The following is a 118,029-nucleotide window of genomic DNA, read 5'->3' as shown; positions in this document are numbered from 1 at the left end:
TCCTCAGGCGAGTGACAAAGCCTGTGGCTAAGGCGCAGCTTGTCGTTGTTGGCGACTTTAACGCGCGCCATCCAGCGTGGGGATATCTCAAAGGCGACCCGAAAGGAACGAAACTATGGGAAATCATTCAAGACCTAGGTCTAACCTTCTTGAACGACACACAATAACCGACCCGTATAGGCAATAGCGTTAGTAAAGACACGAGCCCCGACTTCACATTGACGAGGAACGTTTGGAGGACTGAATGGCTGAATACGGGAGTACCATTAGGCAGCGACCACTATGTGATCTCAGGTACCTTTTACACGGCGCAGCACAAACGCAAAACGCCTTCGGCAAGAATAACCGACTGGGATAGATTCCCGAAAAATGAGGGAAGCGCGGACAGGCAGTGCAATTTCCGATTTGAATGCCTGGATAAACGATCTTAAGCAAGACGCTGAGCGTACCACCGGAGAGGTGGACACCACCGAAAACATCCCGCGGTAGACAAAGGCTCATGCACATGTGGGAGGTGCACGCGTCTCTTTTGGCCACGTGGAAGTTGACCAAGCACAATAAGAAGCTCAGACTCCGCATTTCCAAATTGAAAAGGGAGATTGAAGATCAGGCCAATGAGCTCAACAGGCAACAGGGGAGGCAGATATGTGACGGGTTAAATGGGCAACTGGGAAATGAATCGTGGCTTCGGTTGCGGCACCTTCTAGACCCGACAAAGTCCGCGGCTCGGACGCGCTTGAACCAGGTAGTACACCAGTACGATGGGACGGGCGAAGAGCTACTAGAGGACTTGAAGGGTAAATACCTCAACACGACACTAGATGGAAATGCACCCCCTCGATATATTGGGGCGGAGAATGAGGCACTAGTCGCGGATATCGCCACCACGGCGGTGATAGCTGCGATGGAGAAACTCCGGACGACTTCGGCGGCGGGGCCGGACGGAATAACTAACAAAATCCTTAGAAATCTGGATGATGATTCGGTCCAGGCTTTAACAGAATATATGAACAAGTGCTGGAAAGAGGGAAACCTTCCACCGGCATGGAAACATGCAAGAGTCACTTTTATACCTAAACCCGGCAAAAAGCTCAATATCGAAAACCTTTGACCTATTTCCCTTACGTCGTGCCTGTGTAAGCTCATGGAGCACGTGTTTCTCACGCGTTTGCAGAACTACGTAGAAACCCATCGCCTCATGCCGCACACAATTATCGGATTTAGGCCATCTGTCCACGCAGGACGTGATGCTTCAACTCTCTAGAGAAATCATAGACTCGGGAAACGGTCACAGCACGCGGGCCATCCTGGGGTTGGATTTGAAGAAAACGTTTGATAACGTCTCCCACGAGGCTATACTGTCCAACCTCTCGGAACTAAACATAGGGCGACACACCTACGACTATATAAGAGATTTTTTGTCCAACAGGACTTCAGAGCTTACCATAGGGGAACTTAAGTCGGAACGCATACTGCTCGGAAACAGGGGCACGCCGCAGGGGTCAGTGTTATCCCCTTTTCTATTCAACACTGCGCTTATCACGCTCCCTAAAAAGCTTGACGCTATACACGGTATTAGACACACCCTATACGCTGATGACGTCACAATTTGGACGAGTCAGGGATCAGACGGGCAAATCGAGTAAGCCCTACAAGAGGCGGCAGACGTCGTAGACGCCCACGCCCATTGGATAGGACTGGAATGCTCCCCACAGAAGTCGGAGTTGTTGGTGATCCGTAACAACGGAAGGATTTGCAAAACAAAGCCGAACATGATACAGATAGAAATCCAGGGAAACGAAATACCGGAGGTAGGAACGATAAGGGTGCTTGGGATGTTTATACAATCTAACAGGTGCAACAAGGTAATGCTGGAAAGGTTGTCGACCTCGATCCAACAGACCATACGGCTAATTAAGCGCGTGGCGACTACGCGACAAGGTATGGGAGAGCGCAATGCATGTCGGCTCGTTCAGGCTTTTGTCCTCAGTCGGTCGGCTCGTGTATGCAACCCCCTACCTAGACCTCAAAAAGGCCGATAGTGAAAAATTGAATTGCCTGATAAGGCAGGCATATAAAGCGGCTCTCGGTCTCCCCAGAAACATGTCCATCGCGAGACTACTATCACTAGGGGTCCACAACACCCTCGAAGAGCTCATTGAGGCATAATTAACATCGCAAGAGCAACGGCTCAGGCAAACTGAGGCGGGGCTGCGTATCCTGAGAAGCTTAGGCATAAGGAGCGAGGACCCTTCAAGCCAGGTGATCTTGCTGGTAGTGATGCGTGAACGCATTCGGGTTAAACCACACCCCAAGAACATGCAAGCGGATCGCCACGAACGTCGGAGGAGGGCCAGGGCGAAGATGTTAGGCAAAAGGTTGGTTTGTTGGTTTGTGGGGTTTAACGTCCCAAAGCAACTCAGGCTATGAGAGACGCCGTAGTGGAGGACTCCGGAAATTTCGACCACCTGGGGTTCTTTAACGTGCACTGACATCGCACAGCACACGGGCGCCTTGCTTTTCGCCTCCATCGAAAAGCTGCCGCCGAGGCCGGGATTCGATCCCGCGTCCTTGGGAACAGTAGTCGAGAGTTAGGCAAAAAGTATCAAAGGTATGATAGTGCCGTGTATGTCGATGCGGCAAAATACAGCATTACAGGAAAGGAGGCTTTCGCTGTGAGCGCGGTGAGCATCTCCCACAGGGTAGCAGCTACGGTGGTCACGGGCCGAGTAGAAAAGGCAGAAAAGGCCGCAATAGCCCTAGGAATTGTTCAAAACGGAACCAGCATTATTCTCAGTGATTCCAAAACGGCCCTTCGCAACATCGCCAGGAGTCGTATCACCGCCACTGCATTTCAAATTCTTAGTGTTTTGCCAAAAAATAGGAACGTATTGGATCTCGTATGGGTCCCGGCTCACTCGGGCGACCCGGGGAGCGAGGCCGCTCATCAATATGCTCGAGGTTTTGTCAGCCGAGCTGGTGAGGGGATCTCTGACGCGGGTGCCCGACGGAGTGAAACTCAGGATGCCTACCAGGCCATTACCACTTACTACAAAGAGCTCAGGGCGAGCTTTCCTCCTCCGCACGCTTCGCTCAGCCGAGACCAGGCTACCACGTGGCGGTGGCTGCAAACGCGGTCGCAGCCAAACCCTTGGAGTTATGCCAAGATCTTTCCCGATATAGTAAATCCGTACTGCCAACTGAGCGGCGAGCCTGCCACCTTAGACTACATAATCTGGGACTGCGCGGAGGATCCGCCTCCGGCAGATTTAGTGCCATTTCCCTCGCTGGAACACTGGGAAGCTGTTCTCGCCAGCCGGGACCCAGACATCCAGTCCCGGGCCTCGGCATGAGCTCAAGAGGTCGCTGACAGGACTGCCGGCCACCTGGAGCAGCTGAATGCAGTCCAAGCCAAATACTAATCGCTGACAAATAAAGTTTTTTTTTTTCTCTCTCTCGCTCTCTCTTGACAATTCGAGCACACACAGCATTTTTTTTTAAGTTCGTGCAGTGTAGAGAAGTTGTAGAAAATTATAATGCGTCGTAGAAATAGGCAGCTAAAAGCAACGTAAATTGCTGATTAAAAATATCGGATTCGCCGCATGCGTCCTGAGACTATTCCTTTAATCTTCAGTCATTTCCCGCCTGCGTGCAACTTGAATGCGAATGGCGCTGTATGAACAGTCACCTTTGCAGGTTTTCCTAGTGCACTTACCTCTGTGATGCTCGACGCGCTGCACCATTTCCAGCAGATTGACTGCGTTGCCTTGCTGGTCGACACCCATCCAGTAGGCCGACACATTCCGGGAGCTCGTTGCTCGGCCGCACGAATACATTTCGTGCCATCCAACATCACAGGCGTTCACCGCTGGCGATCGCACCCGAAACACCAGCAGCTCAATAGTTCAACACTCCGAGCGCAGGGCAATTCACGCCTCGGAGTTTGCAGAGCCACCGCACTACACTCCTCGTCTGATGACTGTACTGACGAGCTATCTTTAAAGACAATTTGACAGCACTGCTGCGCTGCAGCAAATCCTCCATCACCACTTGCAAACGACGAACGGCACGAAGACCACTCATACGCGTACCTCTCTCCATGGCCTCCGCCATTGCTGGGTTATCATAACTGCGCAGACCAATGATTTCTTACCATAGGAAGAAAGGGTTTGAGATAAGAAAGTAGTTAGCGCCGTCACGCGGCCGCACGCTTCTGACACCATTAGAGATGGTCTCAAGCGTCCGTTTTTTATACGCGCTCATATTTCGCCCTTCTATTGCGTTTAAAGGGACACTAAAGAGAGAAAGGAAGTGGGTTTGCATCGATAGAATGCCAGTTCCTGATTACAAAAAGACCACTCTTACTGAAAACAGAGTTGTTATAAGGTAGTAAAGAAGAATAACAGAAATACAGGTATCGCCACCACAGCCAAACGGCCGAGGCTCGCAACTACAAATCACGTGACGCGCTAGGGATCCCGGAGGCTGACAAATGCGAATTACGTTGTATGTTTGAATGCGGTAGTACGTTTTTTCTCAAACATGATAACACGCTTTTATCATACGTAAACGACGGCGAAAAGACAACGTGAACGTTGCAAGGCAAATACAAAAATATACTTGGAGGCGCCACAGGCGCCCACTTCAGTTTTGGTTATGTTTCGGCTCAGGCATTTCGTGCGCACTCGGATAGTTTGTTTGAACCTGCAGCGCCTGAATTACGAGCTTGGAGCAGCAGATGCGCCTTGATGGTTCCCATTTGAGCATTCGGAGGCACGAGCGAGCGAAATCCGCTACCGCCGGCACACTCCTTCGTTCACACTTCTGCGCCAACATATCGCCGCCGTTGCCGCTTCGACTGCGACCTGACCGCTTGACTGCAGCTACGTACGCCACGAAAAGCATACATATGCTAAGTACCGAAGGAAAAACGCATTATCATTCAATTGTTCACTAAATCATGATACATCTGACCAACATATACTGCGTCAACAAGACCTTCAACGTGCTATTTGCAGGCGTCGTAAACAAAAGGGGCATACTTGCCGCTCATACCAAGGAGAGCGTCGATATATTGCGCTCTTCGCCCGGCGAAAAAAGGGCCTCGGGTAAAAAGTAAAAACTAAAAATAACGAAGCACCAGAAATACATTACAAAAAGTTAAAAAAAAATCGATTCGTAAAAAAAAAACAAAATGCCAGAAGCGGTAAGACACGAGTCGAACTCGCTACTTCTTGCTCCGTAACCTTCGGCGCGAACCGCTCGGCTACGCCGCGGCACGAGAAAGTTGGAAATATTTCTAGTTTTTATGTCATGGCCCCATTTACAATAAAGTGTTTCTGCTGCCGGTATAAAAATTACAACTTCTTGATCATCGGCACCTGCTGCCTGCTCTCCCGTCTTGCAACTAATGTTCTGGATGCCTATGCGCACTATATTGTGCACTGGATCCATTTTAACCTGTGGAATTTCACAGCGCTGGCAAATGTAGTGGCGCCGGCACTTCGGTCATGTTCTGCTACCGTGGACGTAATTTTCGCTGAACACGGAGCTGTAGCACAAACCTTGAAGGAAAAAAGTGCGACGAAGCTTCAAAACTGACAAGCGCAGCAGCGAGGACACTATCTTGCTGGTAACTAAATCTTATTTGTATGTAAACATGTCAGGAAGCGTTGCGATGACCGAGGGCTCGGTTTGTTTATACACAGTGCAAGAAGGAGCGCAAAAGCTTGAGAAACATGTAAAGTATTGTGCATTACAAGCGCTTTATGTTTTTTTTTTTCTTCCTTTATGGGCCCATCGCTCGGTAAATTACTGTCTTCATCGTTTTATTTATTTCGGCTGAGGCCGTCATTGCGAGTACGCTGTTGCCAAGTTGGCCCTTGAGGGATGCGACACCGCGGGCCGCGCCGGCTCGCCAGCTATCCCGGAGTCTCCGCTTACGTCATAGTGTGCGTCACTCAACTCCAACTACGTAGTTGGAGGCCACAGTTTGAATTCGACCGGCGGGAACAAGAAAAAACCTCAACTTCTTATCGCAATATTTCAGCAATTATTCGATTTTTTGCTGCCGGATATGCGGCGACAGTGTCACCAAATGTAGTTTATTAGATTTTCATACCATCTTTGGCTGTCTTTAGTGTCCCTTTAAAAAGCCATGCAACGTGTCTATAAAGATATCCTTTTACTTTTATATAAAGATATCCTTTTACTTTTAATAACAAGCTAAGAAACTACGGTAGGCAAACAGCTGCATAAATCAGCTTGCGTGTCGCCATAGTATCTAGGCACTATAGCCATAGCCATAGACTCATTAGCATAATAGAGCTTTACTAAAGTTAGCGCCATCTAGTGAAAGAGACAGAAACTGTGCTCGGCGGCCATGTTTTGTTCAGTCCGCCCACGCCTCCCATCGAGTACGCTGTCAAAGCGCGCCTTCGTAGAACCCGTGCTTGCTCCGCAAGGTGCATTGGAATGATCACAAGCGATTGTTTCATTTTTTAACATCACAGCAGTCGCTGCTTGCACCAAGCTCTATTCGGAATGATGCCAGCATGTTGTTGCGTACCCTTCTACAGGCAGCGCACCGTCGTAGACGCGCACGGAATCAAGGTATACGCGTGTATGCGACCACTCGTTTGCAATCCTAATCGGCTTTACAAGTGTCACTTGCATCATGTAAAGCATTACTTCACGTCCCTCTGACTAGGAGCTAGCTCACAGAACGTGCTATCACCTAAAACAGCAAGGTTGTTTTGCGTGCTATGGAGCCTTGTTAACTTGAAGGATAGCGTATATGCTTCGATGGAGGACACGGGAGAAGGAGCAATGCATGTACAGCAAACTTTGAAACCTTTTATACGTAGGTTGCATTTACCATTGTGTATTTGATTTAAGACAAGGGCATGATTACCGAAACTACTTTTCACAGTCGTACGAACTGGTAGTGCTTGGTGCAGAGAGCAATACGGCTTTCTAGTGTGCCCGAGGTGCGTGTTTCATGCTGCAAAAGCCGCTGCCAAACCCGCGGTGTCTAGTAAAGCAGGAAAGGATGATATCCCACTAGTGTGTTGTAATATGCTCACGTCCAGCCCGTTTCAAAAGATGTTATCAAGTGATAATGCATGCGAAGTTCGGTCCGCGTCCAGAGCGCGCAGTTCAGGTTTGCATTCTGTGCCTTCATACCTGCCAGCGCGGCCGATAGAATAACGAAGCGTGCGCTTCACTTTTGTGTGTTTTGTCGAGTCACCAGATGGTTCGCTAATTGACGGCCACCTGAAATTCAGTTGATTTTGTAATTATGCCGATTTCTTCTTTATGCCCCCTGTCAGATAATAGACATTTGAAGCCTTAATCTCATATGAAAGCGTTGTCATAGTAAGCTTCCAGGAACTCGGAGGAAGAGGAACTCGGCTGAAACGAAAATAATTTTGAAAAGTTAGCTCACATTACTGCGAAGTGTCTGTGCTTGGTGCAACTGGCTGTGTTCGTAAAGTCAGATTTATTTCAGATTTAGAGTAAGAAAAATTAGGGGGACACTTAAGCTCCGCCGTTAAGGGTATGACGCGATAGCGTCTCTTCACACACATACAATATTTTCTTTCTTCACGTTTTAAATGTTTAGCTTTTATTTATTTTATATTTCTATCATTTGCTTCTTTATTTTATTTAATGTTTTATATTTTTATACACCAATACTCAGGGTCAGCAACAATCGCCTTTCCACTCTGAGTAATTTGACACCTCTGAACGCATTCTTCAATTATTTCAATTAATCAATTACACATTCTAAATTCTCCTCGTTAGCATCACCAAGCACTGGTTTTTCATTCTAGCATTTTGACACCTTTAAACCCTCAATTTCCATTTTTTTCTTTTTTTACTTTATTTCATAAATCGATCAATTAATTGCAAATATTTTATTAACTCATCATCGCCTATCGCACACCATTCAATCTACACTCACTGGAAACAGAAATTACCGTGACACATTTTTTTATGCATATTTTATTAACTCATCATCGCCTATCGCACACCATTCAATCTTCACACACTGTAAGCAGAAATTACCACGACACATTTTTTTTTTTTTACGCAGCCCCCGATTATTTCCGAGACCCATGCCAACTAATGCGTCGACGGCATAGGCAGGAAAGTGCTAAGCGCCATTCCAACTTACTTCAAATTACGCATGATTCTTTCATCTCGAAATAAATTGCATCCTCGTTCATTTCACCAACAAGTATCTACCAGTGGGATGTGCGACGGTAATGCGCAAACCAAGCAAACAAACTCGCGATCATCTCTCATAGTCGTTCAAGTAAATAGCAAAGGCACACAGACAAAAAAAAATTCCGCACATTACAAAACTCTGGATACTGTACCTAGATAGGGATGAGCCTGCGCGGATCGACGAGGGGCCCATGCACGACTCGTAGAGCAGTGTGTAACTGCGCTCAGCAGCGCGGCCGGCGGGCCCCGCTACGCCTAGGCTGTCAAAATACACTTCTTGGAGTCGCTAGCAGACACCACCAGGGACAGAAGAGAGGTCCAAGCACAACACACTAGGTTACAACGTGAAAAGCGCGGACAGAACGGCGGGCGCTTACGGACGGACACGAAGCGAACCAAAGCGAACGGATGGACGCCATAATTTCGCCTAGTGGCGAGGCACCCGAATAGAGGGTTTACATAGGTAGGTCTGGCAACCCGCGGTGGCAGCCATATTTTGTCACCGCGGGTGACAAAATATGGCTTCCACTTTTGTAAACTTTCTATTCGGGTACCTCGCCACTCGACAAAATTATGGCGGCCAAACTGCAGCATTTTCGGTAATGGCGGCACATAAGTTACGTCATGACGCGTCAAAATATGTTTGCGTATCACGTGTTTCACGTGACACAGCTCCAGCCAATCAAATTTGAGCATCTGATCCTTCCCAGTATGCCATTATTCCCTAGCGAAAAAAACGAATGAGTCACAATAACCTCATACAGATTTTTCGTACCAAACTCATTCAAATCTCATACAAGCTCGTATGATTCTCATATGCTGAATGATATTTATATGAGATTATAGGAGGCCTGTACGAGTTTTGTATGAGTTTAATATGAGAAATCTGTATGAGGTTATTGTTCCTCATAGGGGATTTTCACTAGGGTTTTCATCACATTGGTTAATCGAGCGTAAGTGTTCTCCAAACCACCATCAGTAACTTTGTTTCCACTCCGAAATCATTCGTACTTGTCATCCAGGCAACAAGAATAGCTCCGGTTAAAATCAATTTTCACGGCTACGTCATTTTGACGTACCAGCAAAAAGTGCTTGCCTCAACTGATGGTTTCGCGCCACAAGTTTGAAGCACGTGACTCTTTTCAGAGCCAATCAGAAAGACAATATGGCGCCGCCAGGGGAAGGCGAATTTCGATGATCGGGCCCCGGAACACAGTATTCGTTCCCTCAATTTGGTGTCGAAGTTTTGCGCTGAGGATATCTGCTGGAGGCATCAAGCACGGGCTAGGAAGCAGTTGTTACCGTACGAATAAATTGTTAAGGGAGGGGTAGAAACTGCGACGTTGTCTTCGGACCTTGAGCGTTCGTGTGAACACCAAACGAAAGAACGTTTCTCCACTCAGACGTCAATTTTCCTGCAATGCTCATCTCTCTGTGAAACGGTGCTGCAGAAGTTAAAAGCCAGCAGCAGCTTTTCCTTGGACATGGGATCACGCGCGCGTATTGTGGTTACCCCCCCCCCCCACCACCACCACCACCCCACGCACACACACACACACACACTCCCCACAATTAACCGAACGAAGAGAACCGCAAGATTTGGGGTGATGGGGTTTTTTTTTATGCGCCTCAAAAAAGGTGTTTCATGCAAGCGAATGTGACTAACACTAGGAAGAAGCCCAGATAAGGCTGACTCGTAACAATGCCAACAACGCGTCGGAAAGGCACTTGCCTCACTGCTGCTAGCAGTGCAAGCCCATTGAATGTATCCTGCAGCTGTATGGGTCTATCTTCTTGGACAGAAAGAGCGAGAAGTTAACACGTTAAGTGCTGGAAATAGCTGTGATTAAAAACATTAGATGAAATCATCAATCAGCACCGCTCCTGTTGCTCTCACCGGAAAAGAACAGGAATACTTTGGGGCGATTTTGTACATTATAGCGCTGTAATATTTTTTTGACTGAGGCATGTTGGGGGGTAAGGTAAATCATTACTGACGTAGATTCGCAAGTAATTTTAGCTGTTTTATTTCTTTCGGGTTGGCACTTTACACCCTCTGCGTTTACGCGTTTCCTTTTTGTTACCTCGCTCTTATTCAGTGACGTCGAATGCATATGTTCTATCGCGACAGCAGAGTGTTTGTTTGTCTGTGTGCAAACCTCTCCTCACCCTCTCCCTTCCATTTTTATATTTTCATCTGCGTCATAATAAAGACACTTTTTGTCAGCCTCGTGTAGTGTTCTCTTTCTTTCTCAGCTTTTATTTCCTTCTGACATGAACCAACTCTCCTAGATTGAGATCGTCATGCAGGATAATGTCAGGCACGTGTATGAATCGCTTCCTGATGACAATGTACTTTTATCGTTCTTGGAATGTCACTGCAGCTCTTGCGTCGGCACGTGCTCAAACGGCAACGAAGAAGTGTCGAAAAAGAAAAAACCTGGAAATGCCAGACGAGCGAAACCTTTGAAACACGAAGCGATCGGAGTGCTGGGAACTCGAGCGAAATGGACGAAATAAACATTCACTGACGTAGACCTTAAGCTAACGTGTATACAACGCGCACGCAATTCATGTAATAAAGATGACGGCAGAATCAATCGAGCAAGATATACAAAACCTGATCCTGATATTTGATGGAAGTTCCACACAGCTGAATTAGCAAAGCGTAAATGTATATTTTCAGAGAGCACGTGAAAAACGTTGAGGCAAAGGTGCTAGAGAAGCAAGAACTTGTTAAAGTTTCGCTTCGTTATTTGCTTTGGTTTGTGGGGTCCAACGTCCTAAAGCGACTTAGGTTATGGGAGACGCCGTAGTGGAGGGCTCCGGAAAGGTCAGCCACTTGGGGTTCTTAACATGCACTGTCATCGCATAGGACACGGGCGCCTTGCTTTTCGCATCCACCGAAAAGCGGCCGCCGCGGCCGGGATTTGATCCCGAATCCCTAGGCAGAGGAGTCGAGTGCCGTAAACACTGCGCCACCCCGGTGGGGTGAACTTGTTAAAGTGAAACAGAACTTGCTTAGACGGATTTAACCCTTACAGCAGAAGGGACAGTCTAAAAAGTGCACGGCTGGGCCCAGCACGTAAATGAAGATCTCCTGGAAACATTAAACAATTTCGCCAGCGACGTCGAATTACCTTGCCTTTCTGGAACCGACCTGGTAGCAGCTACCGACGGGGATTACACTGAAAAACGCCTCCCAATTCTGATAGGCTTTTCCCCACAACTCACATGAGATGAATGGGTTAAAGGAAACGCCAACTAAAGAAGGTGGAATCCAAAATATACCTAGATGAAAACCTTATATCAGGGAATAAAAAACTATTCAAGCAAATGAAAGAAAACGCCACTCAAGAAGAATGCCAATCTGCCTGGATAAAGAACGGGAATATGTCCGTGTGCGGAACCAATCGCGGCCGGGAAAACCAGAATCCGCACAGGGAACGTCTGAAAAAAGCAAGATACGGGAACGCTTTACAAGACTTTGTGACCATTTTCTGTTCACTCAGTGTGTTTGATCAACAACTCCTCAAAGTTGAGGTTGTTTCCAACGGCTTAATATTGATGTGATCCATACGTTTCCTTGCTCCATCTGAATACGGAAATATTGAAAATAAATACCATTAAATACACCAGTTCTAAACAAAATGTACAACTAGTCAGATGGGTTAGTATTTACTGAAGCCAAGTTTTGCAATGATTGCGACAGTAAGTTTCACGAAATTCTGGTAGTTTTCTTAGACATCGGAAGGAAATAAGAGGAGGTGGTGCTGCTGTATACGTAAAAAACCAGCTCAATTTCCAGACAGTTTCTGAACTGTCCATGATAAATTCGATTAGGAGTGCCTAATGACTGCTTGCATGAGCGTTACACTTTTAGTTCTGTACAGACCACCCTCTGACAAAATCAATGACTATTTAAATTTTTGCTCATATGCCCGAATCCTTCGAAACGTTAGGTCTACATGTAGTTATTACGAGATAACTAACGACGACGATGAGCGATTTCGAAAAACGGTCTCTTACTACTCACAGAGTTGGGCTTAGAAGGCGTGGGCTCCTTTTCCAAGCCACGAGCCCTGGTAAGCCGAGCACCAGGCCGGGCCGTGGCTTGTACCCATTTGAGAAAACCGGTGGGTGTCCGGCCGGCAATGGGAGTCGAACCCACTACCTCCCGTAGCCGAGGCGGGTACTCGACTCCGGGGCCACGGCTGCGGTAGTTATTACGAGTTATTACGAGATCATCATCATCATCATCATTAGCCTGATTATACCCACTGCAGGGCGAAGGCCTCTCCCATATTTCTCCACTTAACCCGGTTCTGTGCTAACTGCATCCACTTGACCCCTGCGAACTTCTTAATCTCATCCGCCCACCTAACTTTCTGCCGCCTCCGCCCCCCCCCCCCCGATGCTGTATTATAAATGTATCATTGGTTCACAGGAAGGGAAAGGCGCAGTATCTGTCACATTTCTTTCTATGGACACCTGCGCCGCGCCGTAAGGCAAGGGAGAAAGGTGGGAGTGAAAGTAGATAGAAAGAGAGAGAGAGAGAGAAGGAAGCCATAGTGGAGGGCTATGAGGCTTCCCGCATGGACTTCCATGTGGGCACTATCTTCGGCGTCGATCGCGAGGTCCGGGAACAGGACATTGCCGAGGGCATTGAGGCTGATGTTGAGATACTCGGCGTCCGTCGTCGAGGCCACCCTGTCGCCGTCCGCTTCGCTGCCCCTCCACCTAACCATGTCTACATCAATGGGATGAAGTTTGCTGTTCGACCACTGAAAGCTCGTCCCCTCCAGTGCACCCGCTGCGGAGCCTTTAATCATGTCTCCGCCGCTTGCACCAGGCCTGATCGCTGCTCCATCTGCGGCGGATCACACCACACTCGGAAGTGCACTTCTAGCACTCCCAAGTGTTTTCATTGCGGAGGTCGACACCGGGCTGCTGATCCCTCGTGTCCCAAGTGGCGACACCAACAGCAGCTAACCACGGCTCTCCGCAAGACAACAACACCTGAAGATCGGCGGCAAGTGCTCAACGAGCTCCGCCCTCTTCAGCCCACTGGGTCTGGGTCTACCCAGTTCGAATCCTACTCAAAGGCCCTCCAGTCACGGAGTCCCAAGCACCCCAGCGTACCAGCTAGGGAGCCCCCTCAGCAACCTGTGGCGGTGGATATCCAAGCCACACTCACTTCGGTAACCGAAGCGCTACGACTTGCTGTCCAAGCGCTCATGACCCAGCTCCCACCCAACTCTGGCGCTCGCCGATTGGGAGAAGCTGCTGCTCTCATTACTGAGAGCCCTACCACTCGCCATCATGGCCAGACGTAGGAACAGACGCAACCCTGTTCCCAGGAGACCGCGTGTCTTGCAGTGGAATACCAACTCCCTGCGAGTACGACACGCGGACCTCAAAGATCTAATCCTCCAGAAATCTCTGGAATTTGATGTCTTTGCTTTACAGGAGACCCGAGTCCCAGCGGAGAACCTCCGACTACCAGGATTCACCGGGTACTCTGGCCGCTCATGCTGCTCCAACCAGGACTGCAATGATGCCCCCTGCCTGGATCCTTCGCATCCACAACACAGGCCCCGCACAGCCATCTATGTGAGGAGTGACATACCCCACACACTGATGGATGTTGCCCAACCTGACCTAGGACAACTGGAGATCTGTGCCGTGCGCGTCCGTATGGGTGACACGGACACTACAGTTGCTTCAGTATATGTCCCTCCAGGAGTTCCTTGGGACCCCTCCTGCCTCATTGCCCTTCATTCCCGTCTAGGTAAGGATGCCCTTATCTGCGGGGATTTCAACTCCCACCACAGGGCATGGGGCAACCAGTCCAGCACCACCCGAGGCAAAAAGCTCTTGGACGCCATCAATGCGGCTGGCCTTCGTTTCCTACAGCCTACCTCCCCAACCTTCATTCGGCCAGGACGATCTTCTTTCATCGACCTGGCTCTCATCTCTGATGCCTGCCACTATTCGTGGGCCAGAGCACCTGACTCTTTGGGCTCGGATCATTTTCCCATCTTCCTTAACCCCTCTGTGAGGGGTAGGAGGAGGGAAAAGCTTTATCCCATTACCAAATGGGCCGAGTTCAGAGAACGAGTGAAAGACATCCCACTTGCAGGTGACTTCCTGGATTTTCTTGGACGTTGTGCCAAGAACTCCACAATCACCTGCGCAGTACCACTACATGCACCAGTCCCGGACCTACGTCTACTCGGACTTAGGGCCTCCAGACGAAGGGCTGAGCGAGTGGCCGAGCGCACCCACCATCCCGAACATTGGAAGGCCTTCCGCAGGATTGATGCTTGCTGCCGTCGTCAGGCCAATCGTCGTTCCCGGGAAAGCTGGGCCAGCATTTGCCGGTCCATACAGTCAGCCAGACAGTCCTCTGCTGCCTGGCGCATCCTCAAATCCCTTTTGCAGGTTGCCTCCAATCGACAACCTGTCCTGGGAGCAGCCATCGCAAGAGGCATTTCCTTTCATGACTTGGCAGAGCAACTTGCCGACTTCCTTTCCAAGTCAACCACGCCCCCCCCATCCGCTGGACTTCCAGTGGCGAATCCCCCTTCGCCCCTTCGGGCTACCCCTTCACCACCAGCAGCTTTGGCACAGACCATCTCTGCCCTCTGCAATGAACCCATTGCCCCTCATGAGCTTCAACGTGCCCTCAATCGCTCGAAGAAGAAATCAGCTCCTGGCGCTGACGGACTTACACTCCAGATGCTCCGTAATCTGGATGCCCCGGAGAAGAAGCGCCTCCTCGCAGTCTTCAACGACACATGGGACAGCAGCATACTACCGGACAACTGGAGAAATGCCATCGTTGTTCCCATTCTTAAGCCCCGTAAGCCGGCTAAACAACTATCCTCCTACCGTCCTGTATCTCTTACATCTGCAGCCTGCAAGACCATGGAGTTCATTGCCCTGGAACGACTCACATGGATCGCCAGAGCAACCAACTTCCTTCCAGAGATGCAGACAGGATTTCGGAAGCACCGCTGTACTGCAGACTCTATAGCGGATGTTGTCTCCACCCTTGAGGAAGCCAAATATGCGGGCGACGTTGTCTTCCTGGTTCTTCTGGATGTCCAGTCCGCTTTTGACAACCTGGCCCATACCATCATTGAGCAGGCTCTGGATGCCCTTGGAGTGACTGGGAAACTGCGTAGCTTTGTCTCGGCGTTCCTCTCCAATCGCACCTTCCAAGTTCGAGTTGGGCAAACACTTAGCTCTCCTCGTCCTGTTACATCTGGGGTTCCCCAAGGATCAGTCCTCAGTCCTTGGCTGTTCAACCTCGTCCTAGCTGGCCTGCCGAAGTTCGTTCAGCAGATCAGAATCCACAAAGTTTCCTGCTCCATCTATGCAGATGACATAGCCCTCTGGATCCGAGCTCCAAAGAGACGTATTGTCTCCGCTAGGAAGGCTATGCAACAGGCACTGGACGGCGTCCAGTACTTCCTATCATCTAAAGGATTGACCCTCTCGGCTACTAAGTCTGAGGCCCTCGTCTACCATCCCAGAGGAGCACGGAGTTCCCGCCGTCTAGCAACTTTGCATATCGAAGGAACCCCTCTTCCATGGAAACGCCAGGTGAGATACCTAGGTCTCACAATTGACGACCGTCTCACCTGGATCCCAGCTGACAAAGCCCTCATTCCCCATCTCGATCGTGTGGGAAGAGCAGTCCAGCGTCTCCTTGCTAATGGCAATGGTTGCTCCTCCACTTGGGCAATCAAGCTCTTCGAGGCAGCGGCGACTTCGGTCATCCTATATGCCCTTCCCTTCGTTTCCCTTCGGTCGACTCGAGTCATTCGTCTCGACACGATTCGAAGGCGTTGGATTAGAAGATTCCTCGGAGTCCCTCAATCCTCACAGATTCCCGCTACCCTTGCGGAAGCTGGTATCTACCCTCTGGATCTTCTCCTCGCCCAGAGGGGACTGACCCACATTGATCGTCTCAGCCATGCTCCAGATGGTGCCTCACTCCTAGCACGGCTGCACAGCAAATCCCATTCTCGTATGGGTAAGCTGTATACAGTGTACAGAGAAATCATCGGTCCTGTCCCAGGTTTCTCAGTCCTACCCCCTCCACCCAATCGACCCCCAATTCCTGTCTTTTTGGATACGGATGGTCACACCAAACGTCACACCCCTGTAGCTGCCTTCCAGCAGACAACTGCAGCCCTCCTTGAGGCGTGTAGAGAATCTACACTCCTCTTTACGGATGGCTCGGTTCGACCCGCTACCTTCCAAGCAGCTGCTGCTATGACAGCACCGCAGCTAGACCAGTCTAGGTCCTGCCGCCTGTCATTCCCTGCCAGTTCAACAGCTGCTGAGCTGGCCGGTCTACACCTAGCCGCACAGTTCATCGCTTCCAGTGTCCCTCCTGGACCTGTGAATGTTCTGTGCGACTCCAGATCTGCTCTGCAGCTCCTGACTATCTACCACGGCACCAACCTCTCGGTGAACATTCTCCGAGCCCGTCTCCTAGCCCTTCAGGACTCGGGGTATCAACTGGCCCTACATTGGGTTCCAGGACATACTGGAGTCCAGGGCAATGAAGAGGCGGATGCCTTGGCCAAAGCGGCGCATGACAACGGCGCCCCAGTCACTGAGGCTGTCACACCTTTTGACTTTTCAAGACCCCTCTTGAGAAGGTCGATAAGGTCTTTCCATCCTGACCGTCGTATTGCCGCTGGTGAACATCTCCAACGGCTCTCTGACAAACTTTCACGGAAGGACAAATCCCTCCTCCTACGACTTCGAATAGGCTGCACGTGGACTCCGTCCCGCATGTATGCCTGTGGCCGAGCTCCCAGCCCAGCCTGTCCCTCTTGTGGCAATACTGGCACACTGGGACACTTGCTCCTCGTGTGTCCAGCCTCCGCTGGCCATCGCCAGAAACTTCTGAATGGCTATCGGAATCTTGGTCTCCCTGCTGATACCGAAGGGCAATTGCTCTTCCCATCTCGGAACCAACTCTCTGCTCACCGGCTCCTCCTGACTTATCTGGAGGAGTCTGGCCTCAGCTCTGTTCTGTAGGCCTGCATGGGCCCATAGTGCTTCGTGCGGAAATGGCGGCGACATAGGCGGCGTCAGGAACCTTCCCCTCTCCAACCTTCCCCTAAACCCAACTTCCCCTTCCCCCTGGTCACCAAGAGTGATGCCACAAAGATGGCCAACATAAGACGTGACCAGTACCCCCTCCCCAAAAATAAACCATAGTCACCACCACCACCACCCTATTTTGACCACCGTGCGCTGACAGCGCTGTTCCTGTTTAACGTGCGCTGACAGGGCTGTTCCTGGCCCTACGGGGCTGGGCAACACCTCCTATATAGGAGGTGTTGGGCTGGGACGGTAGGTTAGCGCCGCTTGCGGCGTGGGCTAGCCAGCCACTGAATTTTTATCTGTTGTAGGCCGTCATTGCACCCGCCACCGTTTAGGTGGTGGACGACGGGTGTTGTGGCGGCGCGCGTCTTTCTCCCACTCTTCCTTTTTTTTCTTCTCCATTTTCTCTTCTGTCTGCACGAGGCAGCGGAGGTGGCTCGTCCCGCCGGGGTGGTGCAGTGGTAAGACGCCCGACTACTGTGCCGGAGTACGCGGGTTCGAAACCGACCTCGGCGGCTGCGTTTCGATGAGGGCGAAACGAAGAGGTGTCCGTGGGCTGTGCGATGTCAGCGCACGTTAAAGATCGCCAGGTGGTCGAATTTACTCCGTAGCCCTTACATCTCGATGGCTTACAATCTGGTAAAGCACCTGGACCGGATGGGTTAACTGCAAATTTCTACAAGGAGTTTAGAACATCAGTGGCCCTTCTGTTACACCGTGTGATCTCGGAAGCGTATGAAAAGCAAAGAGTGCCACTGTCCTTTGGCGCTTCTCATATTACCTTGACACCCAAAACTGATGATCCCGAGCAGCGGTTGCTGGTGGGGTCGTACCGTCCAATTAGCCTCACCAACACAGACTACAAAATCTACACTAAAGTCTTCGCAAACCGACTACAAACCGTAATAAAGATTTTGGTAGGTCCACACCAAACTTGTGGCATCAAAGGCCGCACAATACCTACAAATATTCATGTTGCCCGTAATGTTCTGGAATGTTGCGATGTTTGTGAAGGCCGTGTTGCTATGCTGCAACTCGATTTAGCAAAAGCTTTGGCCTCGTATCACACACGGTTTTACTTAGTATCCTTGAGCACACCAACGTTTGTCGAGTCATACTAGAAGGCGCTAAGAAGTCATACGCATGTTGCACGACACGAGTGATTGTAAATGGTAATCTTACTGAAAGCGTGCCAGTGCGCTCGTCGGTAAGACAAGGCTGCCCGCTGTTGCCCCTGCTATTTGGAATCTACCTCGAACCAATCTGTTTAGCTTTGCTTCACAGCGATAAGGTGATCGATTTTAAGCTTTACGACGCGCATGTTAAGGTCCTAGCTTATGCGGATGATATTGCCGTATTTTGTTGAGATAAAGACAGCGTTCGGGAAGTTGTTACCATAACCGGGAAATATTGCAAACAGACAGGCTGCCAAATTAATTGGGAAAAAAGCTCAGGCTTTTGGCACGGACAATGGGATAATAAACCCGAGTATTTCGCTTTCATGAAGTGGGCGGAATTACCTATAAAGTACCTTGGCGTGCCGCTTTGCTCCTATCGTGACACTGAGCGACAGTGGGCGGAGGAAACCAACCGAGTACGGGAAAAAGCGGAAGGATTGCAAGGAAGGGATTTATCTACGTTTGCGCGGGCTAGCATCTGTAATGTCTTCTTGCTTTCCTAAATATGGTATATCATGAGTGTCTTTTCTGTGTCACGGGTCCATGTACAAAAAGTGCATCGCATTTTTTCTGTGTTTATTTGGTCCTCCACATGGGAAAGAATAAGCCGCACAAATTTGTTTCGGCCTGTTAGATACGGAGGCCTTGGTCTCGTTCATTTGTTTTTACGCCAGATAGTATCTCGGTTTCTATATTTTCGGGACCAGCAAGACCCGTTTTTGCGAACTGTTTTATAAATAAGAATGTGCAGTATGCTATCACAATTCATTGTGACGTCATTTTTAGATCCCTGTACCACGATCTCTGGTTACTTACGTGAGGTTGTTCTTGCATTTAGAATGCTGAGTGTCCGATTTTCAATGGAATATCTTCAGTTTCAAGGCGCAAACTGTATACAGACCTTATTGACATTATGCTACCTGTGCCTGTGTACCGTTCTGTATACTATGGAGGCCCAGGACAGGACGTCTTGAAGAGAATAAAGACGATGCCAGTTAAGCCTACGACAAAGTAGTTTTTCTTCAAATTCCATACCAGGACGCTTCCAGTCAAAGTTTGGCTGGAAAAAAAAGGAATATTTGTCCCGTGGTCAACCAACTGCCTTCTCTGCAAGAAACCCGAAACAGTTGAACATGTCTTTATAGACTGCTGGGACCCGGTATTTCATTGGGATGTTCTTCAAAGAACAATAAAAAAAGAACTCCCAATATATCCCTACGGTGTACGCTTCCTGCCAGTTGAAAATAAAGAAATTCCATGCGATATCATAATGCTCCTTAGCCTCCATAGTATATGGAAGAATATAATTCAAGTGCGTCATGCGGACGTGAATACGCGACCTGTTAGAGAAAATGTCGTCGAGAGCGTGGCGTATATCCGAGAGGTATACAAAAGCGAACCTGATCCACCGGAATGGGTAAATATACTTGACCAGTTGGTTGACATCAAACAATTTTAAATCGCATGTGTCAGCCGAAGGATTGGGAACACTTCTATCATTGACTTTGTGTTTTGTACTTGTCATAATCATGGTAATAAAAAAAAGAAATGAAAAGCAGAGTGGCGCAGTGGAAGCGTGCTGGACCCATAACCCAGAGGTCCGTGGATCGAAACCACGCTCTGCTACATTGTTTTATTCGTTCACAAAGTAGTTCCGCGCCTATTACACCGTTTATTAAAAACCTTGTTCATCGCCTAGCAGAGTGGCGCAGTGGAAGCGTGCTGGGCCCATAACCCAGAGGTCCGTGGATCGAAACCACGCTCTGCTACATTGTTTTATTTGTTCACAAAGTAGTTCCGCGCCTATTACACTGTTTATTAAAAACCTTGTTCATCGCCAAGCAGAGTGGCGCAGTGGAAGCGTGCTGGGCCCATAACCCAGAGGTCCGTGGATCGAAACCACGCTCTGCTACATTGTTTTATTTGTTCACAAAGTAGTTCCGCGCCTATTACACTGTTTATTAAAAACCTTGTTCATCGCCTAGCAGAGTGGCGCAGTGATTCTGCTTCCGGCCACGCCAGTGAACGGACGCAGGATGCAGGGCTCCTCAGGAGCGGCTTCAGCGGCCATGTCAGGCCGCGGTAACAGGACTGCTGAACAGGACAACACTTACCAGGTCGTTTTGCCTGCACTTCCAACAGGTCGGTTTGTTTTGAATACCGTTTTTTTGCACGCCGATATCAGGGCCCGCCCGTACCGGGTGGAAGATTTCCGGGATACTTTAGCACAACACTCGCTAATCCCCGATGTTATCGCTATGGGGGCGTATCGGATGAGCCACGTCTGGGCCGTCACTCTCAAGGATACTGAAGCCGTCAACAAGATTGTCAGTGTAGGTGAGCTGTCTGTGAAAAACGGTCGCTGTTTGGTGATTGACCCGGCGAACCAGGACGTGCGACTCAAGCTTCACTGGCTACTACACAACGTGCCAGATGAAGATGTTCGTGCTGCATTTGCGCCTTACGGAAAGGTGTCGGAAGTTTCCCGGGAGCGTTGGCGTGTTAAAGGTATGCTAGAAAAGGGCTCTACAACTAGACTCGTAACGCTGAAGCTGAAAGCTGGCATGAAGCTCGACGACCTGCCGCATCAGTTGAATGTTAGCGGCGAGCTCGCGCTCGTCATCGTGCCAGGCAGACCCCCGTTGTGCCTACGCTGTCGGGGTACGGGTCACATCCGCAAAGAGTGCCGGGTTCCTCGCTGCGGAACCTGTCGACGGTTCGGGCATGAAGACAGCCAGTGTGCACGAACCTACGCTAGCATTGCCGGACCTGGGACCAGCGAAGACTCGTCCGAGTTAATTATGGACGAGGCGGATGCGGAGGAGGCTGCTGACATTAGAGGCCAGTCAACGAAACAGGACGCGCCTTCCATGACGGTTTTAACAAAGAATAAGGTGACGGTCTCAAATGAAATGAATGAAACTCGGCATGTCTTGAACGTACCATCCCAGGACCATGAAAGCGCATCAAAGGAAGTGTCAGAAGACGTAGCCAAATTTTCCGACGCTGAGGATCATCTCAGTACTGAGCCTTCCTTTACTGATGCCATGGAGGTTGGGCCGGAGACAGCAGCCTTAATTGCCGCGAAACGTCCGCATGAGGAAAGCGTGGAGGAGACTCAGCTGCCAGGCGGTGTTTGTGGTGAGCCGCCGCCGAAAACTTCTGGCATCCGAAGAGCCACGTTAAGACCGAAGCCGAACTTCTCGGCCGACACGCGGCAGGCGGGGAAACCGCCTCCGTAGTTTTTGTGGTGCCCTGAACGATTTGTGGGTCGGCTGCCTACCGACCAGCGTCAGGAACCTTCTGCAACCAAGTGGTGCGTGTGTGAGCAAAAATGAAACAATGTGCTTGGACTTCGTTTGAATGCATCCCGACATTCTGCTGGGAGGACATTACATGCATACATACGCCGCTGTTCGTCAGAAGCAGAAGCCATGCAACCATGAAGGTAGGCACCATGCGGGTACGGGCGTCTCTCTCTAATACATGACTCTCAAGCTTAATTCGCCGGTACATGTAGCTACTTTGAATGTCAGAGGACTGGGAGCGAGAAGGCGACAATGCCAACTCAGTCGCCTCCTTTTGGATAATGATATAGATATAGCAGCTGTGCAAGAGTCAAAGATTGAGAGCCAAGAAAGCACTGACCGTATGGTGGCTTCTTTTCAAACAACCTTTTATGTGTGTGTATGCCATTCTGTTGGTGTATCGGGTGGATGCCTTTTATTTATACGTAACACGCTGGGAGTAAGTGTAGAGTTCGTTTTTGCCTGCCCAAGTGGTCGGCTTTTGGTTACTGATTTTACCTACTGTAATTTATGCTGGCGTGTTGTGTGTGTGTATGCTCCCAATTCAGAATGCGAACGTGGATTGTTTTTTCAGTCTATTGAATTGTGGTTGAAGGTCGACAAAATCTTGCTTGTACTTGCTGACTACAACTGTGTGTGCGCAGATGTGGACCGAGCGGCTAAGTGTAAACCTCGAAGAGACAGAAGCTCCGAGCAGTTGAATGCACTTGTGCATGAATACGGCCTTGAGGATGTTGGTAGCGTGTTCTCCACTGGAAACCAACCAGAGTTCACGCACTTTCAGCGAGATAGCCATGCTAGATTGGACAGGATGTATGCCTCAGTTGATCTTGTTTCCCTATGAACTGCATATGAGGTCAAACCTGTGTCTTTCAGCGATCATTGTCTCGTAAGTGCAGTGTTCGGTAGGAAAGGAAAGATATCGCGCTTTAACTGGTACCTATGGAAACTGAATGCCACACTTCTCGCCGATGAAGAGTTCCTTACGGATGTTAAGACCGAGTTTGAAAATCGTCTTGCTATGCGACCAGTAAGTTTTGCAGAGGAATGGGATAGGTTCAAAGAGTGGGTCAAATTGAAATCCATAGAAAAGAGCAGTAAGGTGCGGCATAAAGAGAAAGAAAAAGAAAAAGAACTGAATGAACAACTCGAGTTTCTTTTGAGCATGGAAAGTTCAGTGCCAGGCCATTTCGCCAGTAAAATACGAGAGATTAAAAGGGAGCTGGAAACAATCGACATCGAAAGATACACAGCGGCTGTTATACATTCAAGGGCTGAAAAACTTTGGGCTGGAGAAGTGCCGACAAAACGAGCCCTAGCAGACGAAAAAAGATTCGCCTGCCAGAAAGAAATAAGGAGTACAAGGTATGCCGGCCATATCACTGAAGATGCTAAAGATATTCAGCGTGCGGTAGCAGAGCACTTCGAAGAACTGCTTAGCGCGAAGCTTGAGACTGTAGGCGGCTTTCAAACAGATTTTCTAAGACTGATGCCTGCACTGGATGACGAAAGTAAAGCGCGCCTAGAAACACCGATAACGTTGCAGGAGATAGAATCTGCAATAGATAACGTGACACCTGGGAAAGCACCTGGGCCGGATGGTCTAAGCGCTGCCTTCTTTAAAACTTTTCAGCAGTATGCGGCTCAGTTTATGCTCGATGTAATCACTGAAGCTTATGAACGTAATACTGTTCCATTGTCTTTCGCTACATCGCACATTGTGCTAATACCCAAGACAGATGATCCGGAGAAACGACTGTTGGTGGGGTCATATCGACCGATTAGCCTCACCAATGTTAACTACAAGGTGTATATGAAGGTTTTACCAAAAAGACTGCAAAGCGTAATAAAAAAACTGGTTGGGTCTCATCAAACGTGCGGCATCAAGGGTCGATCCATTGCCACGAATATACATGTCGCAAGAACCGTACTAGAATGTGTTGATGCACTCGGTGGTCAGATAGCCATGATGCAGTTAGATTTGGCGAAAGCCTTTGACCGTGTTTCCCACGAAATTCTTTTTTCCATTTTGGAGCATTCTAACCTTGGAAAAGTCATAGTGGAGGGTGTTAAAATGGCTTACGCGAACTGCACGACCCGTATTATAGTGAATGGTGAACTGACTGACAGCATCGCAGTACGTTCATCGGTAAGGCAGGGCTGCCCGCTCTCACCCCTGCTTTTTGCACTGTATTTAGAGCCACTTTGCTTGGCTATCATTGATAGCGATCACATTTTAGGGTTCAAGCTGCAATCAGCCCACGTGAAAATGCTAGCATATGCTGATGACATAGCAGTGTTTTGTGCAACTAGAAAGAGCATCTGTGAAGTTACGGGTGTCGTCCAAACATTTTGTGATCAAACCGGATGTGTGATCAATTGGGAGAAAAGCTCTGGGTTTTGGCACGGTGATTGGGACGTGACACCTGATTTCTTCTGTAAGCTGCGATGGTCTGCTCTCCCAACGCGATATCTAGGCGTGCCTTTAGATTGTCATCGAGATCCCAACGTGCACTGGATAGAAGAAACATCCAGAGCGAAAGAAAAAGCGGATGCGTGGCAAGGAAGGCAACTCTCAATGTTTTCGCGCGCTTCTATTTGCAATGTTTTTCTTATTTCGAGGCTGTGGTACCTCATGAATGTGTTGTGTGTCTCACGAACCTCAATTCAGAAAATGCACCGCGTTTTTCCTGTTTTTATTTGGGGACCCACATGGGAAAAAACCGCCCGGACGAATTTGTTTATTTCTGTTAAAAGGGGCGGGCTTGGCCTTGCACATCTGTTCTTGCGTCAGGTGGTCTCGCGATTTATATTCCTGCGTGATCAAAAAGATACCTTTCTAAGAACTGTGATGCAACTGCGATTGCAGAGGCTGCTCCCTGAATGGATTGTGTCATGTGAAAGCATGCCTGGTACTGTGACTGGCTACCTGCGCGAGGTTGTTTTTTCGTGCAAGTTGCTGGAAGTGCGGTTTTCTTTTGACTACCTTTTCAATGTTCCCAGAAAAAAACTGTATAAAGATCTCATTGACGTGATGCTGCCGGTGCCTTTTTACCGGGCATTACACTGTGGAGGCCCAGGGCAGGACGTTTTGAAAAGAGTCAAGAAGATGCCCGTGAGGCCATCTGCTAAAACGTTCCTTTTCAAACTTCACTCTAATACGCTCCCTGTTAAAACCTGGCTGAATGAAAAAGGTATCTTCGTCCCATGGACAACAAATTGCCTGTTGTGCAAAAAACCGGAGACAATTGAACACGTCTTCTTACAGTGTTGGGATGCTGTCTTTCTATGGGACGTCCTCCAAAGGACAATTAAAAAGGAACTTCCCCTAACTCCGTACGGTATCAGATTCCTACCAGTGCAGAACGATGATGCACCTTATGATTTAATTATGCTTCTTGGCCTCCATAGTTTGTGGAAAACACGAATGCAGGTGCGTCACGCAGATATAAATACACGATCTGCGCGTGAAAACTTCATTGAAAGTGCGGTGTATATACGCGAATCTTTCAGGATGCAGCAGGATCCACCACAATGGCAATGTCTATTTGATGAGTTGGTGAACCTGAAAAGATTTTAGCCGCGTACGCGTTAGCTCAAGTGTAGTTGACGTGTTTTATTGTGTACTTTTGTTTTGTGTTTCACGGTAATAGAGAAAAAAAAAAGCCTATCAGAGTGGCGCAGTGGAAGCGTCCTGGGCCCATAACCCAGAGGTCCGTGGATCGAAACCACGCTCTGCTACATTGTTTTATTCGTTCACAAAGTAATTCCGCGCCTATTACACTGTTTATTAAAAACCTTGTTCATCGCCTAGCAGAGTGGCGCAGTGGAAGCGTGCATCGAAACCACGCTCTGCTACATTGTTTTATTCGTTCACAAAGTAATTCCGCGCCTATTACACTGTTTATTAAAAACCTTGTTCATCGCCTAGCAGAGTGGCGCACTGGAAGCGTGCTGGGCCCATAACCCAGAGGTCCGTGGATCGAAACCACGCTCTGCTACATTGTTTTATTCGTTCACAAAGTAATTCCGTGCCTATTACACTGTTTATTAAAAACCTTGCTCATCGCCTAGCAGAGTGGCGCAGTGGATTCTGCTTCCGGCCACACCAGTGAACGGACGCAGGATGCAGGGCTCCTCAGGAACGGCTTCAGCGGCCATGTCAGGCCGCGGTAACAGGACTGCTGAACAGGATAGTACTTATCAAGTTGTTTTGCCTGCACTGCCAACCGGTCGGTTTGTTTTGAATAAGGTTTTTTTGCATGCCGATATCAGGGCCCGCCCGTACCGGGTGGAAGATTTCCGCGACGCTTTGGCACAGCATTCGCTGATCCCCTATGTTGTTGCGATGGGGGCGTATCGGATGAGCCACGTCTGGGCTGTCACTCTCAAGGATTCTGAAGCGGTGACCAAGCTTGTTAGTGTAGGCGAGTTGTGTGTGAAAAACGGTCGCTGCTTGGTAATTGAGCCGGCGAACCAGGATGTGCGGCTGAAACTTCACTGGCTGCTACACAACGTGCCAGACGAGGATGACCGTGCTGCCTTTGCGCCGTACGGAAAGGTATCCGAAGTTACACGGGAGCGCTGGCGAGTTAAAGGTATGTTAGAAAAGGGCTCAACTACTAGACTCGTCACGCTGAAGCTGAAAGCTGGCATGAAGCTCGACGACCTGCCGCATCAGCTGAATGTTAGCGGTGAGCTGGCGCTCGTTATTGTGCCAGGCAGACCCCCGCTGTGCCTACGCTGCCGGAGTACGGGTCACATCCGCAAAGAGTGCCAGGTTCCTCGCTGCGGAACCTGTCGACGGTTCGGGCATGAAGACAGCCAGTGTGCTCGTACCTACGCTAGCATTGCCGGACCTGGGACCAGCGAAGACTCGTCGGAGTTAATAATGGACGAGGTGGATGCGGAGTAGGCTGCTGACATTAGAGGTCAGTCAACAAAACAGGACGCGCCTTCCATGACTGTTTTAACAAAGCATAAGGTGACGGTGCCCAGTCAAGAGAGTGAAACTCTGCAAGCCTTGCGAGATCCGTCACAGGACCATGAAGGCGCGTCTAAGGAAGCATCAGAAGATGTAATCAATTTTTCTGACGCTGAGGAGCATCTCAGCACTGAGCCTTTTTGTACTGATGCCATGGAGGTTGGGCCGGAGACAGCAGCCTTTATTGCCGCGAAACGTCCACACGAAGAAAGCGTCAAGGGGACTCAGCTGCCAGGCGGTGTTTGTAGTGAGCCACCGTCGAAAACTTCGGGCATCCGAAGAGCAACGTTAAGACCGAAGCCGAACTTCTCGGCCGACACGCGGCAGGCGGGGAAACCGCCTCCGTAGGTTTTGTGGTGGCCTGAACGATTTGTGGGTCGGCTCCCTACCGACCAGCGTCAGGAACATTCTGCAACCAAGCGGGGCGTGTGTGAGCAAAAATGACAGACGGTGCTTGGACTTCGTTTGTATGCAGCCCGACGTTCTGCTGGGAGGACAATACATGCACACATATGCCACTGTTCTTCAGAAGCGGAGGCCACGCAATCATGAAGGTAGGCACCATGCAGGTACGGGCGTCTCTCGCTATTACATGACTCTCAAGCTTAATTCGCCGTTACACGTAGCTACTTTGAATGTCAGAGGGCTGGGAGCGAGAAGGCGACAATGCCAGCTCAATCGCCTCCTTTTAGATAATGATATAGATGTAGCATCTGTGCAAGAGTCAAAGATTGAGAGCCAAGAAAGCACTGACCGTATGGCGGCTTCTTTTCATGCAAACTTTTACGTGTGTGTATGCCATTCTGTTGGTGTATCGGGTGGATGCCTTTTATTTATACGTAACACGATGGGAGTAAGCGTAGAGTTCGTTTTTGCCTGTCCAAGTGGTCGGCTTTTGGTTACTGATTTTACCTACTGTAATTTATGCTGGCGTGTGTTGTGTTTGTATGCTCCCAAATCAGAACGCGAACGTGAATTGTTTTTTGAGTCTATTGAATCGTGGTTGAAGGTCGACAAAATCTTGCTTGTACTTGGTGACTACAACTGTGTGTGCGTAGCTGTGGACCGAGCGGCTAAGTGTAAACCTCGAAGAGACAGAAGCTCCAAGCAGTTGAATGCACTTGTGCATGAATACGGCCTTGAGGATGTTGGTAGCGTGTTCTCCACTGGAAACCAACCAGAGTTCACGCACTTTCAGCGAGATAGCCATGCTAGATTGGACAGGATGTATGCCTCAGTTGATCTTGTTTCCCTATGTACTGCATATGAGGTCAAACCTGTGTCTTTCAGCGATCATTGTCTCGTAAGTGCAGTGTTCGGTAGGAAAGGAAAGATATCGCGCTTTAACTGGTACCTATGGAAACTGAATGCCACACTTCTCGCCGATGAAGAGTTCCTTACGGATGTTAAGACCGAGTTTGAAAATCGTCTTGCTATGCGACCAGTAAGTTTTGCAGAGGAATGGGATAGGTTCAAAGAGTGGGTCAAATTGAAATCCATAGAAAAGACCAGTAAGGTGCGGCATAAAGAGAAAGAAAAAGAAAAAGAACTGAATGAACAACTACAGTTTTTTTTGAGCATGGAAAGTAATGTGCCAGGGCATTTCGCCAGTAAAATACGAGAGATTAAAAGTGAGTTGGAAACAATCGACAGCGAAAGATACACAGCGGCTGTCATACGTGCAAGGGCTGAAAAACTTTGGGCAGGAGAAGTGCCGACAAAACGAGCGCTAGCAGACGAGAAAAGATAGCCTGCCAGAAAGAAATAAGGAGTATTAGGTATGCCGGTCATATCACAGAAGATGCTAAAGATATTCAGCGTGCGGTAGCAGAGCACTTCGAAGAACTGCTTATCGCTAAGCCTCAGACTGTAGGCGGCTTTCAAAGAGATTTTCTAAGACGGATGCCTGCACTGGATGACGGAAGTAAAGCGCGCCTAGAAACACCGATAACGTTGCAGGAGATAGTATCTGCAATAGATGACCTGACAACTGGGAAGGCCCCTGGGCCGGATGGTCTAAGCGCTGCTTTCTTTAAACCTTTTCAGCAGTATGCGGCTCAGTTTTTGCTCTGTGTAATCACTGAAGCTTATGAACGTAATACTGTCCCATTGTCTTTCTCTACATCGCACATTGTTCTAATACCCAAGACAGATGATCCGGAGAAACGACTGTTGGTGGGGTCATATCGACCGATTAGCCTCACCAATGTCGACTACAAGGTGTACATGAAGGTTTTAGCAAAACGACTGCAAAGCGTAATAAAGAAATTGGTTGGGTCTCATCAAACGTGCGGCATCAAGGGTCGATCCATTGCCACGAATATACATGTCGCAAGAACCGTACTAGAATGTGTTGATGCACTCGGTGGTCAGATAGCCATGATGCAGTTAGATTTGGCGAAAGCCTTTGACCGGGTTTCTCACGAAATTCTGTTTTCCATTTTGGAGCATTCTAACCTTGGTGACGTCACAGTGGAGGGTGTTAAAATGGCGTATGCGAACTGCACGACCCGTATTATAGTGAATGGTGAACTGACTGACAGCATCGCAGTACGTTCATCGGTAAGGCAGGGCTGCCCGCTCTCACCCCTGCTGTTTGTACTGTATTTAGAGCCACTTTGCTTGGCTATCATTGATAGCGATCGCATTTTAGGGTTTAAGCTGCAATCAGTGCACGTGAAAATGCTAGCATATGCTGATGATATAGCAGTGTTTTGTGCAACTAGAAAGAGCATCTGTGAAGCCACGGGTGTCGTCCAAACGTTTTGTGATCAAACTGGATGTAAGATCAATTGGGAGAAAAGCTCTGGGTTTTGGCACGGTGAATGGGACGTGACACCTGATTTCTTCTGTAAGCTGCGATGTTCTGCACTCCCAACACGATATCTAGGCGTGCCTTTAGAATGTTATCAAGATCCCAACGTGCACTGGGTGGAAGAAACATCCAGAGTGAAAGAAAAAGCGGATGCGTGGCAAGGAAGGCAACTGTCAATGTTTTCGCGTGCTTCTATTTGCAATGTTTTTCTTATTTCGAGGCTGTGGTACCTCATAAATGTGTTGTGTATCTCACGAACCTCAATTCAGAAAATCCACCGCGTTTTTGCTGTTTTTATTTGGGCATCCACATGGGAAAAAACCGCCCGGACGAATTTGTTTATTTCTGTTAAAAGGGGCGGGCTTGGCCTTGCACATCTGTTCTTGTGTCAGGTGGTTTCGCAATTTATATTCCTCCGTGATCAAAAAGATACCTTTCTAAGAACTGTGATGCAAGTGCGATTACAGAGGCTGCTCCCTGAATGGATTGTGTCATGTGAAAACATGCCTGGTACTGTGACTGGCTACCTGCGCGAGGTTGTTTTTTCGTGCAAGTTGCTGGAAATGCGGTTTTCTTTTGATTACCTTTTCAATGTTCCCAGAAAAAAACTGTATAAAGATCTCATTGACGTGATGCTGCCGGTGCCTTTTTACCGGGCATTACACTGTGGAGGCCCAGGGCAGGACGTTTTGAAAAGAGTCAAGAAGATGCCCGTGAGGCCATCTGCTAAAACGTTCCTTTTCAAACTTCTCTAATACGCTCCCTGTTAAAACCTGGCTGAATGAAAAAGGTATCTTCGTCCCATGGACAACAAACTGCCTGTTGTGCAAAAAACCGGAGACAATTGAACACGTCTTCTTACAGTGTTGGGATGCTGTCTTTCTATGGGACGTTCTCCAAAGGACAGTTAAAAAGGAACTTCCCCTAACTCCGTACGGTATCAGATTCCTACCAGTTCAGAACGATGATGCACCTTATGATTTATTTATGCTTCTTGGCCTCCATAGTTTATGGAAAACACGAATGCAGGTGCGTCACGCAGATATAAATACACGATCTGCGCGTGAAAACTTCATTGAAAGTGCGGTGTATATACGCGAAACTTTCAGGATGCAGCAGGATCCACCACAATGGCAATGTCTATTTGATGAGTTGGTGAACCTGAAAAGATTTTAGCCGCGTACGCGTTAGCTCAAGTGTAGTTTACGTGTTTTATCATGTGTATTTTTGTTCTGTGTTTCATGGCAATAAAGAAAAAAAAAAGCAGAGTGGCGCAGTGGAAGCGTGCTGGGCCCATAATCCAGAGGTCCGTGGATCGAAACCACGCTCTGCTACATTGTTTTATTCGTTCACAAAGTAGTTCCGCGCCTAATACACTGTTTATTAAAAACCTTGTTCATCACCTAGCAGAGTGGCGCAGTGGAAGCGTGCTGGGCCCATAATCCAGAGGTCCGTGGATCGAAACCACGCTCTGCTACATTGTTTTATTCGTTCACAAAGTAGTTCCGCGCCTATTGCACTGTTTATTAAAAACCTTGTTCATCACCTAGCAGAGTGGCGCAGTGGAAGCGTGCTGGGCCCATAACCCAGAGGTCCGTGGATCGAAACCACGCTCTGCTACATTGTTTTATTCGTTCACAAAGTAGTTCCGCGCCTATTACACTGTTTATTAAAAACCTTGTTCATCGCCTAGCAGAGTGGCGCAGTGGAAGCGTGCTGGGCCCATAACCCAGAGGTCCGTGGATCGAAACCACGCTCTGCTACATTGTTTTATTCGTTCACAAAGTAATTCCGCGCCTATTACACTGTTTATTAAAAACCTTGTTCATCGCCTAGCAGAGTGGGATTCTGCTTCCGGCCACGCCAGTGAACGGACGCAGGATGCAGGGCTCCTCTGGAGCGGCTTCAGCGGCCATGTCAGGCCGCGGTAACAGGACTGCTGAACAGGAAACCACTTACCAGGTCATTTTGCCTGCACTGCCAACAGGGCGGTTTGTTTTGAATACTGTTTTTTTGCACGCCGATATCAGGGCCCGCCCGTACCGGGTGGAAGATTTCCGCGACGCGTTGGCACAGCATTCGCTGATCCCCGATGTTGTTGGGATGGGGGTGTATCGGATGAGCCACGTCTGGGCTGTCACTCTCAAGGATCCTGAAGCGGTGACCAAGCTCGTTAGTGTCGGTGTGTTGTGTGTGAAAAACGGTCGCTGCTTGGTAATTGACCCGGCCAACCAGGACGTGCGACTGAAACTTCACTGGCTTTTATACAACGTGCCAGACGAGGATGTGCGTGCTGCCTTTGCGCCGTATGGAAAGGTGTTGGAAGTTACAAGAGAGCGCTGGCGTGTGAAAGGTATGGTAGAAAAAGGCTCGACTACTAGACTTGTCACGCTTAAGTGGAAAGCTGGCGTGAAGCTGGATGACCTGCCACATCAGTTGAACGTTAGCGGTGAGCTGGCGCTCGTTGTTGTGCCAGGCAGACCTCCCTTGTGCCTACGCTGTCGGAACACGGGTCACATACGCAAGGAGTGCCGGGTTCCTCGCTGCGGAACCTGTCGACGGTTCGGTCATGAAGACAGCCAGTGTGCACGTACCTACGCAAGCATTGCCGGACCTGGGACCAGCGAGGACACGTCCGAGTTGATAATGGATGAGGTGGATGCGGAGGAGGCGGCCGACATTAGAGGACAGTCAACGAAACAGGACGCGCCTTCCATGACGGTTTTAACTAAGCATAAGGTGACGGTCTCAAGTGAAAAGAATGAAACTCGGCACGTCTCGCACGTTCCATCGCAGGACCAACAGGACCACGAAAGCGCTTCAAAGGAAGCGCAGAAGACGTAATCAAGTTTTCTGACGCTGAGGAGCATCCGAGTACTGAGCCTCCTTGCACTGCACTGATGCCATGGAAGTCGGACCAGAGACAGCGGCCTTAATTGCCTCAAAACGTCCACACGAGGAAAGCTTCGAGGAGACTCAGCTGCCAGGCGGCGTTTGTGGTGAGCCGCCGCCGAAAACTGCGGGCATCCGAAGATCGACTTTGAGACCGAAGCCGAACTTTGCCGACACGCGGCAGGCGGGGAAACCGCCTCCGTAGGTTTTGTGGTGTCCTGAACGATTTGCGGGTCGGCTGCCTACCGACCAGCGTCAGGAAAATTCTGCAACCAAGCGGGGCGTGTGTGAAAAAAAAAATGAAAAACGGTGCTTGGACTTCGTTTGAATGCAGCCCGACGTTCTGTAGGGAGGACAATACGTGCACACATATGCCGCTCTTCTTAAGAAGCGGAGGCCACGCAACCATGAAGGTAGGCACCATGCGGGTACGGGCGGCCCTTTCTAACACATGACTCTCAAGCTTAATTCGGCGTTACACGTAGCTACTTTGAATGTCAGAGGGCTGGGAGCGAGAAGGCGACAATGCCAGCTCAGTCGCCTCCTTGTGGATAATGATATAGATATAGCAGCTGTGCAAGAGTCAAAGATTGAGAGCAAAGAAAGCACTGACCGTATGGTGGCTTCTTTTCAAACAAACTTTTATGTGTGTGTATGCCATTCTGTTGGTGTATCGGGTGGATGCCTTTTATTTATACGTAACACGCTGGGAGTAAGTGTAGAGTTCGTTTTTGCCTGTCCAAGTGGTCGGCTTTTGGTTACTGATTTTACCTACTGTAATTTATGCTGGCGTGTTGTGTGTGTGTATGCTCCCAATTCAGAATGCGAACGTGGATTGTTTTTTGAGTCTATTGAATTGTGGTTGAAGGTCGACAAAATCTTGCTTGTACTTGGCGATTACAACTGTGTGTGCGCAGCTGTGGACCGAGCGGCGAAGTGTAAACCTCGAAGAGACAGAAGCTCCGAGCTGTTGAATGCACTTGTGCATGAATACGGCCTTGAGGATGTTGGTAGTGTGTGCTCCACTGGAAACCAACCAGAGTTCACGCACTTTCAGAGAGATAGCCATGCTAGATTGGACAGGATGTATGCCTCGGTTGATCTTGTTTCCCTATGTACTGCATATGAGGTCAAACCTGTGTCTTTCAGCGATCATTGTCTCGTGAGTGCAGTGTTCGGTAGGGCAGGAAAGAAATCGCGCTTTAACTGGTACCTATGGAAACTGAATGCCAAACTTCTCCCCGATGAAGAGTTCCTTACGGAAGTTAAGACCGAGTTTGAAGATCGTCTGGCTAAGCGACCAGTAAGTTTTGCAGCGGAATGGGACAGCTTCAAAGAGTGGGTGAAATTGAAATCCATAGAAAAGAGCAGTAAGGTGCGGCATAAAGAGAAAGAAAAAGAAAATGAACTGAATGAACAACTACAGTTTTTTTTGAGCATGGAAAGTAATGTGCCAGGGCATTTCGCCAGTAAAATACGAGAGATTAAAAGGGAGCTGGAAACAATCGACAGCGAAAGATACACAGCGGCTGTCATACGTGCAATGGCTGAAAAACTTTGGGCTGGAGAAGTGCCGACAAAACGAGCCCTAGCAGACGAAAAAAGATACGCCTGCCAGAAAGAAATAAGGAGTATAAGGTATGCCGGCCATATCACTGAAGATGCTAAAGATGTTCAGCGTGCGGTAGCAGAGCACTTCGAAGAACTGATAAAGCGTTAAGCTTGAGACTGTAGGCGGCTTTCAAACAGATTTTCTAAGACTGATGCCTGCACTGGATGACGAAAGTAAAGCGCGCCTAGAAACACCGATAACGTTGCAGGAGGTAGAATCTGCAATAGATGACCTGACTTCTGGGAAAGCACCTGGGCCGGATGGTCTAAGCGCTGCCTTCTTTAAAACCTTTCAGCAGTATGCAGCTCAGTTTATGCTCGATGTAATCACTGCAGCTTATGAACGTGTTACTGTTCCATTGTCTTTAGCTACATCGCACATTGTGCTAATACCCAAGACAGATGATCCAGAGAAACGACTGTTGGTGGGGTCGTATCGACCGATTAGCCTCACCAATGTTGACTACAAGGTGTATATGAAGGTTTTAGCAAAAAGACTGCAAAGCGTAATAAAAAAACTGGTTGGGTCTCATCAAACGTGCGGCATCAAGGGTCGATCCATTGCACGAATATACATGTCGCAAGAACCGTACTAGAATGTGTTGATGCACTCGGTGGTCAGATAGCCATGATGCAGTTAGATTTGGCGAAAGCCTTTGACCGTGTTTCTCACGAAATTCTTTTTTCCATTTTGGAGCATTCTAACCTTGGAAAAGTCATAGTGGAGGGTGTTAAAATGGCTTACGCGAACAGCACGACCCGTATTATAGTGAATGGTGAACTGACTGACAGCATCGCAGTACGTACATCGGTAAGGCAGGGCTGCCCGCTCTCACCCCTGCTTTTTTCACTGTATTTAGAGCCACTTTGCTTGGCTATCATTGATAGCGATCGCACTTTAGGGTTCAAGCTGCAATCAGCACACGTGAAAATGCTAGCATATGCTGATGACATAGCAGTGTTTTGTGCAACTAGAAAGAGCATCTGTGAAGTTACGGGTGTCGTCCAAACATTTTGTGATCAAACCGGATGTAAGATCAATTGGGAGAAAAGCTCTGGGTTTTGGCACGGTGATTGGGACGTGACACCTGATTTCTTCTGTAAGCTGCGATGGTCTGCTCTCCCAACGCGATATCTAGGCGTGCCTTTAGATTGTTATCGAGATCCCAACGTGCACTGGATGGAAGAAACATCCAGAGCGAAAGAAAAAGCGGATGCGTGGCAAGGAAGGCAACTCTCAATGTTTTCGCGCGCTACTATTTGCAATGTTTTCCTTATTTCGAGGCTGTGGTACCTCATGAATGTGTTGTGTGTCTCAAGAACCTCAATTCAGAAAATGCACCGCGTTTTTGCTGTTTTTATTTGGGCCTCCACATGGGAAAAAAACCGCCCGGACGAATTTGTTTACTTCTGTTAAAAGGGGCGGGCTTGGCCTTGCCCGTTTGTTCTTGCGTCAAGTGGTTTCGCGATTTATATTCCTGCGTGATCAAAAAGATACCTTTCTGAGAACTGTGATGCAAGTGCGATTGCAGAGGCTGCTCCCTGAATGGATTGTGTCATGTGAAAGCATGCCTGGTACTGTGACTGGCTACCTGCGCGAGGTTGTTTTTTCGTGCAAGTTGCTGGAAATGCGGTTTTTTTTTATTACCTTTTCAATGTTCCCAGAAAAAAACTGTATAAAGATCTCATTGACGTGATGCTGCCGGTGCCTTTTTACCGGGCATTACACTGTGGAGGCCCAGGGCAGGACGTTTTGAAAAGAGTCAAGAAGATGCCCGTGAGGCCATCTGCTAAAACGTTCCTTTTCAAACTTCACTCTAATACGCTCCCTGTTAAGACCTGGCTGAATGAAAAAGGTATCTTCATCCCATGGACAACAAATTCCCTGTTGTGCAAAAAACCGGAGACAATTGAACACGTCTTCTTACAGTGTTGGGATGCTGTCTTTCTATGGGACGTCCTCCAAAGGACAATTAAAAAGGAACTTCCCCTAACTCCGTACGGTATCAGATTCCTACCAGTGCAGAACGATGATGCACCTTATGATTTAATTATGCTTCTTGGCCTCCATAGTTTGTGGAAAACACGAATGCAGGTGCGTCACGCAGATATAAATACACGATCTGCGCGTGAAAACTTCATTGAAAGTGCGGTGTATATACGCGAAACTTTCAGGATGCAGCAGGATCTACCACAATGGCAATGTCTATTTGATGAGTTGGTGAACCTGAAAAGAATTTAGCCGCGTACGCGTTAGCTCAGGTGTAGTTGACGTGTTTTACCATGTGTATTTTGTTTTGTGTTTCACGGCAATAAAGAAAAACAAAAAAAAAGAGTGGCGCAGTGGAAGCGTGCTGGGCCCATAACCCAGAGGTCCGTGGATCGAAACCACGCTCTGCTACATTGTTTTATTCGTTCACAAAGTAATTCCGCGCCTATTACACTGTTTATTAAAAACCTTGTTCATCGCCTAGCAGAGTGGCGCAGTGGATTCTGCTTCCGGCCACACCAGTGAACGGACGCAGGATGCAGGGCTCCTCAGGAGCGGCTTCAGCGGCCATGTCAGGCCGCGGTAACAGGACTGCTGAACAGGATAGTACTTATCAAGTTGTTTTGCCTGCACTGCCAACAGGTCGGTTTGTTTTGAATACGGTTTTTTTGCATGCCGATATCAGGGCCCGCCCGTACCGGGTGGAAGATTTCCGCGACGCTTTGGCACAGCATTCGCTGATCCCCGATGTTGTTGCGATGGGGGCGTATCGGATGAGCCACGTCTGGGCTGTCACTCTCAAGGATTCTGAAGCGGTGACCAAGCTTGTTAGTGTAGGCGAGTTGAGTGTGAAAAACGGTCGCTGCTTGGTAATTGACCCGGCGAACCAGGATGTGCGGCTGAAACTTCACTGGCTGCTACACAACGTGCCAGACGAGGATGATCGTGCTGCCTTTGCGCCGTACGGAAAGGTATCCGAAGTTACACGGGAGAGCTGGCGAGTTAAAGGTATGTTAGAAAAGGGCTCAACTACTAGACTCGTCACGCTGAAGCTGAAAGCTGGCATGAAGCTCGACGACCTGCCGCATCAGCTGAATGTTAGCGGTGAGCTGGCGCTCGTTATTGTGCCAGGCAGACCCCCGCTGTGTCTACGCTGCCGGAGTACGGGTCACATCCGCAAAGAGTGCCAGGTTCCTCGCTGCGGAACCTGTCGACGGTTCGGGCATGAAGACAGCCAGTGTGCTCGTACCTACGCTAGCATTGCCGGACCTGGGACCAGCGAAGACTCGTCGGAGTTAATAATGGACGAGGTGGATGCGGAGTAGGCTGCTGACATTAGAGGTCAGTCAACAAAACAGGACGCGCCTTCCATGACTGTTTTAACAAAGCATAAGGTGACGGTGCCCAGTCAAGAGAGTGAAACTCTGCAAGCCTTGCAAGATCCGTCACAGGACCATGAAGGGGCGTCTAAGGAAGCATCAGAAGATGTAATCAATTTTTCTGACGCTGAGGAGCATCTCAGCACTGAGCCTTTTTGTACTGATGCCATGGAGGTTGGGCCGGAGACAGCAGCCTTTATTGCCGCGAAACGTCCACACGAAGAAAGCGTCAAGGAGACTCAGCTGCCAGGCGGTGTTTGTAGTGAGCCGCCGTCGAAAACTTCGGGCATCCGAAGAGCAACGTTAAGACCGAAGCCGAACTTCTCGGCCGACACGCGGCAGGCGGGGAAACCGCCTCCGTAGGTTTTGTGGTGTCCTGAACGATTTGTGGGTCGGCTCCCTACCGACCAGCGTCAGGAACATTCTGCAACCAAGCGGGGCGTGTGTGAGCAAAAATGACAGACGGTGCTTGGACTTCGTTTGTATGCAGCCCGACGTTCTGCTGGGAGGACAATACATGCACACATATGCCACTGTTCTTCAGAAGCGGAGGCCACGCAATCATGAAGGTAGGCACCATGCGGGTATGGGCGGCCCTTTCTAACACATGACTCTCAAGCTTAATTCGGCGTTACACGTAGCTACTTTGAATGTCAGAGGTCTGGGAGCGAGAAGGCGACAATGCCAGCTCAGTCGACTCCTTGTGGATAATGATATAGATATAGCAGCTGTGCAAGAGTCAAAGATTGAGAGCCAAGAAAGCACTAACCGTATGGTGGCTTCTTTTAAAACAAACTTTTATGTGTGTGTATGCCATTCTGTTGGTGTATCGGGTGGATGCCTTTTATTTATACGTAACACGCTGGGAGTAAGTGTAGAGTTCGTTTTTGCCTGTCCAAGTGGTCGGCTTTTGGTTACTGATTTTACCTACTGTAATTTATGCTGGCGTGTTGTCTGTGTGTATGCTCCCAATTCAGAATGCGAACGTGGATTGTCTTTTGAGTCTATTGAATTGTGGTTGAAGGTCGACAAAATCTTGCTTGTACTTGGCAATTACAACTGTGTGTGCGCAGCTGTGGACCGAGCGGCGAAGTGTAAACCTCGAAGAGACAGAAGCTCCGAGCTGTTGAATGCACTTGTGCATGAATACGGCTTTGAGGATGTTGGTAGCGTGTTCTCCACTGGAAACCAACCAGAGTTCACGCACTTTCAGAGAGATAGCCATGCTAGATTGGACAGGATGTATGCCTCGGTTGATCTTGTTTCCCTATGTACTGCATATGAGGTCAAACCTGTGTCTTTCAGCGATCATTGTCTCGTGAGTGCAGTGTTCGGTAGGGCAGGAAAGAAATCGCGCTTTAACTGGTACCTATGGAAACTGAATGCCAAACTTCTCGCCGATGAAGAGTTCCTTACGGAAGTTAAGACCGAGTTTGAAGATCGTCTGGCTAAGCGACCAGTAAGTTTTGCAGCGGAATGGGACAGCTTCAAAGAGTGGGTGAAATTGAAATCCATAGAAAAGAGCAGTAAGGTGCGGCATAAAGAGAAAGAAAAAGAAAATGAACTGAATGAACAACTACAGTTTTTTTTTTAGCATGGAAAGTAATGTGCCAGGGCATTTCGCCAGTAAAATACGAGAGATTAAAAGGGAGCTGGAAACAATCGACAGCGAAAGATACACAGCGGCTGTCATACGTGCAATGGCTGAAAAACTTTGGGCTGGAGAAGTGCCGACAAAACGAGCCCTAGCAGACGAAAAAAGATACGCCTGCCAGAAAGAAATAAGGAGTATAAGGTATGCCGGCCATATCACTGAAGATGCTAAAGATGTTCAGCGTGCGGTAGTAGAGCACTTCGAAGAACTGATAAAGCGTTAAGCTTGAGACTGTAGGCGGCTTTCAAACAGATTTTCTAAGACTGATGCCTGCACTGGATGACGAAAGTAAAGCGCGCCTAGAAACACCGATAACGTTGCAGGAGGTAGAATCTGCAATAGATGACCTGACACCTGGGAAAGCACCTGGGCCGGATGGTCTAAGCGCTGCCTTCTTTAAAACCTTTCAGCAGTATGCAGCTCAGTTTATGCTCGATGTAATCACTGAAGCTTATGAACGTAATACTGTTCCATTGTCTTTCGCTACATCGCACATTGTGCTAATACCCAAGACAGATGATCCAGAGAAACGAATGTTGGTGGGGTCGTATCGACCGATTAGCCTCACCAATGTTGACTACAAGGTGTATATGAAGGTTTTAGCAAAAAGACTGCAAAGCGTAATAAAAAAACTGGTTGGGTCTCATCAAACATGCGGCATCAAGGGTCGATCCATTGCACGAATATACATGTCGCAAGAACCGTACTAGAATGTGTTGATGCACTCGGTGGTCAGATAGCCATGATGCAGTTAGATTTGGCGAAAGCCTTTGACCGTGTTTCTCACGAAATTCTTTTTTCCATTTTGGAGCATTCTAACCTTGGAAAAGTCATAGTGGAGGGTGTTAAAATGGCTTACGCGAACTGCACGACCCGTATTATAGTGAATGGTGAACTGACTGACAGCATCGCAGTACGTACATCGGTAAGGCAGGGCTGCCCGCTCTCACCCCTGCTTTTTGCACTGTATTTAGAGCCACTTTGCTTGGCTATCATTGATAGCGATCGCACTTTAGGGTTCAAGCTGCAATCAGCACACGTGAAAATGCTAGCATATGCTGATGACATAGCAGTGTTTTGCGCAACTAGAAAGAGCATCTGTGAAGTTACGGGTGTCGTCCAAACATTTTGTGATCAAACCGGATGTAAGATCAATTGGGAGAAAAGCTCTGGGTTTTGGCACGGTGATTGGGACGTGACACCTGATTTCTTCTGTAAGCTGCGATGGTCTGCACTCCCAACGCGATATCTAGGCGTGCCTTTAGATTGTTATCGAGATCCCAACGTGCACTGGATGGAAGAAACATCCAGAGCGAAAGAAAAAGCGGATGCGTGGCAAGGAAGGCAACTCTCAATGTTTTCGCGCGCTACTATTTGCAATGTTTTTCTTATTTCGAGGCTGTGGTACCTCATGAATGTGTTGTGTGTCTCAAGAACCTCAATTCAGAAAATGCACCGCGTTTTTGCTGTTTTTATTTGGGCCTCCACATGGGAAAAAACCGCCCGGACGAATTTGTTTATTTCTGTTAAAAGGGGCGGGCTTGGCCTTGCCCGTTTGTTCTTGCGTCAAGTGGTTTCGCGATTTATATTCCTGCGTGATCAAAAAGATACCTTTCTGAGAACTGTGATGCAAGTGCGATTGCAGAGGCTGCTCCCTGAATGGATTGTGTCATGTGAAAGCATGCCTGGTACTGTGACTGGTTACCTGCGCGAGGTTGTTTTTTCGTGCAAGTTGCTGGAAATGCGGTTTTCTTTTGATTACCTTTTCAATGTTCCCAGAAAAAAACTGTATAAAGATCTCATTGACGTGATGCTGCCGGTGCCTTTTTACCGGGCATTACACTGTGGAGGCCCAGGGCAGGACGTTTTGAAAAGAGTCAAGAAGATGCCCGTGAGGCCATCTGCTAAAACGTTCCTTTTCAAACTTCACTCTAATACGCTCCCTGTTAAGACCTGGCTGAATGAAAAGGTATCTTCATCCCATGGACAACGAATTGTCTGTTGTGCAAAAAACCGGAGACAATTGAACACGTCTTCTTACAGTGTTGGGATGCTGTCTTTCTATGGGACGTCCTCCAAAGGACAATTAAAAAGGAACTTCCCCTAACTCCGTACGGTATCAGATTCCTACCAGTGCAGAACGATGATGCACCTTATGATTTAATTATGCTTCTTGGCCTCCATAGTTTGTGGAAAACACGAATGCAGGTGCGTCACGCAGATATAAATACACGATCTGCGCGTGAAAACTTCATTGAAAGTGCGGTGTATATACGCGAAACTTTCAGGATGCAGCAGGATCCACCACAATGGCAATGTCTATTTGATGAGTTGGTGAACCTGTAAAGAATTTAGCCGCGTACGCGTTAGCTCAAGTGTAGTTGACGTGTTTTACCATGTGTATTTTGTTTTGTGTTTCACGGCAATAAAGAAAAACAAAAAAAAAAAGAGTGGCGCAGTGGAAGCGTGCTGGGCCCATAATCCAGAGGTCCGTGGATCGAAACCACGCTCTGCTACATTGTTTTATTCGTTCACAAAGTAATTCCACGCCTATTACACTGTTTATTAAAAACCTTGCTCTTTGCCTAGCAGAGTGGCGCAGTGGAAGCGTGCTGGGCCCATAACCCAGAGGTCCGTAGATCGAAACCACGCTCTGCTACATTTTTTTATTCGTTCACAAAGTAATTCCGCGCCTATGGAGCCTATGGATCCAATGGATCCAACCCCTGCTCTGACATTCGGGACGCTTAATGTGAGAGGGTTAGCAACGAAGAAAAAGCAGAGCCAGGTGTTGCGCCTTATAACGGACAGAGACATCGATGTGCTAGCCGTTCAAGAGACCAAAGTCGAGGGAGAGGAAGAGACCGGGAGCATGGTGCAGCGCTTCACGTCGAAGTATTATGCCGTTGTGAGCCATGCAGTCGGAACTTCTGCCGGGTGCGTCCTTCTTGTAAAAAAGTTGCCTGGACTTAACGTGCAGACCTATGCTTCCGGAGAGACAGGGCGATACGTGATTTGTGATTTCGGTTTTGAGAATATAGAATGGCGGGTTATCTGTGTTTATGCACCTAATGAATTGGAGGATAGGTGTTCCTTTTTTGAGAGCCTGAAATATTACTGCACTAGTGAGAAACAGATAGTGCTCATGGGCGATTTCAATTGTGTTCTGGCGGCACGCGATAAAAGCAGCACCCGAGCCTTCAGGGACAGAAGTACAGACTTATTGTCACGACTGATAGATGAATATGCATTAGATGATGTGGCGGAGTGTTTAGACGGTGAACGTAGTGTGCAATACACCCACTTTCAAGGTATTAGTCATGCTCGCCTCGACAGGATTTACATGTCACTGGACTTAATACCAAAGTGTCAAAAATACCGAGTTTTACCAGTGGCCTTTTCAGATCACTGTGCAGTGATATGCACTCTAGGCAAAAGGAAGCGAGCCAGTGAATTTTCATGGGAGCTGTGGAAATTAAATTGTAAACTGCTAAAAGACCAAATTTTCACTGAGTATGTGACGGAAAAAATTACCAAAATAGTAAATGAGTGTCAAAACGAAATCGGGCTCCAGTGGGTACTAGCCAAAGAAGAATTTAAGATGAAGGCCATTGAGCGGTCTACTTTGCTAAAGCACCAGGAAAGATTACAGGAAAAACAGCTGAGAGATATACTTGAAAAATTGTTGGCGCAGGAATGTAAAACGCCCGGCATAGGTAAGGAAGATATTAAGAAAACAAAGCAAAAGCTTGAACTTATCGAGGAAGACCGATATCGAGGGGCGATAGTGAGGGCGAGAGCGGAAGAATTGGTTGCAGGGGAGACGCCCACTAAGCGGGCTTTAGGAATGGAAAAAGCGCACGCACGACGCAACGAAATGCAGGAGATCGAAGGAGCGGGTGGGGTAGTGACCGATGGCGATCGCATCAATCATGCTTTCTTTGATTACTACCAGGCGTTGTTCGCACAACATGAAGTTGACGTGCACAGATTTAAAGGCGAGTTTCTCGGCGCTATGCCTAGGCTCGATGAATCCCGAAAGGAAAGCTTGGAGAGGCGAATTAGTGAAAAAGAAGTTGAACGAGCAATAGAGAACTTGAACTCGGGAAAGTCTCCTGGCCCAGATGGGTTAAGTGCAGCTTTTTACAAAGCGTTTAAAACGGAATTAACCCCACTTTTGACTTCGCTGTTTAATGATGCCTATGATCGTAAGGAGTTGCCCCCTTCTTACGGTGCGGCCCATACCGTCCTCATCCCTAAAACAGATGATCCTATAAAGCTCAGACAGGTTACTGCATATAGGCCGATCTCACTAACGAACGTCGATTATAAAATATTCATGAAAGTGTTGGCGGCGAGGCTTCAGAGCGTTATTAAAGAAATTGTTGGCCCTCATCAAACTTGTGGCATAAAGAACAGGTCTATTGCTTACAATATTCATAAGGCAAGGTGTGTGCTGGAGTGTAGCGACGTCACTGGGGTACCTGTGGCAATTCTCCCGCTAGATCTTGAAAAAGCGTTTTACTGTGTTGCTCATGAGATTTTGTTTTCTATCTTAGATCATATCAATGTAGGTTCTATTATCACTGAGGGTGTGGCCATGGCGTACCGACACGGCACTACAAAGTTCATTGTTAATAAATCGTTGGGGGCCCCCATTAACTTGGAACGTTCGGTGCGTCAGGGTTGCCCCCTCAGTCCACTCTTGTTTTGTATGTATGTTGAAACTTTGTGCTTGCACATAATACAGAATAATGCTGTTCATGGTTTTCGGCTGCAAGAAGCGGAAGTGAAAGTCCTAGCATATGCAGATGATGTAGCAATTTTCTGTGTCACAAAGGATAGCATTAGCAGTGCGGTAGAAGGTGTTAAAAGATTTAGTTTGGTCACGGGAAGCAAGGTGAACTGGGGAAAGTGCGTGGGGTTCTGGCACGGAGAATGGCCGGATACTCCTCACATTTTCGCTAATGTGACCTGGTGTACGACCCCTGTAAAGTACCTTGGAGTCCCGTTGGAATTTTACAGAGATACTGAACAGTATTGGAAGGGGCAGGCACAAGAGACACAAGAAAAAGCAGAAAAGTGGAAAGGTACTCATTTATCCGTGTTTGCAAGAGCCACTGTGCGTAACCTGTTTTTTATTAGTAAACTGTGGTATGTGATGCAAGTGCTCCACTGCTCGCGAATTAACATACAAAAGGTACATCGAATTTTTGCGGTTTTTGTATGGGCCTCTAGCTGGGAAAGGTGCAGCGGACAAACTTGTTCAGACGGGTCAAAGACGGAGGCCTAGGGCTGGGACACTTATTTGTGAGGCAACTGGTAAACAGATTTGTGTTTTTCCGTGATGTTGAAGATCCTTTCCTGCGCACAGTGTGCCAAGTAAGGCTAGGGCGAGCCTTGCCAGAGTATGTAGTTGCAACAAAATGCATGACAGGGGGCCTTTTTGGTTATTTCCGAGAGATAGTAACCAGCGTCAGATTCTTAACTACTCGGTTTTCAAAGGAATATTTGATCAGTGTAACAAGGAAAACGTTGTACAGAGATGTGTGCGATGTTATCTTTCCGGTGCCGTTGTACAGGGCCTTGTACTGTGGAGGCCCCGGCGGTAATGTGTTGCAAAGGGTTAAAAAAATGAATGTATCGCCGGAAGTCAAGAGTTTTTTCTTTAAAGTGCACACTGGAGCTTTACCCGTCAAATCTTTTTTGGAAGAAAAAGAGATGTTTCTACCGTGGGGACCAAACTGCTTAATCTGCAAGCAACCGGAGACCATAGACCATGTTTTTTTGCACTGTTGGGAAGGGGTTTATTTTTGGGACGTGCTACAGAGGACCATGAAGAAACAGCTCCCGTTGCATTCACACGGAATTAGGTACTTGCCAACAAAAAATGACGGTGGGATCCCGTTCGATTTAGTCATGCTGGTGGGCCTCCACAGTATATGGCGCTCTCGTATGGCCGGGTACTACTGTGACCCCGAAGCGCGTCCAGCGCGTATATATTTTCGAGAGAGCATCTGCAAGTTTGTAGAAATACAGAAGATACGGAATCCTGTCCCTGAGTGGCTCTCAAGGCTAGAGCCTTTGACAACACTCAGAGAATTTTAATGTGACAAAGCCTGGTCCTCTCTTGGGGATTTCGCTTCTTGTATAACTGTGTACATATTGTTTTTTTTTCTTTGTTTTGGGAAAGCCGAGGGCCGGCAATAAAGAAAAAAAAAGCAGAGTGGCGCAGTGGAAGCGTGCTGGGCTCATAACCCAGAGGTCCGTGGATCGAAACCACGGTCTGCTACATTGTTTTATTTATTCACAAAGTAGTTCCGCGCCTATTACACTGTTTACTAAAAACCTTGTTCATCGCCTAGCAGAGTGGCGCAGTGGAAGCGTGCTGGGCCCATAACCCAGAGGTCCGTGGATCGAAACCACGCTCTGCTACATTGCTTTATTTGTTCACAAAGTAGTTCCGCGCCTATTACACTGTTTATTAAAAACCTTGTTCATCGCCTAGCAGAGTGGCGCAGTGGAAGCGTGCTGGGCCCATAACCCAGAGGTCCGTGGATCGAAACCACGGTCTGCTACATTGTTTTATTTGTTCACAAAGTAGTTCCGCGCCTATTACACTGTTTATTAAAAACCTTGTTCATCGCCTAGCAGAGTGGCGCAGTGGAAGCGTGCTGGGCCCATAACCCAGAGGTCCGTGGATCGAAACCACGCTCTGCTACATTGTTTTATTTGTTCACAAAGTAGTTCCGCGCCTATTACACTGTTTATTAAAAACCTTGTTCATCGCCTAGCAGAGTGGCGCAGTGGTCATTCTACTTCCGGCCACCAGCGTGTACGGACGCAGAATCATGAGCTCCGGCGGAGCGGCGATTGCGGCCCAGGCTGGCCGCGGTAACAGGCTTAACGCAAACGATGATAAGGAATATCAGCTCATTTTGCCGCATCTGCCCACCGGACGTGTTGTTTTCAACACAGTTTTTTTGCACGGCGGCGTACGAGTGCGACCCTTAAGGGTTGAAGATTTCCGGGACGCCCTGGCCAAGACTGGTACGCTCCAAGACGTGGTGGCCTTGGGGGCCTACCAAATAAACCATGTCTGGGCGGTGACCTTGAGCAGCTCTGAAGCAACCAAGCGGCTGCTAGCCTTCAAGGAGCTTCAAGTGAAAGGCCGACGTTGTATCATCATTGACCCGGAGGATCAACAGATGAAGCTACGGCTCCACTGGATGTTGCATGGCGTGGCAGATGAGGATATCAGAACTGCTTTTGCGGCTTTCGGTGAGGTGACCGAAGTTACCCGTGAGCGGTGGCGCGTTCAGGGCGTTCAGGAAAAGGGCTCAACAACGAGAGCCGTACTCCTGAAGTTGAAGCCCGGGATGAAGATAGACGACCTACCTCATCAGATAAGAGTGGCAGGGGAGTTGGCCCTTGTTGTGGTGCCTGGGCGGCCAATGCAGTGCCTGCGCTGCCGCGGGACCGGTCATGTGCGCCGGGAATGTAAAATTTCGCGGTGTTCGACATGTAAGCGTTTTGGCCACTCCGAGGAAGATTGCGTACGAACGTATGCAGTGGCCACTGCACCGACAGCGAGGGCGGACATGACGGAGCACCAAATGGATGTCGCAGAGACGGAGGAGGCCGCAAAAGGGGTCGGAGAGGCTGAGAGGATGGCAGCAACGACAGGCATGTTAGTGCCTCCGGGGGGTGATGACGAGATGCTCGGTGGACCAGACAGGGAAGTGGCACTGCCAAGCAACGCACCGTCGGAGGAAGAAAGGGTGAGCGAGGCCGAGAGCTCAAAAATTGAACTTCCGGAGTCTGCGGGCAGACGGGGGACCCTCGAAGGGAGCAGCGGCCGAGCGACCAACGTCCAGGGCCCTACGAAGCGTGCCCACGACGGGAGCGCCAGTGAGACGAACGAGGCAGAGGCAGCTAGCAACGACGAGCCGCCGATAAAAACGCCAATAGGGAGGAGGGCGACCTTCAAACCAAGACCGAATGTCTCGACGGACAGGAGAGCTGCCGAAAAGCCGCCCCTGTCGCAAGGTCTGCCAGTCCAACCTCATGGCTCAGGCGTCAACGAAAGCGTCTAGCGCCATGCTAGACGTGAAGTGTAAGCACCAAGCTCTTGGCCTCTTTTCACTCTAAGAAAATGGCTTATGTACTGTCACTAAAGGTTGCGACCCTTAACGTGAGAGGTCTAGCAGCGAAAAGGAAGCAGAGCCAGGTCCTGCGCCTTTTAAATGAAAATGACATCGATATACTTGGAGTTCAAGAGACAAAAGTCGAGGGTGAACAAGAGACCGAGAGCATGGTGCAACGTTTCACGTCGCGGTTTTACGCAGTTGTCAGCCATGCAGTCGGTACTTCTGCTGGATGCGTCCTGTTTGTGAAGAAGTTGCCGGGTCTTGTAGTGCAGTCGCATGCTTCTTTTCCGTCGGGTCGGGGCGTGGTCCTCGATTTTAGTTTTTGCTCGGCTGAGTGGCGTGCTGTTTGTATATATGCACCTACGGTAGTTGATGAGGGGGCTGCTTTGTTTGATTTTGTTGAAGAGTATTTAAGCACGGATAAGCAACTTGTCTTTCTGGGAGATTTCAATTGTGTACTGAGCTCCGGTGACAAAACTAGCCATCGTACATTTAGGGATCGTAGCACAGAGGCACTTTCGCGCTTGATTGACGAGTTTGCACTGGTGGACGTTGCAGAGTGTCTCCCGAGCTAGCGACGGGTTCAGTATACTCATTTTCAGGGTGCTAGCCACGCCCGCCTTGACAGGATTTATGTGTCCGCCGAACTGGCTCCAAAATGCCAGGATTATTATGTTTTGGCGGTAACGTACTCAGATCACTGCATGGTTCTGTGTACAATTGGAACAAGAAAGGGAGGTAGCGGTTTTAATTGGGAATTGTGGAAGTTAAATAATAAACTGCTGAATGACGAGCAATTGACCAGACTAGTAGAAGAAGAAATTGGTAAGATTTGTCAGGAGGACACCCACGAACTGGGTCAAGAATGGGAACTGTGTAAGCAACAAATTAAAATCAAAGCTATAGAAAAGGCCAGCTGCATACGGTTTCAAGAAAAACAAAATGAAATGCATTTAAGATGTTTGCTAGATAAATTGTTAGCCCTGGAGTGTAACACGCCAGGGTTATACATGGACGACGTTAGAAAAATAAAACAAAGACTTCAACTGAATGACGAAGACCGTTATCGCGGAGCACTGGTGCGTGCGAGAGCGGAAAAATTGGCCATGGACGAGACGCCGACAAAAAGATCGTTGGGAATAGAAAGAGCAAATGCAAGGCGAAATCATGTGGCAGAGGTAGATTGGGCAGGACGCACAGAAACCGATAACGAAGGAATCGCGAAAGCTTTCCGGGAGTATTATGAAGATCTGTTTTCGTCCCGAGAGGTTTATTTGGACCGTTTTAAAGAAGCCTTTCTTGACGCGATGCCGAAAATTGACGAGGAACAAAAAGAAAGACTGGAGCGGCCAATAAGCGAAAAAGAAGTGCAGCAGGCAATAGAAAATTTAAACCCAGGGAAAACACCCGGGCCTGATGGCCTGAGTGCGGCTTTTTATAAAGCGTTCAAGGAACAGCTATCTCCTTTGTTGTGCGCCTTATTTAATGAAGCGTATGAACTGAAGGCACTGCCTGCGTCTTTCGGATCGTCGCACACAGTACTTATTCCGAAAACTGACCAACCAGATAAGCTTAGGCAGTTGTCGTCTTACAGGCCCATTCCTCTGACAAACGTTGATTACAAGATTTATATGAAGGTGCTTGCTGGCAGACTACAAACGGTTATATGCGAACTAGTGGGCCCTCACCAAACGTGCGGTATCAAAGGGCGATCTATCTTTCAGAACATTCACAAAGCGAGAAGCGTGCTCGAATGCTGCGATGAAACTCATGCATGTGTTGCGTTACTGCAGTTGGACTTGGAGAAAGCTTTTGATTGTGTGGCACATACTATTCTGTTCAGTATATTAGACTATGTTAATGTCGGCTCTGTTATTCGAGAGGGAGTGGCCTTGGCGTACCGTAACTGCACTACGAGATTAATTGTCAATAAGTCACTGGGGGCCCCCATCAACGCACGACGTTCGGTGCGCCAAGGTTGCCCCCTCAGCCCTCTTTTGTTCGGCATTTATATTGAAACATTGTGTTTAAGCATCCTACAAAACAATGACATTGATGGTTTTCGACTGCAGGAGTCAGAAGTCAAATTGCTGACTTACGCAGATGACGTTGCGGTTTTTTGTATGAATAAAGAGAGTATAAAGAGGACAGTGGATGTGGTAAAACATTTTAGCAAAGTCACAGGGAGTAAAGTTAACTGGGTAAATGCCTGGGATTTTGGCACGGAGAATGGCAGCTGACCCCCGACACTTTCGCTAATGTGTCGTGGGTTACAACGCCTGCAAAGTACTTGGGTGTGCCCTTGGAATTTTACAAGGAAAGCGAGCCATATTGGCTAGAGCAGGTCAGAGAAACCCGTGAAGAAGCGGAGAAATGGAAAAGCGCTCAATTATCAATATTTGCAAGAGCCGCAGTTTGCAACCAGCTTTTAATTAGTAAGTTATGGTATGTAATGGAAGTGTTGCATTGCTCCCGTGTAAATGTGCAAAAATTGCATCGAGTTTTTGCGGTGTTTGTTTGGGCCTCGAGTTGGGAGAGGTGCAGTCGGACAAATTTGTTCCGGCAGGTGAAGCATGGGGGGCTTGGTCTGGGTCATTTGTTTGTGCGACAGATTGTCAACCGGTTTATGTTTTTTAGGGATGCCAGCGATCCATTCCTGCGCACAGTGTGTCAACAAAGACTTGGTCGAGCGTTGCCTGATTTCGTAGTTTATACTCAATGTATGCCGGGTTCTCTTTTTGGATTCTTTAGGGAAATTGTTGTGAGCGTGAAATTCTTAAGCGCACGTTTTTCGAAAGTGTATTTAAGTAATGTTAACAGGAGAACATTATACAAGGATGTTTGTGAAGTGGCGTTCCCGGTGCCCTTGTACCGAGCTTTATACTATGGAGGCACAGGAAGTAATGTATTAAAACGCGTAAAGAAAATGCAAGTTGCTACGGGAGCTAAAACCTTTTTCTTTATGCTACATACCGGTACTCTGTGTGTAAAATCATTTATGGAGGAAAAGGGTATGTTCCTACCGTGGGGGGCCCAATGTCTCATCTGCAAACAGCCAGAGACAATAGATCACGTGTTTTTGCATTGCTGGGAGGGGGTATATTTGTGGGATGTTCTGCAAAGGACAATAAAAAAACAGTTGCCACTTGATTCCCATGGCATTAGGTATTTGCCATTGGATAACCACGATGATATGCCGTTAGACCAGGTTATGTTAATGTGCCTCCACAGTATATGGCGCGCACGAATGGCTGGTTATCACTGCGATCCAGATGCACGGCCAGCCCGCATGTATTTCCGTGAAAGTGTGCAGCGATGGCTCGAAGTGCTTAAATTGCAACCATGTGCTCCTGAGTGGCTGTCAAAGCTGGAACCTTTGACGGTGCTCAAGGAATTTTAACATGACAATGCCTGCCCCTCAGGGGGGGTTAGGCAACGTGAACTAGCTTTGTGTACGTATATTATTCCTATGTTCATGTTGTTTTGAGTTCCAGTGTGGTGTATTTGTGTCAAAGTCAGGCAATAAAGAAAAAAAAAGCATTGTGGCGCAGTGGAAGCGTGCTGGACCCGTAACCCAGAGGTCCGTGGATCGAAACCACGCTCTGCTACATTGTTTTATTTGTTCACAAAGTAGTTCCGCACCCACTGCACTGTTTTTAAATACCCGTTTCAATGTCTAGCAGAGTGGCGCAGTGGAAGCGTGATGGGCCCAAACCCAGAGGTCCGTGGATCGAAACCACGCTCTGCTACATTGTTTTATTTGTTCACAAAGTAGTTCCGCACCCACTGCACTGTTTTTAAATACCCGTTTCAATGTCTAGCAGAGTGGCGCAGTGGAAGCGTGCTGGGCCCATAACCCAGAGGTCCGTGGATCGAAACCACGCTCTGCTACACTGTTTTATTTGTTTACAAAGTAGTTCCGCACCCACTGCACTGTTTTTAAATACCCGTTTCAATGTCTAGCAGAGTGGCTCAGGGGATTCCACTTCCGGCCACCGAGCGTGACGGACGTGCTATCATGTGCTCCGTTGGAGCGGCGTTAGCGGCTCAGCCGAGCCGCGGAATCGGGATTGCTGTTCATGATAACGAGGAATACGAAGTGATGCTGCCCCACCTACCTACAGGTCGTATCGTTTTGAACACAGTATTTTTGCACGGCGACGTTCGGGCGCGGCCGTATAGGGTCGAGGACTACAGGGATGCCCTTGCCCGTTTGGATTTGCTCCCTGAGGTTGTAGCCCTGGGAGCATTCCAAATGAATCACGTGTGGGCGGTCACGTTTAGGAGTTCAGAAGCCATGCAGAAAGTGCACGCGGCTGAAAGCATTTGCGTCAAGGAACGTCGGTGCATCGTTATCGACCCCAACAAGCAGGAAGTCCGAGTCAAGGTGCACTGGGTTCTCCACAATGTGACTGACGAAGATGTGCGGGTGGCCTTCCGACCATATGGTGAAGTGACGGAAACGTCGAAAGAGAAGTGGCGTGTTCAAGGCGTCACCGAAAAGGGGTCCACAACTAGAATGTTGAGCCTAAAACTGAACAAAGGTGTCACAGCTGAAGAAATTCCCCACCAAATCCGTATCGCAGGTGAGCCAGCTCTTTTAGTAGTCGCAGGGAGGCCCCCCCTTTGCCTGCGATGTCAAGGGAAAGGCCACATTCGTCGCGACTGTCGAGTGCCTAGGTGCTCGCGTTGTCGGCGATTTGGGCATGATGAGAGCCAGTGTGTTCCCACGTACGCCAGCATGACGGGCCCGGCAAGGAACAGTGAGCTGGCGGAACATGTCATGGATGAGGTGGAGGCTGAAGAAGCGTCAAAGGAAGCAGGATTTTTACCATCTGCAGCTGCAAAAGACCTGCAACCTCCAAGCAGTGAGCACACTGTGGCGACGATGGCCTCGCAGCATGAACTGCCTCAACTCGAACAGGAGCAGAAGAAAAATCAAGAGGTGACGCCTACTGTCGAAATGGAAGATACCCCCAAAGAACGAAGCAAGCACCCTACAAAATGTCAAAGATGCAACCATGGAAGACACCGCTGTTTCGGCCACAAAACGCTCTCATCTTCAAGCGGTACAAGGCGACCAGCTAAGTGACGGTGCAGCAGTGGAGGAGCCGCCCACCAAAGCGACACCGACGCGGCGAGCGCCATTTAGACCAAGGCCAACTATTCCGCCTTATAGAAGAACAGCAGAAGCGACGCTGAAATAGCGCTGCTTCTGTGGGAACTTTGTCCTTTTCGGATGCCGGAGCAACGTGCGCGACACACTTGACTACGCATGGAGGACGACCTAGAAGAAGCGCATCGAGCCTCTAGTAAAGGCTGGCACAGCGTGGACACAAGTGTTAATCCGCTGAGCACGGAAACCGCTGCCGCGACATGGTGCCCTGAGGTGAGCACTGCACGATTTGTGTGTTCCTCCAGAGATAAGGGAATATTATTTCATATGCCATTGCGCATAGCGACGTTGAATGTCAGGGGGCTGGCAGCGATCAAGCGTCAGCGTCAAGTCAGCCGAATTTTCCTAGAAAATGATTTCGACATTATCGCTTTGCAAGAAACCAAAATTGAGAGTGAGGAACATACAGATCGAATGGTTGCCAATTTTGGGTCGCGATACAATTTGTGTATATGTCATGCTGTTGGAAGGTCGGGTGGTTGCGCCCTATTTTTGAGAAACAGTCTGGGCATTGTGGAGGAAAATGTCGTAGCATCCGAAGAAGGCCGGTTACTGGTTGTTGACTTTGTACTGTCTGGTAGTGCTTGGCGTGTTATATGTGTGTATGCACCTAACAATCAGACTGAGCGTGTTGCTTTTTTTGAGAAGGTTGAAGTGTTCCTAAATCGCGCGAAAAGTGTTATTCTTATGGGTGACTTCAACTGTGTCTGCTTAACAGAAGACCGAGTACCCAAGTCCCCGATTCGCGATCAGAGCGCTCGGTTGCTGAACTCACTAATTCAAGACTATAATATGGAAGATCTTGGCAGTGTACTGTCCCAAGGCTCACATCCCGGTTTTACGCATTTCCAACGCGGCAGTAATGCGAGACTAGACAGAGTGTACGCCAGCTTGCAACTTGTCACAGCATGTGAAAAATACGATCTAAAGCACCTCTCGTTCAGCGATCACAGTCTTGTGATGGTTACGTTTGGTAACAAGCCCAAAAAGTCACGGTTTAGTTGGGACCTCTGGAAGCTTAACGTAAAACTTCTAGAGGATGAAGAATTCATTGAGCGAATTAAAGAAGTGATAGCTAAAATGCCCTCGACTCGCTCATGGAGCTACGCAGCAAAGTGGGAATCATTTAAGAACGACGTCAAGGTGATTGCGATAGAACGAGGAACAATACTTCATCAAAGATGTCAAAAAAATGGAGAAAGAATTGAAGTGCAATTTGGATTTCATAATGTGTATGGAAACAGCAGCGCCTGGCATGTACATAAACAAAATCCGAGAAATAAAGAACCAGCTAGAAGCTCTGGAGACAGACAAGTACAGAGCGGCGGTGATAAGAGCGCGGGCCGAAAAGTTGTGGGCAGGTGAAGCACCGAACAAACGTGCGTTGTGCGATGAAAGGCGGTATGCAACGCAGAAAGAAATCCGGCAGATTCGGTACCACAATGAGATTACCAGCGACAAGAAGGAAATTGAGCAGGTCTTTGTGGAATATTATACAGAACTGGTAGGGAATAAAAAAACAAGGTGCGAACTGCGTGATGAATTTTTATCTCTAGTGCCCAGATTAGATGAGCCCACTATCGCTCGCCTAGAACAACCCATCAGCATTGGTGAAGTTGAAAGCGCAATTGATGAGCTAGTCCTTGGGAAGACGCCAGGGCCCGACGGCCTCGGGGCCGCTTTTTATAAGACTTTTCGAGATGAAATTAGCCCAGCTTTACATGCGGTGATCACGGAAGCCTACAAAGAAAAACAAATGCCACTGTCTTTTCCTACTGGTCGCGTAGTGCTAATCCCCAAAACGGATGACCAAAGGAAACTGCAGTCGGTAGGGTCTTATCGCCCGATTACGCTGGCCAATACCGACTACAAGATATTCATGAAGGTTCTGGCCAAGCGCCTGCAAAGTGTGATCATGCAACTCGTTGGACCGCAGCAAACCTGCGGAATAAAAGGGCGCAGTATATGCACAAATGTTCATGTTGCGCGTAGTATTCTGCAATGTTGTGATGACTTTGCTGGTCGAGTAGCAATGATCCAACTGGACCTGGCAAAGGCATTCGATCGGGTATCGCATGAAGTTCTGTACAGCGTGCTCGAACATGCAAATGTAGGATGCGTTATTCTTGATGGTCTAAAAATGGTTTATGACAATTTGACCTTTCGAATCATTGTTAACAAAAGCTTAAGCGAAACTGTCCCCGGCGGTCTTCAGTAAGACAAGGTTGCCCACTCTCCTTTACTTTTCGCTCTGTACCTGGAGCCATTTTGTCTTAAACTGATCAACTCCGGACTAATTAACGGTGTTCGTATTGAGTCGTCCCAGGTGAAAGTTCTTGCCTATGCGGATGATATTGCGGTGTTTTGTAGCGACCGAAAAAGTGTTCAATAAGCAATTTTCGTTGCCAAAAAATTTTGTGAACAGACAGGCGCTGAGATTAACTGGGACAAAAGTGTCGGCTTCTGGCACGGAAATTGGGAAATTGCGCCGAGGTCTTTTGCGAACCTCCAGTGGACAACCGTTCCGTCGAAGTATTTGGGAGTGCCACTGCAATATTATAACAGGAGCGCCGATTACTGGAATGACGTGATGCCCGAAGTGAAGGAGAAAGCAGGGGCATTTCAAGGTAGAGAATTATCCATGTTTGCGAGGGCATCCGTTTGCAATATTTTTCTAATCTCCAAATTGTGGTATGTTTCGCAGTTTCTTTCTATGTCACGCGTATATGTGCGAAAAATGCACAATGTGTTTGCTGTATTCATTTGGGCGTCCAACTGGGAAAGGACAAAACGAACCAATTTATTTCGATCAGTTCGTGATGGTGGTGTCGGTCTCTCACATTTGTTTTTTCGGCAACTCGTCTCCCGTTTTATGTTTTTCAGGGATCAAAGTGAGCCCTTCTTACGTTCAATGATGCAAGTGCGCCTAGCAAATGCCCTTCCAGATTTTATTGTGTCTACTTCAGGGTTGCCAATATGCGGGTTGAAGGGATATTTAAAGGAGATTGTTGACTCTGTCTATATACTGAAGGTTCGATTCTCGATAGAATATTTAAGTCTGGTGAACAAGAAAAAATTGTATAGTGACTTAATAGATGTCATGATGCCAGTTCCCTTGTACCGAATGATAAACAATGGAGGCCGAGGGCAAGATGTTTTACAAAGAGTTAAAAAGATGCCGATCAAAGCAAGTACGAAGTCGTTCTTTTTCAAACTGCACACTAGTACACTTCCCGTTAAGACCTGGCTAGCTGAAAAAGGAATATTTGTACCCTGGACCACAAACTGTTTATTATGTAAAAAGCCTGAAAACATCGAGCACGTGTTCATTGAATGCTGGGACCCGGTATTTTATTGGGATATTCTCCAACGTACCATAAAGAAGGATTTGCCCATAACACCCATAGGAATACGCTATCTACCAACATACAATGATCACACAGGTATTCCCTACGACATGATAATGCTGCTCGGCCTCCATAGTTTATGGAAGACACGAATGGCAGTCAAGAATGCAGATGTCAACGTGCTGTCGGTCAGAGAAAACTTTGTTGAAAGTGTGTGCTATGTACGTGAAGTTTATCGGGCGCAGGTTGAGCCACCTTCATGGCTGAATGTTTTGGATGAACTGATCCAGTTCAGGAGATTTTAATGTATCACTTCAGCCAAAGCAGGCTGAAGTGATTTTTTTTTTATTACAATGTATTTCATTTGTCTCAATAACCAGGTAAATAAAAAAAAAAAAAGCAGAGTGGCTCAGTGGAAGCGTGCTGGGCCCATAACCCAGAGGTTCGTGGATCGAAACCACGCTCTGCTACATTGTTTTATTTGTTCACAAAGTAGTTCCGCGCCTATTACACTGTTTATTAAAAACCTTGTTCATCGCCTAGCAGAGTGGCGCAGTGGAAGCTTCGTGCTGGGCCCATAACCCAGAGGTCCGTGGATCGAAACCACGCTCTGCTACATTGTTTTATTTGTTCACAAAGTAGTTCCGCGCCTATTACACTGTTTATTAAAAACCTTGTTCATCGCCTAGCAGAGTGGCGCAGTGGAAGCTTCGTGCTGGGCCCATAACCCAGAGGTCCGTGGATCGAAACCACGCTCTGCTACATTGTTTTATTTGTTCACAAAGTAGTTCCGCGCCTATTACACTGTTTATTAAAAACCTTGTTCATCGCCTAGCAGAGTGGCGCAGTGGAAGCGTGCTGGGCCCATAACCCAGAGGTCCGTGGATCGAAACCACGCTCTGCTAACACAATTTTTTTTATTTTTTTGCATTCACAGGACGAAATATTTCGACTCGTGCTAGGAAATCGACTAGACATTACTTTGAGCGTCAAAGCGGCCTGTAGTCCCATTGGACAAATACGAAGAAAATACTAATTACTGGAATGAAAAAGCTGAAGAAATACGGGAAAGGACGAAAGGATGGATGGGACGTAACCTCTCTATTTTCGCCCGTGCGACTGTATGCAATACCTTTTTGGTGGCAAGAATAATGTATTTACTTCAAGTATTGTATTGTGCTCGAATCAATATAGAAAGGTATTTGCGGTCTTCATTTGGTCGTCCAACTGGAAACGAATTAGCAGAGATAATCTCTTTCGGCGAGTTAAAGACGGAGGGTTGTCTCTAATGCATCTATATGTGCGGCAGATGGTTTTAAGGTTTTGTTTCCTACGTGACCAAAAAGATTCATTCCCGAGAACCTTTATGCAAATCATGCTATCCAGTGCAATTCCAGAGTTTATGGTCTCTTCATGCTCTGCTCGGGGATGCACTGTGTCACGCTTCCTGCGAGAAGTGGTGTGGTCGTTAAGGTTTTTGCGCGTGCGGTACTCTGTAGAGTATTCATCGACGGTACCGCCTAAGCGGCTGTACAAGGATCTTATTTCACAATTGTTCCCAGCTCCATTGTACAGAACCTTATACTGTGAAGGCCCAGGGAAAGACGTGCTCAAGCGAGTTAAAAACATGATTGTTGCACCGGGCGTAAAATCATTCTTTTTTAAATTGTATACAGGAACCCTCCCAGTCAAAACATGGATGGAAGAAAAGGGCCTTTTTGTACCTTGGGGCTGGAACTGTCTACTATGTAGGAAACCTGAAACAGTTGAGCACGTGTTCCTGGATTGTTGGGATGCGGTGTTTTACTGGGATGTGTTACAAAGGACACTTAAAAAAGACCTACCATTGACGCCACGTGGAATTCTGTACCTGACAACTGTTAATGATGATGATTTTCAGTATGACCTCATCATGCTATTGGGCCTTCAGAGTATTTGGAGGAGTAGGATGGCTTATAGACAGTGTGATGTCGATGCACGATCTGTATGTGATTATTTTGTTGAACAAGTGTATAAACTAAAAGAAATTTTGAAGCAGCAAGACGCTGCGGAGGAGGTCTTGAGTCTGATGGGCGAACTTGTGGTAATTAAAGTCCATTAGACACGGTTGTCAGCCAAGGGGCATGGCAACCATGATCTTTTACTGATGTATTTGTACCAATTCATGCAATAAAGAAAAAGAAAAAGCAGAGTGGCGCAGCGGAAACGTGCTGGGCCCCTAACACAGAGGTCCGTGGATCAAACCACGCTCTGCTAACACAGTTTTTTTTTCCAAAAGTTACTTAGTGTTTGCTGTGTTTGTTTTTGTTTTTTTCACCGTGGGAACGCACAATTCGAACCAGTCTTTCTCGGTCTGTGGCTGACGGCAGTCTCGGCCTTGTGCATTTGTTTCTGCGTCAGCAAATTGATCCCTTTCTGGGGACAGTGATTCGGGTGCGTTTGGCTCAGTTGTTACCTGAATTTGTTGTATCATCTTCTAATTTAAGGCGAACAAGTATTCGCAGTTTTCTACGGGAAGTTATGTTAAGTTTCCGTATGTTAAATGTCCGCTTTTCCTTAGATCACATGTCTTCAATATTCAGCAAAAACGTTATACAGAGATTTGCTTGATGCAATGCTGACATTCTCATGTATCGTTTTGTATACAGTGTAGGGCCAGGAATTGACGTTCTTAAGTGGGTGAAAAAAGATGCCAGTGCGGTCATCAACAAAGTGCTTTTTTTAGCTGCACAGTGGAACACTTCCGGTAAAACCGTGTCGCTTGGTCAGTAAATTGTTAGCTCTGTCGAAAACCTGAAATTGTTGAGCACATCTTCCTCCACTGTTGGGACGCTATATTCCTGTGAGATATTATCCAACGCATGCTTAAAAAGCAGCTTCCGAATTCACTCCTCGGTATTCGCTTTTTTCCCCTTCCTGATAAAGAATAAATATTTCTTGACATGATTACCAGACTGGGCTTACACAGTCTATGGAAGACACGTATGGCTGTACAAAACTCTGATGTGGACGCTCGCACCGCTGGAGAGTACTTCATTGAAAACGTAGTTTGGGTGAAGGAAGTGTTGAAATGCCGAAGTAGTCAGTCTGAATGGCTCCCTGTAACGGACGAGCTGATCAACTTAAAGCGATTTTTAGCGATGTACCCATCCAGGACGGCGGGAGGGCTTTTAAAGACATTTGTATTGTGACATATTTGTATGTATGTATGTATGTATGTACGTACCTACGTATGTATGTATGTATGTATGTATGTATGTATGTATGTATGTATGTATGTATGTATGTATGTATGTATGTATGTATGTATGTATGTATGTATGTATGTATGTATGTATGTATGTATGTATGTATGTATGTATGTATGTATGTATGTATGTATGTATGTATGTATGTATGTATGTATGTATGTATGTATGTATGTATGTATGTATGTATGTATGTATGTATGTATGTATGTATGTATGTATGTATGTATGTATGTATGTATGTATGTATGTATGTATGTATGTATGTATGTATGTATGTATGTATGTATGTATGTATGTATGTATGTATGTATGTATGTATGTATGTATGTATGTATGTATGTATGTATGTATGTATGTATGTATGTATGTATGTATGTATGTTATATATGCATAACATTCAATAAAGAAAAAAAGCAGAGCGCATCCCTCAAGCCGAAGGCAGGCATGTGATTAATATGCCTGTATGTACTTTGTTGACCGGCAATAAAGAAAACAAAAAGAAGAACAATTAAAAAAGAGCTGCCACTAAACCCTTATGGCATCCGGTTTTTACCGGTGGGGAACGAAGACGTACCCTATGATTTAATAATGCTTCTAGGCCTCCACAGCTTGTGGAAAACACGAATGCAAGTAAGGCATGAAGATATTAACATTCGCAGTGTACGTGAAAATTTTGTTGAAAGTACTGTTTATCTACTGGAATGTATCTGCGCGCTCCCTGACCCACCACAGTGGGCAGAAGTTCTGGATGACCTGGTAAAATTGAAGAAATTTTAACCTCACACGCGTCAGCTCCAGGGCAGCTGAAGTGTTTTATTAAGTGTGACCATTTGTTGTTCATGTATAGTTCAGAAATAAAGAAAAAAAAAGTGGCGCAGTGGAAGCGTGCTGGACCCATAACCCAGTGGTCCGTGGATCGAAACAACGCTCTCCTGCAACTTTTTTTTTTCTTTTTCAAACACTGAGACATAACAAAACAAGTATTTTTTTACCATCACAGAAGCGCAGACCACAGCAATTAAAATGTTTTTTTCGACGAAAAACGTTTCTCGCTATATCTCGATGATATATGCCTGATGCGGTTACTGTGGGAACTTGAAGAAAGAGTCGTGTCTAGCTTGTGACCTTCAGCAACGACGAAGCAAAAAAAAAAAATTGCGGCTGAACCTTTCAGCTGTGAAAAGGTAGCCAACTGCGTGTAGCCATGCTATCATGTAAACAGAACACCTAAATAACGTACTGCTGTTGGCACCGTCGCCGAATTTGTCCGGCCGCATTGCCCTGACGGCCGTAGCTAGCATCAGTTCACGCACTGCGATAGCTAGTACAGTTCAATCCGCCGAAGACCCGCCGCCATTGCCGTAAACGGCGGCCGTTGGGAAAAATACTGTTTGGTCGACAAGTTCATAAGTTCATGACGTCACAACCACAGGACCTACCGCGGGAATTTCAAACACACCCTCCCCCCCCCCCCGCACACACACACACACACAAATTGAAATAAAGGTAACGAATTTGTGGGAGAGTTCAAATGACGGAAAAATTTTTGGGAGGTTCCTCTAATATGGGTACCTCAGAAAAATTATTTAAAATTAATTTGCCGCTATTGGGGCACAAATGCTGCTATTTTGCGTGCCAGGAGAGCAGTCAGCGTAGTAGCCACGAAGGGTTGTTGGATCCGAGCGTATTACAGGGGCGCCTTATATATAGTCTACGCTGCTGTGTTTGGGGTGCAAAGGTGTATTTAGGACGCGAAATAAAAACACGGGTTTAAAGGCATTATCGCGTCTACTTTTAAGGCCAAGCTTATACGTCCTTCTAATATTTCTAAATACACTCCAAGACAGCTTTCTGTGGCTATGTAGCTAAGCTAAGCTACAGAGGCACAGCTTTCCTCCCAGTGCTGCTATATCAAATAGTTCAGCTCAGACATACTACCGATTATTCCCTTATTACACTACCGGACGGGAGTTATGGTTTCGGCTCCTATTCTGCATTTACGTTGAAAATCAAATCGCTATGTCACACAGATATGCTCTTGTGCACTATACTTCACGACTGCCTTAAATGTGCGCCTAACCGCAAAGTTGCGCACTGGCGCCAATATTATTTTTACTCTTTATAAATGACCTTCCTAAAAATATTCTCGTAAATATTAGGCTTTTTGCAGACGACTGCATTCTTCATCGTGAAATTAATTCCTCTGAAGAACATATCGCCCTAAACAACGCACTGGAAACAGTGTCACAGTGGTGTGCAGAGTGGCAGATGGTGCTAAATGTTAATAAATATGTGCTCCTGCAGATAACAAGATAAAAACAGTGCTTGCATTTTCCGTACCCCCAGTATAAGCAATACTTTACTAACCCGAGTCATCGAACACAAATATCTTCGCTTGATACTCACGAATAACCTAAGATGGGACTCGCACGTAAATACTGTAACAGCGGCTGCTATACGAAAGCTATTTTTCCTTAGACGTCGTCTTCGAGATGCACAACCCGAAACTAAAATGCTAGCTTACAATACCTTTATAAGATCAACAGGGGAATATGCTAACGTCGTATGGTTCCCGGGAACTAAACAAAACATAAAAAAAAACTAGAAGGAATACAACGGAAGGCGATAAGGTACATCTTTAACAAATATAAAATGACTGACTCGCCAACTCACCTACTTAAGAAAGCCGGCATACTGAGTTTGGAAAAGCGCGCAGTAGCACGCCTGAAATTTCTGTATCAACTCATGCATAACCACTTTGATATAGATACATCAAAGTACATCGTCATCGAAGATACAAGACTCACACGCTATAAACACTCTTTGACTATAAATGAATTTTCTTGCCATTGTGACAGTTTCAAAAACTCATTTTTCCCCCTTGCAATTAGAGAGTGGAACACCTTGAAAACATCAATAACACAAAGTTTAACATTGGATGAATCTGTAAACCTAGTGGAGGATCATTTACACACAAATTCATGAATGTTTATCCGAACAGTTTCCTTGTCAGCATACATTGACAACTTGCAAATCGTACTAATCCCTTATTGCTTTGTTATTTCCATTCTGTGTCCATTCATATCCTTTTATTTTTTTTTTACATGTATCAGCAGTTCACTGTCACTGTAATTTTTACTGTACACTCAACATTTTCTTGCTTCGTTTATTTCTGAGTACATTCTTTAATTTTAAATTATTGTCCCTGTCGTTGAACACGTTCCAAATATTGTCTGACTTTATGTATGCGTTTTGTGCCCTGCCTGTGACGATCCCGCCCGAGATTGACAGTATTCCTAAATAAATAATCAGTAATACACAGGACGTACATTGTCAAAGTAAGTTCGCTGCGAACGCGTACAGAAACCGGCGGGGAGACGAGGCAGCCGCGGGTAAAGCACGCTTTGAGGAATTGCCGACAGGCAGCGCAGTAATCGTCATGTGCACGGCCTACTGTACCATACAAGCAGGTTATATAGAAGTTCTTTATAACCCCCTTAGTACCAACATCAAAATATTGTATACTTACGCTGTACTGGTCAGTGTTATAGTATAATTCTGAAGCAATAATAACATAAGTAAATCCTTAATATCATACTATTTCAGAGTTGATCGAATATTTAGGGAAATTCCCCAAGATGGAGTAATTTGTATAAAGGAGTAATATTTCATTAACATCTACCCAAGCGCAGCCATAAGGATGCAAAGCAAAGCTATACAGGTTTCTCAGAAACTTCGTAGTTGAAGAAAAATTCAATTCGCTCTCGCCCAGCCATCGGTTCCGCTGATCGTCTTGGTTAGCTCAGTTGGTAGAGCGACTGTCCCGAAAAGGCGGTGGTCCCGGGTTCGATCCCTGTAACTGTGTAACTGTAAGGAAGATCTGTAACTTTCCTTTGTAGCCATATGGGTGCACTTGGGTCAATTACTATTCCTTACTACTCCTTTATTACTATACAGGGTCAATTACTATTCCTTACTACTCCTTTATTACTATACAGAGTGCGATCTGCATCTGTCAGACAATAAAGTGTTTCCGTCCGTCCGTCAAGGACTCTTGTTACTATAACAAACAATAACTTGTTTAAAAATGCTAGAACAGCTTATTTTGGTGTTCACTATTAGTAATGCTTGCACTTCAAATTTAATTTTTACTGAATTCATGTGTATGTTTCTCTGCTACCCATTTTTGTTATAATCCGTTGAATATATACGATGTACCTACTGCCCTATGTAACGCCCGATCTGTGCCATGAGGATATCACAAATAAATAAAATAAAGTAAATAAACAAGTACATATGTTTCTTTTCTTGGTGCTTTGGCTTCCAAAAACCCTGCAACTCTCTGGTGTGTGATAGCGATGCTGTACGCTTCTGTGTGCACTCAGAAGGACGAAGAAGAAGCATACAGGGAAACGGTGTAAGGTGCGTGACATCGAGAAGTAAGCCGTTCAGTCTAAACACAGTGTTTCAAAGTTTTCATGTCAATGCAGTGTCTCTAGAATTCAATTTACGGAAGTTGTGAGACCCAGCGGTGTATGCTGTCGGAAATTTGAAAAGAAAGAACCTTGCGAGAAAATAAAGTTAACGTTTTAGAAACGCCTGTCGAACAGCGCCAGGGTGCCCGAAGATGTTTTTTTTTTTTCTTTGGTGCTGACAGAAATGATATACGCCTGCGAGGCAGCTTTCTTGGTAACAACCAAGGTTCGCAGGACGCCTCCGAACTTCGAAGGCTCCCGTTCGAGCTACTGTCAATTGCACTCGCTAACCGGGCGACACTTTTCATTGTTGGATATGACAGGCTGTGAAGCGATTGAGCACCACAAAATGCGTGAAAAGATATGAAGAAATTTCACGTGGTCTCTGCAGGTGTTCCTTTACGAAAGGGTACGGTGATGTAACCACAAATAGTTTCTTGGCGCTTAGTAGCCTTTCTTTTTTTCTTTTCAGAGAAGAGAAATAAAAGAATTTGAATTTCGGTAAGCCAATTATAGGAAGCAGCACTTTTGTGTCTTGAGGGGGATAGTATTTTAGTTATTGATAAGTGGCAGCGAGTAAACAGCAGGTGATCAAAATAAAACAGGTTTAAAATTTTTCCCACTTGTCGCCGAATTGTGAAATAAGACAAAACTGCGCAACGTATCTCTGTTAGTATTTCTAATTACCAGTTGACACTTGAACAGGCTCTATTGGCTCAACGCCAAATTATTTTCAAACATTAGGCTAAAACTGAATTGGGTGCACTTTTTGCCTTTCTTTAACTTTTAGGACATAGCCATGATCCCCATTGCATTGTTCTGTGAAGTATTTACTCACTACCACATTTATTAACCCGTAGGCCATGTCTGGTTTTATTTTATAATTTTTTACACTTGTCCATTTGTCGTCTGTCGAGAGAAAGGAGGGAAAAAAGTTTTATTTTTCAAATTTCACCAACTTTTTTTCTTTTCGCGCGCTCCTATCCTTGCTTAAAGCACACTTACATTTAGCTTCGGCTCGCTTCCATTTGCAAGCGACTTTTTTTACGTCGTCTAAAAGTGGTTTAATTCACATCTCAGTTTAACGCCAACAAACCAAATGAATTAGTCATCAAGCTCATAGTCCATACTGTCACTCCACCATCAGTATCAGGTCGTGATTATGATAAGGAATTAAAGCCTAGTTTGAAATCGTTTAAACTATGTGATAGCGATACATATTACACACAATCTCAGGACAGTTCAGTTATCATTCCGGCATTTTTTTTTTTTTTAGCAGGAAACCTTATCGGCAGAATTGTCTCTTATCAAATCATACGAGCAGATGTGCTTCTTTATCCACAGCGTTCCACTTCTCCGCCGCATCTTAGCCTCCGAATTAGGTCGTCCCATAGCTATAGCCCACTAAACTAGAAAATTTTAATCATCATGACAAATGGTCCCGAGGTCTCAGAGCAAGCTGGTTATCAACAAAAATTATTAAAACGTAATATTGTTTTGCTTTGTGTGTTCCCATGCTGATGTCACACACGTGTTAAGCTAGAGCTATTTTCCTTTCGTCCAGCTTTTATTTTTTTTTCACATTTCCATCTATTTTTTTATGTATTACAGTGCCCCATAATATCTGCAGCATTCTCTTTCGGATAATCGAATGTTTTACACATCAGCAAATATAAGCCGCGCATTAAATGCCGGCGAGCGCCCTTCACAGACATTGGTCCAACTATTCTCTGTTTGCGAACCAAACTGCCGAAGCTTCCCTGCCTTTCTGTTCCAGCGAACCAAGACCTGCCTTTCTTCAGCCACAAGGCCATTACGCTTTAAATAAAACTAAGTGGTCCCGTGCGGCTGGGAGGTCGTAAGAAGGGGGACAAAAGGCAGAGAGGGTCCTACGCACTTTTAATTTCTGTTTGCTTGCTGACGTGTTGTCGGTGAGCCATCGAGAGTGAATTCCGCGTCCCCAAAAGATAGGCCCCTTCATATCCAAAAATGCAGGGGGAGAAAGTTTGCCTCCAAATCAAGGCCGTTCACCGCGATTAGACGACAGGTCTTATCAAGCACCCCCTCTTGAAAGTGGCATGAGTGATGCCAAGCCGGAACATTGATGCCCCCGATTGCCTCTGCCCCCCTAAAGAGGCCCCTTCCCTTTCACGTCTAGCATAAATATGCGCTGACCAACCTTGTCGGGCCACTTCGGAAGAGCCTGTGCAGAGGAACCGGCAGCAACACATCCCAAGAGACCTTCCCGACTTGCTTATTTTCGCCTACTGAAGCCCGCCATCAAAAGAACTGTAAGTTGGCACCGACTCTCAACGCGCGTTTGTGGTCACTTGGCTCACGAAGCATGTACTGCGTTGTGCAATTTAGATGATTAGTTGTTGAAATGGTAACGCGTTAAGCATGGCGCCTATCCTGGATGATGGCATCCTCTCAGCTCCATTAGATCGACATCAATTAAGAGCGAAACGCGTGAACGCTGCTCAGCGCACAGCCACAGTTTCCTTTCATTCAAATCGTGTAAATTTATGCGCTACCTCATCGATGAACCAAGCGCGTTCGTAGTATTAGCTAGGTTCTCGTGGCATCATCATGCAGCTACAAGCAGTCGAAATCAGTTCGGCTACGGACGCTGTAAGCTGCATGAATACTTTGAGGCCGAAGCAACTTTTCTGTCCCACCATTTCGCCTACTCTCAGAGACATACCTATGCATTACATCTGTTTCTCAAAGGAGTGTCGGGCATCGTAAAAATTACGCACGTGCCTGTGTTCCCCCAGTTTTGCAGTCGTGTGCTTGGCGGCCATATCACAATGTAGAAGCATGACTTGTTTGGCGCGCCACAGTGCATTTTTGTTTGCATGCGCGAGATTTCTTTCATATTGGGTGCCGTACGCTGCACGCATTAGCATTATTTCGAAGTTTGTGGCGCCAACCGAACAGAAAGTTTATTCATATATGACAGCGCCAAGGAAGCATATTCATTGTAAGGAATATATACGCAAAGAATGTTTTAATCCGTCCAAAAATAGTGGCTTTCCGAACAACCTAAAGGACTAGAAACACCTAATTTCGTTTTTCACAGCATTGAATTCGCCAACGGCCGCTAAGAAAATGTGCAGCTGAATTTCTTCATTGACGCTGTTTCATCAGCCAAATGTCTGCGATACGTAACTGGAACTCGAAACATTTTCAGTGTAGTCGTTCATACGACGTGTATTTAATTTACTGTGGCTTTCTAGTCAAACTTCTTCAAGAGCTAGAATGGCAGCGAACGGTGTATCTGCAGTTATATTGTCATTTTTCTCAAGCCTCGCGTGAGCTAAACACCGTATACCCGCCACAGTCATCGTTGGGCTAATTAAAAAAACATCACAAAAATTTTCAGTTTAAAATGACATCGTTGTCGCAAAAGACTATCATGGGTGATACGTGCGTGTATTAATGCCAAACAAGTCATATTAAAGAAAACACAAAAGTAAAAAATATGTAGTCATTTAATTAGGCATTCCGAGTAAGCATCGTTCCGTTTGCTTCACTTGTGTGAATATGAAACATCCTGTCACCTTACATTACTGAGTTAATACCAGCGAAGAGTTGTGCGGACATCATTCTCCAAAGCAGCTATGCATGTAGGGCCATACCAGAAGCAGATTTATTTGGTACGCGCACAGTACTGTAGGCGCTTTCCCTTTCCCTTACTGGCAGTCTTTACCTAATATAAATCCACACCAGCATGAGCTTTAACAGGGTGGAAAGTTGGGCTGGTTGGTGCATATTGTGGCTAAAAATAGCGCTAACGTGAGACGAAGGAGAGAGGGGACACGACGCTGTGCCGTGTCCCTTCTCTCCTTAGTCTCCTGTTAGCGCTGTTCTTAGCCACAGCAGCACGAGCTGTTTCAAGAACACACACAACGCCCGTACAAGTTTAGCCTAGGTCCCCGCTTAGTATTCCAGTTTCTTTCAGCGCAGAGCCATGAAGATGTCTACAGTGGCAGCCCGACTATTCATCCTCATCGCCGGCCTGGTAGCAGTGCTGACAGCGGTGGCCCTGACCGCGGTCGACGCGGCACCCAGGCAGTTCCCCATCTGCTCGCCCAACGGAGACGTGGTATGTAGCTCTGCCGCCGGTTCTTGTATTCGTGGTGTGGGGGGGTTACGCTCAGTGAAAAGGGTCCTGAAGGCGAAAAATTGCGAAAGAGGGGCCTTTCGACAAAGTGGGGCTGTAGAAATTTTTAAGGCGAGAATTACACATTAACACTTTGGAATTTAACAAAACGTTTCCTAGTCGCAGATTCTGTTGTTGTTTTTTAATGCCAAAGATGTCAGCCTGGAAGTTATATCCACGTCTGATGTTCGCTGCTAGCAAATCTTAAGCAAGCGAAGTAAGGGAGGTAAATCTTGGAAGTATGCTGGCATCTTTCGCCGTAGCTTGTGATGAAAGCTGCATTACTATTGTACACTGAAATAAAAATGTATCCGCATCCAGTACGGCCCAACCGGTTCATTTCATGTATGTGCAGAGCGGAAGCCGCGTATACAGGCTTTACACTTTCCTCACCTGTCTACCTTTTTCCCGCAGTGCCTTGGACCCCTGGACTGCTGCTCTGGCCAGTGCGTAAACGCCGTTTGCTGCGACGAGTGGCTAGGAACCTGCCCCTTCGACTACCCCGCGTAAAGCATCGCTCCCGTCGCTTCTTCCCATCTCACTGCTTCGGCGAGTGCATTTCGCCTCTGACGCGCCAATGATGCCACACGTTAACAATGTCCCATTTACTAACAACTCATGCTGCCTCAAGATGATCTCAGTATTAACTACTTTTGCATGTGCATGCCGCGAGCTGGTTGGTTCCGAAGTCAAGACTACTTCGCAAGATAGCACATTTACCAATCTCGCCCCCTCTTTCCCCGTACACCGTAGTCTGACTCGCCTTCCGCAAACTGGCTCAAAACGGGCTCGAAACGCCTTTGCATGTGCAAAACCTGCTATATTGTGACATCTGGTTGCTAGCTTCCGGTACCTGCTATGCATGCAGGATCAAGCCAGGCCTACATGTGCATTCCGCTGATGGCACTGCAGTCACTAGTTGAGCTTGAGTTGCTGTAGCTACGCTGCCGGCCATGACGGCGGGACAGAACTTCCTCGGCCTACTCTGAAACTTTTTCATCATGTAAATATTTCCGGTTTAATAGAGGTCTTGCCTAATACTACTTCTGGGAGTTGAGAATTTTTTATCCGGCTAATCGATGCTGTGTTTAGGCAATCCCTCCTCCTCTTCTGTGTACCGACGCTCGCATGATGTTTGGTGGTGGCACGGCAGGTACCCTTACCAAGGCCCTTACTGGAAGCAAGGTGCAGCGGCCGGCACCAGCACGACTCCCGCGTTCGGACGGGGCTCTACCGACAACGACTCCACGACCGAGTCCATCACGCTGAAAGCGACGGAAGAAGCTGTGACAGAAAATTCGCTTTAGACAAGGGATGACTCCTCCGCCGCCATGCTCTCGTCCCTTCATTGGGCTCCGTTGTTTCCATCTTTCCTATGCATACAGAGAATAAACAGGACCGCACTGTGGCAATGTGTCATCAATTGGCTACAGCTTGCATCCTTACTGCGCACGATGCCAGGTTTACACCACCACTACTACTCAATTTCAGGAACGGGGAATGCTTACATTTTGTCATGCCACTTACTGGCAAACTGAAAAGTCAAACTGAATGCTTGCAAGGTGCAAAAAGTGCTACAGAGAATTAAGTTTTGAGATAACGTTTTAACACAAGTCGCGCATTTAAATAAATAGCAAGAATACATATTGTTGCTAGATCCTTGTATGAACAACTGATATAAATAAAAAATGAGCGCTATATGCAGTTAATTTGGAACGTCATTCACTCCGCGAAATACATATCGTTGCAAGGCAAAGGGAATTCACGTTAAGCATATTAGTCATACTATATTGCTCATATCATTTAAAATCATTAACGTCATAGCAGGTGGAAACGTTCCTAGCAAAGCTAAATACGCCAGTGCTTAGCTTTTCCAGAAGACTTAACTTTCACACATTACTTGCGCAGTATTAATCGCTAACATGGGTAGACGATGCAAAAAGGACTTCGTATGTGCCCTTCGAAAACGTCTGCACATACGATGCGGCTAGAGGCGTTCATCCGTTGAGTGCATTCGCCGATGCTTGCATTGACTTAGCCTTGCTATAAGAGCATGTTCAATTCCGGCATGAGTCAGCCTTCGCGTCAAATTTATGTGTTGCGAAGGATCAGCATACAAAATAAATCTGAGTACAGTTCCTCCATTTAAGGCGGTTTTAATCGAAAAAAACGATAAATGTACGCCGAATGCATTTTTAAAGTTTCGGTTTAAACCGGAAAAGGTCAGTACCTTCACATGCACGCGGTGAATTGTCGGTGATGGGAGAAAATTGCAACAGTGTTCAAGCCAGGGGCATAATAGGACAGTGCGATTCTTGGTTTAAATGGAGCGGTTGAGCCTTTTGGGGCAATTTTTATGGCTTCACGAATGGGCCTTCTTTAGTTCAGCTATCCCTTCAGTCATTGATCAGTGCCGCCAAAAAAAACGAAAGAGCGCTCAGGATCTCCCTCGCGTATTCTGCAGAGCGCTATGCCAGGCTGCGATCCCCCTCTGTCGAACAGACGGGCCTCTTGGGGAACTATTTCGCCAGCACAGCCCAGTTGCCAGAACCGTGCCGCAGTTATCCCGGATGTACAATAAATACCTCCCAGAGGTATACGAGAGCGACATGGAAGCAATCCGAGTGGCCATTCATGACTGCCTAATTGCAGTAACGGTAAACGAGCCTCCTGATCTACGAGGACACCCTGCTGTTGCTGTGCTCGTCACGTTTTATGACCGCAGTTCACACACCAAAGCCACGCGCATGTTCGCTTTGAAAGTCCTGTCTCAGTGTAACGCTCCAATTACGGCCGTACTTCTCCAAGAATTTCTGTCTAAATTTGACAAAAGCTTCAGCCAGATATATATGCTTGTTTAGGACTCGACGTTGTATATGAGAACGCTCTATCAATATCTCTGTGAGTCAGGTCTCGAATTTACAGGCCTTCATTTGAGCGATGCCTGCCACCTTCTAAACAACTCCCTCACTGAAGGCCTGCGCGTAAAAGGTTTTGCATGCGTTCGTCACGGCAATGCTGAAGAGTTCAAGAGAAGTGCGATGAAATTTCCATGCTTTGTGAAAATCAATGAATATTGAAGTGAAATTTCTAACCACTGTTTGTCCTACTAGATGTTTTTCGTTTTATCAGTCCCTATGCGACGTCCTGGATTACTGGCGGCCTATTCTCACCTATTTTGAGAAGCTCTGATGCAAAGGGTGAAAAGTGCAAGAACCTCCAAAGTTTTATTGTCAGCAGTGAGGCAACCCGCAGCCTTTTAATTAAAATGAAATTCTTGAAAGAGAACGCAAACACAATATTGCCCTAATTGCATAAGCTAGAAGTCAGAGGACACCGTTATGTGCAATGTGTATTCTTTGCTTGCACATCTCGGAGGTGTCTTTGCTAGGCGGGTTGGCGATAACGAAATCAACAAGATTGAGGTTGACAGCCTGCTGGACCTTAGAGGAAGAACACGCTGAGCTCATCGAGACCTTTGTCTTATTGCAAAGTCGTCGCGAAAAACTCTGAATACAGCGTGCCGAGGAACGCATCCAGCTGCATGACATACAGCAATTCCACGACAACATTCTGGTTTAAGGTTCGTATACTGGATCCAAACGTAAATGCAGAAATGTCAAGTGACCTCTCAAATTATGAGCCAATATTCCCCCTTGTTACCAAACGCATATTGAGATGCAGGCGCTCAGATCTCAATTCTGTAAATACAAAAAAAAATTTATAGTTTCCGAGAAAACGGTGCCGCTCACACCCTGATAAGTAGCCTGCCTTAGCTCCCGTAGCACTTTACCTGCTGAGCCTGCCTGTGTATGGTGCGAATGTTGCTAACTTTCTCGAAACTCTCACTGATTCATGCACTTTTATTTAATGTACAGTTGGTCATATATCATATAGAATTTACTACAACAAGGTGAAGTGATTCAAACGTGAGAACAATCAAGTTGTAAATACATGGTTTCATTTTCAATAAGCTTGTCTAGCATACATATGTACAGCTCATTTCTTCTGTTCCCGCGTTTGTTCTAAGGTTTTTATGCTTAATTTGACCATATTTCAGTTACTCCTTTGTCTAAAGTGTGAATTAATGTTTTACGTATTCATTTTGTCATAACGCTAATTTCCATCATCGCGATAACATTTTCTTCCGAAAGCTTAACTGTATATATGGCCAACTGTACATTAAATAAAGTGCATGAATCAGACATGCAAGAAAAAAGTCTAATATTAACTTTGTCACTTTTAACTGTACACAATGCCACTGATCTAACTGGAAAAAAATAATTCGTCAGCAGAAAACAGAAGTTGTGCTTGCCAATAAAATCCGAAAAACGTCAGCCTGATTCCAACCTCTAAATATAGGTATATTATATGCTTGGCCTAGTTTTGTGGAATGGGAAGGTGATTTCTCAACTTTTTGGCGACCAGCTCTCTGAACAAAATATATCTCACTTGAAGATCACTTATGTACATGAGCCCTACGCGTTATTTTGTGTTTGTTTGTTTGTTTGTTTGTTTGTTTGTTTGTTTGTTTGTTTGTTTGTTTGTTTGTTTGTTTGTTTGTTTGTTTGTTTGTTTGCTTGTTTCGGCATCCTGAACATCGCGAACGAGCGCCTGAAGGCGCAAAAGCAAGCACGATCCGCACGCCACCACCGAACCAAGGGCACAGGGTGGGCGTAAAGGGTGAAGTTATCAAGGTTCTTTAGGTGAAGTATGTCCACCGCGCCTCTAGCGGAAGGCAGAGAGCGCAACTCAATACGAGGAGCTCCCATTCTATCCGCGGCCGGTGCGCAGCCCGTACGTAAGTGCGGCAGTGCCACGCCCCGTATGCGGAGAAGCGCATTTCAGTAACCTCTCGCACGGCTGCCAATACGGAAAGCAGACGGTGTTTGTGAAGCCGTCAGCTTGCATTTGCGTTACCAACAGCTGCTCAATCACAGGCCAGTTACAGACAGCGCCGCGCTAGAAGCACTGAAGTTCGGTCGACATTGCAATATGTACAACAGCTTTTGAAGCTCCGAAGCAAAGGTCTTGCAGAAATCGCTGGATTGATAAGCACCCTGCTTTGGGAGGAAGACACCCTATACGATGCCATTGTTCCTTTTGTGTGGGGGTGTCAACCTCGTCCCAGGAAGGGGGGTTTTTTCAGTCCCCTTTTCCTCCTCTCAATATTCCCCCAGCGCGCAAGTCTCTCATAATACCTACACTCGAAGCGAAGTAAGAAACCGGTAGCACAGTTCATATTCGAGACCTGAAGAAAGAAACCGTGAAGTAGCATACTGGCTACCGGCGAATAATTAGACGCAACCCAATAATACTATAAGTAGCGCAATTGCCAAAAGAGCACCGCTGGTCTAATGATTATATGACACACTGTGTTTCATGAAACTCCTGAAGCACATTGAAGTGCGCACAGTGTACTCCAACACAATTCGTTCGTGTGCTGTTTAGCCGGCAGATTAGTGTTAAAAACATCTGGTTTTATTCAAACAAAACGCACACTCTTGCGGAACAAACAAACAGGTCAGATCAGTGATGGCAACAGAACAAATAGCGCACATCTCACAAACACTATTCAGACAACTGGTCCATCTCTGCGAGTCATGGTGTGGTCGGTCACACTGACAAAGTCTCACGAATGCCGAGGAGCGACAGGCATCCGTCACTTTACACTTAGTCGACCTTGACGACACCGTAGATCTTGCGGACGAACCAGAAGCAAGAAAAGAATCCCACCGTTCCTGCAATGAATCATTAACACCGTCAAATTCAAGCCTAGTTTCACTGTACAATAACTGTGTGCATTCGGCGATCAATCTCCAATTTGATTTCACAGATACTCGGAAAACGAGGTCAGAGCTAGTAGGGCGCGCACGGATATTTAAAGGGCAACTCCAGCGATTTATCGATGATCACAGATATCAACGAGATTTGTGTCAGTTCTTCTCAATATCAAGATTATATATCCCAAACAGCCCGTTGGAGGTGGAGATCGCTTGGAGTGTACAAAGCGGATGTCAATCCGAGTGACTATTCTGGAAGACACGGGCTTTAAATACCCGTTTGCATTGGCGACATCCTCACCTCAAACGAAAACTTAATTTCTGAGTCGCATACATCGCATCAGTGACATCGCAAGACCGGGTGCGCGATTTCTGGCCATTAGTCTAGGGTGTGAATTAAGCAGCGAGGACCCATGCCCAGCACACGCGTAAATATCAAATTCCCCTCTTCACCTTTGCTTTCAATCAATCAATTTATTTTCCTTTTTTTTTCAGATTCGCATTCAACATTAACAGTTGCTCTGCCACATGTTTGTCGCGTAGTCCTCTGCAGCTTGTTTTTATTTTCTCGCTTAAAACTTCAGATTTAGACGTAAGTAGCCTATATGCCACTTGAACGCATCTATCGCAATGAGTCCATCGGTACAGGCCCAACTTCACATCGTTATCAGTACCCTTCAACTATACCACGCGAACATGTATGGCTGGTCACGACCGTGGGCATTGAGGCGGTCATGCGCCCCCTCACCGGTGAGCAGGAAGAAGAGGAAGACAATGATGAGCGTGTAGCCAAAGTAGAGGAAGGTGGAGGCTGCCCCCGAGATGCTGAGCCGTGTGAAGTAGTGGATGCAGTAGACGAACAGGTACAGTGCAGAGCTGCCACTCGATAGAAAAGAGCGCCACCACCAGTGGTAGTCCTGCGGCGCAGACGCACACACACACACAATGCAGGGTAGCGCTTAGTGTAACCCACAACACACCGTTGGCGACTGTACTGCGCCGGTATACGGTAGCCGGGTATCGAAGCAACACGTCCCTTACCATTCTTACAGATTCGAGAGAAGCGTGCCGTAATTACATGAACGGCCGCATAGGTCGCGCCGCGCTTAGACTCCTCCAGAGCGCAACCCCATCAAAAGTCAAACACAACATCAACTGGGTGCCAGGACACACCGACATAGCGGGGAACGAACGCGCCGATGAGGTAGCTCGAGGGTACACGATCCGAGCTTCCTCCCAATCGGACAATCTATCCGAGCGAGTCGGCCCTACGTACTCAGACATTCTGAACTACTATAAGGGGGTACGGATCCGCTATCCGCCGCCTCATCGGGATCTAAAACAACAAGAGGCAGTGTACTGGCGAAGACATGCAGACAGGAACATTCCCTAACCTGCATATCCTAAGCAAAATTTACCCGTCACAATTTCAGGACACCTGCCCATGGTGTGGTAGCAAACCTTCGTTATACCACATCACGTGGCAATGTAGAAATAACGATAACTTTCGTAAAGACCCGTGCGGAACAGTGGGAGAACCAGCTCTCCAGCGGCGATTTGGATTGCCAACTAAGTTTGATCCAGCACGCCCAGCGAGCAGCGAAGCTCAGCGGAGCCCTGGAATAGGGGCACCGACCCTGTGAGAAGACAGAAGATGGACCTCTTATGCTACTAACACAAGACCTTCCTAGAGAAACTAACGTATTTCCTATCTTATCCTATCCTGCACTGCGCCTATTTGCGCTGTACAGCAAAGCAATCAGTAAAAAACCTACTATACTGAAACACTGCGAGTACGGGTAACCAGTCGGATATCCTTGCAAAAGACAGCTGAACCCTAGGCATCCTGCCGTGCTTGTAATAGAGCTTCGCAAAATAACATTTTTCAGTTGCGGTTTACGTTCAGCGCTAGCTGCCACGATATCAGCCGCTACCCTTTGCTACTACACAGTTACAAATTAGTACCTCTCATCACCCCATTGGTATACCAGCTGTTACCACCTATGACCACTCAGTCGATATTGCCGACCATAAAACCCTGGACTGCTCATTGGAGGGTCAAATTGTAAAGTTAAAGCTCAGCTACTTTGGTCATCTGACGAGATGAGAGGAGTCGCTGGAGAAAGATTTGATGTTGGGAAAGATTGAGGGTCGCCGGAGAAGGGGTAGGCAGCGAACGCGATGGTTAGATGGCATTCTCGAGGCAGTGCAGATGAAGTTATGTGATGTTAGGAAGAGAGACCGGAAAGCGTGGCGTGACATGGTCCATAGGGTCACGAAGAGTCGGACACGACTGAACGACTGAACTGAACTGATGACCACTCTGGCATGTATTACTATATGTTAAGTCTCATTCAATACGAAAATAAACACCAGGGCTGATTTAAAGAGAAAGGGAGAAAAAATAGATACTGAAGAAATTCAGTGCTTCAAACAGCAAAACAAAACGACTACACATGGTGTACAATGCTTGCAGAAACCACAATTCTGATTGTGTCGGAGCAACAGAAGAAGAGCTAACGCATTCATCCTATTATATTATCTACCTCCAGAAACCCCTTCCCACTTTGATCGCGTTGGCTGCTCAACTACGCAACAGCAGAGGAAGATTTGCGTTCACCTGCCTGCATGCACCCTATAATTTGGAATGTTGCAGCCGTGACATCGTGCAACTTAAGATTTTCTGTAATCGAAAACTGAGAGATAGGAGACGGGAGGGCCAGAATGTAGCCGCGTAATGCACGTCATGAAATAAAATGCGTTTTTCTCGTGGCATCTTTCCCTTCGAGACTTCTCCGACAATCCGCGCTTCGTAGAAAACGCCCTTTTCACGGTAAGCATCGCATTTCATGTTAAAACAATGCACAGTATTACCATATTGTTACTAACGTGGGTCGCTCAAGTGGCCCAAGGAACACTGAAGTATTCCTGGTACGACTTCGATTAATCCCACCGCACAGGTTTTGCAATGTGATCTCAAAGTTATACATGACGTCGAGTACATAACTCGCAACGTACCTCAGTGCAAAGATGAAAGTAGCAGAGCAGGATGGCCGTCTCGGAGCAGGTGATGATCAGAACGATGAAAACCAGGAAAAGCAGGCCGAACATGTAGTACATCTGGCTGGACCTGAAACACGGCATTCGTAAACAGGTGCAATTGCGCCTTAGCACCAACCGACCCATGCGTGTCAGATTTGGTGATAGCGCTATGTGTTGCGAGCACACAAACGCCGATGTAGCCGTGATGATGCAGCCATATGCTGGCCGTTGGCGAAGCGTGTGCTTTGGTGGGGCTCCAAGCACAAACGCAGTTTGCAATTGAGCAAGCTGCGATGGGATACCTAATCTCGCCGTAAGGAGACATTTCGGATTGCTTCAAACGGATCGGCGTCACGCGTGAATAATCTATATCGCGAGAACATCGGATCTCCAATCACACACACCCAATACGTTATCTTTACAATAAGTTCTACCAAAAAACGCGGCTCCATTGAAGCGGCACGTGCTTGGCAGTGCTAGGTGTAAGAGCTATCCTTAATTCCTGACAACGATCGCCTCTAGCAAATCAAGTAAGCACACTTTGATCATTACTACTCGACGAGCGCTTTTCGATATGGACTAGTAAATCGTTTCAGAACCATTCCAAGAAGCCAAAAACCGATCTACCTACCAGATAGAGTTTAGGATGAAGAACAGCTGAATGAAGATGCATCCGAACGGCAGAACGCCGCCCATGAGGATGGCCGGCATGGGTGACGTGTACATTGTCCGCTTCGGGATTTGTCGCGGTATCTGATTGGTCCGTACCGGGTACTCGATCGCCTACGAGAAAGGAGTGAGAAGGTGAGGAACAGGGTGCGAATATAATGTCGTAAACAAAGTACAGCGGCTCTTTCTGACGGGGCATGTACAACAGCACACGCACCCTTCGCTTGAAGCCGAAGTACGCCCCCACCAGAGTGAGCGGCAGAGAGATGCCAAACCAGAGCGCCAGCAACGCGATCAGCGTGGTGAAGGGTACTGCGGCCGAACTCTCCTTGGCCCACAGCAGCAGGTTGAGCACGAAGAACACGCCGAAGACCAGGCCGGGGCACACCAGAGCAGTGAGTAGCATGTTCAGCTTCCAGTGGATCTCGCCAAAGGCTGAGGCAATGAGAAATGAAGCCAACGTGCGGATAAGCTGTGATCCGGATTATGAAGAAAGTGGTGAGAGTGATATGCTATATGCCCACTTGCTATATGCGCAAGGCGACATCCCCATAGATTGCTTCGGCGCGTACCAGGTGCATATAGGAGCAGTGTGTCGTGAATTGCTCAACTTCAGCTGGCATTCGCACTAATTATCTAAAGCTGTCTAGCCTGGAGATGAAGCGCGTGTTAAATAACAGGAGAGCCATCTGCCACTGTTAACAGGTGGCCAAATAGATATAGTTAAATCTCCCTTTCGCCTTGTAGGGGATAAGACGGACTGACGAAAGACTCGATTATAACGACAAAGCCGGTAATAAAGAAAGACGAATATTAAGAAAGAATTCGGTATGTTCCTCGTTACTACCTAAGCGCAGTCGAAAGGACGCATGTCTTGGCGCCTGCACCGCATCAATTAATTGATCGCACTAACTTTAAACTCAATTTAACCACGCCGTACAATGACCAAGATTAACGAACATGCGCAGTATTAAGCAAAGTGAGTGCGCTAGGGCACGTATGTCTTATTTAGTTTCACGAAGTAAATAGGGAGACTTTTTTCTCTTCCTACATTTCCCGCGTCTGTAAATCACCTTCATCAAAATCAATTGTCAACAGTGCTGTCGAATGAGACCGTTAACACGGCCATTCTAAAGTGCCCCTCATATCGTGGTAATGTGAGGAAAATCAGTTTTAACGTCTATTAATTAAATTATTATCAATAAGTTGGCTGTAGTCAACCTAAGGAAATTTTGCAAGCCCCTTGATGGTAGTGGTACTCTTTCTGCTGCTCCGATTGCAACCACGAAAACGAAGTCTTGGAAAACCTTAATTCGAAAAGCGCAGCTCCATTCAGTCATTCAACAGTATAACCATGATCTATCCAGAATCCAAAAACTATCACCGTGATGTGGCCGAAACTAAAGTTGATTTTTTTTTTTCAACACCCAGGACATCACAGTGCAGTAGGGAAGCGGTGCTCACTTTTGTACATGACTGCTGATACGAAGCCAGCCGGGGTACCGAGGCATACAAACAGAACCTGCGAAGAACGACAATCACATTCGCGTACCGGCGGTTTATTTCTGACCCACAAAATTTCCAGGTTTTTAATATACCTATACCTTCGAAAATTAAGAGTTAGGGTCTTCCCGTACCATTCAGCTCGCTACTTTCAACGTTTTATGTTGGTTTCCTCGCGCAGTCATGTAACTATGAACGAGTGCGAGAAAGGCTGCCTGCTTCAAGCCAGCATATGTGTTTTTTTAGTTGTTTTGTTACTCAGCGACGGACCTCTAATAAATACCAATTTACTGGAACGAAACAGTGCTGCTTCTTTTTTGTTGTTGATTGTTGTATAAATCGTCTGTTTTATCTTTATTCCTGTAAAGAAGAACCAAGATTGACTCCAAGATTGTCAGAGGGAAAACTCTCCCAGCTAGTCGTGACGTAACTGCAGTGTACTGTGTCACACTACTGGAAACGGAACCTTACGAGATATGGTTGAGCGAAAGTTAAAAAAACACCTCACTTTATTATTGCGTGCGGTGGCGCTCTAACGCTGCATTTCTATTGCTATGTTGTGGCGCATCGACACATGCCTCGCTTTCGTGCCGGCTTCGGGTGACGAAGGCCCAGTATAAAACAGACATAATGATCAATCTCTGACCCAACTCCCACAAAAGGTGCATATCATCCCAAGACGGAGTACTGAACACATTAATACAAGAGAAATACACAAATTCCAAACTTTATCGCAGTGACGAAGGCCGAGTGAGAAGTAATCTACTTCTAATATCGAGTAATATTCGCGAGACTTGTCCCCGCTAGCTTAATTTCGACGACGCTAAGATTGTCTTTGGCATGCCGGAGCCAAACTCTATCACGCAGTTCCAAATTTTTAAACCATTCAAAGTAATAGAGCTTAAAGTGTTTCTTAGGATCCAAGATCGTATTTTGTCTGACTACTTTTATTTGACCACCTCTTTTAGTTAGTAAACCAGAGAGATGTAAAGCCGTGCATGACATCGTTTGTTACTGTAAATATGAGGACCTGTGTAGCCACCTTGTAGCAGGTGCATCAATACTCGAGAGACATTTTCAAGCTCTCTTCACTGGGCTCACAAAGGCTTAGTATGAAAGGAGCCTTTCAGAAAGCGTTCATTTCGGTGCTGCTGTAATGTGAAACAAGTCACTTCACAAGTACAGCAGCCTGTTAGCAGCCGAAATGAAAACTTGCGTACACGATCCGTAGAGACCACCACTGTACGTTCGTAAAATGCAGAACGCGCAAAACATGCAGGAAGGAAAAGCTTGCAGCTTCAAGTCCTTTTCTAGCATTCAGTGAGTAATAATCATTCGCAACAGGCGACCATTTAAAAGTGGATCACGCACAGCGCTAATAAGGTGCACAGTTATAGGATGGGTAACGTACGAGTATGCAGGCGATGTACTCCCCCATCAAACAAAAAGGCCTTAGCTGACCTTGGAGAACAAGGACTTACCGCTTAACATCCAAGTTTCCTCCATGGCGCCTATGCTTTCCACGGTAATTTCTTTTTTTCATTTTTGTAATACGCTAAAGCAGCCCTTGCGGCATTTTGCGAGCGGCGACTCACCATGGCACAGGTCATAAGGGCTCCCCGGTTGGCCGGCGACAGAAAGCCAAAGCAGGCGAACACTGTGCGAAACGGACAGACAGACAGAGTAGATTGAGATCCTAAGTGGGATCTGTGACATAACGTTACGAAAGAACGCAGCGTGCATCACCACTTCTGTTTGTCACTGTAGTATCCACGATGAAGACGAACAGAATCTGCCAACCAGCAGAAAGTCGAGAAGGAAGAGGTCGCCCATGGAGAACTGAGTAGGGCAAAGCTCTCACTACATTCAAGATACCACCAAATAAGGTGCCCCACTCCTATTATTACCCTCCCCGTTTGAAGTAGACAACGCCTTCATAGCTTCTTTTTGAAAGGCGCTACCTAGCAAGAGAGGAGGAGGAAAAAAAAGAAAGAAAGAAAGCTTGCATTGCTTTATGAGAAAAAAAGGAGGAATGGATATAAAGGTGGAGACAAAAAAAAGACGAAGAGGACAGAAAGACGAAAAGCACATTTGAAATTCGAGCAGGGGTACTGGACACTCATCACTGTGACGTTCGTGTTTGCCCGCGGCTGTGACATTAAACTTAGGTGTTCATCTAAGCGGAGCCCTACAGACATGGCATACCACCGCCACTAGCACATTCGGATACCACTCCCGAGACAAGAGGCAGGTGCCCGTCAAAGGATGTCCTCCGGCCAACGGCATCGGCCGACTTTCATGACGCCGTGGTTACATGTCATTAGGCGGTGGTAAACCCTCTTTAACCTGTTACACCCTGCATTGTCATGATAGAAAAAGGTCTAAGGAAATTATCGGCGTCACGCGATTCGGTCGACGTCACTAGCTGACGTGCCTCCTTAGAGGATAATATTTCCCGATGCAAGCTTTGCATCACGCGCATTGAGAAAAAATTTAATCTTCTGTGGAAGCAGTGAGTAGATTCGAATCCGTGATTTACTTTTCCGCCAATAAAAATTATCCTGAATTCTTAAATGCAAGAACTTTTTGCACGAAAACATTTCATTTTTTTTTTTTTCTGAAGTTTGGGCATACGCCGTGTTTGCTAGATCCTAAGCACCTCTTTTTTTCACTATCGCACGGCCAAAGTAAGGTAGCTGGGAAGGGAGATGCTTAGATTAGAAAAATCTAAAATGCGGCCCCCCCCCTCTTTTTTTTTCGCGAATATATCTCGTGCGATGAACTCAAGAAATCATTTATTTCGCAAACAAATTTGGCAAACGTCTTCAGCATACGTGATTACAGTTCCCTTAAACTTCAAGCTGTGGGAAGCCCTCTACAAAACCGTCCCGACTTCTGTTACTGCTCTAAAACAGCTGGCATCAAACCAAGCAAGGCGTGCCCGCGATGCCCGTGAAACCTCGATATATCTGGTCGCTTTATACCGACATCTGTCATGTATTGTTTGAACACAGCAACACGTACATGAAGTCTGAGATCACGACACGAACGCCACACCACCTTGTGACTCTGACAGCTCCGGTTCGGTGGCACGGCGGCCTTGAATACGCGCACTTCCTTGAAAAAAGGGGGTCCTTAGATTCGCATACATCTTTTTTTTTTACCGAAAATTGGAGGAGATGAGTGTGTGAAGTGTGCTTAGAACGGGGGGGGGGGGGGAGGAAGGGCAGGGATGCTTAGATTTGCGAAAGTGCGGTATGCGGTATGTGGCTTTTATATGTCTTGGTTGAAGGATGTGCGTTTCAAAAGAACCCAACCAGAATTTAGAGACCGCTTCTCCGCGGAAAGCCTTTGAACACCACTGGCGTACTGGTTTCCAGACGAATAACACGTCTCGTCAATTTTTATTTCGTGTCAGTATTTGAGCGGCGGAAAATAGCGCGCTTGGCAATGGACTTCACATCTTCTGAACTTGAGTGGGTAATTGCTAAGCGACAACTGACTTTTCTGTAGCATGAACATGCAAGATATATTGGTCGTGGGTGTAGTAACACACTGAGCAATAAACGTGCCCGGAAAACAAAACGAAGCGCGCGATTGGGCAACCGTTTTCATCCTGGCGCATTCAACCCCGTACCGGATTTCTATGCAGGCATGTGAAGGATCGGGGAGTCGGGCACCATACATTAGGTTCGCCTTATCAAGCTTGACGAAGCAGGGCAACTTCTCCATATGCTCATGCTCCATTTTATTTAGGGGCTCGTGAGCATACTTGTGGGCTTGTTGCTTTGTATACTAGAGTAAAACCCAGGAACGCTCCAGAGACGTAGTAAACGGACGAGGCATGCGCTTGATCTATTCTGTCATTACATGCCGTCTTTGGTTAGCACTCCTGTTTTTCGCAGCAATAATTTTAAATTCCAGCTTTCAATTACGCTGGTAACATACACGCTAAGCGACAACGTGCATTCATCAAACGAAGAGCTCGTAACAATGTAAAGTGAAATTGCTTGGTCGCTGTACGCGCAGTCGTTGCAATACCCTCGTATAAACGAGTCATTTGCAGAGCTAGTGCAAGCTATCTGCGACCGAATGAAGGGCATCAGGATCGCGACAGCCAGTGCATTTACGTGCTGCCAATCCAAGGCACCACCTGAGCATCGGCGCACCACAAGGATCAGCGTGTGTATCTGCTGGCAGTATTCAAGTCAAAGTAAGGCCAGAAGGATGCATGCCACTCACGTAGAGTGATGAAGGTCATGAAGAAGATCTGCGTGCCGCTTCCCAGCAGAATGGAGAGCAGCAGGCCATTGTCCGGCGTGCGAAAGACGTCACCGTGCAGCAGCTTCCAGCCGAACTCTTCCTGGGCGTCCTCCTGCGAGCCACGACGGGGGCACAGTGGATGCTTATGCTATAGGCACATGCCCATTTCAAATGTTTCAGCCGAATTATGATCTTTATTTCAAATACAAGCCACATTTTACTGAAAAATTTATATGTATACGCCGAATAGTGCAGTCATTATGCGAGAAAATGTAATGCAAGCGCGCGAATAAACGTGTCGTCCCACAGCTAACTTTTATTGTTCCTATATCGCTGATGGCAGCAGGTTTCCTTGCTATTTTCCACTGTTTTCCTTAACTTGTTTTTGTCTTTTCTACACGGTACACTGGACTCGTGCCGGTGCCGTCGTGGGTACATGACAGCAAGAACAGTAAAAAAGCGGACGGACGTATCTGTGAATGAGAAAACAACATCTTGGGGCAAGCCGTAATGCTTAGCTGGATGAAACGAGAACGCGTTTGAAGATCTGGAAGACTGGCTCTACAAGTTCGACCAGTAGAGCCCTGACCAAAAAACTATCCGACGTTTATTTTGCCCTACAAGACAGCGTCAGAATTTATTCGAAAATTACGTGATCACCTTGCCAACATGGAGCGAGTTCCGCCAGCAACTGTTTAACACTTCGTGTTCCCTGTCGTCGTGTTATTCATACGACATTTCGCGTTATTCTTACTACCGCATTCAGCGACAGCTACTATAGGTTCCATTTCTGAACGCTGTCTTAATGCTCCGGTTAAATGCCAAGTGGTGCAAACTTTCTCGAACATCACCCGCGGCTTACCTTTCAGGTATTATTGGAGTCATTAAACACTTTACGCTGACCATATGCGCCAGCACGCGTAAAGGCGAAACTGCGAGTGACGTAAGAATGAGAAAAAGAGAGAGACTAGGACCGAGGGTGTGTAAAGAATGCCGTGGACGCTCACCCCGGAGACTGGCTCGTTGTACCTCATGATGTCCTTGTGCAGAGTGCGCACCAGGATCATGCCCACCATGCCGGTCAAGAAGAGCACGATCACCACGCTGTTCACGATGCTGCGAGTGAGCAGACATGCACATTCAGCTTGCTGCATCTTGCGGGCCCTCAACGACCAGAGGGCAGTCACGAGGAACGTATCTCATTTCGTTTGCGTAAAGTGTAAAACTAGTAAAAAGGGGAAAGATTTTTTAATCTAGACGGCTTCATTATGTGAAACTTGGCGAAGAATGGCAAATATTTTACACCAGCATTTGAAACGGTAACTCGGTTTAGAACCGATTAAAGCGGCAACAGAGTTCAGGTGACTTCGCAAAGCACCACGCTGGTAAAAGGTGGCGCCATAATGACGTCATATGCGGGAGTGGTGCATTTAAACGTTTGCCCGGAAGCAAATGATAAGCACCACTGAAGACAAAGATGCATTTACATTGCCTGGGCGGCCCCCAACAGGGCAAGGCAAGGCGCGGGCGGAAGCTGCTGATACCTTACTGGTTCCGTAGAGGATATCGTCACCTTACCTTCACTTCACAACCTTGTGGTGTGCGGAGAAGCCTAAATCTAGTGGTGGCTTTTAACGGCGACTTCGTCATCGTCTTAACTCTTTCGTTTCGACGCCTATGCAAATCGATCGCTCGCCGGTAATCGATGCTTTAAATCGCCATTTTCGACTTGTTGAAATCGTTTAACGTGTACCTAGCGCTACCCAGTGGTTAGATTAGGCACTGCACTTGTGAAACCAGAATAAATTTTCGCGCTCTGCCGACGTTCTGATTTGTGGTGGACCTTTTTGAGAACTAATGTGCATGTTTTCCTGCGAAAGAGGGCGTGGCGGCCGCACTAGAAAAACAAAATCTGCCATTCGTGGTACTGCTGAAACAGCACCACATTTTTGTAATGAAAAAACTTCCAGCAAGTCAAATATCGATTCATATTGTCGGTTTTGTAATATGACGGTGTTGAGTGGTGATAATTACCCGAAAATGGCGCCAGCTATTCGCTACTGAGGTTTGACTCTGAGTCCGGGGTTCTATCCGACAAAAACGCAATCCTGAAGGTCCGCCGCATGTCCAACAAGTATACCCGGCCTTTACAGCCAGTTTGCAGCAGTTTGGTTTGGTGCACGAAAACGAGGAATTGCTTTACCGCATGGCACGAGAAATGAATCTGTTTCCACCTGTCGTTTTTTATTTATATATATATATATATATATATATAGGCAGATCAATTAAAGGGAAATGAGGGTGCTCGTTATAATACATGAAGGAAAGAAGCCAACAGTCGGCGAGGCCAAGGAAAGCGTTGGGGATGGTTCTTTAAGTCCTTTTTTTTTTTTTTTTTTAATGTTTACTTGGATAATCACAGAAATTAGTAATGTAATCTGTTAGGGGAAAGATAATTAAACACAAAGTAGAAGAAAAAACAACGTGCCGATGGTGGGATCCGAACCCACGACCTCCGAATAACGCGTCCGGTGCTCTACCAACTGAGCTACATCGGCCGCTGTCTCCCCTGCTACTTGCTTGGGTATTTATGTTGTCTGTATACGAACCTTGAGAGTGTTCACCAGCGCCACCCTCAACCATAGCGGCGGACGTAGAACGTCCTTTGTTACCGCCAGCGTCACGTAGAACGTGATCAAGAGCGAGGGCGAAAGCTGTGCTAGAACCCTCTTACGCTACCTATGGCTTCAAGACTGCGTGGGTTCGGATCCCACCATCGGCACGTTGTTTTTTCTTCTACTTTGTGTTTAATTATCTTTCCCCTAACAGATTACATTACTAATTTCTGTGATTATCCAAGTAAACATTAAAAAAAAAAAAAAAAGACTTAAAGAACCATCCCCAACACTTTCCTTGGCCTCGCCGACTGTTGGCTTATTTCCTTCATATATATATATATATATATATATATATATATATATATATATATATATATATATATATATCTGAAGAAAGCCGCTGTAGAAAAAGTTCATTTTTTTACGCAGTGTTTCTAAGTCACTGACTTTCAGAATGCATATTATAAGTGTTCTTTGTTAATAATGTGTCTGTCGATATCGATCCCTTTGTATTTTATTTTTGTCAACTCGCGAGAAAAATGGCAATTTTTCGATCTTTTTTCTGTGCTCTCTAATAAATTTTTGCTAGGTAACTATAATGTTTTTTTTTTTTTCAAAGAACATTCCTTTATGCGCAATTTTGTATGCTGCAACGTGTGCTGCAGTATTATTTGTACTGGCAAAAAATATCTTCCGAGACCTATAAAAAACATGCCATTTTCTCGCGGTAACGAAAGAGATAAACACCAGCGCAGAAAATGCTTCACCCGCTATGGCGTGCATGACTCCACAACTTCGAAGTCATCGATTTCTCAAAAATAATGTTTTACATTTGTTTTAAAGGAACTAAAATATCAAGATATTTGTCTAGACTGCTCACAGCTAAAATTGCTTGCATCTGGACTCAAGCCGTGAAAGTGACAACCATGGCGTCAAAGCACGTATTTTTTGTCATCCGCTAATTCTGAACTTCGTATAACAAATTTCGTGCCTCTGTGGACCCTCAGCGGCATACGGCGACAAACGCACAAGTTTCCCTGTCTTCGCAGTTGAAAAATTTTATTCGAGGTTACAATCCGCACCACGTATCTCTTGTAGCTATCGCTCAAACAGCTGGGCTAAAATCCGATACTTACAGCAGGCAAGAAAGGAACAATTAAACGGACACTTCGAAAAACCGAAACGTTATTGGTAACTGGTAGCTTCCTGCGGTTTGAATGTACTGCACCTTAAAGAGGTAGAGGGAGCAAACATTTCTCGCCGTTCTTTCCTTCACTACAATGTATAAGATGTCATTAACCATTGATCCCTAAAAGGAAAGCAATAAAACTACTCTAGGTAAATAATGCACAACTGAATTTCTTTCACCATGGTGTTTATATTTTGGTTTCAGCACCCGAACAATGGCTTTGACGTCGCCATTAAATGTTTGACATCACGTGATGCGCAAGAAGCTGTCTATTCACTCGCTGTCAGCCCGGCTCATGGGGCAGTCAAACGTAAGAGCTGGAAGGGGTGAAACCGAAGAAGCAGCTAATTTGAGTTTTTCGTATGCCTTCCTTGGTCACGTAGTTGTGACGTTATAAGCGCCAATCAGCGGCTCGAACCAAAGCCTGAACTTCGTCGAAAGAGAATTAAAGTTATAAATTATTTATTGAGAGCATGTGAACTGCAAGTGGTGATTCATGTCTACTAAGTCTTGCGCATAATTATAAACGAAAGAACGCAATAACAGATTAGTGGTCTCCTCTTAGTTCCTGTTGGTCCTATTTAGGTATTTGTCCACTGTCTTATGCACTTTCCTTGAAACGCACAGTATAAAGATATACATGGCTTTCCAGTAGCTCATTATTGACTGAAAACAGAGTTGGTATTGACGCCCTGGGACACAGCTGAGGCAGAGAGGAAGAAGCCTCATCATTCAGTTCTTAAATGCTTATGCATGTGCAGTTCTACACACAAGGAAAACAAAACAGGGCACAGTACTCGGCTTGTCGATGAACACCTGCCAACCGCCGCGCCACAGTAAGCCTATTCACACACTTCATCTTGCGGTCTCGTCCGTTTAGGGTGCACACACCTGAACCAGTGGATGTTGGAATGTGGCATGGACTCCAGGATGTAGTCCCACCGTGACGACCACCGTATGAGGTCGTTCCTCTGCGGAGGGATGCAAACCAAGAATAATTATTGCGTTCGGCGCGTCCTTAGTCTGCATGGCTCGAGGAAAGCCTATTTGACAAGACACGTATCAGGTAAAGGGCGTCTCAGCGAGACTTGCCAATTTAGAACTTTTTTTTTTTTCAAGGTATAAATGCACCTTTTCTAGCACATAGTAGTGGCAGTGGTAGCGGCACTCGTGAATCGTATTAGCTATATGGTAAGCCGGTGAAGTGAGTTCTAATAGCTAAAGTCCAACTATTAAACTAGTGACCAAGCTGTTATTTTTCATAACTTTATTATTTATTCTATAACTTTAATGATTTGAAATAATATGAAAAATGTATTTATTTTAATAATTTCATTATTTACATATGTTTGTAGCTTGCCATTAGTAACCGCCACATGAATTTTTAGAATACCGACAACACTATAACTGTAGGCTTTAAGGCGCACTGTATTGCCCATTTTGGCGTGTAAAACAAACACGTGCCTCGCCGTTGTGAGTCAGTGGTTACGGCGCTCTCTACTGTACCCAAGGATGCGCAACCGAATTGCGGCCGCGGCGGCTGCAGCGGCCGCTTTTCGATGGAGGCAAAAAGCAAGGCGCCCGTCTGCTGTACGATGTCAGCGCACGTTACGGAATTAACGCCAAGGAGCCGAAATCTACAACGAGCACTCGGTTAAAAGACGTCTCTCATGGCCTGAGTCGGATGTTAAACTCCTATAAACCAGACCGAAACAAAACACACACGTAGCTGTAGTGCGCAAGCAGCCACATCCTCCAGAACATGTCATTAGGCAGTTAACACGCGTTCCCGTGCAGCTCTGCCCATTCGCTGGATGGATGTTGGTTAGGCGCTTCTCCCAGCCGTGAGCTTAAGGTCTGGCGCGTCGAAAGGGAAAGGATTCAGTGCGCCACAGCGTCGAGCATAAATGCATTTCGTTTGACGAGATATGGAGCCCGCGTCGCAAAAAGCTTGCTTTGGGAGCGTTGTAACGCAAAAATCCAGACTGGTCGATAGGGTCATGACGTCACAGCCACATGACCTCGCTCGAGAATTTCAAACAACCCAACGCGTCCACGTGATGTCACGGATGGAATGAGGGCGATTGAAAACATGTGTAGTAAAACTGAAGGTCACCGCATTTCTTAATTTAATTAGCAGAGATTTGAAGTCACAGAATTCGGCTTTTGAGCCAGGCAGGCTTCAGACCATAGGCCACGAAAAGCCTGCTCGTCAGGCTTAGTAACAAGAGGGGTTCCAAACTCTAGCTTAATCTTGAGCTTCCGGCAAGTTTAATCCGCCCTAAGGCTCAGGAGCACAGGAAATTCCGCCGTCACGCACGCCAGTTAAAGATTTAGACTGTTGTACGTCATGGTCTTTCCCTATAAGATGGCCTCTTACGACCGTACTCTAATGAGTAAGCGTATAATTAGAGAATACCAAAGGCCATTATTTCGCCCTACTTGCCCTTGAGGCAGACCTTAGGTTTCCTATACTTCTTTTCCTTTAAGTAATTAGTACACGTTCTAAGTTATTCCCCGATATCGCGACGTGTACAGCCAGCCCTCGCTCTGTGAATTGTCTAGTATTTGCGATCGCGCCTTAAAGCAGTAACGTTATAGCATCGTTCTCGAAAAATCCGGCCTCGGTGGCCGTCGTCTCGGCCGTCCTCCGTCGTTGGCGTTGTGAAAGAAAATCACGAACGTGGCGGCGCTGGTAGGCGGTAGCTGGCAGCTGACATGACCGAGCACTAATTGGACGCAGGGCTTCCTGACATTACGTTTGGCAGGAACTGCCAACTCGGGTCTCCCATTTCACATTGGAGGATGATACCAGAATCAGCCTTCCAGGATTCATGAATTCGCCTTACCTCTAAGCCTACCTGGCTTAGAGGTAAGGCGAATTCATGAATACGTTCATACGGCGTGGTTAAAACGGTGCTTTATACGTGGGCTGGTAGCCTATACGCTATCGCGTCATGCCCTTAAAGGCGGAGCTTAAGTGTCCACCATATTTTTTGCGTAGGAGACGCGTGCGAACAAACTCAAACTGAAGTTAATTCTTGCCGTAATATCCCGAGTCATTGCACCATTACTGAGTCAACCCATTCCCACTTAGGAAAAATATCGGTTATGTCGAAGGAACTGGGTCATTAAGTCATCGTCCACCCCTAGAAAACTTAAACAAGGGGTACTTTAAGAGAGTTAACTGCTGCGCTAGTTGGTGGTCAGACATAATTACAAGTTATTCAGCACAACACAGACACAAAGACTGTGGTGTCCTCTTTCTTGTGTGTTTCTGTGTTACGCCGAATACCTTGTAATTATGTAAACAAGGGGGCTTGCAATTTCTGAAAAATATCACCCCGAAAGTCACTACCAAAGAAAAAAAAAACGCCACAGGTCAGAGAGAAATGCGCTTTTCTTCACGCATCCTCCTATATTTTATAGCGACACCAGGTCAAACGACGGTCACGCAGAATAAAAAAAAAATAATCAGGGGACAGCTATAAACCTGCGATAACAAGGCGTCTCTAAATAAATGGGTAAACATTTAGTATTTAGTTTAATGTACTACTTAACACGCGCCGCTTTTTTTTTTTCGGTAGTACCACCACGGGTTGCAATCGGCGAAAGAAATATTTATGCAGTACAAACCATATTTTTGAATTTACTGAGCGGTTCGCTAAGCGTCTTGATGTGGTACATAGCTTGTAGCAACTCAACTCTAGTAGGGCAGCTCAAACGAAATCAACCTCTGGTCTTCATATTGCTGATAACTTCGCAGTTAAAAAATGATGAACTATAAGCAACTATTTTGAAACTTATATCGCAATAAACATGTAGCGAATCGAGTCACCTTGCTCGAGGCTACAATACTTGGAAAAACTGGCTACTGAATACTATTCACGTATGCGACGCTGGTAACAGAACGTAACAATACACGTATATGTATTGGCCGGCCTACTCCTCCGATGTCGCTACTCACCACGAAGGTGACGCTGTAGGTGTAGGGGATCACCAGCTCCTTGGTGTCATTGGTGAATGCCATGGGCTCGGTCGAGTCGCAGTTGAAGCCATGCTTGTGCGAGATGCTGCGAACGAGCGCGGTGCAGACACCGACTGTGAGATTATTCGCCGGAACCGTGGCAAATGAGAGCAGCGCAGAACCCCTTGTCCGAAAAGTTTTCTCCCATTTTCTTTCTACCTCTCTGGCCGTACAGCGTTCCATCAACTTTTTCTTCCTCACCCACCTCTCTATTCTCTTTCAGTGAGATAGCACTCATACGGCATAGTTAGAGCCGAGCAAAAGTCTAGGCTGTGCATCGCTGGTTCTCATAGCAACTGTGACGTCAGCCAGCAAAGCAGCGAGTGAGACGACGGAATGCGCAACAGATGTGGCACTCTCTCTATCACCTCTAACTGAAACCATTTACCCAGAACGCATCCTCTTCTATAAGGCGTGCATTTATCATGCGATGACAAAAATAGTATAACAGGCCGTTTCAGCTAAGTTGTCATAAGCGGTGAATGCTGGCAAAGTGCTGTACGGAAGATTCGACTAGCGCCGGATCGTAGCTGATTGTCTTGACCAGGTTCACTCAAATGTAAACTACCTGACTCGATAATTAACAAAGTTGAATTTTTAACATTGTTATCGTTAATATAAATAAAAAGACTAGCGCAAATAACACAGACACAGACATAGGAGAAGACAGGACGAGCGCTTTTTATTTATGATGACACACCAACTAGCGCAGCTTTCTGCTTTGACTGCATTATCGTTAATACCATTAAACGTTTTATAGTAAAATTCAAAAATGTGAGAAATTTTCATTTTAATTGTTTCCTTCTAGCTAAATTCAGTGAGGCTCTTTTTTTTTTTTAGCTTAAAATAAAGCTCAGAAATTAAAAATCGAACGCCATTGTGCGATTCTTTGGTTTAAAGGACTATAAACACTAAATTTTGGTGGCATTTTTCTTCTTGATGATGTGCAAGCCATTCCTACATATCGATCCGCACGCAGTTTTCGTCTACAACCGCTAAAGAATTTATAACTGAATTTTCTTTTCTCACCAATTTCGGTTTCAACGGCCGAGAGATGGCTGCGACGTCACAATAAAGTCTCGACACAAGGAATGAAAAACGGCGATATAATCGCCGATTCTTCACTTATTCTGTTTCCTGTTCTTGAGGCAGGCTGGCTTTATCACTGTAGTGAATTTAAACGCCACAGAAATAATTATATGGCTCTTCTTTCATCCCTCACGTGACCTAGACTTGACTTTGACTTCACAACCATCGATCGGTCGTTGAAACCGAAACCGGTGTGAAAGAAATTAGATTAGGACTTACTCAACAATCGTGGGCGAATATGACGTGGTGATCCGTGTACAGTAATGTCTTAGGTATCATTACAAAGGATACAACACGAACTCAAAAATTACGTGCCTATACTCCTTTAAAACCAACATTTTCCCCGTGAGTAAGAATACCCAGCTGACGGGTTACATGGGCATATAAGTGTTGTAGTTGCTTTTTCCCCACGCTAACAGAAAAAAAAGATGAGTTGAAGGAAGCATTTCATTGTCCCCATAGGTTCCTGTAAGAAAATGGCACGTAAATTACAATATCTGCCTAGTACAAATTGTCGGTCTTAGACAAAAGTGAAGATAAGACGGTGTGCCATAGCTGAGGCGCCGAAGTCAAGACTTCTGCAAGTCAGCGGCTCATACTCCCACTTTCGAGCTAGGCTAGGTTACGACACAACGCACTCAAAAAAATATGAAAACAAAGTTAAAACCAGTCTTCTTTGCAGCATTAGAACACCGTATGTGGCAATCCCGGGTCGATTACTGCGCAGCTGATATGCTGCACTTTCTTTAAATGATGCATATTTATATTACGTGTCCTTACCGTTTTTCTCTTTCATGTCAGGTGTCTGGCATAGCATCGACCGAGATAGCCATGTCGGCGGCAAGACATGGTGCGTCGACTGGGGCGTCAGTTTTTACGGTGAGTGGCCTCATCGCTGCAGCTATTATAGATGAATGGACCCCTGGCGGTATCGAGACTAAATCCTTACTTTTTCCGCATACGATTGGGACGGGTGTTTAGGCGTACGGTCGAGTTCTATCATCTGATAGACCTCATATACTATCAATAAGGGTACCACTTGCGATTCTCCACATGTCGGCGATTTCAAGCCCTATATACCACGCGACACGAGCTGAGAAAAGATTTTTCTTTCCCTTATCTGCTCCGACATCTCTTTTCTAGTTTGTTTGTTTGTTTGTTTGTTTGTTTGTTTGTTTGTTTGTTTGTTTGTTTGTTTGTTTGTTTGTTTGTCTGTTTGTCTGTCTGTCTGTCTGTCTGTCTGTCTGTCTGTCTGTCTGTTTGTTTGTTTGTTTGTTTGTTTGTTTGTTTGTTTGTTTGTTTGTTTGTTTGTTTGTTTGTTTGTTTGTTTGTTTGTTTGTTTGTTTGTTTGTTTGTTTGATTGATTTTGATTTTTTTTTGTGACCAGCACAGTTGTTGACTGACCTCCGTGGCTGCACCTTGACGGAGATGATGCGGCCGCCCTGCTCGATGAAGGAACTGCCCCAGGACTCCTCCTCGCTCCTGTGGTACGATATGACCAAGTCCACGTGGTTGAACAGGTAGAAGGTTTCCGGCTTTGAGTAGGCGGACTGCAAATGTCCATGCAGACAGGCCGCGGAGGAAACAAAAGTATAGCAGTGCAAATACCGTACTTATCTAGAGAGACATACGATTTGAACAATGTGCTTGGGAAAAGTATCAGAAACCCCAAGAACTTACAACTCGGCTTTTCATTCCCCAAAATCCTGCATGAACGGCATATAAACTAAAGCAATCGCAGCCACTGCGTGGTTTCTAGTCGTCATTATTCTTCTACTTTTCTGCGCAGTTATTTCTTTTGGAATTCCTTCTGCGTTTTTGCAGTCTTTAACTTCCCCCGGGAATCCCTCGGTTAATTGATCTGTAATAAACTTAATTCACGTCCAGCGCGTTCTTCTTTTCTCGTTCTTTCGTATTTGCCATTTTAGCGCTGGTATCTCAGAGCGTTATAAGTACCGAATAGCAACGTCACGACTGGCAAAAAAGAAAAAAAGAAGTCACGACATATGCTAGGCTGATCTGGCCGAAAACGGCGCAAGATAAGGAAATGATTGGAAATAATACGGACAGGCTATTGTCTCTCAGTGAACTTATCTTCGCCATGATAAATGTAAACTTATTGTAGAACTGTCTGTGTATCAGGAACAGGGGTAGGCTTCTATTGTCCCTCAGTAAACTTATCCTCGCCATGGTAGAGATAAATACTTTGTACGACTAGCTGTGTTGCGGGAAGAGGTGCATGCACACTTTATCCTTAAACGCTATTCTGTCCTTGTAAGACAAACATCATGTCACTCAAGTTTGGAACGCTCGATTCCTTCGAACATGGATATCTCCCTGCCACGAAAGCGAGAAGTGACCAAAGGGCCTAAAATAAAGGCACATAGCGTCAGTGTTTAAAGGCCTTCGTCTTCTGGCCGTTAAATGACGTCTAAGTTCAACAGCAGAGGGTCTGTCCCCCACATGCTTATTGCTGCGACCCTGTTACAACACCTTTCTTTCACCGATTTCCTCAGTATTGTCACCTAAAGCTATGAGCGAATCTTAGAAGTACGTCGAAAGGCCATACACTCACTCAGGGGACACGCACTCGAGCGGAAAGGCATGCATGCACTCACGTATACTCCACATATTCCCCGGGGCATGCTGTTTCGGAAGGTGTAGCAGCCCATAGGGAAGCCCATGGAGCACATCTGGCCATTCATCTCTGCCGTCGAGCGGCACCACGTGACCGGCATGTTGTCCACGATCCTGGAAACGGGCAGAGCATTGTGTATACCCCCGCACATGCACCTCCTATATCATATAATCTAGAGATAAAAAAAAAAAACGTTATATGAGGGCAAAAGGTGAAGCAGTTGTCGCGCCTTTCTTTTTTTCGTGGAATGTTCAATCTCCTGTTGCCTTAGGCAATTGCATCAACCTCTAATAAGCATCGGAAAACTGGACTGTTTCATCAAAATGTGAGGCGATGTTTGTTTTTCAGAACCTATGTTATCAGAAATCATGTGCAGCCCTCGTTGCTACCCCACAGGGATGTATTTCTCCCACTAGCATTTCGATTTCACGCACAAATTGAAGTATGAAACGCTAGCCGGAAAAGGAAAGTTCAGGAACGACTGCGCATACACGTGCTGTAAAACTCCAGTTCGGCCCGGATTAGTGCAAATAATCATAGGAAACATTGTAATACCCGGAAAACAACAGCTGCAGACTGGCATGCGATAAAATAGCACAGGTGAGGAAAAAAGGGAAGGTGGAGTAATGACATAGTTTCAACACCTAACCTCTACACAGATGCTGGCTCATCATTAAAGGCGCACGAAAGCTGACAATTCCAAATAGGGAGGCCGTGTAGCTAACGGTCTCTACTAGTGCTACTGCTTGCAGAATGGAAAATAAAGCTTACATAGGTGAGCCTGCCGGCATGTCCCTTCGCTCAAACTCAAGCGTAACCTGCACTCACCAGTGGTGTTTGTACTGCAATGCCATGCCCCTCTTCAGTCTCTTGAGTTTCTGAACGCCGCGGGAGTCGTCATGGCTGTACGTCTTGTTGCAGAGGGACACGCATGTATGGTTCACCATGAAGCCAATCTGCGCCCATCATGCACATGCAGGGGTTCATTACGATGTTTTCTCTTCCGCAGAACGCTACCATCATACTATGGGATGTCGGCTTGCGAAGCCCGATTCACGCTACTAACCTCGCCACTGTTTGACAGTGTTGCACGTTTCTGATCCAAGAAAATAACGCAGTCATACAGGCTAACCGCAGAACATCCGTAAATACATACGCTCAGTCCTGCTCTGCCATTTGAGGTTCATTTCACTTACGAAAAGTACCGGGTTGCGCAATGTACCGCCTGTGAATGCACCGGACATGTCTTCAACTAGTCATGCTGCAACAGAATTCATCAACCTAACACTAGATTTCAATTTATTTCAAGTGATTAGCCAGAATACGCGTGGTTCTAACATTCTTGATTTAGCTCTATCCACTGCTCCCGATACCATAGGGCCGGTTATGTATCTTGATGGATTTAGCGATCATAAGATGTTGCAGTTTGATATTCTAGTTCCGAGCTTGTTTGCAGGTATTACAACTAAAAAAATTAGAGATTATAGTAAAGCACGATATGATGAAATTAACACGGAACTTGCCTCATTTTTCAATGAGGTGTTTTTCCCGCTAAGGAACGAACGATCTACCGAAGAAAACTGGTTGCTCTTCAAACACAAACTATCTCGACTGATAGAGAAACATGTTCCTCTGATTACAATAACTAATGACATAAAAAATCCATGGTTCAACAAGACCCTCCGTCGATTACGGAATAAAAAGATGCGCCTATACAGAATAGCTAGATCTGCTCCTTCTTCAACCTCGTTGGAAAGATATAAACTGTGTTTGAAAGCGTACTGTTCTGCTGTTACCACTGCCAAAAACAAATACTTCACTCATGATCTGCCGTCACTTTTGCAGACTAATCCTAAGAAGTTTTGGCAGACTATATCTCCCGAAAGTAAACATGACCTCATACAACTACACAATACTGATGGCTTGCCGCTAGCTGATACTGAATGTCCAACCGCGTTCAACAGATTTTTTGCATCAGTGTTTACTAAGGAAGATTATTCCAGTATGCCAATTGTTCTCGAGTCTGACTACCCATTCATGGAGCCCATCACCATTAGTGCTGAGGGTATCGCATCACTAATTAAAAATCTAAAGTTATCATCATCTGCCGGAGTGGACAACATTAACTCGAATATACTTAAAAACACCATTTCAATTTCCAGCCAGATTTTGTGTCATATATTTCAGCAATCACTATCCTCCGGAGAACTGCCCACTGACTGGAAAAAAGCCAAAGTCATCCCTGTCTTCAAAACGGGTAACAAAACCTCTCCTGATAACTATCGGCCTATTTCGTTAACATGCATATGCTGTAAATTACTTGAGCATATTATCGCTTCTCACATTTACAACCATCTGGAACGAAATGACTTCTTTTTTTCAAATCAGCATGGTTTTAGGAAAGGCTACTCATGTGATACCCAGATATTTGAATTTACTACTGACCTGCATTTCAACATGGATGATAACCAGCAAACAGATTGCATTTTTTTTTTATATTTCTCAAAAGTATTTGACAGAGTTGCACATGGCCGGCTTTTTACAAAATTATCTACCCTTTCCCTTGATTCCCTCACATTATCTTGGCTTCGAAACTTTCTCTCATTACGTCAGCAATTCACAGTTGTCAACGGCTCTTCCTCATCCCTATGTGACGTAACCTCAGGCGTACCACAGGGAAGCGTACTTGGACCCTTACTTTTTCTAATCTACATTAACGACCTTCCCACTAACATTTCATCCCGTTTACGCCTTTTCGCAGACGACTGTGTTGTTTACCGTAAGATCGCTTCTGAGACTGACCACCTGACCCTTCAAAATGACCTTGACACTATTGTTGATTGGTGTCAAAACTGGCAAATGATTCTTAACCCTAATAAATGTAAATCAATGACTTTTAGCCGCAAGCATGTTGTTTCTAACTTCATATACTCTATAAATAATACCTCTCTATCAAGGGTTACGTCGTACAAATACCTTGGAATTCAGTTCACACCAAATCTTTCATGGTCTTCTCATATTTCTGCAGTCTGCAACAAAGCGTCGAGGACATTGGGTTTCATACGCCGGAACCTTCGAAACTCACCTAGCTCCGTTCGAAAACTTGCATATTTTACATTTGTTCGCCCACAGCTGGAATTTATCTCACCTATATGGTCTCCCCATCAGAAATATCTCATAGATATGCTCGAGTCCATTCAAAGCAGAGCTGCCCGGTACATTTTTAGCAATTATAGTCCCCTCGCAAGTGTATCCCAGCTTAAAAACCTTAATGACATACAGATACTTGAAATTCGTCGCTCCATTTCACTTCTGTGTTTATTCCATAAATATGTTCACACCCGTCCTTCGTTGTTACCTCTGGCATCACCTTTCCGCTCTTCACAACGCTTACACAATCAACTCAGCTTCAACCGGATATATGGGAAGACCCTGTCGTTTAATTCCTCTGCATTACCTAGAGCAATAAAACTCTGGAATGATCTTCCTGACAACATAATCTCTTTCGTTGATCCTGGTGAGTTTAAAAAACATCTATGTATACATCTATTGCCATAGTGATGTTCGAAATGTACAACAGTTTTATTTGTTTTTAACGTTGTTTTTCGTGTCTCGTGTCTGATGTTATTTTAACTCGGTTTTGTATAAATTTCGTGTTCCTTTCTTGTATTTGACTTGTACCGCGTTCTTGTACGATATTCTTGTACCTATTTGCCCCCCTCACCCAATGCTCTTCGGGGCCTGTGAGGTACTAATAAATAAATAAATAAATGTACCAGTGAGTGATGCGGAACTGATTTTTTTTTTTTAACAACTGGGCTTTCCCCCGTCTTCGCACTCGTCACTGGCTGGAAGGTTTCACTACGTCCGCCTCTCTCTCTCCCCCTATATATACGCCTCTCTGTCGTAGTAGATCTGCATTCTTGCTTCACTGTTGATGTCCTTTTTCGCGTTTGACGCGGTCCGTGTCGGGTTACTACCGGTGCTGAGGGCTTCACTCGGCAATCATGCAGACATACACACCGCCATTTTCGTCTAAATGTACTCATAATGATCACGATGTAAAAGATTCTGTTCGTGTATCCTATTTCCTTATTTTAAGAAGTACATAATCTTGAAATTCGGCGCAGCTTCGTAGGGTATTTACTCATTTAAAAAACCTCGTCAAATCCTCACATCCGCACTAGCCGTCACGACTCATTTCGTTCACAGCTGTCAAAGCAGCGAAGTTCGAAATGCCTGTTGAGTTCGCAGCTCCAAGTGCATGAAAAAGTTTTCGTTGTTTTTAAGAACCGGGTGCCCCGTAGTTAGCGTTACCTCAGGTGCGGTCATCACGGCGCTTCTTTCCTATACCGCCACATATTTACAGATATCAGCTGGCAGTTAAGAAAGCTGCACACGAATAAACGTCCCTAGCGATGTCACGGAAGAACTGCATGACGAACCTTGTAAGGTGAAAGACGTATGCGCTCTCCGAATACGACTTGCCCCAGGTTCTCGACCGGCGACACCGTCTCCTTCGTGCGGCAGAAGTCGAAGCTGCGAACAGAGAGCAGAAAATAAAATATATCGCCCGAACATCGCCCGCAGTTTTATGGAAGTGTCACAAAATTTATACACATCGAGGAATAATACCATTAGTAACTAGAGAACCTGAACGCAAGAAAGAGGACCATAGAACATACGTTATTAACATCCACGTATGCGTAGATGTAGGCAAGACATCTACAGTTATCTGCATGGGATCCCGAGAGATCCCGCTCACATGTGTTTTTGCCAAACAGTTTTTGTGACAAATGGCGCATACTTACGCACATCTCCTCAAGAATTGCAAATATTAACATCGATTCACAGACAGCGCAGGGCACGTACATAACAATCATTTTGTTCTAGCATTGATGGTTCGGACGTTACTTGCGGTTAATGAAGCTCGACTCGAGCTTGCCAGATCAGATGTTTCGAGCTTGTTCCTGTAGACAGCCGTCGAGCCATCGACGTCCCGGCTGACTGGAACCAGCGGTCGCAAGACAGCAGCTAGATGTACCGTGGCCCGTGAGTAGCACCTCATCTATGATCGATTCCTTGTGTTACGTTTTTTAATGTTTTAGCATCACATATCCTTACTGGGGAAAAATCTGTCTGTCTGCATTGTGTGATGCCACCGCCATTTTCCAGGAGGCATCCGTTTGTTACCCATTCAGTCATCTCCCCTCCAACCTCCACAATCCCCACCCCTAACCAAACAACCAACATTCACCATCGAGAGGCTGCACCGAACACCATGCATCGAACTGATGTCCTCCGCTCGCCTTCACCGCGCAGAAGGTCCTACCCACCATTCATTCACTCACTGAAACTCTCCTGCCTCCGCCCGCACAAAGCATGTGGAGCGAAAAAAAAATGCCGAAATTCGAAACATACAAACATGGAACGATGTGGCAATTGTTGCAGAAGTAAATCGAACAACCAGTGTTGAAATATACACATCGTATCAACAACCTTAGATATGCGGATGATACCACTTTAATGGCAGAAAGTGAAGTCGAACTCAAGAGACTTCTGATGCGCGTACAAGAAGAGAGTGAGAAGTTTGGGCTTAAACTGAACATTAAAAAGACAAAGATCATGGCATCTTGCCCAATCAAGTCCTGGAGCATCAAGGGACAAGAAGTGGAAGCTGTGACAGATTTTCTCTTCTTGGGCTCCAAGATTACCCCAGAAGTAGACTGCAGCCATGAAATTAGGAGACGCCTGCTTCTGAGAAAGCGAGCCATGGTTAGCCTTGACCGCCTAGTAAAGAGCAGAGACATTAGTTTGCCAACCAAGATCCGTATAACTCGTGCTATGGTCTTTCCAGTTGTGATGTATGGATGCGAGAGTTGGACTGTGAAAAAGGCTGACCGCCGAAGAATTGACGCGTTTGAATTTTGGTGCTGGCGAAGACTCTTGAGAGTTCCTTGGACTGCCAGAAGATCAAATCAGTCAATATTGTCGACCATAAACCCTGACTGCTCATTGGAGGGTCAAATTCTTAAGTTAAAGCTCAGCTACTTTGGTCATCTGATGAGAAGAGAGGAGCCGCTGGAGAAAGATTTAATGTTAGGAAAGGTTGAGGGTCACCGGAGATGGGGTAGGCAGCGAACGCGATGGTTAGATGGCATCCTCGAGGCGCTGCAGATGAAGTTATGTGATGTTAGGAAGATAGTGAGAGACAGGAAAGTGTGGCGTGATATGGTCCATAGGGTCACGAAGAGTCGGACACGACTGAACTGAACTGATGATATATCCTGCGAAATTGTTTTAACGAACAATTTCTAGCGATATTTTCTTCGATGCTGTCGACCTGTATTAAGCAGCAAAATACCACACTGCATGGTTAATATTAATAAAGGCGTAGAAATGCCGCACTACTTATATAATGCAGCGCGAAGCTATATCTCGACGAAGTATTATAGCGAATACAACTAAAAAGCGGCAACTGCTCTTCCAGCCCCTCAGCCGATGTGAAGCGCGAGTTTCATAGCGTAGCGATTAACCCTATTTGAGCCGTTGTAAAACCTATTTCATCTTCCACATCCTCCGTTGTTACGCTAGCAGGTCCTTAACTTCAGTGCAACCATTGACTCTATAGATGTCCCTTAAGGAGCACAAGCCGTTTTTTTTTTTTTTCTTATTCTTTAGCTGCATCCGACTATAGTCTCTCTTTAACATAAGAGTCAGCTCTAATTCGCACTTTGTTACTGGCGTGCGCCCTTGTTTATGACAAAAGTTCCCAAACGCGTCGACAACCGAATTTTTTACCCGAGGACGCAAGGACAAAAGAGCAGCGGAAACCACGGTCGCTGAAAGTCCGAGGCCAGCGGGTCAGTGCTCATGCTAGTCAACCATAGTCTTGTACTGCACGGTGCGGGTGCGGATCGACGTGAAATTCTTCTGTGTTCACTATTCGTGCACATCTTCGGCGTTATATTATGCCCTAACTCTGTCAAGCGGCTGGATTCGTACGATGACACCCGCCATCGGTGTCCAGAGGCCTCGAAAGTGGACGAGATGATTACCTACAGGCTAACTGTTGGGCGATTAACTGCGCTTAAACAACGCAACCTTACGCAATAATCGCTAATTTACTGGTTCATATCGATGCACCTCGATTTTCTACCGTTAAGTGTAGTCGCTCTATGCTTTCCAGCCGTCAAGCATACGCCGAAGCTAGTTTCTGCAACCTCTTTGCCTCATTGCCTTCGCTGGTCAAGGTTTCTTCAGACACTCAGAAGTCCTGAAGAGCCCCCTGTTAAACGCCCCCTGTTCGTCGGCTTTAAACACAGCACCAAGCAAAAATTCAGCAATGCAGAGGTGAATACAGCCTCAAAGTATGAAAACGTCGTCGAATAAGAAGAATCACAGGCATAAAATGTCGGGTGATGAGACAAGGTATAGTGGGGCAGCGAGACATCAAAACAATAAACATTTCCCCCACACTTACTGTTCATACTCGTACGGGATCACCGACTCGTCCGAGGTCAACCGGTTCACGTACAGGCTCACGTTGGACTGCGTACACAAAGCAGAAGGGAAAACGTAAGCGACAATTCCAGCGCTCTGGTGAGCTTGCATACGGGCGCCCGTTTGGCATCCAAACAGCGTTGAGCGAAGGCAAACATTTATAAAGTTCCCTGTTCTAGCAACACGGTGCCTCAGGACTAGTCTTTACACACGGAGGCTGAGCGCTGCAGTAACTATGTGTCCATAACAGCGACATATCGAGAGTACACAGAAGGAACAGGTGCTAGCTGTTTTCAAGCGCGCCTTGAAAATGCGTATTATGCACGTATTAAAGCATACATGGCACTTCCTTACTTTTTTACATGGAATTGGCAGGAAAGGCACGTGGCTACTTACAGCCATACCTTACTAATCAATACGTTAAACCATTAACGGGGCACTGAAAGGGTGTCCTCCACTACGGCGTCTCTCATAGCCTGACTCGGTTTGGGACGTTGAACCCAACAAACCAAAGCAAACCGTTAAACCTCATAAAGCAAAGCAACCCTTTTTGTGTCAATTTCGCATTCCTCCCTTCCCTTACGGTGAGGTTAAGGTGTCCACCAAGGAGTGTGACAGATACTGCGCCTTCCCTTTGCGTTGTACGCGCTGTTGCTATGCGCTGGCTTCATGCCGCTGTGATGGCACTAGCGTTTATTTACGACTCCCGGAATAACCAAGGAGTTTCTTTGTTCCTTGAGAATAACGTGACCTTGTCAAAGTGGGCATTAGAGGTAACGCACTAAAAAATTAAAAAATGAGGCAGGTAGTGCGCGTCTAACGAAAGGGCGCACCCAGTCTGCCCGCACCAGGAAGCCCCCACATATTACACCGCTACACTAGCCATGCACTATGTCAACGGGGCAAAGAACGTCTATAATAACGTGCAGTGAGGTATGGTTCTAAATTCCCCTGCGAGCGGTTGCGGGGACCAATTTCTAAATATTGTTTGTGTACTAAATGGCCAACGCAGTGCTTTAAAATGTAACTCGTATGCACATAACACCCCCTTAAAGATCTGTCATATTCTTTTCAACGTGTTCGATTAAACTAGCTACGTTAAACACGCTGCTACTAGGGAAATGGCAGAAGAATTAAACTGCCGTTTTGAGTCCTGTCAACGCCTACCATTAAGAATGAATTTAGAATGTGTCAAGCAGAATTATTTCTAGCACCCATACATTTTAGATTGCTTACTTTTCCGCTGCTGAAGCCTCTCCGTCAAAGCTTGCGACGGTAGCCTGCTATTCAATGTGACACAGTAGCGCGCATACAATGAATGTTGTTTCTCTGTTGAATAATAATAATATGTTAGCAACGCAGACATTTCAAGCATATTTTTTACTAAATTACTGCTGTGCAAATAAAACTCAGAGTACTCTTTAGGCTTCGCCTTGAGAGCAGACGCAATAACACCTTCACCATCGCCTCTGTATTCCGCGATTTTCTTTCTTTTTTTGTTTGTTGATGTTTTCTGAGGAACGGAAGACGCATTATACATATTGTAAGCACTGTGAGTGACCTTCATCTTCATCTCAGCGTAATCATCATCGGTCTTCGGGTCGTGCGAAGAAGACGAAGTGTTGCTAAGCTGTGGCTAGTCTGTAGCTGCTGCTTCAGCCTACCTGAAGTAAAAAGGTGAATTTGCTGGTGCGTTCTTCTGCCTCACAAGTGGTGGAAGTGACTCCTGATCCCAGCGTCCTCAACGCGGCACCCCCTGGAGCTCCGTTCCGGTCGTGTTCTTGGCGGCACATCAACCGCCATGGCGCAGTCACATCCCCCTGCTCTCACCGTTCCGGCGCCTGTAGCTACCGATGGGCATCCCACGGCTGCCCATGCCACCTCTGCACCACTGACGTCCCAAGGTGCACTTGCTCAGCACCATTTGACCCACCCAACTTGGTCAGTTACCTCACGTCAGCGCGACCCTCCGGTTTTCGCCGGTCTCCGCGGTGACGACGTCGAAGACTGGCTACAGCAGTACGATCGGGTGAGCGCTTTTAACGGTTGGGACGCTTCTATGAAGCTACTCAACGTCTCATTCTACCTGAGTGACGTGGCTAAGACGTGGTTCCTCAACCATGAGGACGCCATTCCTGACTGGCCTCAATTCACGACACAGATCCGCCAGATATTTGGAACTGTTGGTGCTGGTCCGGCCTCTTTTCAAAAGAAGCTAGAGACCCGTGTGCAGCTTCCAGGAGAGACATACACATCCTACATTGAGGACGTACTCGCCCTTTGCCGGCGAGTTAACAATGGCATGGTCGAGGCTGAACGTGTCGGACATATTTTAAAAGGAATTGGCTCTTTTGCCTACGCAGCTCTAGCTGCCCAAAATCCCGTCACGGTGGCAGACATTCGTGCCACTTGCCAGCGACTTGACTATCTACAGTCGCGCCGCCTCAACAACACCTGGGATCCGAGCCAAATTCCCGAAACTGATCTGCGCACCATCATACGATCTATAATACGGGAAGAGCTCCACAATGATATTTCGTCGGTTCCTGCCTTCTCACGCCCACCTGCTCAATCTACTGGGTTGCGTGGCATTATCAAGGAGGAGCTTACTTCACTCAATCGTCCCATGGCTACAGAACCACCAGCTCCGACATATGCTCCGAACGTTCCGACGTATGCTGAAGTCACTGCGGCTCCTCCTCCTTGTCCTCCTGTCCATCACGCGCCTGTCCCACCCAGCCTCGCCGCCCTGTCCCCGCGACCACCGGTGTATGGTAATTGGCGGCCTCTCCCACCTCGTCCAGTATGTTTCTACTGCGGAATCCGCGGCCATGTAACACGCGTTTGTCGCCGACGACTGCGAGATGAGCGTGCGAGCTATGGGTACGTTCGACGTGACGACGCCTACCAGCTTCCTCCTCGCCAGTACTACACCGATAATGACCTCCGTCCCTCTTCCTCCCCGTCGACTTCTCCTGACCGGTCTAGGACAGCACGGCCATCGCGTCGTCGCTCCCCGTCACCCTTTCGCCGGACTTCGTCGCCCCTTCGCCCTCCATCTTCAGCTTCTGCCCGCCAAACGGAAAACTAACCTGTGCAGTTTCCGGAGGTAAAACTGCACCGCCTGTCGTCGCTCCAATTCCTCCTCTGCTCCCATCAAACATGTTGACTGTATTCCTTGAGGGACATGAACTGGAAGCTTTAATTGATACCGGCGCCGCTATTTCTATTATGAAACTTGACTTGTGTTTAAAACTGCGAAAAGTGCGCACACCTTATACCGGTCCTCCTTTACGTGCTGCAAATGGACAGAATATTAACCCTTGTGGAGCGTGTACAGCCCGAGTCACCATTGATGGCATCTTGCACTTCATTGAGTTTGCTGTCCTATCCTCCTGTGTCCATCAACTCATCTTCGGCTGGGATTTCCTCCAAAACGCCTCAGCAGTCATTACGTGTTCCCCTCCCACTATTGAAGTCACTGAATGCAACATTCTTGCCGATAGAGAACCACTTTCTTCCCGTGTAGTTATGCTTGCCGATCACGTCCTCTATCCGGGCAACGAAGATATTCTATCTGTGACTTCTGACGCCGTCACCGATGGCGACGTCCTGATTACACCCAGCCCTCGTCTCCTGTCAAGAGGTATTATCATCATCGTGTCCCTTCTTCGCTTCTCCAGCGGTTCTTCTCTTCTCGCCGCATTCAACACCACATCAGAGCCCATTCTTCTGCGACGCGACTCTACTGTTGCATCAATTGCTTCCGCCCAGCCTGTCACACTTCTTCCCATTTCCACCTCCGATCGCTCTGATTCATCCCCTGCCTCGCTCAGTGCAGCACTTCGCCACACGATCAGCACCGACCTGACAACAGACCAGACAGACGCATTGCTCGCTGTATTGAACAAGCACGCAGACTCGTTCGACGTCAATTCCGGCACACTGGGTCAAACCGCTGCAGCAACGCATCGCATACTCACCGACGGATCAAGCATAGTTAGACGCCGGCCTTATCGTGTTTCTCCAACCGAGCGCAAAGTTATTCAGGAAAATGTTGCTGACATGCTTGCACGCAACATCATACGCCCATCGTCTAGTTCCTGGTCATCGCCTGTTGTGCTAGTGCAAAAAAAAGACGGTTCGGTTCGTTTTTGTGTAGATTACCGTGCTCTAAACAGAATAACTCGTAAGGATGTGTATCCCCTCCCTCGAATTGACGACGCCCTCGATTGTTTGCAAGGTGCCCAATTTTTCTCCAGCCTTGACTTAAGATCAGGCTACTGGCAGATCCCCATGAATGAAGATGATAAAGAGAAGACCGCCTTTGCAACACCGGACGGTTTATACGAATTCAATGTAATGCCTTTTGGACTCTGCAACGCTCCTGCTACATTCGAGCGTATGATTGACACAGTTCTCCGCGGCCTAAAATGGAAAACATGTCTCTGTTACTTAGATGACATCGTCATTTTTTCTTCGTCATTTCCTGATCACCTTACTCGTCTCGATGAAGTTTTGACAGCACTTTCCAGCGCTGGCCTACAGCTAAACACGAAGAAATGCCGTTTTGCATCAAAATCCATTAAAGTTCTTGGCCATCTCGTAAGCAGCGAAGGAATTAAGCCTGACCCTGAAAAAATCGCTGCTGCGCTGCACTTTCCCCGTCCAACTCGGGTCAAAGATCTCCGCAGTTTCCTCGGCTTGGCATCATACTTCCGCAGATTCATCCGCAATTTCGCCTCTATTGCCTCACCTTTACATGCGCTTCTTCACAACGACACGCCTTTCATCTGGTCTCCTGCTTGCGAAGAAGCATTTGAAACTCTCAAGCGTGCTCTGACTTCGGGTCCCGTCCTCTGCCATTTTGATGATAAAGCACCGACAATTTTGCACACCGACGCCAGTAGCCATGGCATTGGCGCTGTCCTTCTGCAACGCCAAAACACCTCTACAGAAAATGTTGTTGCCTATGCGAGCCGAACTCTGACTTCTGCGGAACAAAACTACACTATTACCGAACAAGAATGTCTCGCCGTCGTCTGGGCTGTTCAGAAGTTTCGTCCTTACCTGTACGGCCGTCACTTCACAGTCGTCACTGACCACCACGCCCTATGCTGGTTATCCACTTTGAAAAATCTGTCCGGTCGTCTCGGGCGGTGGATCCTCCGCCTTCAAGAGTACGACTTTACTGTCACTTACAAATCGGGCAAGAAGCACAAGGACGCCGACGCTCTCTCTCGTTGCCCTATTGCTTTGCCTTCGCAACCCATGTCCTCGCATTCCTCTCCTGTCCCAACGGAGTCAAGCCATTTAAACCCTACAGTTATGCAGTCTTTGAGCGCCGCCTCTATTGCTCCCATGCCAGATATACACTGCAATCTTGCTCACCACCAGAGTGCTGACCCTTACTGTCAAAAGCTGATTGATAGTCTCAGCGGTGTTATTAGACCTCCAAATGCCCGTCTCCGTCGTCGGCTCAAAAATTTCAAGTTACAGGATGGCACATTATTTTGGCACAACTACAGCCCACTGGGCCACACATGGGTTCCCGTAATTCCTTCTTCCCTGCGTCCTCAAGTTCTACAAGCCTTTCACGACGACCCCACCGCAGGTCACCTTGGGTACCACAAAACCTACGACCGCATCAAACGTCGTTTCTTCTGGCCTGGCCTTTCAACCTCAGTATTAAAATACGTAGCGTCTTGCATCCCTTGTCAACGACGCAAGCGGTCTACGTCGCCTCCTGCCGGTCTCTTGCAACCTCTCCCATGTCCTTCCACACCTTTCGAAGTCGTCGGAATCGACTTGTATGGACCCCTGCCCTTGACTCCAGCTGGCAACCGCTGGGTCGTTACTGCCGTTGACCACCTCACCCGATACGCTGAAACCGCAGCACTTCCTTCCGGCTCCGCTTCCGAAATCGCCAACTTCTTCCTCCACACCATACTTCTTCGCCACGGCGCCCCTCGCCTCCTCCTTAGCGATCGTGGCAAGTCGTTCCTCTCCACCGTCCTCGCCGCAGTGCTTCATGCTTCAGGCACGGTGCATAAAACTACATCTCCTTACCACCCTCAGACCAATGGCCTCACGGAACGCTTTCATCGCACCCTTTCTGATATGCTATCCACCTACATTCACCCTCAGCACAACAACTGGGACTCTTTACTCCCCTTTGTAACCTTCGCCTACAACACTGCCGTTCAACGAACCACCACCTACTCTCCGTTTTTTCTTGTTTATGCCCGCCATCCTACCTTCTCCCTCGAAGCATCTTTCTTCACAGCTTCTACTCCTTCTGCCGCGCCTTCCCACGAACAGTTCGTGTCTCGTATCGCCCACTGCCGTGATCGTGCCCGCCTTCAAACTGAAGCCACTCAAGCTTCCAGGAAAAGCACGTATGATGCGACTCATCGCTCAGTGTCTTTCCGCCCTGGAGACGAAGTGCTACTCTGGACACCTACTCGCATCCCCGGCCTGTGTGAAAAGTTTCTGAGCCGTTTTATTGGCCCGTACACGGTTCTGGAACAAACTTCCCCTGTAAACTATCTCATCACACCTGCATCGCCTGTTCGCGATCGTCGGTGTCGCGGTACCGAGATTGTGCACGTGTCGCGCTTGAAACCCTTTAACCGCCGACCTTAAGATTTAATTTGCGACCAGGATGGTCGCTTTCGTTCGGGAGGGGGAATGTTGTAAGCACTGTGAGTGACCTTCATCTTCATCTCAGCGTAATCATCATCGGTCTTCGGGTCGTGCGAAGAAGACGAAGTGTTGCTAAGCTGTGGCTAGTCTGTAGCTGCTGCTTCAGCCTACCTGAAGTAAAAAGGTGAATTTGCTGGTGCGTTCTTCTGCCTCACAATATATACGTCTAACTCCTTGGTGGTCACTTACACTAGCATGTAACGGCAAGCAATTGGAGGCACATATGTAGTAGCTTCGAATCCCTATGATAAACTATAGCCTCCATGGCCATGAGCCTTCCCATTCAATAAAGGACCTTCAATCAATCAATCAAACTCTAGCCTATGACGCAGTGACTCAACACTTCCTAGTTCTTGTTATTTTCAATTTTCGTATCTTTAAATGCAATTTCCCCTTATTTTATTGTTCTTTTATTTTTCTTCTATCTTTAGTTATTTAGCTTTAATTTTAATCACCAATAATTATTCAGTAGTGAATTTATCATTAGCTATCAATCACCTATCACATTCCGAACACCTCCGACCACACCCAACAACACTATAACCACACTGACCTGAAACTGAGGTACGGCTATGTACGGCGATGGCTTTTCGACCGAGCCGAGCTATGTACGCTTCTATACGCTTCGCGTAAAAAGGTAAAAGTTTGTATTTTGATTGACCGGATTATTCTCATGATATTTTAGCACATATATTGGTGCAAAATTTCTCCAAATTACAAGTAGAACATATCTGTTTCGATATTACTTGAGCTATTATATTCGATGGGCTTCAACTAAGCGTGTTCAGTCAGTGCTTTCATATTTGTAGTTGTCGAAATCTGCAAGACCTATGTGCACTATTTTGTTGTTGTTGAAATAGGGTCTCACATACTGTTGCTACCAATCAGCACGAGCAATTGCATGCATCATCTCCCACATTCTCTCCTGACAACAGTTCCAAAAAGGCCCATGCATGCTACTTCAATAAAACATGTCACTATAGCTGATACATTAATGGAAAGGTACGGTTCTTTCATTTACCTTTATTTCTTATTGCTCTCTGCTGCATATAACTGCAAAACTAACATAAAAAAAGAAAAAAAAAAGTTGTAGCAGAGCGTGGTTTCGATCCACGGACCTCTGGGTTATGGGCCCAGCACGCTTCCACTGCGCCACTCTGCTAGACGGCTCATTCTAGGCGGAACAGGCGGTTTTGAACATTTTAGCAATGTTTCAGTGTATGAAGTTGTATTTTCTGTTTAGTGGGTAGTAAGCAGCAGAAGCATTTTAGTTGTAGTTCAGCGAAGATAACCACACACCACCAAAACACTGTTAAGCCTTGGTGCGCTTTAATCGCCACAACACCCCTGGTCATTCGCCTTCCATTTTTACTTTTTTTTTTTTCAGACTAGATTCGAAGTTATATAATTCCGAACACGAACTACGGTCACCCTGGATCACTATACTTCCCTTTCATATTCCATAAACATCGTAACTCATTCTTCCCAGATCACAGAACTTTCGCGACAGGAAAAGGGCAGAAAGTTTTTCTCATATCAAGTAAAAGAGGCTCGCGCCTCCTTTTTCGAGTAAATAGAGTCTTGGTCACATTAGCTAAAATAACGATCCGCGAAGACGAGCTGGGAAGTGACAGCGCAGACTTTAGCGACGGGGGTTCACGGGATGGTCAAAGAATTTTACCGCGCCCGTCGAAGCCCTCTTTCTGGTATGAAGACACATTCTCCTCACAATCTCAGAGGCGTGCACAAAACTATAGTGCACTAGAATATACTAGTACCGTTCGCAATGCACCGCACATACACGAATACCTAGAAGACACCCTACTACACGCAAAACCATGATGACCCATGTGTGAAAGCATAGCAAAACAAAACGCGGCACAGCTAGCGTCACCTAGCAGATTGTTTGAAACTACTTACGAAGATCGGTCTCCTGAACGCGTCACATAACAGTGTGCGTTTAAAGCGCAAGGTAAACTGCGTAAACAATGAAATAACTATTATTTTTATACTATAGATGTCAACCACTTTCCCAAAGAATCATGTGCTGCAAACATTTTTGGTTTCGAATCTGTCGCGCGGCAAATGCGGCAAATTTGACGTTATTCATAAAGCGCAACGACTAAGCCGGTCGGAGAACGATGTATTTACCAATTGCGTTACCATATTATCGCGTTCGTGGCATGAAAAAGAAAGAATACTTAAGGCTGGAGGACACTGCAAAAGATTGGAGAGAATTTTGGCGAAAATTGCAGTATCGTGTGAAATCTGTATTGTACAGGCACCGTCGCCAATTGGGAACAGGGGCTCGACACCCGGAATTGCCGTGCCACAGCCCAAAGTCTCACATAACTCATCTGACCATCATCATCCGTTCAACATCCCCCCCCCCCCTTTTTCCTCCCCTCAAGCACCAAGTGCGGTCTGGGGGAGCGTTTTGGGTTCGAAGTGAGGGCCCTAATCGGATAAGGGATCCACAGTAGTGGGAAGCATCAAACGTGAAGACGGCCTGCGGCGCCATCATAGCATTAAGCCAACGAGACGTTGGACCTTCATGACCGCACAACAGGCGTCACCAAGGGCGACCGTTCCCTGCAGTGGAATCATATCGAAACAGAAAGTGCTCCATCAGTAACCGTTTAGGTATTGCTCTTCTGTCGCCTAGCTTTGTATAGTTGGCTGAAATGACACACGCATTTGTGGCTAATTACATATCGCTTTACCGCGGACTGCATATCATACTCCACACTCACGCGCTACCGACCACTTCACGTCTACGTGATCGCCTTCCTCGCTACGCGGCTGTGATGGAAGCACCGCAGCGTTACTATGCATACCGTTGTTATGCAGCTGCTCCGAAAACAACACAAGGTTTTGCTCGGGATGATAGACTTCGTAACTAAGGCTTTCGCACTGCTAATCGATCAAAATCATAGCCAGCCACGTGACCATACCTGGCACTGCGCAGTGCTGGCGTCACCCTTGCAGTAGTTGACCGGCGCCAGGCCCGGGAGGTAGAAGGCCTCCGCACCCGGCACCCAACAACCCTGGAGCAGCAGCAGCAGCAACACGAGCGGAACCAGCAGTGATGGTGGCTTTGGCAGTGGGGTAGCTTGCAAACTCCACATGTCCACAACTAGTGTCTTCGCGAACAAGCAGCACGACCAGGCTGCGCAAAGATCTTCCTCTTCTTAACTGTTCAGCTAGGCACGCGCGCCACTCCTACTTGTATCTATTGAAATCTTGTAGGCACTACATTGTTTTCGTGCCCGTTGGGCTTTTTCTTCTTTCTCTGAAGGGAAGCGCTCAAGCGTTCCACCAGCGCCAACTTCCCCGTTTTCTTCTCCTTTCGTTGTTGTTGCTGTAGGAAGAAGGAAAAGAAAATGCACGGGCCTGCTACTGACTCTGTCGCTGAGCCATAAAATCTGATTGATTTAACTGTCTCACTCTTTTCCTGTGGACACCTCAACGCGCCGTAAAGGAAAGGAGGATGGTGGAAGTTAAAGCGGAAAGAGAGAAAAGGATGTCGTATAGTGGAGGGCTCCGGAGTAATTTCGACCACCTGGGGATCTTCACGCGCACAGACATCGCACAGCACACGGACTCCGTTTATCCTCCGCCGAAACGCAGCCGCCGCAGTCGGGATCGAACATACTCCCGGATTCGATCCCGACCGCGGCGGCTCCGTCGAGGCGATCCGAAGAGGCGCCCGTGTGATATGCGATGTCAGCGCACGTTAAAGATCCCCAGGTGGTCGAAATTACTCAGTAGCCCTCCACTAAAGCTCCTAATTCTCTCTATCCACTTTCACTACCGCCTTCCTGTCGCGGTTCAGGTGTCCACAGAAACAAGTGTGGCAGATATTGAGCCTTTCCATTCCTGTGAACCAATTATTATTATAATTACATCTCGACGAAGTGGACGGCATGGCATGGTTTTGCTGTTTGAAAAACCACAAAACAGGGTGAAAATCCGCAATTAAAAAAGAATAAAAAAAGAAAGTGCATTTTGTCTTCAGCACACATACAATGGCGGAATTTAAAAAAAAAGCAATCCATTTTCCCCATTGTTCATAAAAGCCCCTGGCGAGCACATGCCATGGCCCTTCGTCATTATCATCATCACCAAATGTGTCTCTCGCGTTTTTCTTCAACATTGATGTAAGGTTAAGGCCCTTGCTCCATTGCAAGCTCACAGCGTTCCAGTCGCCTTTCGTGGGTGTTTAAAAAAAATCAGGTACCGAACACACACGTCCTGTATTCGGCCATATGGACAAGGCGAAGAAGCCCGCACAGCAGGCCTCCTCCGGCGAAGGCCTGGTAGACCCTCTGGATACGCTCAGGGAAGAGTGCCGGGCCAAGCCCAAGTGCGCCGAGCACGGCAAAAGGCTGGCAGAGTGCAACGAACGCGTCACCAGCCGTTCCAAGACTCTCGAGACGTGCACCGAGGAACTGTTCGATTTCTTGCACTGCGTGGACCACTGCGTATCCAAGCAGATCTTCAAGCACCTCAAGTAGCGAAGGAGGACGCGTCTCGTCAGCAGTGAGGAATGTTCTGATCGCTATTGAGCCATTTCTTTGGTTGACGCTATTTCCTGAGTGATATGCAGGAGATGGAACGGGACACGCGATGTGAAAAGTACGAATACAAGCGTTTTTTCGCCCATGTCAATGTTGTTGAACGCGAGGTTTGCTGTACACACGCTTGACACACGAGAAGCCCGTACACTGTTGTCAATTCCAGTTAAAACAGCATATGCCGTAACCTATGTGGCTTATACATGTAGTGCAGCATAGCTAGTCTCAACCGAAAATACATTCGCGTACTAAGCCTTATACTATATACGAACGCATGCTTACGCATGGGTATGTGTCGGTCCATATTACAGCGCCGGTTGTAACTGAATCACAAAGAATGCGGCGCAGCAGACGAGGACAACAGGCGTACAAACGGCAGAATCATGTGCCTTTCTCTGTCGCGCGCCGTATTCTTTGTGAATCTTGTACCAATTAACCGGCCCAAACAAGATTTCTACAATTACCACTGAATATCTGCTGTGTGATATGTGTACAGTGCGAATTCGCAGCGCAGCTGACGAGGTATCTTTATTTCGCCGTATGTTAAGGTAATACAATTTGATCAGAGGCAACAGCGTTCCGCGGAGCAGCGGTGGTGTAGCGGTAGAACATCCGCCTCGCATGCAAGAGGACCGGGGCTCAAATCCCGGTGCCGCGCAATTCTCCACCGGATGAAAAAAAAAAAATCCGCGTGTCGATGGAATTGCATACACAGGTTTGGGGTGCGACCTGATGCCGGTGAACACCTCCGGCAACGCACTCCCTCACCAGAACAGGAGTTGGCCACCCTGGTGCAGTAATTGGCCGCAACCTCCTATGATAAGCTCCATAAAACCCCGGCCCTCAGTCACCAGCGGCTGCGGAACAACTGACCACGGCGGCGGTCAGACCTGTGACGCAGCAGGGGGTGCTAAGAAAGCCTGGCTCCCCTGGACAGGCCGCCATTGGAAACTGACCCTGGCAACGTTTAATGCTAGAACCCTAGCTAGTGAAGCTAGTTTAGCAGTGCTGTTAGAGGAACTAGAGGGCATTAATTGGGATGTCATAGGGCTTAGTGAGGTTAGGAGGCCAAATGAGGCATATACTGTACTGAAGGATGGGTATGTACTGTGTTATCGAGGTTTACCAGGGAGGCGACAACTAGGAGTAGGTTTCCTTGTCAATAAGATTATAGCGGGTAATATAGATCAATTCTATAGTATTAATGAGAGGGTTGCAGGCATCGTAATTAGGCTTAATAAGCGGTATAAACTGAAGGTTGTACAGGCCTATGCACCTACATGTAGTTATGATGACCAGGCAGTTGAACGCTTCTATGAAGATGTAGAATCGGCAATGCGAAAAGTAAAAACGCAGTATACTGTACTAATGGGCGACTTCAATGCCAAGGTAGGGAAAAAACAGGCAGGAGACAAGGCAGTAGGTGACTATGGCACTGGTTCTAGGAATAGCAGGGGGGAGTTACTAGTTGAGTTTGCAGAGCGCAATAACTTACGAATCATGAATACCTTCTTCAGCAAACGGAAGAACCGGAAATGGAGATGGAAAAGTCCTAACGGAGAGACTAAAAATGAAATCGACTTCATAATGTGTTCAACCCCCGCCATTATGCAAGATGTAGAGGTAATCGGGAAAGTGCGATGCAGTGACCACAGGATGGTGAGATCCCGAATTAGCCTAAATCTGAAGAAGGAACGCGAAAGATTAGTAAGAAGAAACCCATCAACGAATTGGCGGTGAGGGGGAAGGCAGAAGAGTTCAGGATCTCGCTACAGAATAAGTATTCAGCTCTAAATGAGGATGGCGACATTACCCTAGAGGCAAGGAACAATAATTTCAGAGATATCATTACTGAGTGCGCGGTAGAAGTAGGCGGTAGGATAGTTAGAGAGGATACCGGTAAGCTGTCTAAGGAGACGAAAGATTTGATTAAGAAACGCCAGAGTATGAAAGCTTCCAATCCAACAGACCAGATCGAATTGGCCGAGATATCAAAGCTAATCAATAAGCGCAAGGTGGCCGATATAAGGAAGTATAACATGGAGAAAATTGAGCATGCTGTAAAGAACGGAGGAAGCCTTAAAGCGGTAAAGAAGAAATTGGGCATAGGCAAAAACCAAATGTATGCGATAAGGGACAAGGCGGGCAACGTCATCACTAATATGGAAAAGATAGTCAAAGTAGCCGAGGTGTTCTATACAGATCTCTACAGTAGCCAAAGTAGTCAGGACCGTAATGAGATTGGTGGAAGGGAAAAACAGTCAGACGTTCCACCAGTGACGAAGGACGAGGTCAAGAAAGCACTAGAAACTATGAAAAGGGGGAAATCAGCTGGAGAGGATCAGATAACTACAGATTTGCTGAAGGACGGGGGGGATGTCGTGCTAGAAAAACTGGCCACCCTGTATACGCAGTGCTTGGTGTCATCGACGGTACCGGAACCATGGAAGAATGCAAACATTATCCTAATTCACAAGAAAGGGGACTCTAAGGACCTTAAAAATTACAGACCAATCAGCTTGCTGTCTGTTACGTATAAGGTATTTACTAAGGTAATCGCTAATAGAATCAGGACAACCTTAGACTGCAATCAAGCAAAGGATCAAGCAGGGTTTCGGAAACGGTACTCTACTATCGATCATATCCATACCATCAATCAGGTGATAGAAAAATGCGCGGAATATAACCAGCCCTTATACATAGCATTCATTGATTACGAAAAAGCATTTGACTCAGTTGAAACCTCGGCGGTGATGCAGGCATTGCGAAATCAGGGGGTAGACGAGCCGTACGTGAAAGTGCTGGAAGATATATATAGTGGCTGCACAGCAACAATAGTTCTGCATAAAGAAAGTAACAAAATTCCCATAAAGAAAGGTGTTAGGCAAGGAGACACAATCTCCCCAGTACTATCCACAGCTTGTTTAGAGGAAGTATTCAGAGACTTGGAATGGGAGCAGTTAGGGCTAAGAGTAGATGGAGAATACCTCAGTAATCTGCGATTTGCTGATGACATTGCCTTGCTAAGCAACTCGGGGGATGAACTGCAAATAATGATTCATGACCTAGATAGGAAAAGTAGAAAGGTAGGCTTGAAAATCAATATGCAGAGAACTAAGCTAATGTTCAACAGCCTCGGGAAGGAACAGCAGTTTACATTAGGTAGCGAAATACTGGAAGTAGTAGGCGAATATGTCTACTTAGGACAGGTAGTAACCGCAGATCCGGACCATGAAAAGGAAATAACAAGAATAAGATTGGGATGGAGCGCATTTGCCAAGCACTCGCAGATTATGACTAGCAGCTTACCGGTATCGCTCAAGAGGAAAGTATACAACAGTTGCATCTTGCCTGTACTCACCTATGGGGCTGAAACGTGGAGGCTAACCAAGAGAGCTCTACTTAAGTTGAGGACAACCCAGAGAGCTATGGAACGAAAAATGGTAGGGGTAACATTAAGAGACAGAAAGCGTGCTGAGTGCGTCAGAGAAATAATTCAAGTTACCGACATTCTAGTAGAAATTAAGAAGAAGAAATGGACATGGGCAGGACATGTAGTGCGAAGAGAGGATAACCGATGGTCGCTGAGGGTAACAAACTGGATTCCAAGGGAAGGAAAGCGTAGCAGGGGGCGGCAGAAAGTTAGGTGGGCGGATGAGATTAAGAAGTTCGCAGGGGTCAAGTGGATGCAGCTAGCACAGAACCGGGTTAAGTGGAGAAATATGGGAGAGGCCTTCGCCCTGCAGTGGGTATAATCAGGCTGATGATGATGATGAACAGCGTTCCGCAGCAGCATTTCAGCTGACGATGGAGCGTGCCACATTAATTCGCTGCCGCATACGTAGAACATACTGCATATTCTAGGCACTACATCGGTCTTAACTTCATGTACTCGCTTTCCACTACCGTCATCTTTTCGATTCCGTTTTTTTTCTTTTCGTTTCTTCCTCATGCACTTTCACACGAGACTAGAAAATGCAATAGAGCAAGGTGTCACAATCACAGGGCCCATTTTTCAACAACATTGTTTCGCAACTGAAATGCGTACGTCAACGTCGAGGCCCTGCCGCAGTGCTACAGTGGAATTACCGTGCCGTAGTACCCGGGTTCGATCCCGACCACCGGCGGTGGCGTTTCGACGGAGGCGAAACGAAGAGGCGTCCGTGTGCTGTGTGGTGTCAGTGCAAGATCCGCAGGTGGTCGAAATTACTTCCCGAAGCCCGCTAAGGGTCCTAATAAATCAGAAGAGTATCATCTTCGCAGGCTACAAACCATGTCATTTAATAATCCAGCTACGCTTCACGCCATTGAGCCCGAGCCCGGGGCTTGCCAGCAAAACAAGTCTTGACGTAATAAATCAGAATAACAGCCTGAGGGGCGAGTTGGCGCATGATGAAATTAACGATGGTGCAACAAGAAGCAAGAAAAATGATTAAACAACAGAGGTGGGTCGAATTTGCCGACCCATTGTAATAGATTGCAAGTGTGGGCCAATGCTTAAAGGACTATATATAGACACCTCATTTTCGGGTTCGGGTTGTATCATTTTTAATGATGCCTAGGACATTACTGTACACGGATCACCATGCACGTCACATTCGCCTACGACTGCTGAATAATTTATAATCGAATTTCGTTCTCGCCTGTTTCGGTTTCAACAGCCGAGCGATGGCTGTGAGGTCAC

The 118,029-nt window shown here is 46.8% G+C and overlaps 3 protein-coding genes, 12 non-coding genes and 2 pseudogenes across 15 annotated transcripts; 15 read left to right on the top strand and 2 right to left on the bottom strand.

Annotated features, from left to right (window-relative positions):
• Positions 1 to 20,239: 20,239 nt before the first annotated feature.
• Positions 20,240 to 20,311, top strand: TRNAM-CAU (transfer RNA methionine (anticodon CAU)). The gene has a single exon. It is a non-coding gene; the product is annotated as a tRNA-Met (tRNA).
• A 71-nt stretch (positions 20,312 to 20,382) lies between these two features.
• Positions 20,383 to 20,454, top strand: TRNAM-CAU (transfer RNA methionine (anticodon CAU)). Its single transcript has one exon. It is a non-coding gene; the product is annotated as a tRNA-Met (tRNA).
• Positions 20,455 to 30,911: 10,457 nt separating this feature from the next.
• TRNAM-CAU (transfer RNA methionine (anticodon CAU)) lies at positions 30,912 to 30,983 on the top strand. The gene has a single exon. It is a non-coding gene; the product is annotated as a tRNA-Met (tRNA).
• Positions 30,984 to 31,054: 71 nt separating this feature from the next.
• On the top strand, positions 31,055 to 31,126 carry TRNAM-CAU (transfer RNA methionine (anticodon CAU)). The gene has a single exon. It is a non-coding gene; the product is annotated as a tRNA-Met (tRNA).
• Positions 31,127 to 31,197: 71 nt separating this feature from the next.
• TRNAM-CAU (transfer RNA methionine (anticodon CAU)) lies at positions 31,198 to 31,269 on the top strand. Its single transcript has one exon. It is a non-coding gene; the product is annotated as a tRNA-Met (tRNA).
• Positions 31,270 to 31,340: 71 nt separating this feature from the next.
• On the top strand, positions 31,341 to 31,412 carry TRNAM-CAU (transfer RNA methionine (anticodon CAU)). Its single transcript has one exon. It is a non-coding gene; the product is annotated as a tRNA-Met (tRNA).
• Positions 31,413 to 44,324: 12,912 nt separating this feature from the next.
• LOC146199827 (uncharacterized) lies at positions 44,325 to 45,331 on the top strand (annotated as a pseudogene).
• Positions 45,332 to 45,395: 64 nt separating this feature from the next.
• Positions 45,396 to 45,467, top strand: TRNAM-CAU (transfer RNA methionine (anticodon CAU)). Its single transcript has one exon. It is a non-coding gene; the product is annotated as a tRNA-Met (tRNA).
• Positions 45,468 to 45,538: 71 nt separating this feature from the next.
• TRNAM-CAU (transfer RNA methionine (anticodon CAU)) lies at positions 45,539 to 45,610 on the top strand. Its single transcript has one exon. It is a non-coding gene; the product is annotated as a tRNA-Met (tRNA).
• A 214-nt stretch (positions 45,611 to 45,824) lies between these two features.
• On the top strand, positions 45,825 to 45,896 carry TRNAM-CAU (transfer RNA methionine (anticodon CAU)). The gene has a single exon. It is a non-coding gene; the product is annotated as a tRNA-Met (tRNA).
• A 5,248-nt stretch (positions 45,897 to 51,144) lies between these two features.
• Positions 51,145 to 51,216, top strand: TRNAM-CAU (transfer RNA methionine (anticodon CAU)). Its single transcript has one exon. It is a non-coding gene; the product is annotated as a tRNA-Met (tRNA).
• A 127-nt stretch (positions 51,217 to 51,343) lies between these two features.
• LOC146199822 (uncharacterized) lies at positions 51,344 to 52,432 on the top strand. The gene has a single exon (XM_084595257.1). It carries the CDS (start codon positions 51,344 to 51,346, stop codon positions 52,415 to 52,417), a length of 1,074 nt encoding a protein of 357 aa, XP_084451383.1. The 3' UTR covers positions 52,418 to 52,432.
• Positions 52,433 to 55,091: 2,659 nt separating this feature from the next.
• LOC146199821 (uncharacterized) lies at positions 55,092 to 56,241 on the top strand. The gene has a single exon (XM_084595258.1). The coding sequence runs from the start codon at positions 55,092 to 55,094 to the stop codon at positions 56,151 to 56,153; it is 1,062 nt and encodes a 353-aa protein (XP_084451384.1). The 3' UTR covers positions 56,154 to 56,241.
• Positions 56,242 to 56,681: 440 nt separating this feature from the next.
• Positions 56,682 to 56,753, top strand: TRNAM-CAU (transfer RNA methionine (anticodon CAU)). Its single transcript has one exon. It is a non-coding gene; the product is annotated as a tRNA-Met (tRNA).
• Positions 56,754 to 73,268: 16,515 nt separating this feature from the next.
• Positions 73,269 to 111,896, bottom strand: LOC146199818 (transmembrane 9 superfamily member 2-like). The gene is made up of 18 exons (XM_084592201.1): positions 111,723 to 111,896; positions 108,958 to 109,020; positions 102,044 to 102,111; positions 99,006 to 99,099; positions 95,389 to 95,516; positions 94,541 to 94,673; positions 93,327 to 93,472; positions 90,774 to 90,879; positions 87,698 to 87,777; positions 84,007 to 84,115; positions 82,979 to 83,111; positions 80,332 to 80,393; positions 78,698 to 78,755; positions 77,451 to 77,668; positions 77,196 to 77,347; positions 76,541 to 76,652; positions 74,271 to 74,439; positions 73,269 to 73,480 (listed from the first exon to the last, which is right to left on the bottom strand). Exons 1-18 carry the CDS (start codon positions 111,894 to 111,896, stop codon positions 73,413 to 73,415), a joined length of 2,073 nt encoding a protein of 690 aa, XP_084448327.1. The 3' UTR covers positions 73,269 to 73,412.
• TRNAM-CAU (transfer RNA methionine (anticodon CAU)) lies at positions 109,859 to 109,930 on the bottom strand. The gene has a single exon. It is a non-coding gene; the product is annotated as a tRNA-Met (tRNA).
• A 1,140-nt stretch (positions 111,897 to 113,036) lies between the features above and the next one.
• Positions 113,037 to 113,285, top strand: LOC146199817 (cytochrome b-c1 complex subunit 6, mitochondrial pseudogene; annotated as a pseudogene).
• The last annotated feature ends 4,744 nt before the right edge of the window (positions 113,286 to 118,029 follow it).

This window comes from Amblyomma maculatum, chromosome 2 (assembly GCF_055883805.1).
Source record: "Amblyomma maculatum isolate TAMU_Amacu chromosome 2, ASM5588380v1, whole genome shotgun sequence".
In the NCBI taxonomy this organism is placed as follows: domain Eukaryota; kingdom Metazoa; phylum Arthropoda; class Arachnida; order Ixodida; family Ixodidae; genus Amblyomma; species Amblyomma maculatum.
This window is presented reverse-complemented; position numbering and strand designations above follow the sequence as displayed.

Excerpts from the sequence above, each read along its gene's own strand:
- LOC146199822 (XM_084595257.1), top strand. The coding sequence starts at position 51,344 with ATGTGCTCCGTTGGAGCGGCGTTAGCGGCTCAGCCGAGCCGCGGAATC.
- LOC146199821 (XM_084595258.1), top strand. The coding sequence starts at position 55,092 with ATGCCCGAAGTGAAGGAGAAAGCAGGGGCATTTCAAGGTAGAGAATTA.
- LOC146199818 (XM_084592201.1), bottom strand. The coding sequence starts at position 111,896 with ATGTGGAGTTTGCAAGCTACCCCACTGCCAAAGCCACCATCACTGCTG. Across the intron at positions 76,653-77,195 it reads TTCATCCTAAACTCTATCTG|GTCCAGCCAGATGTACTACA; the intron begins GTAGGTAGATCG and ends GCCGTGTTTCAG. Across the intron at positions 73,481-74,270 it reads CCTCTTCTTCCTGCTCACCG|GAACGGTGGGATTCTTTTCT; the intron begins GTGAGGGGGCGC and ends GATTCATTGCAG.